The sequence below is a fragment of the Mycena indigotica genome (assembly GCF_014461135.1).
Source record: "Mycena indigotica strain 171206Taipei chromosome Unknown Mind.scaff0012, whole genome shotgun sequence".
In the NCBI taxonomy this organism is placed as follows: Eukaryota; Fungi; Basidiomycota; class Agaricomycetes; order Agaricales; family Mycenaceae; genus Mycena; species Mycena indigotica.
The window spans coordinates 1065016-1195965 of record NW_023503011.1 but is presented as its reverse complement, the minus strand read 5'-3'; the positions used below and the strand labels follow the sequence as shown (position 1 = coordinate 1195965).

Here is a 130950-nt window from a genome sequence, read left to right as displayed (position 1 = left end):
TAATGTGCGTGTTGTTAGCGCGCCCCAATGAGTGTCAACCTAACGTTAGACAGAACCTTACCCATTGCCCTGCTCGGATTTTACCTATTGCCCAATCTGCCGTGGTCGCCAAACCCCTCACCACTACTTAGCTCTCAGGTGCGTATTACTCTGCCAGTTCTGATAGCCAGAGCTCATTCGTGGGATTCTCTAAAGGAAGTGGAGATGGCCTGTTTACGTATGAAGGCTGTCGGTCGTAAGGAACGAGAATCGTGGTCCTCTGCCAAGGTGCGTTGGCCCCGGTGTAGGTCTGACTTCTTATGCTCAACGCGACCTCCGCACAGTTTGGCCGCATCTTCAAGAATTGGAAAATTTATGTGCTCCCCTTCTTGTTTACACTGGCTTTCAACGCTCCCGTGCAAAACCCCGTGCAATACTGGATGAAGAGCTTCAATGCAAAACCCCATCCGGTACCCGGGAGGACCTGGACTGTTTCGCAGATCCAACTGTGTCCGTGATAGTCTTGCCATCGTCGTCTCTTTTGCTCATCGCCTCTAGATCCACTGCCCGGCACCGCCATCTTCGTCACTTCAGCCATCGTTTTTGCTTGTGTCAGCGACGGTCCCTTCAAAGGTAAGGCCTCATTTTGTCCCCAAGGTCGATAAGATGAACATTTTTTCCCTAGGTCTTCGGTGGCCATTCCTTGCATTTACTGCGCTATATGGCATCATGATGGATACAGTGTGGCTCACAATGCCGCTCTACGAGAACATCCGCGGACATTTCTTGTATTTCTGGTTCGCCGGCGTTCCAGTGCGTCGGATTCTCCATTCAGTACCTGTTCTGTTGTTAACTCTCCTCCTACAGTCCGCTACAGGGGCCCTCAACCATGCATGGACCAGCGAGATATGCGGGGACGACGTGAGTATTACGATGCCTAGTGGCTTTAAAGCTGACTTTGGTTCCAGAACGAGTTGCGCGCGATTGTGGTCGCGCTCGGAAACGACCTGGCCTATGTTATCACCGCTATCGCGCCAAACTTTGTTTGGAAAACACTTGATTTTCCCCGGGCGACACGCGGGTATCACTACTCCATCATCCTCCACTGCCTTTCGCGTGAGCCGTTTCAGAATCCGGGCTACGCTTTCGCGCTAACCTTTGCTAGTGGCTTGTATATCACTCGTGCTCTGCTTGCTCTGGCGAGACCGACAAAGGAAGGCTGGGGAAATTTATGGAGATACTGACTCGAGCGTGGCTGACATTCCAGAGAAGAAGGTTCAAGTCGTCGAGAACGTCGATGAATCGACAGTCACCGCCTGAGATGGATGCTGTATTGTTGTAACAAACTCGTGTCTATATTCTTATGTGTACTCGTACTTAATGAGACCTGTCTAATTCTCCTTCCATCCGCTCTGGTATTGCGTCAAAGTTGAACGAGATGACACCATCGTCCACCACCTGACATTCATTACTAGGTATCACGCTGCTATCGGGATGCTTACCGCTGAACATTGGGCCGCTGTGATGTGCCGAGACCATCGTAGCCGGCTGCGAGCAGGTGGGCGCCAAATGCGACATGGAAAAGATCGACCAAGGTTATTTCCTAGTACCAAAGCTCAATAAACGTGAAACTAAGTATGGGATGGAGCGCACATTTCCGCAGAGGTATGCCTGTTTTCCAAGTGTCGCCTCGTAAACATCCAGCGTCACATCGAGCGCGGTCTTTGCGGTGTTCAGCTCCAGTAGATCGTATGGTAAGTTTATCTTCCTAAGTGAGCCGCTTCAGTGCTTGACTGAGCGGGACAGCGGGGGACGCCTACGGAAAGAGATAGCCGTGGAGGTATATCTTGAGGGCGTGCGGCTGAAAATGCGAGTACTCCACGGAGGCGGCCTGCTCGAAGAGCGCCGCAGCCCTAATGTCATCGGCCGACGGCACAAGCGGCGGCTCCGGCCCGCCATACTTCGCGACAAGGTACCGACAGATCGCGCGCGATTCGTAGAGGACGAAGCCGTCGTCGTCCCGCGCGAATGGTTAGTGAACGGGATAGTTTCGAGTGGGGCGGACACACGATGGCGGGGACCTGCCCGAATGGCTGCAATGCCATATATGAGGCGGTCTTGTGTTCTCGGGCGGGCACACTAAGGTCGAGCTGGGCAAGCTCAAACGGCACGCGGAGCTCGCTGAGAACAACCCCAACGAGCAGGGAGCCGCCGATAGGGTGGTTTGCGCTGTAGAGCTTGAGGACCATGGACGTCGAAGGGAAAAAGACAGCAGACATGACGGATGTTACGACAGTTCGGGAGACCGCGCGGGAACTCGAAGAATCAGAATCCCCGTGAGCGCGCCCGGATCGTATACCAAGTTCGCAAGCGGGCAAGTGGAGCCATAATTCGAGTGCTCCACCTCGGAGTCTGGTTAAAGGGCCCCGCGCGCCTGAGCAGAAACTCTAGATGTGCTATGCCTTGTGAGAGTGGATGACGGAAGAAGGTCCGGTAATTCCCGACATGACACATCCTTACATATGATTGGGACGAATGGCATCTTGGTACTTATTTAGGCCTCATTTGGCAAGGTTTTGGCCGAATATGTTAGTTAAGTTCAAATTAAGACTGACAAGCTTTCTCAATGACCTTGAGCTTTGTCCTGGAGTCTATAAGTACTTGAGGGTATTCCGAGCGGCAACAACAATGGAGGGGGTTGGACAGGATGTAGGACCTAGGCTGAGAGCAAGCAGTGTTTTGAGTAGAAATGAAAAACCTATGAGTATATTGAGCCATATGTGTTTAAAAAGCTATTAATATGCGTATAATACCGTGACTATTGTGTAACGTTAACTTGAAGCTGATATAGACTCCCCAGCTGGTTTCCATATAATCTGACATCTGGGTCCAGCTGGATTCCAGCTGATATCCAGCAGATATGCTCAGAGCATATCTGCTGGAATCCAGATGACATCTTTGTCTGTATACCAGTACAATTATTATGTAGATCAAATTAATTAATTTTTGCTTTACAATAATAGAAAGATGAATCGAATTTAACTTCTCTGGGTTTATTTATTAAATTTGTCAATACAATAGTCAATACATACGACCAACAGTATCCAAATGGCAACCTGCTAACTTGGAATCAGACAATGTAAGTAGGTAAGATGCAGCGTTAGGGCCGGTAGCACTGGACTGGACTTGGCTGACCACTGACTTGGGCAACTTGACAGTTTTGATCTGTAATTGGGTGCCCAATGTCACCCATGCTGAAGATATGAAAATTTTTGTTACTGTCACACTACTGTACTATTTCGATTAATTGTCGGCGGCATGTAATGCGTAACGCGAACTGTCAGCTGGACAAGGTGTCCGGATTACCATAAAAGGCAAGTCCGCATCAGCTGGAACAAAAAAAATTACCTTTTTAGGCCTGGATTTGATGGCAAATCGGATTTGAATGTGTAACGGCGGCCACAGGTGTCCGCGCTGGGACTGCATGTAACGCGTAACGTGGACAATTAATCGAAATAGTACAGTGCAATCCTTCTCTTTCTCTTCTCCGAAGTCTTCCCCCCTTTAAGCACTCCTTCAGCCATGACTACGGTGCCAGGCCACTGGCATTCCCACTATACTACCAGCTACAGGAGCGGTATTGCTAGGGTATTGCCACCAAACAACGGTGACATGCAAGCGTGGGTGCTCCCTCAGTGCCGCATTACTGACACTCTTGCAGATTTCGTGTTTGCCACAGAGCCCCAAGATCAGGCCTAGGGTACCACTGGTACAGCCTTGTTGTATGCAGCGCCGCTAGCGAAGTACTTCTGCCTCACAGTGGCGGACCAGCCGGGCTTCCCAGACCTGAGGTGTGTGATGCTCATGGCATGTCACGGATAAGACCCGGCCCGTCCGCTCCGGGCGCTGGTGTCGGGCCATCGCGGGCCCGTAGCACACAGCACGTGACAACGGGGAACATGCGCCCCAGTAGGAGGAACGCACACGTGGGAAGCACGTGACCGAGAACGATGCGTCGAGCTGTCGCCGAGCCCAACTCGACACAAGGGGACTGGGGAGGAGTGCTAGGAGGTTAGGAGTAGCGCCTGGCCCGCAAGGGACGTACGATCGTCCCCCCTGCGGCCAGGAACGGGAGCAAGGAGGAGGAGGAGAGGCCAGGGTGTCCGATCACCCCCTTTGCAGGCCCGCGTATATAAGGCGCGATAGTGTACCCTGTACCCTATCGCTTAGATCGTCTGAAGAACTACCTTACTCCATGCAAGGAGGCGTTCTCTACTCATCGGGCCCGACACGACCCGATTCGAACCTTCGACCACCGACAGTGACCAGGGACCGAGTTCACGGGCCCTTACGGTTTCGATCTACCCCGCTCGCCGTCCTTGCGGGCCCGACTATCCGTCTGTTCTGTTCCGGGCGCGTGTTCTTAGAAAATGTCCTTGCACGGCCCGACCCGAAGTCTGACAGGGCATTCATCTCTGCAGTCTGAAGTGCTGATGGTTCAATAGGGTCTGGGGATATGCTGCTGCCTGCACGCATTTTATGCTCAACAATGCCATGTTCTTGTCTTACACTGTACAGTCCTGGGAGTGGGCAAATCTACTGATGATATCAGCCAACACAACAAAGGTAGATAGCAAGGCACTAGTTCATGTGGTAGCTGCATGCTCCAATAGTGTGTTGTTGTGTTGTCAAGTATGGTCTTTTTCTCACTACATCTGTTCAATAGTGTTCAATGGGGGGTGGAACGTTCACTAGCTCCACTGCCTTGTCTGTCACTGGTGGCATACCAGCTTATATGGTAGCACTGGTGGTGGGGTTTGAGTAGTACTTGTGTATTTCTGTCTACTACTATGTCTATTATAGCAAGTAGACTACTGGGTCTCTGGCTGGTTTCCAGGCACTCTGGATCCAGTTAGGGTGATGCGAGTAATCTTTTCAAAACCGGTTCAAAACACCTATGAGTTTTGAATTCCACAGCCAGCAGACCCGGTTTCGAAACCGACACATGATGTCCTGGGAAGCCTGGGCCTGTCCATCAAGGGCTTGGCCCATAGCCAACTCCTTGGGATTGTGATACCCAGGGCTGTCCTGAGCTGCCAACTGTCAGCGGACCCCCCCTGGCCAGCCAGTTTGAAACTGGTGTGGGTAATGTTTTTTGCATTGCTCACAGCACCCGGGCCCTATCATGTGGCCGGATGAATGTTATGTCCATTTCAGCATGTATAGACACTATTTGGGTTACATTGTCACAAACAGAGCTTGATCAAATGATGGGTCAACTGAATGAGTGATCAAGTGATGGCTCCGTAGAACAAAGTAAAGGGAAGATTCGTAAGATGGTAGGAGTTTGTTACTAGTGACAGACTTTCAAACAGGTAGGTGTGTTTGGTGTAATCAATGAGAATTGTTACATGCATGCAAAATGTGTGTACCAGCTATATATAGTGGAAGCGCATATGACCAGCATCTGGTCATAGTGGTCTTTTGGCCTAGTTGGATTCTGTGTTAGCGCTTCTGCACAGATTTCACAAGAATAAAAGGACTAGGGTACAGGAGATCTAGCGGGCTACTTATATACTGTCTGCACCTGTGACATCACATACTAGTGCAACAAGTGTCAGACTAAACTAGACTGTAAGTAGCTGTTTGACCATAGCACTTGTCACACTAGTGTCAGAGTAAGGCTATGTAACAAGACATAGACATTTGACAGGAACAGTGACAAGCAGGGATGTCATCAGGGTGATGATCAGATCAAAAAGGATAGGTGTGTGGTAGGAATCAACAGGGTGTGATATACATGACTGCCTGGAGAGGAGCTGGAGGATGAGTGGTGTTTGATCTAGAAGTACTTGACCTGTACTCTTGTTATTGATTTGATTCTGTTTGACGTGAAAACCATTTGAACAACTTATTTGTATTTAATTTATGTTCATAAATAAACTCATGATTTAAATGTGTATGACCACTTGTAATTACTGCTAACCACAATTATATTATGCCAGAATATATTTTGAATGTATTTGAATAAATGTTATGATAATATGCTTCCTGTATATTCAGTAGAAAAATTATCAACATGAACAAATATGATACAATTATATTATAACAAGGGCATATTCATTATATATTTGTTGATGGCATCACCTATTCAAAACCATGCTAAGTCAGTTTATTTTACAAGCAACTTACTCCAAAGGCTTTCTTTAGAGACTAGTTGTGTGACTTTGCCCCTGCAAACCAATAGCCCTCCATTTCACATAGTTCACCAACTAATATTTCCATTTCAAGTCACATTATGATACAAGGCCTTGACTTGAAACCAAACCGGTGTTCTGGCTTGTACAGGGAGCTCATACCTCAACTGATCTGATATATTGCCGCAGGATGCCAACAAGCATAATAAAATGAACCAGCCAATGGCAGTCAGTTGTCAGTGGTGTCATGCATGTCAGCAGTGTCATATGGCCAACCCCTGACAAACTGATCACAATAAGTACCATCATATATTCAAAATTCTGAATATAATTCACGCAAGGGTTTCTGCCCAAAAATGAGCCCTGAAGTTGGATTTATTTATGATAAATACATGGTGGACAAAAAAAATGTATATGTTAACAACTTGAAAAGATGACAAATAAAACTTGAGGAAAGTTGACTTGATTTTCCAGAAATTGGGCATATATTAACTTATTAGATTGGACTTCACTCAAAGCCAATATCAGCTGAGTATTGTTGGTTATGATTTGTAGCAAATAAATGCACTAAATAGGCCATATGATATAAAACTATACATATCAAAATTTGGGGACAGCACCAAAGCCTTTTTCAACTCTTTTTTCCAATCAATAAGGATGGCCTTTTTTGGTCCATTATTACCTTACACAGTTTCCTTTGAAATCTGCAGGGGTGCAGGCAAAGGTTAGCTCAAAGTTTGACAAATTAACATTCCTTACAGGCATAGCTTGCTGCCAACGATGTGGTCAGAAGCCGAGAGTTTAGAGGAGCAATGCTACTATGTCATGTAGTAAGCCGAGCATAAGCAGACCTAACTCCAACTCAACAACACACTATCCCATAGCTGAACACCAGACTTTCACAGATTCACCATTCAACTCAGGCGCCAGAGGTGTTGTAATCATGCTTACCATAGTGAACTCTGGGCGGATCATTTAGCCCGGCACTGTCTGAGCTAGTCAGAATATAGTGGAACATTGTAGAAACTACTGGAATCTTGAGTATTAGTATATATACACTCTGTATTCGGTGCCAATGAACTCTTGGATTCTCCACTTCTATCTTTTCTGCAAGAGGTTATGAGGGAGGGTCAGAGAATGGAAAATACATCAAAACCATCAACTAGCACTTGATAAACAACCCTGTACTATGAGAAAGATCTGCCAATGTGATCCAAAATCTGATATTGACTTGCAGATGATTTAGATAGGAACTTTTACATAACTCAGGCCTGTCATTCACCCCAAGGATTTAGAAGAAAACTGGAGGATTTTTTTAAAAAAATCTGAGAGTAATAATTGGCCAAAAAAGGGACACCTTCATTTTTTGGGGAAAAACTTGAAAAAGACCCAATTAATAAAACAGCAATCTTATCAGAAAAAAAAACAATCAATATTATTAGAATACAAAAAGGCTTCTAGTGACCAAAAAAGTTCCATTTTTCACCCTGCAGGCAAGCTTTTTTGTCAAAAGCTAGGAAGCTGTATTCCCCCATAGATTTATGCTCTATCCTCTTGACCTTTTTCCAATCAATAAAGATGGCCTTTTTTGGCCTATTATTACCTTCATTAAATTTTTTTAAAATGCTCCAGTTTTCTTTGGAATCCTCAGGAGTCAGGGTAATTACCGGAAATCCGTGAAAACTACACATTGTCGTCCGTTTGCTAGTCAATGTAGTCATAGTGCATTACAGTAAGTACTATATAGATAGCAAGACAGCAGCAAATGCTGACTGTAGTAAGTACTCACTGTATAGGATTCAGACTGTTCCCAGTCGGCGGTGTTGTGAACAGCGTCCGAAACTTTTGGGTAAAGTCAATGTGGGAGGTTTTTCCTGATGTCGTTCACCAAGTAGTCAAGTTGTCAGGGATGACGCATAACGTAACGATCACGTCTGATACCCCGTTTGACCGGCGCGCCAAGCCTGGCCCTCCCTTCTTGCTCTTCGACCACCATGCCCCCACCCAGAGCAACCCCAGCAAGCACAGTCTTCGCCGTACCGGAGCTCTGTGACCTGGTTGTTCCTTTTCTCTCTGCCTCCATCTGGGACCTTCGCTCCTCCTCACTCATTTCCCGCCCCTTCACGCAGGCGGCCCAGCGACTGCTCTTCCGAGACGTCATCCTCAACCGCGGGACTTTCGATGTAGACCACGTTTCGTCCATGGCCAACGACGACGAAGCTTCCAAAAGCGCGCGGCTGGCAGAAGTCTTGAAAAACAACACCGCCATTGCTGGCTACATGCGGAGGATCAGGCTCGCGTTTGCACCTATCCTGCCCACTTATCCCCTCTAGTTAGAGCCTCAGGGGGGGGGTGAAGCTCTAACTAGAGGGGATAATTCAAATCCGCTGTGTTTCCTTAAACTTGCTTCTGGATGTTAGTGGACAGGATGTTAGTAGACGGGAGGTCTTTGGGGGGGAAGGGGGGAGGCCGGCTGGGGGGAGCGGGCTGGGGAGCGGGCTGGCCGGAGCATCAATGGATGATCACCGGATGACACGATGACAGCGAAGGTCATCATCGCTGTCTGCTGTCAAGTCCCGCCCTCTGCCCGCCTCCCCCGCCCTCATCCCATCACTGCCATCAAAGTTGCTGATGGCTGTTGATCTTGGGGTCGCCCATGGTCCCGCCCACCGTCCCGATCTGATGGCGCATCAAAAACGAAAGTTGTGCAGAATGCTTTGCTGATACCAAATGTACAAACCGTTTATCAATAGCTTGAGTAGTTAAGGAGATATAAGCCTTTTGATCTAGTGATGGATGAGTCTGAAGTTAGTAGACATCTTTTATAAGGGATATTTGGAGGATTTTAGTATGGTATGAGTATGTAAAGCAATTTGGGTGTCAATACCAGTGTCAGGGGAGGTCATAGGTAGGTAATAATGATCCCAGCTGTAAGGATTCTCTCTAATAACTTATCCTGTCCACTAACTTCAAGTTATGTTAGTAAGGCTAACTATGTACAGTATGCACATGTAGGTCCTTGAACATATATGTAAGTCTCTATAGAAGGTGTTGGGACTGTCAGTAGAGGATATGAGATATAGTTGGCAAGAGGGGGGGGGCTTACAATCTATATTGAATATGCACTGACCTCCTTGGTATGGAAGTCAGTAGATATCTTCCACCACTTTGGTTGAGGAAATCACTGGTAGAGCCACTATAGGCTATAGAAGGTCTACTGGTATATTCTTTATGGCACTAAAGTCCTGGATTAATGATAGTTTAGTTGACTATGTCCACTAACTTCTGTGCACAGAAGTTAGTAGACATATTTTATAACTTTGGTTGAGGAAGCAGCTGAAAAGGCACAGGTGTGAGATATGTGGCCATAGAGGGTCTACTTGGAACACTTTTATCCTGAAGACATCTTAAATTCATTATAATATAGTTGAGCATGTCTACTAACTTCTGTGCCTGTGAAGTTAGTAGACATCTTCAGCCACTTTGGTTGAGAACACAGCTAGTGGAGGGATATATGACATGACAGGCTATAGAAGGTCCATTGGCATTTTGTTTATGCTACTGAAGTCCCAAATTGATGATAGTTTAGTTGACCATGTCCACTAACTTCCCTGTACAGAAGTTAGTAGACATCTTCCACCACTTTGGTTGAGAAAGCAGCAGGTGGAGAGGCATGTGACATGATAACTTATGGAAGGTCTACTGGCAGCATATCCCTTATACCACTGAAGTCCACATAATAATATAGCTAAGCATGTCTACTAACTTCTGTGTCAGGGAAGTTAGTAGACATCTTTCACCACTTTAGTTGAAAAAGCAGGCAGGGGGGAGACATGTGTCATGCAAGGCCATAGGAGGTCTACTAGAATGCCTTTTATCCCGCTGAAGTCCTGTATTTGTGATAGTGTAGTTGACCATGTCCACTAACTTCTCTGGCACAGAAGTTAGTGGACAGGGAGTTGGTGGATATCTTCCACCCCTTTAGTTGATAAAGCAGCTGGGCTGAGGGGAGAACATGTGTCATGTCATGTCTGGCAATGGAAAGCTCACTAGGATCTCTTCCATGCTATAAAGTTATAATAGTTACATTGTTGGAAGTTAGTGGACACCTTCAGTTTGTAAGGCCCCCCCCCTTGCGATCCAGGATGTCTACTAACTCCCCTAGAGAGGAGATTCGTAGATATCTTCCCTGTGTTGGTTGAGAAGGTAGCTAGGAGGATATACAGGCCATGGGAAGTCTACTGGTAGGTCTTTTATGCAGCTAAAGCCCTACATGCCATATCTACTAATGCATAGAAGTTAGTGGTCCTAATCCACTACTCTAGTCAAGGGGCATCTGGGGCAAAAATATGTGACATGTTAGGCTATGGAATATCTACTAGCATGTTTTGCATGCATCCTATAGCTGGCAGTAAACTAGGCCAGTAAACTTACTCCAGGGCCTTGCAGAATGCATGGTTACTACTGCTATAGGTTCATTACCAATTACCTGACCAAGTTGAATGACTTGGGAGGCCATTTTATTAGCTACTCAATAGTCTAAATGCATGTCACAGGTCTTTAATCTAACATAACAATCATGTATACCTAATGCTCTGAAGTTAGTAGACAAGAATTGAACACACTATAACTCAGAAACCGCTGCATCAATTCAAATGAATGAAGTATGTGATGAAATATCTCATCTAGTAATGTATTTATAGATGTTCCCCTGAGACCTCTTAGGGATATATGTAGCCAAATACTTAGAGATCATATATAACTATGCTATAACTTTAGGAGTATTCAATTAATTATGATGAATGACTCATAAGAGGACCCTACTGTTCAGTACTGTGGTTTGATATATATCTCCTTGACTTATCAGCTTGCATAAGTGGTTAAATATTAGGAGACTATCAATCAATATGTTATAAGGGAAGAAGGATTGGGTTTGCAAGCATAAATGAAGTCTTGGCAGAACTACTCTGTCAATTGCTTCAATTGTACCTGTTGTCTTCGACATCTCTCTTGTTCTAAAGCATTGAAATATAGAAAATATTGCTGCTCTACCATCAAAGAGCCATCTCTAAGCTTGCCTATAGTCCAAATGAACAGACCATATGCTGTAGGACTTCATTCTATATATTCCTATAAGTTTACACCAAGTTTCCATGGATGGGATGTGAGTAAACAGTCCATCAGTAGTTTGTGGGTCCCATCACAGGTAAATGATACTAATGGATCTCAGTGTAAAGTACATGGATGTGCCTCCTGAAGCAATCATCCTGAAGATATGACCCTGTATATGATACTAGACCATCAATACCCTTCACCTCTTTAACCTTCCCTATGATATTTTCATCTTTCCTGGTGCTGACAGACAGATTCTGATGGCAAATTTATTTTGAGCTCAGTTCTTGGCAGATCCTGATGGGTGCGGGGTCTATGGACTCAGGGCAGCTCCCTTAATGATTCCAATCTATGTCTGATATCTCAATTATATAGAGTGCAAGGCAAATACCTGTGCAACAGGGGCTACCATATCTGCTGTTCCTGATATGCTGGGACAGAAATCTCTAAAGTTTCTGGAAGCTACATACTCCCTGACACCGAATCTATAGGTATTTCCATACAATATAAAGTGTTGATAGCTTGGTGCATCCATCATATTTGGGTTAGATAACATAGATTATGATATTGTGAAAGATCCATGACAGTTGGGAGGCTGACCTGAGCGCCGAATATGTTCATTTCCAGTATATCTAACAGTCTGCAATAAAGTTTTGGTCAATATCTCAAATTTTTGACATGTCATTTTTGCAATTGAGACCAGGCTCAATTGCACTTAAGGACGAACCTGCCTTCGACCTGATATTCAGACACATTTCAGGACAACAACTATTTATTGTTTGGGATCCTAGTAGGTGCTCAGAAACACTTCTCTCATCTAATTTACTTCAGATACATTGCCTTGAAACCCAATTTTATGCTACATGTCTACTAACTTCTGCCTGACACGGTCAGAAATTGACATATACATCTATTATGGCATGCATATCTGGATCTACTGGAAGCTGTACACTCCCTGACACCAGATCTATAAGTATCTTTATCCAATATGAAGTGTTGATAGCTTGGTGCATTCATCATATTTGGGATAGATAACATAGATTATGATATTGTGAAAGATCCATGATAGTTGAGAGGCTGACCTGAGCGCCGAATATGTTCATTTCCAGTATACCTAACAGTCTGTAATCAAATTTTGGTCCATATCTTAAATTTTTGACATGTCATTTTTGCAATTGAGACCAGGCTCAATTGCACTTAAGGATGAACCTGCCTTCGACCTGATATTCAGACACATTTCAGGACAACAACTATTCATTGTTTGGGATCCTAGTAGGTGCTCAGAAACACTTCTCTCATCTAATTTACTTCAGATACATTGCCTTGAAACCCAATTTTATGCTATATGTCTATTAACTTCTGCCAGAAATTAGCATGTATATCTATCATCCCTCTCAATTTGGGCCTATAAATCACAGGAAATGTCTTTCATATGTTACTACATGCATATACAGTACTTATATGCTCAGTCTATATAGTAGAATGGGTCTAATAAATTAGAGTCTACTAACTTTTAGGTAAGAAGTTAATAGACATATTTGCTATTTGTGTATATGATGGACCCTATCTTATATGTATAACATGCTCTCTTAAGACATTTATGCATATAGATATAGCCTGAATGGCAACTGAGGGCTGAATTTCTACTGTCTCAGTCATTATCTTCTCTAACTCATGCTCTCTACTAACTGCCATTCTGGCACAATATTGAGTCCTTTCAGTTAAGTAGTGCTCTAAATAGTACAAAAATATGCTCCCTCATAATACTCACCTAAATCTTATATGTAGCTAGCCTCTGGGAGCCCAGTCTGACCTACACTAACAGAGTAGATAGTACAAGTGTTGAGTGCCAAATGATCAATTATAGCCAACATGAGTGTCTAATTTGAGCTCATCATAGCCAGTACTGCAATAGGTCATAAGGAAGGAGGGGAGGAGAGGGGTGAGAGCGCAGGGGAGAGAACAGGAGGGGGGAGGGGGAGGGGGAGTAGATCATCAGATATCTGTTACTGAGCATTGATAGCCTATATGCCATTGAGGACACATACTATTTACCACCCTCAAGCTACTGATGTGCTTTGAGATACTCGCTATCACAGAAGATCATAGAGAGATATTATAGTTTGAAGATGTCTACTAACTTTCCTGACATGGGCTATATATGTCTTTGATTGACCTCTTGAAGAATGTGCAAGGTGCCTGGTAGACTTTGTATGATATGAGTTGATACATATATTGTGTCAAAGTCAGCCAGACTGCTGTTCTAATTAGAGTAGTGAAAGATGTCTACTAACTTCTGTGCAGGGAAGTTAGTAGACATGGTTATCTAAATTACATTAATCTAGGACGTTAGTAATATGGAAAACGTGTCAGTTGACATTCTAGAGCCCATTACACCATATGACTCTTCACCTACCACTTTTTTAACCAGTGTGAAAAATGTCTACTAACTTCTTTGCAGGGAAGTTAGTAGACATGTTAACTAAATTACATTAATCTAGGACTTTGGTAATATAAAAAAACATGGCAGTAGACCTTCCATAGCCTGTTATGCCATATGACTCTCTACCTACTACTTTTTTAACCAGTGTGAAATATGTCTACTAACTTCTGTGCTGGGAAGTTAGTAGACATGGTTAACTAAACTATCATCAATTCAGGACTTCAATGGTAGAAAAAACATGTCAGTAGACCTTCTATAGCCTATCATGCCACATGTCTTTCAACCTGTTGCTTTCTCAACCAACAGTGAAAGATGTCTACTAACTTCTGGTCAGGGAAGTTAGTAGATATGGTTAAATATACTATCATGAACTCTTGACTTGAAAGTATAAGAGACATCCCAGTAGACCCTCCCTGGCCTCACATACTACTAGTAGATTTGTGCCCTTTAGATGCTTTCTCAACCAAAGTGATCAAAGATGTCTACTAACTTCGCAGGCATAGAAGTTAGTAGACATGCTTAACAATACTATTATGAATCTAGGACTTCTCCAGGATACAAATCGTCCAAGGAAACCTTCCATAGCCTCACATGTCACACTTGGACCCTTTGGCTGGTTCCTGAACCAAAGTGATGACAGATGTCTATTAACTTCTGTGCTAGGGAAGTTAGTAGGCATGATCAACTATATTGTTATAAGTGCAGAACTTCAGCAGGACAAAAGGCATCCCAGTATACCTCCCATGGCCTCAAAAGCCATCCTTGTTCCCCCTATCTGTTTTCTTATCCCAAGTGATCAAAGATGTCTACTAACTTCACAGGCAAGGAAGTTAGTAGACATAGTGAACTATAATAAATCCAGGACTTCAGCAGGACAAGAGACATTCTAGTAGATATTTCATGGCCTGTATGTCCCCCCCCAGTAACCTTCCCAACCAAACTGGTGGAAGATATCTACTGACTTCCATACTAAGGAGGTTAGTGCACATGATGGATTGTAAGCCCCCCCTCTTGCCAACTATGTCTCATATCCTCTACTGACAGTCCCAACACCTTCTACAGAGACTTACTTATATGTTCAAGGACCTACATGTGCATACTGTACCTAGTTAGCCCTTACTAACATAACTTGAAGTTAGTGGACAGGATAAGTTATTAGAGAGGACCCTTACAGCTAGGATCATCATTACCTACCTATAACCTCCCCTGACACTGGTATTGACACCCAAATTGCCCTACATACTCATACCATACTAAAATCCTCCAAATATCCCTTATAAAAGCTGTCTACTAACTTCAGACTCATCCATCACTAGATCAAAAGGCTTATATCTCCTTAACTACTCAAGCTATTGATAAACGGTTTGTACATTTGGTATCAGCAAAGCATTCTGCACAACTTTCGTTTTTTGATGCGCCATCAGATCGGGACGGTGGGCGGGACCATGGGCGACCCCAAGATCAACAGCCATCAGCAACTTTGATGGCAGTGATGGGATGAGGGCGGGGGAGGCGGGCAGAGGGCGGGACTTGACAGCAGACAGCGATGATGACCTTCGCTGTCATCGTGTCATCCGGTGATCATCCATTGATGCTCCGGCCAGCCCGCTCCCCAGCCCGCTCCCCCAGCCGGCCTCCCCCTTCCCCCCAAAGACCTCCCGTCTACTAACATCCTGTCCACTAACATCCAGAAGCAAGTTTAAGGAAACACAGCGGATTTGAATTATCCCCTCTAGTTAGAGCTTCACCCCCCCCCTGAGGCTCTAACTAGAGGGGATAAGTGGGCAGGATAGGTGCGCGTTTGAGGAGGCTGTTTTGCGACCGCTGGAGACGGTTGACCTTCCGAACCTTCGCGCGGTCGTGTTCCACCGGCGCAAAGGCGGTGCCATCACGCAACAATCTATCGCGCTAGGTGCCGCGCTCCTCGCCCTCCCCAACGTCCAGCATGTCGGCCTCTTCTATCCCATCTTCAACTCCGCAGCTGACGCTACCAGTCTGCTCGCGCAACATACCCCAAAACTCAGCAGCATTTCTGTCGTATTCGGGAATGTTGTCGACAAGGAAACGCCACCGCCCCCGGCAGCGCGTCGGGTCACCGTGCGTAAACTTCACTTGGAGGACAACCCCCACCATAACGACGTGAATTGGATGTTCCATGCGCAATTCCCTCTCGACTTGGCCTCCGTCGAAGACCTCTCCTTTGGGAAAACAATAAACGTGACGACCAGGCGATGCTTACAAATGACGCGGGGGAAGTTGACGAATTTGGCGCTGGATGCGCGTACGTTCTTATTTGTGGGGCTTGGATACTTGACTGACTTTTCATAGAACACGCAGTCAATCCCGCATTCCTTTATGATGATGTCGCTATCCCTGACGTCCTCTCCCACTATCCACGGCTTAAGCACCTCGTCATCACAAGCACTGGATCAGCACTACAAGATGCGGCGATGCTGCTTAAGGAACTGCCTACAGCCATGAAGCTCGAAAGCCTGACGATCGTATTTGATCCTGGGTTGACGCCGAAACATTCGGACCAGGGCTTGACGGCGCTGGGTTTGGTGCTTTCCCAGTGGGCTGACCCGAAACATTGTGTCCTGAAGATCGTCGTACCGACATTGCGGAGGGAAAAAATCAGGGCGAAGGTGTTGGAGGTGTTTGGCGGCTACGATGCTGTGGGGCGTTTGTCTTTCGAATAGACGCTCAAATAAGTCCAGCACAGAATTACGACGTTGTCGAAACACGCTCTTGGCTCTGAACTCCTCTCGATTTCTTGAGAAATTTTGTCAGCCTCATTCGTGGTCGACGGGTAATATCTGCTACATCACTACTGCCATGTCTCGGGCCAGAACCCTCGGAAATCCCAAGCGTTCTCCGGCTCTCCATGCGAAACCCAGCCCAGCGCGTCGGTCATGACGCTTGCTAAGCGGATGAAGAGTGTGCCGTCAACGGCCTTTAGGCCGGGATGGGTTTCCTTGCCGTTGGCATCGACTGCCCCAGGCACGCCTTCCTTCGTCTGCCCAAACCGCTGTGCGCCGTACACGAGCGCGCGAATAGCCTTCACGACGTGCACTTCCGTGTGGAGGTTGGCATTGCTGATGATGGGGAACCACGCGCTTGCACCAGGGGTGGTATGTTTCGGCACCGGGGAGGCAGCCATAGCGACAGTGCAGTCAATTCTCGGTGTTCCACGCAGGATGAGAATCAACGCGGCGGAGCGAGCGTATGTCACCAGAAGTTGGGCTTTGTGCACAGGGTTATCGAGGGCGTCGACGATGGGTCGGAGCGCCAGGGCCGACGTGAGTAAATGCATGAGGAAGAAGTCCATCCGGGCCGGTTTACCCGCGGGTGTGGCACCGCCAGTCAACAGCGTCGCCTGCCACAGCGTCTCGTCGATCTTAGCATACACGTCGGAAGCCGACGCGAGGTCGAACGACCATTTTGCATAAATGTCGCGGATGATGTCCCCGTTGGTGGGATTGTCGTTGACCCATTGCACGAGCGACGCCATGGAGACGTTTCCGCCTGGCCCAAGCTTACCGGGATAGGGCATCGGCGAAAGGCCCGGGTGGGCATAGAACTCGGCGAGCAGTGCAAGGAGCGAGGATGACGGCTTGGCGGATGCGCCGGTCTGGACCGTTATTTCGGGCAAGCCAGAGGCCTCCATGACAACTGCGCCTTCGGGAGATGTGAGCGCCGTCAGAGCGAGTGCCTGTGCAACCATATGGGGTTGGCCGAACTCGACCCCAAACTGTGCAGCAGTTAGCTCAAACCACTTCCGAGAGCAATATACGCACTCCCGCTTGGATGATCGGGTGAACGATGCCGCCAAAGAACCGTGCGAGCATGAGGACACCGTTGCCGTTTGCCTCAGGCGAGAATAAGTACTTCTCCAACGTTCTGCCGACGCCATGAGCGGCAATACGCTGGGAAAAGAACTCGAGATAGTCAGCGTATAGCACTGCACTGTGCACGGTTTAGTGTTTGCATTGATTTGGGAGCGCAGTAACGCACTGTCTCTCGCCCAAAGTATCCCGCCAGTTTTCCTCCGAGATTGCGCCGACCTTGCGCCCGCTGCCTGGCTTGCCATGGAAGAGCTCGCGTTGCATCTTCGCGTCGATGTCATTAATGTGCTCGATGGTCTCTTCGCTTGCGCCAAGGTCATACATTGCCAACAAGCTCCAAACGCCTGAGCTAAGTGGATAACAACGAGAGCAAACTTACTGGTGCGCAAGGTGGTCATGGAAGAAGCTATCGTTGAAGAAACAGTGGTGCTCGTGGAAGTCCTTGTGTAGCAGCTTGGCGGTGAGCGCAGCAGCCTGTGGGGTCGACCCAGGGAGGTTGACCAGGCCTTGAGTGAGGGGGGACGGTTGTGCGAAAGACTCCATGGGTGGGTGTGATCTCATTTCCCTGCGAAGCCACGCTTATATCGGCGAACAAGAAGACGAAGAAGCGCCCGTGCGCATAAACGGCCTGCGGTCTGAGTAAGCCGCATTGAGTGGCGACGCGCGTTCCCCTCGTAATGATGGCCTTTGCGCTGCTCCAAGCAGTCTCCCGCACAGTCGTCTTCGCGGGCTAAAGGGAAGATGGTGTCGTGACGTGGCGCCCCTGGGTCATGTGCCCGCCGATCGTCTCGGTGCTGAGGTAATTGGGCTGACGCGGCCGGAGAGATCAGCGCCGGCACGTGGCGTGACGGATGGCGCTTTTATTCACTCCGGGGTTTACTGTGAATTCAACTCCCAAAAGTTAAAAAGTACTAGTTTTTGTATAAAAAAAAATTTACTGAAAACAAATGGTTTCAGCAAAGGGAAAGTTACTTACAAAACAACAGGTTTCCACATGAACCTTCCGAAAGAGGAAATTACTACTGTCTGGAAACCTGTTGTTTTGTAAGTAACTTTCCCTGTGTGGAAACCATTTGTTTTCAGCAAAAAATATTTATACAAAAACTGTCAGGGGAACCCTGCTTCAGCCTCCCTCGGACTGTCCGAGTGCATGCAAGGTGTATCTGTGTACTCAACCTGTCATTTTAGTCTTCAAATTGTGTGTTCATGCTCCGAATTGGGTTGTGTGTGTCGTCAACGCAGAGTCATGGTCCGTCGTTTATAAGCCCGGCACTCATCTCACTGGATTCATTCCCACTCCTTCTCCTCCATGGCGTGTTTCACAACTGGCTCTTGGCCACCTTTGCTGCCATTGCCGCAGCCATCATCAGACTCTGATTGCAAGTATCAAAGAGGTACAAGCCCGCGATTGCCCTCACCAATGCCACCACCAATGGTCCAGTTGACGCCACACGGCTCCTCAGAAACATCGGCCAATGGTGATGATACTCAATTATCATCCACCGGTGCTGCCGAGCTGACACCTGGAGTCGAATGTGCAGATGGTGTACTGCCCTTTTCCCTCGTGATCAGGCCATCTCCCAGTGATCAGGAATTAGTAGCCAAGCATGGCACTATTGCCACGAGTGCCCTTTCAACTCTTCAGAAATCGGGTACCCTTGACCATAGATCACCTGACTTTGATACCGGATTTGACAGTGTGCGGCGTGACATCATAGAAGTCTTAAGTGCACTTAATGTACATATTGATCCAGCCTTAACTCAAACAATTTCCCATGACATGCTATTGGAGATTGTACTTCAGGAAGTTGAGTAGCTCAAAATGTGGTTGTCTTTATCTGATATTCCAAAGTTGAAACAGGTTCAAACAATGGAACAACCTGTGGAAGCTCAGCAATATTGGCCGCCATCCAAGGCTTCAGCGATTAAATCTCTTGTGCTTTTTGCCAGTCATTTCATTAGAGATAGAGAGCAGCTGCCTGATATGTTCTATTATTCATGAACAGCCTGATATATTGTCCTGACATTGGCCTTCTAGATTTGTCAAACTCTGGTATTACAACCCCGTTGGGGCTTATAAATAATGCTCATGATTCCATGGTCGATTTTGACAAATGTCCATAGAAGCCACCCAATTGCATGGTAGCTGTCGGTTTATATAGGGATGTGTCAAACCCTGGATTCAAAAACCCTTTTTCTTCACCCTTTAAACCTTTTATTTTGGCCCTGGTTGATAAGATAAGACAAGGAGGAGATAAGATGGACGATAAAATGGTGATTGGATCATCAGATGTTGATGCTAATGTTGATTGACAGCGTGGAGTTGGACATGAGGTAAACAGTACAAAGTATGATGTCATTGCCTCTCATATTAGGCATGGTAAATACATGGTAGTAGTATATATAAGTAGAGTAGATTTTATCTTGTACCCCAGTCTTCAAATTGCATCATCTTTACGATATCTTTTTATGGTGCTTCTTGCTTGCCTTTACTGGCCAACTGGCATCCTCTGAATTGGTGTTGTTTGGGACAGCATAGTAAGTAAGGAGAACGAGAAGACATACACGAGGCAAAGGAAACGAAGTAAATGCCTAAAGGATATAAGTAAACAAGCAAAAGGCCAAATGGGAAAAGATCCATGTTGATGGTTAACGAGTTGGAACTTGTCTAAGGGAGTCCACAGACAGATTAACTGTTTGAAGGGAAACACTCAGATACCTTTGTCACATAAAAACCCTGTTGCACTCCAAGGATGACCTCGGAGCATCCAAAGATGCACAGGATATAACATAAATAATAACAATAAATTAATATGTGTAGATTGATCTTCTACCCTTGGGTCCTTAGTGTCAGGGGAACCTCCCTTTCGGCCCGGAGACGCGCCCGATTCCGGTCCGATTCCGGTCCGATTCCGGTTCCAACTCCGGTCCGGCCCTCCATCTCGCCCGCACAATCACCGATCCGTCAACGCCCTCCCGACAGTCGCCCTGGGACCTCGCCTGTGAAGTCCGTTCCGCCCTCGTCACCGCCCCTGCCACTTGTCCCCTCCTCCTCTACTCCTGTGGTCCCCGCACCCGTCATGCCGTCTGGAGTCACTCCTACCGCAGACGCCCGGCTGGACTCCCTCGAGGCGAAAAATCGATGGCCTAACCGAGGCCCTTGCTTTACTCACCAACCAGGCTTCCGCTGCCGCTGCCGCCGCTAATAATGCTGGCGGACCCCAAATACTATCGCCGGAGACGTCGATTCCGACTCCGACTCCGGTCCAGGGCGACTCCGAAGCCCTTTTTGGCGACATCAACCTCGCCTCAAAATTGGTCTTGCGACCAAACCCTCCGTTCACCTTCAACGGCGACCGGAAACGCGGGCCGCGTTCCTCTCACGCGGTCCGCACCTATGCCCGCCTTGCCCCCGAGGCCTTCGTGGTCAACGGAGAGGCGAGCGAGGAAAAGGCCGTCCGCTATGCCATGTCGTTTATGGCGGAAGGACCCGCTCAGCAATGGGCGGAGCGCCACGGAAGCAAAGCCCCGTTTCCGTTTCCGTCTTGGGGCTCGTTCGTTTCCGAGTTTTGACTCCGGTTTGTCGAGGAGAATGAGCAAGATCATGCTCTCTCCAAACTGGAGACTTCCGCCTATCACATGGGCACAAAGGATGTCTACCAGTACACCGACGACTTCGAGGACCTGATGGACCTCGCCGGATTCGAAGACGTGTTGGTCAAGGTGACCAAGTTCCGCCACGGACTTGACCCCCTGATCAACAACGGAATCACGTCCTCGAACGACCCCCGGACCTCCGGGACTACCTTAGCTGGCGCACCCGGGCCTTCCGTCAATACGAGGCCCTGGTCCGGGCCAAGCTGATCAAGTCAGCCGCCCCCAAGACGCCTGGCGGTTTGATTCGGACTCCGTTTCCGGTCAACCGCATCCCGGCTCCGGCCCCTTTCCGCCCGGTGGCTCCGGTCGTGCCACCCGTGGCCCGCGCCCCCCTCCGGCGCCTCCAGCTCCCGTCCCCATGGAGTTGGATCGCACTAGGGCTCGGGGTGCCCCTCGTCGCGCCTGCTTCAGGTGCGGCGACCCAAACCATCTCGCCCGGGATTGCCCCCCCCCCAGGGACGTTCGCTCAATGGACATCCTCGACGAGGTGATCCAACAACTCGGTGACGAGATGTTAGCGGAGTTGATCGCCCGCTACTCGGACACAGCTGCGCTGCCGGAAACAGTCGCGAGTCGATGGCCGGAGAGGATTTTGTCCCCCGCGACGAGTGACTGGTGTGCCCTCGTTCGCGTCCGTAAATCGTTTCGCTTGTTTGTATGACGAATCAATTCCTTTGCCCTACAACGAGCCTGAAACGAAAGACATACCTCCCCCCCCCCCCCCGTTTCGACTCCGTCTCCGACTTCGCCCCGACTCCGGTCATCGTCCTTCGCCGCCTCACTGCCTGGGAAAAGAAACTGCCCAAGCAGTACACTGTCGCTGCTTCCCCCGGAGTGAACTCCCTCCACCTCCCGTTGGAGCTAGAGTCCACTACCAGCGCTTAAGCTCTCGCTCTCTGGCCTGGTTGACTGTGGTGCCACCTCCGACTTTATTGACACGAACTATGTCGCTCGGAATGGCATTCCGGTCCGCACCCTGGCGCAACCGATTCCGGTCTTTAACGTTGATGGCACTCCGAACGACGCCGGCTCCATCAACCAGATCGCGGACTTGGTCTTACGCTACAAAGGCCATTCCGAGCGTGTTCAACTCGCCGTCACTCATCTTGGTATAAACAAGACCTTATTCTGGGGTACTCCTGGCTGCGGAAGCATAACCCGGAAATCAATTGGGAAACCAAGGAGGTCAAGATGACACGGTGCCCCCTGGTTGCTCCACTTGCCGCGAGGAAGAACGCGTTGAACGGACTGAGCTACGGCGACTCCGGCTGCTCCAGAAGCGACTCCGCTCCGGCCCGTTCCCCTCGGTCTGCACCATGGACCTCTCTGGGCCTGACGACGGAGACGATTCCGTCTCCGGTGACGACTCCGCCCTGCCTGATCTGGTGCCGGACTCCGACGATGATGAAGACGATGGTCAGCTTGAGGATGGTGACCGCATCTTCTACACCTCGTTCCGCCCCTCGGAGGAGATACGCGCTGGCAGTACTGTCTCACAGCGCCTGGCCGAAGCCTTCGCCAGGAACTCCGCCCCTGCGCCCTCCGAGATCCCGGACTGGGCTAAGGAGTTTCAGGACGTCTTCAACAAGGAGTCCTTCGACACGCTACCGGAGCGGAGAGCCTGGGACCACGCCATTGAACTCGTCCACCGACGCTAAGCCCACCAACTGCAAGGTGTACCCCATCTCGCCCCTCGAGCAACGCGAGCTCGACGCGTTCATCAAGGAAGGGCTTTCAACGGGCCGGATTCGCCCCTCCAAGTCTCCGATGGCGTCTCCGGTCTTCTTCGTCAAGAAGAAGGACGGCGGACTCCGCTTCGTCCAGGACTACCGTGCTCTCAATGCGATGACTGTCAAAAACCGGTACCCCCTTCCGCTGATCAACGACCTCATCAACCGGCTCAAAGGCGCTCGTTACTTCACCAAACTCGACGTCCGTTGGGGCTTCAACAACGTCCGGATCAAGGAAGGTGACGAGTGGAAAGCGGCTTTCCGGACTAACCGAGGCCTGTTTGAGCCCTTGGTGATGTATTTCGGCCTGACAAACTCTCCCGCGACGTTCCAAACGATGATGAATGACATTTTCCAGGACCTCATCCTCTCCGGAGACGTCATGATCTACCTTGACGACATCCTGATCGCCCATTCCGACCTCCGGAAACACCGGCAGATTGTTCAGGAGGTCTTGCGGCGACTCCGAGAGCACAAGTTGTACCTCCGAGCGGAGAAGTGCGACTTTGAAAAATCATCATCAATCAAATACCTCGGAGTCATTATTTCCCACGACCACGTCGAAATGGACCCTGTCAAAGTCGCAGGCATCTCCGCTTGGCCGACTCCGGAAAACAAGAAGGACATTCAGCAGTTCCTTGGGTTCGCTAATTTCTACCGCAGGTTCATTCGGGACTTCTCGACCCTCGCGCGCCCTCTCTTCGTGCTCACCAAGAAGGACCAGCAGTGGACTTGGGGCGACGCGGAGGCCTCCGCGTTCCAAGCGATCAAGGACGCAGTCACCTCGGAACCGGTCCTGGCGATTCCGGACGACGCACGGCCTTTCCGACTTGAGGCGGACAGCTCTGATTATGCGACGGGGGCGGTTCTTTCACAATCCGCCCCGGACGGGAAGTGGCACCCTGTAGCATTCTATTCCAAAAGCTTAAATGATGTCCAGCTCGCGATCATCCGCGCACTCGAGGAGTATAGACACTTCCTCGAGGGCGCCGCACATCCCGTCGAGATCTGGACTGACCATAAGAATCTGGAGTACTTCAGGAAGACGCAGCACCTCAACCGGAGACAGGCCCGCTGGTCCCTCTACCTCTCCCGGTTCGACTTCACGCTGCACCACAAGCCCGGCCGCGACATGGGCCGACCTGACGCCCTCTCTCGGAGACCAGACCACGGAATCGATTCCGACAACTCCGACGTCGTCCTTCTGCGGCCCGAACTCTTCCATGTCCGCGCTCTCGAAGGCGTTTCCGTTTCCGGCCCTGGTTCTGAACTCCTTCGCGACATCCGCGATGCCCTCTCCGGTGAGCCTGACCTGGAGGAGCCCGTCGCACTAGCGGCCCGGCAACTCCTAAAGGTCCAAGGTCAAGCTCGAGGCCCCCGCTCCTCACGTTCCGACGAGTGGGCCGTCTCCGGCGGCCTTCTCCACTTTCGTGGGAAGATTGTCGTACCAAAGGACAAAGACCTGCGGAGACGCATCATCGAGCTCTGCCACGACACCCGAGTCGCTAGACACGCTGGTCGCTTCAAGACCTTGGAGTTGGTCTCTCGGAACTACTGGTGGCCTCAGATGTCTCGCCATATTGGCCGGTACGTCGCGACCTGTGACTTGTGCTGTCGCACCAAAGCACTCCGGAGACTGCCCCACGGAGAGCTGCACCCGACGGAAACGCCCCCAGAGCGTTGGCATACCGTCTCCGTCGACTTCATCGTCGAGCTTCCGGAGGCCCATGGGTACGACGCGATCATGGTCGTCGTCGACACCCTTGGGAAGCGTGCCCACTTCTCGGAGTGTCACACCACGGTCGACGCAGTAGGGGCGGCTCGCCTCTACTACCGGAATGTCTGGCGCCATCACGGGACTCCAGAGAAGTACGTCTCCGACCGCGGCTCGCAGTTCATCGCGGACTTCACCCGAGAACTCTGGCGTCTAATCGGCATCAAGCCTGCCACGTCCACCGCGTACCACCCGCAGACAGACGGTCAAACAGAGCGCGTCAACCAGGAGCTGGAGCAGTACCTGCGGATCTTTACCAACTATCAGCAGGACGACTGGGATGAGCTGATTCCGGCCGCGGAGTTCGCCTACAACAACCACGTTCACTCCTCCACGCAACAAGTCCCCTTCATGACGGACACGGGACGACTCCCGCGCATGGGCTTCGAACCCGGAGTCCGTTCCGCTATGGAGTCCGTGAACGAGTTCTGCGACCGGATTGCCACTGGTGTTGCCGAAGCCAAGGCCGCTCACTAAGGCCAAAGAGGAGTACAAGCGCTACTACGACCGGAGACGCACTCCGTCTCCGGAGTTTAAGGTTGGCGACCGTGTTTGGCTGGATGCCTCTGACATCAGGACGACTCGCCCCTCGGAGAAGTTCTCCCACCGCCGCCTCGGACCATTCAAGATAGTCGCGGAGATCAGCAAAGGTGCCTACAAGCTCGACCTCCCTCCGCGCTACTCGACGCTCCACCCGGTCTTCCCCGTCGTCAAGCTCGAGCTCGCCCAAGACGACTCCTTCGACGGACGCCCCGGCTACGACCAGCCCCCTCCGGACCTCGAGGACGGAGTCCCGGAGTGGGAAGTAGAGGAAATCCTGGACGCAAGGGTGAGGTATAAACGGCTGAATTACCGTCAGATGGAAAGGCTACGACGCGTCGCATGACCAGTGGGTCCGCTTCGACCGCGTCCTTCGCCCGGAGAAAATCGCGGAGTTCTATCGTAAGTACCCTGGCAAACCACGGCACATCGCCTCTGCAACCTTCGACTCGATTCCATTCCGGTCTATGCGTCGGGACGCCGCATTCAAAGGGGGGGGTGATATCAGGGGAACCTCCCTTTCGGCCCCTCGGAGACGATTCGATGTCAGGGGAACCTCCCTTTCGGCCCCTCGGAGACGATTCCGATTCCGGTCCAACTCCGGCTCCGACTCCGGTGATCGCATCACCGCCTCCGTCAGGCGCATCGCCGCCCCCGCCTGGCGATCCCCCTGGGACCTGGCCTGCGACATGGCGCAGGCATAGGCTACAAGCTCGACCTCCCTCCGCGCTACTCGAAGCTCCACCCGGTCTTCCCCGTCGTCAAGCTCGAGCTCGCCCAAGACGACTCCTTCGACGGACGCCCCGGCTACGACCAGCCCCCTCCGGACCTCGAGGACGGAGTCCCGGAGTGGGAAGTAGAGGAAATCCTGGACGCAAGGGTGAGGTATAAACGGCTGAATTACCGTCAGATGGAAAGGCTACGACGCGTCGCATGACCAGTGGGTCCGCTTCGACCGCCTCTTCGCCCCGGAGAAAATCGCGGAGTTCTATCGTAAGTACCCTGGCAAACCACGGCACATCGCCTCTGCAACCTTCGACTCGATTCCATTCCGGTCTATGCGTCGGGACGCCGCATTCAAAGGGGGGGGTGATATCAGGGGAACCTCCCTTTCGGCCCCTCGGAGACGATTCGATGTCAGGGGAACCTCCCTTTCGGCCCCTCGGAGACGATTCCGATTCCGGTCCGACTCCGGCTCCGACTCCGGTGATCGCATCACCGCCTCCGTCAGGCGCATCGCCGCCCCCCGCCTGGCGATCCCCCTGGGACCTGGCCTGCGACATGGCGCAGGCATACTGCATGGAGCAACGATCAACCTTGGCGCGTCAAGAGCGCAGTATATAGTTCCGCTACCTAGCAGGCGGACCCTTAGAGTTTCTTCTCTTTGGATCCTCCCCTGCTAGGTCAGCCTCACTTGTATTTGCTTACTTCTATTCACTCTTTGGATCCTCCCCTGCTAGGACCTTGATCTCAGGCCTCCGGGGTTGCCCTTACAGACATTGCCTCTCGTATTAGGCATGGTAAACACATGGTAGTAGTGTATATAAGTAGAGCAGATTTCGTCTTGTACCCCAGTCTTCGAATTCTTTATGATATCTTTTCACGGTGCTGCTTGCTTGCCTTCACTGGCCAACTGGCATCCTCTGAATTGGTGTTGTTTGTGACACTAACTCCCTTAATAAGGGTCACTCCCACCGGCTAAGGGTTAGTGGAAATTGAGTTAAACCTAAAGCCCTTATCAAGCCCCTGCCCTTAACATCCTTAAACCCTTAAACCTGGCACCATAACCTATTTTATTTAATTTGATAGTCACATGTCACACCCCTCCAATCTGATGAATTTTTTTTTATCAGTCACACCAAGATGCAAAAATTTGGCCCAGAATCCGTCCAAATAGGGTAATTTCTTCCATTTTCCGTTGCCTTTGGCCCCAAATTTCCTAATGGGGACAGTTTGACAAATTGCCGAGTTCGACACCAATGTCACGTGTTGGACTAGTTGTCGAATTGAATAGGTCAGTACATTCTTGTGGCCACTGTTGGATATCGTCTCCTCGCCTTGGCTGGGGCTGCTGGAGCCTGGGCAGCTTGTGGAAGTGTTTGCTCTCAGGTGCCGGAGAGTACTGTAGTAATTTATTCAATTTGGCGCCCCAAAATGGTGTGACATCGGCGCCGAAATTAAATTTTCGGCGCTGCCTGAGGCTGTCGATGGGTGTGACAGCCGAAATTTTTTGGCCCAGAGGGCCGCCGAAATTTTTTTTGATGCTTTGATGGGCATTTGACATTCGGCATCTGGCTGTGGGCCCGTGACACGCTGAAATATTTCGGCGCCGGAGGGCCGGTGTGACGCGTGACCGCCGAATTGAATAAAATGCGACAGTAGTCAGTGGGGAAATGAAAGACAACCAAAATTATGTGGGATTTGGCACAGTTGGAAGGCCGGGGTGGCCGGATATGTCACATGACTGCTAAGGCCCTTGATAACCCCAACCCACCTACGTACAAAGTATGGCTCTCAGATTTAAGTATTATATCCATATTTTCAATAATATATTCAAAAATATATCAGGTCGTATTGCCTCATGATCATTGAAGCAGCATGTCAACAGGTGCCTTAGCTAAAAATAATAGTTGTCTTCTCTGAGTTCTTTCACTCGACGTTGCCCGAAATTATGACTGTCGATAACGACCAGTCTAAGGCGCTTAATAGCCCGTCAAAAATGAGATCCGAACAGCGGGCACTGCGAATTGAGATGAGGTGGGCTGACGCGCACAACTCCGCGCGACACCCTCGGCACCTCGCACGCCCTGCCCTATGAGCGACCGCCGGCTCCGTGCTGTGCAATGTGGGAAACAGGTGGAGAGCGCGAGAGCGCGTCGATTGACAGCACGGCTCCCACCAGCTGCCCGCGGGAGATCCACGTTGTTGCCGTCAAAATAGCTAGTGCTTAAGAGGGACAGTGGGTCTTGGCCCGTTGGCTTTATTCTGTATCTTGCCGACAATGGACAGTCCGTTCTCGATCCCCAAGCGCGTAGTAGTCGCGTGTCTGCAGTGTCGTACGAAGAAAGTGAAGGTGCGCAGACGCCGGGGGGCATTCTTACTCTCATCTTCCTCCTCCCCAAATGTAGTCGCTGACGAGCGAATAGTGCCTCTCGCGCTCGGAGGAGCAGCCGTGCATGCGCTGCCAGCTACACGGATTGGATTGCGAATACCGTCGGATACCAAGAACGAAACGGCCGCGGAAGGCCACGGCGCATGCGAGTCGCCATTACCAAAGCAAGAGGCCCCGCCACAGGGAGCGGAGTCCATACGAGCGCTGGGCGGAAGCCGTTCCGATTACGCAACCGCTGGCTGGCCCTCAGTTCACTGGGACGGCGGTATCGAAGCTGTCGCAAAAATCCAGCCATGCATATGCCAGTTCATCACAGTCCTCGCACAACCTTGATTTCCCGGTGAATGCCTCCTGGAAACGACGATGGGGAGGCGAGGACATACACCGCCAAGGGCCACATGGCCACATGAGCGTAGCAGCGCTGCCGATCGACTGGGAAAAGTATTCGCCGGGGTATTTGCCAGCGGACGGACTGCTAGTGGATGGAGGAGAGGAGATCCATTGGCCCGGGGGCGACTGGCGCGGTACGTCAGGCCTAGCGGCTGGTCCTACTTGGAATGAAGCGGCAGACACCGACAGCGTGATCGGGAGTGGCAGCGAGTATGGCCTGTCAGAGCCACAGCGACTCGGAGATGGTGGGTGCACTGGGAGTTAACGTTGCACCACAGGGTATGGACGACGCGTGGCGGGGTCGAACCATGCATGAGCAGATTATGATATTATATGGCCATCTGGAGAGTTTGATGTTAGAACAGGCAGATTATGCTGCTGCGACGGCTGCGCGACCCCATGACGCCGTGCACTGGGCAGGAACTCGGACGTGTGGACACGCCAGCAGAGATAGCGTGTGCAAACAGTGTGCCAGACGAGGGATCGGCGAGCATCTCACCGTGTACTGGTAGCCAGCGGGTCCATGACCGGGGGAAGAAGTTCCGGAATGCTTGTGAGCGTTGCGTGGCAACGGCTAGTCACGCCGTGACTTATAGGGTCACAGCGTGACACCTCCTGTTTCTTGACAATCATGACGGACACCTCAAGCTCGAGTATTTTTACCCTGGGCATCACAAGCGCTTTTCTGACGACAAGATACTGCTGGCTGGCGTTCACAGTCCGCTGCTCTCGCTCAGTTTAGCCTCGTGAGCCCCAAGGTCGGCACTCAGCGCTTCGATTTTCCCGACATTGATTCTTTCTGGAGCATTTCAATGACCAGCGGAGCACTGTACTCGATGTCATGCCTTCCCTCCGATGCATCGCTGTCACAAGAACAAGAGGACTTCTTCCGGGCTCGGGTGCTTTTTCCGAGGTTACCACTGCCATAAAGGCTTCATCTGTCGATCACCTCCTTTCCGCGTCATCGAACTCCAGCGATGCTCTCTGTCCTCCTCGCTCTGCTCCACGCCGGCCTCGCTTTCGCGCTTACCTCGAGCTTGCAACAGGTGACCAACTTCGGCTCAAACCCCACCAATGTCGGGATGTACGTCTACAAGCCGACGACGGTCGCCAGCAAGCCGGCTGTGATTGTGGCAATACACTACTGCACGGGTACCGCCCAAGCGTACTTCTCTGGCACACAATACGCACAGTATGCCGACACGTACGGGTTCATCGTGATTTACCCGAGCTCTCCGTGGTCTGGCACGTGCTGGGACGTTAGCTCGAAGGCTACGCTCACCCACAATGGCGGTGGCGACAGCAACGCTATCGCAAACATGGTCGCCTACGCTATCAACACCTACGGCGCGGATTCCAGCCGCATATTCGTCACCGGGTCTTCTTCGGGCGGTGCGTTTATCCGTCCATTGCTGTCAGCTGTTCCTCACTTGCCCTGTTTTTTTTTAGCGATGATGACAAATGTCATGGCCGCAACGTACCCCAACCTGTTCAAGGCCGCCACCGTGTACTCCGGCGTTGCTGCTGGCTGCTTCGTGTCTAGCTCTGGAGGCGTCGACGCATGGAACTCTACCTGCGCACAAGGTCAGAGCACCGCCACGTCCGCCCAGTGGGCCAGCGTCGTTCGCAACATGTACCCCGGCTACACCGGGTCATACCCGGCCATCCAGGAGTACCACGGCACCGCAGACACGACCCTACTCCCACCAAATCTCGCTGAAGAGGTCAAAGAATGGGCTGGCATCTTCGGCTACAACGCTGCCGCACCCACCCAGGTCCTCCAGAACAACCCCGCAAACAGCTACACCAAGTCCATCTACGGCCCCAACCTGCAGGGCATCAGCGGCGCGGGCGTCGGCCACACTGTGCCCGTGATGGTCCCCGAAGATCTCAAGTGGTTCGGCATCACCCCCGGCGGCGCGGGTGGCTCCAGTTCCAGCGCTTCCGGCGGTGGCGGCACGACAACCGTCAAAAGCACTACCGCAGCCTCCAGTACCACGCCCGCGCCCCCGACCGGCTCACAGGCGGCGCATTGGGACCAATGTGGCGGCCAAGGATGGACAGGCGCGACGTCTTGGTGAGTACTAGTATCTTCTGCTCAATTGATTAGTACATTGACTGTTTCTCCAGCGTGGCGCCGTATACCTGCACGTCGCTCAACCGTGAGTCCCCTCCCTGCCTCTGCCTCGCTTTGCTGATCGCACTTGTTTCTCGTAGCATATTACTCGCAATGTTTGTAAAAAAACCCATGTAATTAATCGAAAATATGAAAAGAGGATTTGGTGTTCCAACTCATACTTAGCTATTATTGCAATACTACTAAGCTACCAACCTTCATACGATGTCGTAGTTCGGGCGGAGATGATAGGCCCGGAATTCCGTCAGGGTCTTGAAGCCCTGAGAGCTCAGTCACTGTAAGGTCCAGTCGACGTAGGCGAGGAAATGAGTCAAGCGGGATGCCTGCCAGTGTGAACAGAGCGTTTTGTGGTCCAATAAACGTCAGAGATGCAATTCGTGAGCTGCACGACCACAAAGGCGCCAGCAGGACATATGTGTAGCGGTAGTTCCTCACGGCAAGCGTTAAATCCAGGGCGTGAGGGGCGCATAGTTCGAGGAAATGGAACAAAATGGCGACAGCCTTTCTAGGAGAGATATCTCGATTGCGCTCGTGGCCCAGGGCGATGCGCAGGACATTCCACAGCTGCGAAGTTCCGCGGGCGACAGCGCGCCACTGTGATGAAACGCTGCAAATGGTAAAGCGGAGGCGAGGATAGGAGAGGTCTGGTCGTGTGGCAATAGCGAGAAGGAAGATATGGGAGAGCGGTTCGGTTGGCAGCCGCCGGACGTGGAAGACGATGGCGCGCAACACCTTGATTTTGTCGCCAAGCTGCACCGATTGTTGGGCAAGCTTCTGCTCGAGTGTTCTGATCTCTTCCAGGCGCGTTTGAAGCGCTTGCTGCTCGTCTTTGGCGGCCTGAGCCAAGGTGCGCAGCTCAAGCAGTTCGTTGTCTGAGGGTGAAGCGTTGGTTGACGCTAGCTGCGCATGCGCTGGGTCCATCGTTGGTGTCAGAATGAAAAGAAGATTGATGACGTGTCAGCGGCTCACAAGCTGATGGCGATCATAACATACTAAGTAATGATTGCACTGGTGGTCAAATATACTTTTCTCAGTGGAGGCAAGGGGGACTCGAACACCGGCTTTCAGCCAAAAAAAAAGTGGTCCTCTAAGCAGAATTTATATATAAGAAATCATGGTCCAAAACAATAGTCCTTTGATTGACATACAGTATAAGTTGCAAAAATTGTATCTGATCCACAAGAAATCAGGTTCTACTGTAAGATTTTATTCAATTCAAATGGCCCGGGGGGCTGTGACACATTGATGTCCGAAAACATTCGTATGATGTTCCCCATTTGGCAATTTGGCGCGCCGAAGGCGCCGGAATTGTAAAAAATTACCATTTTGGGAAGCCAAAATCCACTTTTTGCTGTGACATACAAAAAAATTTCGTATAAAATCGGTCGTGTGACATGTGACATACGAATTGAATAAAATCTTACAGTATATCCTGATTTCTGATAAAAATGGAGATCGATTTGGTTGCCACAGCTCATTTGCTTGGCCTGTAAGCACCCCTCCCTGTAATGCGTTTGAAAAGTACCTGGCTCCGGTCCCTTAGGACCGCGCTCGAGCCGGCCTCAGTGAAGAAACTACAAGACAAGAAAAGAAAAGAGGAATCACTACAGGGAAGCTGCAAGTGAAGAAGAATGTCTAACAAGCTATGTGAGTAGGTAGAGGAGGAGGGCAATATGAAAGCAAAGGTGTCTATGTGTATATATAGAAAAACAGACAAAGAGAAAGATGAAAGGGATGTAACATGTGTCAAACATGTCTTTTATGCTGGGCTTGTCACAAACAACACCAATTCAGAGGATGCCAGTTGGCCAGCGAAGGCAAGCAAGAAGCACCGTAAAAGGATATTATAAAGAATCTTAGGCAACTGCATGGGTAAACCCATGGGTATCCGGGGCATTACTCATACCCTTACCCAATTCAAAGACTGGGGTACAAGACGAAATCTACTCTACTTATATACACTACTACCATGTGTTTACCATGCCAAGATGATGCAATTCAAAGACTGGGGTACAAGACAAAATCTACTCTACTTATATACACTACTACCATGTGTTTACCATGCCTAATACCGTAGTAATACGAGAGGCAATGACATTAAGCCATGCCTTTACGTGCTGTTTGCCTCATGCCAACTCCATGCTGTCAATCAACATCAGCATCGACATCTGATGATCCAATCACCATCTTATCGTCCATCTTATCTCCTCCTTGTCTTATCTTATCAACCAGGGCCAAAATAAAAGGTTTAAATGGTGAAGAAAAAGGTTTCTTGAACCCAGGGTTTGACTAGATTTTTACAATCAAATTGTCATTACATCAAACATCGCTTCTCTATTCAGCTATTCGACTTCTGCTTCCCTACTTATTTCTGCAACACCCAACACAAACACCTATATGAATGCTTCCAAAACACAAAGAGTGTTGCAGCACACATTGCTTTGGAGATCTCTAATACCATTCCTCTGAAGTGATGGTGAGTGATGGCCAAGTCCACTTCGGCCCAGTTTTTGGCCCATTTCGGCTGAACCTGGACCACCGGTTCAGTTCAAAACCCGGATTCAGTAAACTTGAATGCCAAACCCCGGTTCGAACCAGCCCTGAACCTGCCTTTTTAGGCCAAAAAAGCCCGAACCAAAAACCAAACCAAACCTGGCTATCACTATCCTGTCACCTTGGTTTGAAGCAGGTAAGTGGGATAAACAGGTGGTTCCATTCTGGATATATAATATGAGGAGCCTTCCATGGCCTGACCTAAAGCCTGACAATAGGTAATCCACATGAACAGGAATAATCCAGTCTCCCCTATTCTGCCTCTGGAGCTTTCTCTTATGAAATCTTTTCTTAAGGTAACCTGACCCATTTTATTCAATTCTGCTGGTCATGGTCATATCAGATTTTTTGGCCAAAATATTTTGACGGGTCACAGGTCACAGCACATTCTTTTTGATCTCGACGTGTCCAAATTAGGCAGATTTTCAAAATTAATAGATCACATAAAGTTCAGCCTGTGGCCAAATTGAACATTCTAGGGGGCTGAAGGGGAGGTTTTTGTCAGGCTTTGGGTCCAGCCATACAAGGCTCCTCCTGAGAAACACATGCCTGGAACAGAACAGATGAGTTGTCAGGCCCACAAGCAAAGCAAGTGGGGTCGAATCAAACTGAAGGGCCTATTAAAGCAGTCCCTTGTGTACAAATTGGGTTGTTTAAGTCAGTGATGCCTCCTTGCACAGAGATAAGTGGTACAATAGATGTAAGTAATAGAGTACAGTGTACTCTATTGGGCCTGATGATAATAGTGATGGCCAGGTCCGGTTCGGAATTTCGGTTCGAACCTGAACCGGACCGGACTGAACGTGCGTTCGGTGTTCAGGTTCGGCCAAGGCCATTTCCGAACCGAACCTGGCCCTCGGTTCGGCCAGGTTCGGCCGTTTTCGCCCCAAAAACGCCGGTTCGGGACCGGTTCGAACCGGTGTTCGGCGTTCGTGTTCGGCAAAATCCCATTTTGAACCGAACCGGCGGTTTGGCGTTCGGCCAAAAAGGGCCAAGAACTGGACCGAACCGGACTTGGCCATCACTAGATGATAAGCCGCATTTTGGAAAACACACAGAAAACCACTGTTTTTGTTCATTTTATGGGTACAGTGCACGTCTAAGAACTGGCATGAGTCCCGAATGGCTGGTTAGGGAGATTCCTGCAAGGAGACGTTTCGACTCAACCATTGTTGATAGCAACTGGCCGTTTAGAATGATTCTTAGAACAACCAAAACAACATCAGAGCCCAAGCAAACATAGAGGATCTATCCAATCCTTTATATATACCAAAAGGGAGTGTAAACCAAAAAGGCATATTCGGTTTGGTGCGCGTTAGGACTCAAACTCAGAACGCTCCAATGAAGGTTCAACCAGGCTTCGAACGGATCAATCCCTGACAGTTGTCAGGGAGGGAGTTCGCCCCAGGGGCAGCGGCAACAGTGTACTGCTTGGGCAGCTTCTTTTCTCAGGCAGTAAGGCGGCGGAGGACGATGACCGGAGTCGCGGGTGGAGTCGGAGACGGAGTCGAGGTGGGGGCAGGAGAGGGTGTGTCTTTTGTTTCGAGCTCATTGTAGGGCAAGGAACTGCATTCATCATACAAAGAGGCAAAACGATTTATAGACGCGGAACGAGGGCACACCAGTCACTCGTCGCGGGGGATAAAATCCTCTCCGGCCATCGACTCCGCTGTCGTCTCCGGCAGGGCAGCTGTGTCCGTGGAGCGGGCGATCAACTCCGCTAACATCTCGTCACCGAGTTGTTGGATCACCTCGTCGAGGATGTCCATCGAGCGGACATCGGCGGGGAGGGGGCAATCCTGGGCGAGATGGTTTGGGTCGCCGCACCTGAAGCAGGCGCGGCGAGGGGCACCCCGAGCCCTGGTGCGATCCAACTCCATAGGGACGGGAGCTGGAGGCGCCGGAGCGGGGGCGCGGGCCGCGGGTGGCATGACCGGAGCCACCGGGCGTACGATGCGATCATGGTCGTCGTCGACACCCTTGGGAAGCGTGCCCACTTCTCGGAGTGTCACACCACGGTCGACGCAGTAGGGGCGGCTCGCCTCTACTACCGGAATGTCTGGCGCCATCACGGGACTCCGGAGAAGTACGTCTCCGACCGCGGCTCGCAGTTCATCGCGGACTTCACCCGAGAACTCTGGCGTCTAATCGGCATCAAGCCTGCCACGTCCACCGCGTACCACCCGCAGACAAACGGTCAGACAGAGCGCGTCAACCAGGAGTTGGAGCAGTACTTGCGGATCTTTACCAACTATCAGCAGGACGACTGGGATGAGCTGATTCCGGCCGCGGAGTTCGCCTACAACAACCACGTTCACTCCTCCACGCAACAAGTCCCCTTCATGACGGACACGGGACGGCTACCGCGCATGGGCTTCGAACCCGGAGTCCGTTCCGCCATGGAGTCGGTGAACGAGTTCCGCGACCGGATTGCCACTGGTGTCGCCGAAGCCAAGGCCGCGCTCACTAAAGCCAAAGAGGAGTACAAGCGCTACTACGACCGGAGACGCACCCCGTCTCCGGAGTTTAATGTTGGCGACTGTGTTTGGCTGGATGCCTCTGACATCAGGACGACTCGCCCCTCGGAAAAGTTCTCCCATCGCCGCCTCGGACCGTTCAAGATAGTCGCGGAGATCAGCAAAGGTGCCTACAAGCTCGACCTCCCTCCGCGCTACTCGAAGCTCCACCCGGTCTTCCCCGTCGTCAAGCTCGAGCTCGCACAGGACGACCCCTTCGACGGACGCCCCGGCTACGACCAGCCCCCTCCGGACCTCGAGGACGGAGTCCCGGAGTGGGAAGTAGAGGAAATCTTGGACGCAAGGGTGAGGTATAAACGGCTGAACTACTTCGTCAGATGGAAAGGCTACGACGCATCGCACGACCAGTGGGTCCGCTTCGACCGCGTCTTCGCCCCGGAGAAAATTGCGCAGGATGTGCACTCAGTTTTACTAATAAAACTGTGGCTACTGGTGAAGGGCTGTACTCATAAAACCTGGGGGAGCTCATGCCAGCCATGGCCGGAGTACTGTGACAAAAAATGTGACATTCAATCAATTGTGAATATCTCAATGAGTTTGACAGCTATGACTAAGCTATTACCAGATATGGAAAGGCAAATCACTATTCTTTCAGGCCGAAGACCCGGATAAACATCTGGGTAGGCCTGTGATCTAGGGCAAAGGTATACATCCTAATGAGGCGAAAATTGATGTATCCTGACATAGCCATCAATGGTACTGATGTCCATCAAAAATCGTTCCACATTGATCACTTTATCTTGATGCCATCAATTCCATCATTAATACCATGATCTAACACCCAAAAATGAATAAAATGGTTTTTTTAAAAGTGTGACATTTGTGACCCTTAAGGTTTTATGAGTACAGCCCTTCACCAGTAGCCATGTTTTTATTAGTATTCCTGAGTGAATGAGCTGAATTGCGGAGTTCTATCGTAAGTACCCTGGCAAGCCACGACACATCACATCCGCGACCTTCGACTCGATTCTGTTCCGGTCTACGTGTCGAGACGCTGCATTCAAAGGGGGGGGGGTGATGTCAGGGGAACCTCCCTTTCGGCCCGGAGACGCGCCCGATTCCGGTCCGATTCCGGTTCCGACTCCGGTCCGGCCCTCCATCTCGCCCGCACAATCACCAATCCGTCAACGCCCTCCCGACGGTCGCCCTGGGACCTCGCCTGCGACGCCGCCCAAGCCTTCTGTGCCCGACAGCGGCAGCTACGGACAAGCAGTATATAGTCAGCTACCTAGCAGGCGGACCCTCAGAGTTTCTTCTCTTTGGATCCTCCCCTGCTAGGTCAGCTTCATTTGTATTCGCTTACTAATGTTCACCCTTTGGATCCTCCCCTGCTAGGACCTTGATCTCAGGCCTCCGGGGTTGCCCTTACAACAGTATTGGAATGCGGTTTCGGAGCTTATGCAAGGACAAGGACATGTGGAGGTGCGGTTAAACAGGAAACATGACTCAGTGAAAACGAGGGCTTGGCTGCAGATTGCGGCGACCGTAAACCGTAACCGTCCAACCAAACAACTCGACAATAGATTGCGATTATCTTGTTAGAGGAGTTGCCTAACGGTGTCTGGCGGTTAGCCTCAAGTTATGAGTATCGATGGAAAGCTAGGAGGTGGAGCAACATGATGATAACAACAACAGTTAGTGGACCGTTCATAAAAACACATAGACAGTCGCAAGAAAAGAGGATTTACAAAGGTCATTGACATCAAACACACATTACTGGTCATCTAGACCTGGATTTTCAACTCTGGGCCTCATGGCAAAATGATACCTTACAAATTATGCACATGGACCATCATTCTGTTGTGGCGATTTACCTGATCTTATCATTTTCTGTTTAGTATTTATATCTCTGTCCTGTATTTGAGCGATTCATGGATTGCCCCGCATTACTAGGTGCATCTGGGGATCTAGCTCGTCAATATCATCTTGCTAGCTCTTTCATTTAGTAAAAAGGTGTTGTGATTGAAGAGTTGAGGGTTCCGGTTACCGTATAAAAGAGTTTCGGTTGGTGTACACTTGGTTTTGGTTGGCGGTCGAGAGTTTAAGGCAGTTAGTCCTGACTTGAGATGACTCCTTGGGTTTAAGGCAGTTAGTTCCTGATCCAAACGAGTATAAACGGTTCTGGGCATCATATTGGCGCTTTCCTATAGTACACTTAAGAACAACCACAAAACGAATCTTTAGTATGACAATGGGCAGAATGTTAACAGCTTTGGCACACCCCCAGACAGGACAGACCAACACACTATTTTGCTCGGAACATGTCTTGAATGGCGGTTCAGTGTAGAGGAGTCACAGTGGATTCATCTGTGACTCCTCGTTTTAGTAATACAATGATAATAATTGAATGAATTTTCTTGTTATAAGGCTGTAGGTTAAAAAGTTCTCCCCATGGACTCACAGGGCTGTTTTGAATTTTTTCTGGGTCAAAATATGAACTTTTTTTTTGAGAAACTTGCGTGCAAAATGTTGGAGAAAAAACTTGGAGTTTTACTTGTAAAAATTCCGGAAAAACTGACCATTTGTGCAAGAATTCTTCCGGATCAAAAAATTTCACCAGCAAAAATATTGAAATACACCTTGATTTTTTTCCTTCGGTTTTTTTTCTTGGCAAAAACTTTGCAAAAACTTGAAATTATTGTCCTAGTTTTTTCACTATATATAGTCTGGCTTTTTTTCACAGTAATCATTGGGTAACAAACTTCAAGTTATTTTTCTGAGATTTTTGAAGCAAAAGTTGGCGAAAAAGTTCAAATTTTGACCCAGAACAAATTCATTAAAATTTTTCAAAATTTTTAGCAAACTTTTCAAAAAAAAAAAATTGTGGAAACAGCCTAGTGACTGACTAGCTAAGGCCCACACAGTTACAATGACTTTTTCACACTACAGCAATGCAACCACCAAGTGAAAAAATTTTCTATTGCATTGCATATTCTGCACAGCTTGACACGTGCCTTTGTTGATGGTCCGTGCACTGCTTGATGACGACGTTACCTAGATCTTCTCTCTGACGCTGCACAGACAAATGCCTGGAGTGATATGTGAATACTCCTGGCTAGCTGTGAATGCCAATATGAAAGTAATACTTACTGCGCACAGTGGACAATTCTACGATCTGTGAATTGCATGACATGGAAGCCATGACGTGATGGAATTTGTCATTCACCTTTTCTCCTCACGACCACCACATCTCGGCCAATTTTTCACCTGGGATCTGCCCTAACCGGCAGATGTTGTTCACGGGAAGTGAAGAAGTGCACCTGCTACTGTCACCGAGCATTTCGCCGGCGGCAGCGCTGTCTCCAGGTGCGAATCGGCGTTATGCATCCCACCGCGTGTATGGCTATACTCATAGACCTTCGCAGCTCCCGTCTCGGGTACTCTTGGCTCGCGCTCCAAGAATGTCTCTATTCGGGATACGTTTCAAGCTCGCGGGCTTCTGCTGTGATTGCATGTGCCAATCCATCCTAGACGAGTTTTTCGTTAGGTTCGCACTCCGACAGCGTGTGCCCATATCAGGGCAGCTGTAAAGGGTACCTTCATCAACTGGGTGAGGGAAGAGCGATGCGGGGCGGAGAAAGTCTATTACCCCGCAACTTCCCGGGTTTTAAGCGTTTAAGAAGGGGTCGCTTCCGCGCGTGTGCACCCCTTCTCGGCCGCCATGAATGTCGACCCGCTCCTGGCAGAAGTGTGCGTGCTCTGTCCCTCCTGTCTCGCAGCTCTCAGTGAGGTCATGACCGCAGGCTCCAGCTGGCGGCTTCGTGGGTCAACGTCGGCCTCTATACCCTCGAGGTCGTCCTCGTCGTCGGGTATTTCCGGAAGCGGCCGACCCGCCCGTTCTACCGCGCGGCGGTGAGTGCGATGCTGCTCTTTGACACTGTGTGCACACTGGACGTTTGTGTACACGTGTGCTTCCGCATAATGGGGCTCTCGGAGGACGCTCAGCTCGTGCCGAATGCCATCTCGGTGTTCATGACGTATGCGACGGCAACGGCGGAGGAAATCGTGATGTGCTATGTATTCTATACCCTGTGCGTTTTTTCACCGCTTGTGCTGTTCGTAGATGATCTGGCGCCAGGACACACAATCTGTTTTTACTTCTTGTCCTTGGGACATTAATAGTCGGACATGTATGTGGCCTATCTCGGTCGGGCTCTCCGTTGATTCCCCTCACACAGCTTTCACTTGCACTGGTATCCGGCAGTCTGATGCTAGTCCGCTCATCCATGGCTTTGCGAGTTGCAAGGTGACTTGTGTCTATACCATTTTCCGCCCATTCACGTTGTTTTAGTGCATCCTCCGTCACTTGTGCCTCCACGGACCTTGCCATCGCCGGGTGTCTCGCATTCAAAGTCTGGAAGCTCATGGGCTCCGCACATCTACTAGATTCTCGGTTCAGGTGGGCACTGTTATTTGTTGCTGTTCCTCGGGATTAGTGACCCCGTACCCACAGCCTAGCCCGTAGATTCTTCCTGCTTGTGATCAGCTCCGGTCTGCTCGTCGCGACAAACACGCTTCTGATGACGGGCTTGCTGCTCACACGGAACCCCGGTTGGTTCTCCCATGGTACATGCTCAACAATCGCTATGGCTGATGTATGACAGCGTTCAGCTTCTTCTACTCGTGCCAGGGACGCGTGTACGCGCTGACGTTGCTGGGGAACTTTCTCGTGGGAATACCGTTCCGAGCATCCTCCCCGGGTTCCGCCGCACAGGAACTTGACCTCAGTCGGAGCATGGGTCTGCGCATCGCGTCGGGGATACTTGGCACGCATGACCGGCGGCATACCACGGGCGGGAATCACACGAGCGGGGCCACGGGAATGGGGGAGGTAAACTCGGGTAGTCTGGTGAGTCTTCAATCGGAAAATCAGTATGCCTGGACTAATGTATCGATTCCGATAGTATTATTCGCGGTGGGTGAAGGAGCAGTGCAAGGAGGCGGATATGCCCAGCCGTCCGCGTGTTATGTCGGTGCCGTAAGGGGGTGGTCGACGAACGAGATTCAATTTTGCTTGTGGCCATGCACTGTCATATGCGCGGCGTGATGTCAAGAATATTCTCTTTCAAGTTGTATTCTTTAGTATAAAGTCTGTCAACATTATCATTGGCCAAACCTTAAAGATATGATATGCCAGGCATTATTGTTGAGGATAATATGGCACCTTTTAATCTCAGCTTATAATATAGTATCTAATGATTCTAGTCTTCCAGTTTTTACACTGACTAAAGCAGTATAAAGTCAAGTTCTCTTTCAAGTTTCAAATGACCATAATTTTTGTTAAGTATATCTAACTTGACTATCTATAAGTATGGGGGACATACTGTAAAAAAAGTATTTGATACATGTTTTAAACTGGATACTATGGCGGTCAAAGTGGGGAAGTATTAAATTTCCATACACTTTGTGAAAATTTTACTTTTCCGCAACTTTTTGGGCAAAAAACCATTTTCTGCAACTTTATTCTCTAAACTTGACAAATAGTTGCGGATCCCAGCCATTTCTAAAATCTGCAAAACATTTTCAAAGAACATTTTTTCCCGCAACATTTTTCTATCTTGAATACCAGTCATTCCGACCAAGTATCTGCTTCAAGTTCCCGCCACCATGCCCAGCGTCGTCAATGTCCCCCCCAATTTGGCACCGGTCCGGGGTCCGGACATACACGAAGTGCCTCCGCCGCTGCAGGGTTCACCGTCAAGTCGTTGTCCTTTCAAGGGCCACTACATACCAGGCCCATTCACAGCCTGCCCCACGGACCCCGCACATCAGAGGGGCGCCACCAAATACGATGTTCACAATGGAGCCCGAACGGCCAGCAAGTCGGCAGAGCCATGGTCATGGACATGGTACCAGTGGGATAGAGGCGGTGAGTATACAGTTGCGGACAATCAAACTCAACAACTTTTATAGCTCCAATACTACTCGTAAAATTATTTATATTACTGCATAAAAGGACAATAAGAATATATTCTTGATTTTAGACACTGTCAAAAGTTCAAAAAGTTCAAGTTTTAGGTAAGGTAATGTAAATTGCTTCGCCGTACCGCGTTTCTCACGCTACGGGCACGTGACCGGTACCGTTTGAAAGGGAATTTTCCGCTCTTTCCAACGGCACCATTCGTAAAAGATTCCATTGAGCCAGAAATCAGCCAAGTGATGTAGCCAAGATCTTGTGACCTAGCTTCTATCTCATACCCGGGTTCTTTCCCAGATTAGCTAGATAAGCCCAGCCAACTATTTCAGTTGTCTTGGGGGTCTCTCAGGCTTTCTCCTTGCCCTTCCCCACCATGCCTCCTCATAAAAAAGGTCCAGGTAAAGGCAGAAATATTTCAGGACTCAGAAACCAGAGCTCTAGAACGCAATCTGAAGCAATACCTACAGAAATACAGCCTATAGATCCAATACCCCCAAATGCTGCTCCAGTTCAAGTATATTGGCTGAGATAGACAAGGCAGGAGTCAATAAGTAATAGTTTCTTTCATGTATGTAATTAATATAGTGGCCCAGAAGCTCACTGAGGTACACAATATTGTTGTTGAAATGGTCCAACATATTCGCCGTACATGATTTCTCGTGGGAAAATTCTGAAAATTTGTCAGTAGGGGTTTTTTTAGGTGCTGAATCTGATCTAATTTGTACGCTACCTCTCATCGCCAGCGGGTCAGAGCTGACAGCACCACCCGAGTTGTCGGGGGAGTTCCGGAGGAAAATGTGGTACTGAGGTAAAGTTGCGAAAAGTGTTGTAAGAAATAAATATTGCAGAAAATATGTACTTTGGAAAAATATTTTGCGGATTTGGGGAATGGGTGTGATCTGCAACTTTCTGACAATTTTGGGAAATAAAGCTGTGGAAAACAGTGTTTTGTTCAAAATGTTGTGGAAAACTGAAATTCTCACAAAGTGTGTGTAAAATTAATACTTCCCCACTTTAACCGTATGGGAGACATACTGTAAAAAAAGATTAGAGACAACTTAGGTAAAATACAGCTAAAAATATGATACAACTCTATATCAACTACAACTACATGTTTGTCAGATACAACTTCACCAATAACATGTACAACTTGTCTGAGTACAACTTTCCAACATGAGACAACTTTTTTGAGAGCATGTACAACTTTGGGGGATACAACTTTTTTGGAAGCATGTACAACTGCCAGAATCACAACTTGTCCAGAAACAACTTTACATTTGGCCAAAGACAACTACAACTTTTAATAAGACATCTTTGGCCCTAATTCAGGTACAACTTTTTCCTGGGTGGGGCAACTTGAGTCTGGCTGTGACAAGTCCAACTTGGGCAAAGACAACCTGTCATTATCTACAACTTTCCAAAATGCAACTTTTCCTGAGTACAACTTTTTGGGCATACAACTAGCCAGTTGGACAACTTTTCCTAGGACAACTTTATTTCTGTATGCAGTTTATTTGAATGCAATCTGAACTTTTTTGGCCAGCCATCACTGATATCATCAGCGGATCAGATAAACACATTAAACATGCTTTGCTCTACCACTGCCTTTATGATCACCTTTGATGGCCGCTGATGGCAAGTGATGCAGTAACTGAAGTTGTACCTTGTCTGAAAAAGTTGTATGTAGGCCCAGAAAAGTTGTACCAGAGGCTTTGGCAACATGTATCTTGCGAAGTTGTGATTTACAAAGTTGTTGTCAGGGGAACCCCCGCTTCGGCCTCCTTCGGACCCTCCGAACGCATCCGAGGCGCATCCGACCGGCGCCCCCCTCGGACGCTCCGACCCACCCCGACCATCGTCCCACGGCCTCCTTCGCCCGCACAATCACCGATCCGTCAAGACCCTCCCAACGATCACCTTGGGACAGAGCCTGCGACGCCGCTCAGGCCTTCTGCGCTCTACGTCGGCAGTTACGGACGACCAGTATATAGTTGGCGCCCTAGCAGACGGACCCTTAGAGTTTCTTCTCTTTGGATCCTCCCCTGCTAGGTCGGTCCCTCCGTGTATTTCCCGTAGCTTTTATTCACGCTTTGGATCCTCCCCTGCTAGGCTTTCGTCGGAGTCTCCAGGGTTGCCCTTACAGCAGAAGAAACTCTCTACGGGATTAACCGGTCAAGATTGCCAGGTTTGGCGCTGATTCAGGCTCGGAGTACGAGTCCGTACCCCCCTCGTCACCGCCCCTGCCACTTGACCCCTCCTCCTCTGCTCTTGTCGTCTTTACGCCCGCTATGTCCACCGGAGCTGCTCCGGACGCTGACGCGCATGGACGCACTTGAGGCGAAACTAGACAACCTCACCAATATCCTCACCCACCTTGCTTCCCAGGCTTCCGCTGCCGCACCACCTTCGGCAGCTCCCGAACCGCCCCTGGCATCTCCGAATGCCCCCGACGGGATGCGTTATTTGGTGATATTACTGTCGCCTCAAAACTGGTCTTACGACCAAACCCTCCGTTTGCGTTTAACGGGGATCGCAAACGCGGCCGCGCCTTCCTATACGCGGTCAAGACTTACGCCGGCTTGCCCCGGAGGCCTTCGTGGTCAACGGAGAGCCGAGCGAAGGAAAAGGCCCGTCCGCTACGCCATGTCCTATATGGCGGAGGGACCTGCTCAGCAGTGGGCAGAGCGTCATGGGAGCAAAACCCCCTTCCCCTTCCCTCGGTGGAACCTATTCCTCTCCGAGTTTCGCCTTCGGTTCGTTGAGGAGAACGAGCAGGACCTTGCGCTTGCCAAGTTGGAGAGCGCGGGTTATCACATGGGAACGCGGGATGTCTACAGATACACCGACGACTTCGAGGACCTAATGGACCTCGCCGGATTCGAAGACGCGTTGGTTAAGGTGACCAAGTACCGCCACGGACTTGATCCCCTGATCAACAACGGCATCACGTCTTCGAACGACCCCCCAGACCTCCGTGACTATCTGGGCTGGCGCACTCCGGGCTTTCCGACAATATGAAGCCCTGGTGCGAGCGAAGCTCATTAAGGGAACGGCTACCCCGCGGACCGCCGGGAGCTCCGCGGCGCCTTCCCCATCACTCGTTCGGCAACTCCGTTCCCCATCCGCCCGGTGGCCGCACCTGCGCCACCCGCGGCCCGCGCCCCGTCCCGGTACCTCCGGCTCCCGTCCCTATGGAGTTGGATCGTACTAGGGCTCGGGCGCCCCTCGTCGAGCCTGCTTCAGATGCGGCGACCCCAATCACTTGGCTCGGGACTGTCCGCTCCCCGCCGATGTTCGCCATATGGACATCCTCGACGAGGTGATCCAGCAACTTGGCGATGAGATGCTGGGAGAGCTACTTGCGCGGTTGTCCGACACCGCGGCCTTAGCAGAAGCGCATTCGGAGGCTCCGGCAGAGGATTTTGTCCCCTGACGAGTGACTGGTGTGCCCTCGTTCGCGTCCATAAATCGTTTCACTTGTTTGTATGATGAATCAACTCCCTTGCCTTACAACGAGCCTGAAACGAAAGACGCACCCCCTGCCCCCTCCGAAGCCCCCCGTTGGATTCGCCGACTTGCCTGGGAGAAAAAGCTACCTGGCAGTTATACCATCTCTGCCGCTCCTGGCGTTAACTCGCTGCACCTCCCCCTTGAACTTGAGTCCACTGCGAACGCGCTCAAGCTCTCCCTCTCGGGTCTGGTCGACTGCGGAGCCACTTCGGACTTTATCGACACAGAATACGTCAACCGAAACAACGTGCCAGTCCGAAATCTCTCAGTACCCATACCGGTCTACAATGTCGATGGCACCCCCAATGATGCTGGGTCTATTCGCCAAATCGCGGACCTGGTCCTACGATACAACGGACACTCCGAACGCGTTCAGCTGGCTGTAACCCACCTTGGGAAACAGGACTTGATACTCGGGTACTCCTGGCTCAAAAAGCATAACCCCGAGATCAACTGGGAAACAAAGGAGGTGAAAATGAGCCGCTGCCCCCGAAGCTGCTCCACCTGCCGCAACGAGGAACGGACCGAGCGCTGAGGTTCGCCGCCTCCGACTCCTTAAATCGCGCTTACTTGCGGGCGCCTTCCCCACCGTTTGCGCTATCGATATCGCTGGCCCAGACGATGCCGACGACGAACTCGGAGCTCCTTCGGACCCTCCGGAGCGCTCACCAGACCTTGACGACGACGAGCATCTTGAAGACGGCGACCGCATCTTCTACACCTCCTTTCGCCCAATCGAGGAGATTCGCGCTGGGAGCACCGTGTCCCAACGCCTTGCAGAGGCCTTCGCCCGTAACTCGGCCCCCCCGCCTTCGGAGATTCCGGACTGGGCCAAGGAGTTCCAAGACGTCTTTGACAAGGAGTCCTTCGACACGTTACCAGAGCGGAGGGCTTGGGACCACGCTATCGAACTCGTTCCCGACGCGAAGCCCGCTAATTGCAAGGTGTATCCGATCTCCCCCTTGAACAGCGCAACTTGACGAGTTCATCGAGGAGGGACTTGCCACAGGCCGTATCCGCCCTTCGAAATCTCCGATGGCTTCCCCCGTCTTCTTCGTTAAGAAAAAGGACGGAGGACTTCGGTTTGTCCAGGACTACCGCGCCCTCAACGCAATGACGATTAAGAACCGGTACCCCCTCCCGTTGATTAATGACCTTATCAACAGGCTTAAGGGCGCCCGTTACTTCACCAAACTCGACGTTCGCTGGGGCTTTAATAACGTCCGGATTAAAGAAGGAGACGAGTGGAAGGCGGCCTTTCGGACCAACCGAGGGTTGTTCGAACCTTTGGTGATGTATTTTGGCCTGACGAACTCCCCGCGACTTTCCAAACGATGATGAATGACATTTTCCAGGATCTCATTCTCTCAGGAGACGTCATGATCTACCTCGACGATATCCTTATCACGCATTCGGACCTCCGTAAGCACCGCGAGATCGTCCTGAAGTCCTTCGGCGACTCCGAATGCACAAGCTGTACCTTCGCAAGGAGAAGTGCGACTTGAGAAATCGTCAATCGAGTACCTGGGGGTTATCATCTCTCACAACCACGTCGAAATGGATCCCGTTAAGGTTGCCGGAGTCTCCGCATGGCCTCCGCCCGAGAACAAGAAGGACGTCCAGCAGTTCCTGGGGTTTGCTAATTTCTACCGCAGGTTCATTCGGGATTTCTCGGCCCTAGCGCAACCCCTCTTCGCGCTCACCAAGAAAGACCAGAAATGGGCCTGGGGAGACGCCGAAGCCGCCGCCTTTCAAGCTATCAAAGACGCGGTCGTCTCAGAGCCCGTCTTAGCGATCCCGGACGACTCCCGGCCTTTCCGACTTGAAGCAGACAGCTCAGATTATGCGACGGGGGCGGTTCTTTCACAACAATCCGCCCCGGACGGGAAGTGGCACCCTGTAGCGTTCTATTCCAAAAGCTTAAATGATGTCCAGCGCAACTACGAGATTCACGACAAGGAGATGCTCGCGATCATCCGCGCACTCGAGGAGTATCGGCATTTCCTCGAGGGCGCCGCGCATCCGGTCGAGATCTGGACTGACCATAAGAATTTGGAGTATTTCCGAAAGGCACAGCACCTTAACCGTCGGCAAGCCCGATGGTCGTTGTACCTTTCCAGGTTTGACTTTACGCTGCACCACGTCCCCAGGTCGCCAGATGGGCCGTCCCGATGCTCTCTCTCGCCGGCCCGACCACGGTATCTCCGGCGACAACTCGGATGTCACCCTCTTACGCCCCGAACTGTTCCACGTTCGCTTGAGGAGGCCGTCACCGTCTCTGGGCCTGGCTCTGAACTTGTCCGCGACATCAAGGAAGCGCTATCCGGTGAGCCTGACCTAGAGGAGCCCGTCGCGCTTGCGGCCCGGCAACTCTTGAAGGTCCGAGGTCAAGTTCGGGGCCCCCGCTCATCACGTTCGGACGAGTGGGCCGTCTCCGGCGACCTCCTGTACTTCCGCGGCAAGGTTGTAGTCCCTAAAGACAAGGACCTAAGGAGGCGCATCATCGAGCTCTGCCACGATACGCGAGTCGCCGGACACGCCGGGCGGTTCAAGACCTTAGAGTTGGTTTCGGCGCAACTACTGGTGGCCGCAGATGTCTCGCCATATCGGACGCTACGTCGCGACCTGCGACTTATGCTGCCGCACGAAGGCCCTCCGAAGGCTTCCGCATGGAGAGCTCCATCCGACCGAAGTCCCGCCCGAACGTTGGCACACTGTCACTGTAGACTTCATTGTCGAGCTGCCCGAGGCCCATGGGTATGACGCGGTTATGGTAGTGGTCGACGCCCTCGGAAAGCGCGCCCACTTCACTGAGTGCCATACGACAATAGACGCGGTCGGAGCTGCCCGCTTGTACTATCGGAACGTCTGGAGGCACCACGGAACCCCGAGAAGTACATTTCGGACCGTGGCTCGCAGTTCATCGCTGACTTCACGCGAACTCTGGCGCTTAATTGGCGTCAAACCGGCTACCTCCACGGCTTACCACCCGCAAACCGACGGACAAACCGAGCGCGTTAACCAAGAGCTCGAGCAGTACATCCGGATCTTCACCAACTACCAACAAGACGACTGGGACGAGCTTATCCCTGCCGCTGAGTTCGCCTATAACAACCACGTTCACTCCTCCACTCAACAGGTACCCTTTATGACGGACACTGGCCGGCTCCCCGAATGGGTTTCGAGCCAGGCGCCCGCTCAGAGTTGGAGTCGGTAAACGAGTTTCGCGATCGGATAGCTAACGGCGTCTCCGAGGCAAAGGCCGCACTCGTTAAAGCCAAAGACGAGTATAAACGGTACTACGATCGGAAACGTTCGGACGCTCCGAAGATTCAAGTTGGTGATAAGGTTTGGTTGGACGCCTCTGACATTAGAACGACTCGGCCCTCCGAGAAGTTCTCCCACAAGCGCCTTGGACCGTTCAAGGTGCTCGCAGAGGTTAGCAAAGGTGCCTACAAGCTAGACCTCCCCCCCGTTACTCCAAGCTCCACCCCGTCTTCCCCGTTGTTAAGCTCGAACCCGCTCAGGACGACCCCTTCGACGGACGACCCGGCTACGACGAACCGCCCCCGAACTAGAGGACGGAGTTCCCGAATGGGAAGTCGAGGAAATCTTGGATGCCAGGATAAGGTATAAGCGTCTTAACTATTTCGTCAGGTGGAAAGGCTACGATGCTTCACACGACTCGTGGGTTCGGTTCGACCGTGTCTTTGCGCCAGACAAGATTGCGGACTTCTATCGGAGATACCCGGGTAAACCACGGCACATCGCCTCAGCAACCTTCGACTCGCTGCCCTTCCGTATTATGCGTCGGGACGCCGCATTCAAAGGGGGGTGATGTCAGGGGAACCCCCGCTTCGGCCTCCTTCGGACCCTCCGAACGCATCCGAGGCGCATCCGACCGGCGCCCCCTCGGACGCTCCGACCCACCCCGACCATCATCCACGGCCTCCTTCGCCCGCACAATCACCGATCCGTCAAGACCCTCCCAACGATCACCTTGGGACAGAGCCTGCGACGCCGCTCAGGCCTTCTGCGCTCTACGTCGGCAGTTACGGACGACCAGTATATAGTTGGCGCCCTAGCAGGCGGACCCTTAGAGTTTCTTCTCTTTGGATCCTCCCCTGCTAGGTCGGTCCCTCCGTGTATTTCCCGTAGCTTTTATTCACGCTTTGGATCCTCCCCTGCTAGGCTTTCGTCGGAGTCTCCAGGGTTGCCCTTACAGTTGTTCCAGTCTAGGTTGAAGTAGCACTTGAAAAAGTTGTACTCAAAATGAAAAACCAAGTTGTATTCAAGAAAGTTGAAGATGTTGCTGGAAAGGTTGTCTGCTTATTATGAGTTATCAGCAGTCAGAAAAGTTGCACTTGCAGAAGTTGAACATGTCTCCAGAAAAGTTGTCATCAAGTATAAACTTGTCACCAGTCAAAGTAAAACATGTCACCAGAAAAGCTGTCTTTGAGGTTGACTTGTACATGTACACAGGGTGAAAAGTTGTATCCAATTTGCAAAGTTGTATCTAAAAACTCTAAAAAAGGTGAGTTGTACCTTCAAAAAGTTGTATCCAGTTTAAAACATGTATCAAATACTTTTTTTACAGTATGTCCCCCATATAACCGCCATAGGATACAACTTTTTGAAGGTACAACTCACCTTTTTTAGAGTTTTTAGATACAACTTTGCAAATTAGATATAACTTTTCACCCTGTGTGCATGTACAAGTCAACCTCAAAGACAGCTTTTCTGGCGATATGTTTTACTTTGGCTAGTGACAAGTTTATACTTGATGACAACTTTTCTGGAGACATGTTCAACTTCTGCAAATGCAACTTTTCTGACTGCTGATCACTCATAATAAGCAGACAACTTTTCCAGCAACATCTCCAACTTTCTTGAATACAACTAACTTTTTTCAAGTGCAACTTTCTTTCTGAGGTACAACTTTTTCAAGTGCAACTTCAACCTAGACTAGAACAACTTTGTAAATCACAACTTTGCACGATACATATTGCCAAAGCCTCTGGTACAACTTTTCTGGGCCTATATACAACTTTTTCAGACAAGGTACAACTTGAGTTACTCCATCACTTGCTATCAGCGGCCATCAACGGTGATCATAAAGGCAGTGGTAGAGCAAAGCATATTTAATGTGTTTATCTGATCTGCTGATGATATCAGTGATGGCTGGCCAAAAAAGTCCAGGTTGCATTCAAATAAACTGCATACAGAAATAAAGTTGTCTTAGGAAAAGTTGTCCAACTGGCTAGTTGTACTTGTCACAGCCAGACTCAAGTTGCCTTACCCATGAAAAAGTTACACCTGAATTAGAGCCAAAGATGTCTTATTAGAATTTGTAGTTGTCTTTGGCCAAATGAAAAGTTGAAAGTTGTCATTCTGGCAGTTGTACATGGTTCTAAGGAAGTTGTATCCCCCTAAAGTTGTATATGCTTTCAAACAACTTGAAACAAGTTGTCTCCCTATTGGAAAGTTGTATTTAGACAAGTTGTACATGTGATTGGTAAAGTTGTATTTGACAAACATGTAGTTGTAGTCAATATGAAGTTGTACCATATTTTTGTTGTATTTTGCCCAAGTTGTCTCTAATCTTTTTTACAGTATGTCTCCCATATGGCTCCCATATATAAGTTCAGATTCTGCTTTAACCACACTATGCAAAAACACCTGAACTATTAAGTCAAGTGCCTATGTCTGTACATGTATGACAATGAAAAAAAAGTGCAAACGATAAAATTTCAGATCCGGGGGTCGAACGTGAGGCCATCCGAGTCACAGAAACGACTCCAGAATCGGATCCAGATCAAGAGTCGAGATCACGTCTTGCCCTTTGCCTTCTACTCCAGACCGTGCCCGCCGACTGCACTGGCAATGTTACGTGCGGACGGGCCACGCCGCCCAGCCATGCCCAGACCATTCCACCCTGATCGACCCGAGGGCTCGCAAAGCCTCCCACGCGTCTTCTGACGATACTCCCATCTTCCTCCAACGACGCTACCTCACGCATTGACGGCGCTTGCGCTAATGGCGACAGCAGGGGCACGGACGATTGTCGTGGGCGGTGGCCTGGCGGGCCTGAGCGCAGCCCATACGCTAGTAGAGCGTGGGCGGCGAGTGGTGTTGCTCGACAAGTGGCCGAGGTGTGTTGTGTTATCCTTCCCTTTTCATCAACGCTGACGAGTCCCAGCCTTGGAGGCAACTCCCTCAAGGCCAGCTCCGGCATCAATGGCGCTGAAACGGCGGCGCAAAAGGCACTCGGCATTGACGACAGCGTCGAGGCCTTGTGTGTCTCCATTCTATTTGTCTGACTCGATACCAACCTTTTGCAGTGCTGCTGACACGCTATCCTCTGCCATCCCGCACCAGCATCCCGACCTCATCACCGCCCTCACCGCCAACTCCCCCGCTGCCATTTCATGGCTCACGGACACATTTGGCATCGACCTCTCAGTTGTCGCGCGGCTCGGGGGACATTCCATTGCGCGCACCCATCGGGGAGAAGGCGGAGCGCCGGGCTACGCAATTACGGACGCGCTTATGAAGCGGCTAGGCGAGGAGAAAAAGGTCGAGATCGTGACGCATGCACGGGTGACGAGACTACTTGAAGAAGAGGGGCATATTGTGGGGGTGGAGTACCGGAATATGGCGGGTGAGACAGTCGTGGTGAGGGGCGAGGGCGTGATACTAGCCACTGGGTGCGTGTGTTTTCGTTTTTGTCTGTTTCCAAATCTTGACCTTGGTTAGTGGTTATGCGGCAGACCTGTCCCCGGACTCGCTCATCGCCAAACACCGACCCGACTTGCTTTCTCTTTCAACCACCAACGGCCCACATGCCACGGGCGACGGCATCACCCTCGCCACTTCCGATTCCCTCCCCGCCAGCCTCCGAGCGGGCACCACCGACCTATCGCTCGTTCAAGTACACCCCACGGGCTTTGTCGACCCCGCGAAACCAGATTCGACAACCCGCTTTCTGGCTGCGGAAGGGCTGCGCGGGGGCGGGAGGAATGCTTGTGGACAAGAACGGGAAACGGTTTATCAAGGAGGTCGAGCGACGCGATGTCGTCACTGCTGCGATGCAGACCGTCGAAAAGGAGGAGCGTGGGCCGGTGAGGCTGGTCATGGGGGAGAAGGCGGTCGCGGGCATGGCCAAGGCTTGTAAGTTGCTGTCTCTCTGCTGGCGTCTGTTGTGCTGAGCCGGTTAGGCGCGTTCTATGTCTTCAAGGGCCTGATGAAGCGCTACGACAACGCAAAGGCATTCGCCGACGACACTGGTGTCCCGCTGGATAACGTGCTCGACACGTTTGCGCAGTTTGGGACAGAGACGGATCCGTTGGGCAGTGGCGTGGACGCCGGTATGTCCTCGATATCGTCCTATCTTTCTCCACTCAACTCTCCAGCCTTTACTCCCGACGAACCGTTGCATGTAGCGATCACCACGCCTGTCGTGCACTACGTGAGTTCTCCCTCTGCTCTCTTTTGTCCCCACTTACCCACACAAAGACTATGGGTGGGTTGTCTGTCGATGCCTCCGCGCGTGTCCTTGCCGCAGAGAGTGGAGAGCCGATTCCCGGATTGTGGGCCGCGGGCGAGGTTATTGGCGGGGTCCATGGCCAGAACCGGCTCGCAGGGAGTTCCTTGCTGGAGGCGGTCGTATTTGGCCGGATCGCGGGCTCTGGGCCCGGGGCGTGATTTCTGTGGACTAAGAATGCGCATTCCCAAGTATTTAGCTGTTATTCTCTGCTCTCTGTACTGATAGTTAGTTCTGTTTCATTCTCGGATGGTTTAGATCCGACCGAAGCTGCTTGTCGTTTCTGTGCTCTGCATACATGCTATGTTTCTGCTTTTCGTCATCTCTTTCTGAGGGTGAAAGTCAAAGAGAGTTCTTCCTTCGTTGGCTATCGGCCGAAGACTCCGCCGTCCCCGATCAAGGGCCGCGCGCTTTTAGCTTTTCGAAGCGGCCGACACTGCAAACCTTGTCAGCATTCGAAAATAAATTTGAAATGGATACGAACCAAGATGTCGCGCCAGTCCAACCTATCCCACCACATTGGGCCCAATGAGCTGCCTGCGAGCCGGTTGGAGGTGAAGGGGTTGTCGTCGTGCTCGAAATAGTTGTTGTACTCTTAACCGTCGTAGAGCCTCCCGTCGGGCTTGTTGCCGAGCTCGATCCTCCAGAGCCTCCTGCGCCGCCGGGGATGATGCCGAACCATTTCAAGTCTTCATTGCCTTGAATGGGGACGGTATGCCCCACACCCTGCCCGGAAATGCCCTGAAGGTTGGGTCCGTAGATTGATTTTGTGTATCCTGAGAGTGGGGTGTTTTGCAGGACTTGCACTGGCGCGTTTGCGTTGTAGCCGAACACACCCGTCCACTGCTTGACTTCCTCGGCGAGATTGGGATAGAAGAGAACATTGTCGGCGGTGCCGTGGTACTCCTGGATCGGCGGGTAGGAGCCTGTGTAGCCTGGGTACATGTTGTGAACGACGTTAGCCCATTGGGTTGCTGTGTCGACGACTTGGCCGTTGGCGCAAGAAGAGTTCCAAGCATCGACTCCTCCCGAGCTCGAAACGAAACAGCCCGCGGGGACACCGGAGTAGACGGTTGCAGCCGCGAATAGGTTGGGATAGGCTGCACACAGGACGTTCGTCATCATCGCTGGAGACAATTCAATTAAGCTCCAACGACTCAGAGGCATATAACACACCTCCAGAGGAAGAACCCGTCACGAAAATGCGGCTTGCGTCGGCGCCATAGGTGTTGATAGCGTAGGTGACCATGTTTGCAATCGCGTTGCTGTCCCCTCCTCCGTTGTGCGTCAGACTCGCCTTCGACGACACGTCCCAGCAAGAGCCGGAGTTAGGAGAGTTGGGGAAGATGACGATGAAACCGTATTGATCTGCCAGCTGGGCATAGGGCGAGAACCCGTTGAAGTATGCCTGCGCACTTCCGCCGCAATAATGGATCGCAACGATGACGGCGGGTTTGGAGGCTACTGTCGTGGGCTTGTACACAAACATGCCGACATTGGTCGGGTTTGAGCCAAAGTTCGTGACCTGCTGGAGGGTAGAGGTCAGGCCATGGACGAGCCCGAAGAAGAGCAGGGTGGCGAGGAGTGGAAGCATTGTGGGGCTTAGCAGAACAATCAGTCTTGCGAGATGAGGCTTTGTACCCTCATAAACGCACCGGAATATTGCCTTGACCCAGCGCCAACTGAATGAAGAGCCATGAATGCTCCCGAGAAATCGTAATTGCTCCCGCTACCACAAGACCTCCCATCCGTCGAGTGCTCTTCGAGAGCTCCGAGGTACGAATGCATCGGGCGGGCCTCGTGTAATTGTGCAACAGACTGAGGCGGTATTCATACTGGGCAATCGGGCAACGGCGGGCCCATGAGGGCAAGAGGCAACTGCAGACACTGTGACATCAGCGCGTGATTGCCGGATTGCCAAGGCTACTTGCTCGTTCTATCCTTTCCGTGGTGACTCTGGACCAAGATTTAAACTAAAGTTCTGCAGATCCGGGACGAAGCGCACTACGTAGTTTGCGGTTCCACTTGTCGGAGGCAATGTACGAAAACCCGGAGAATCAGCCTAGTTTATTCCGTTCACTGTTCCGCTGCCAAGATGGAAATCGAAGCCACGGCTAAACGGCTTCGCCATCTCATTCCAAGACTCGTTCTTCCACCGTGCCCTTCTCCGCCTCCCGTATGCGTCGCTCCTTCTGTAGCCGTTCTCGCCGCACGAGGAATATGATCAGGCATACCCAGCACACTGATAATAAGAATGAGAGCAATTACACCCACAAGCGAACCTGAGAAAATGCACTGACATGAAAGAGAGTGCATGCCAATCGCCCAATGATATCCCCGCAGCGCTCTCGGAAAGTCCACCGTCTTCCAGATGAAGTTCGGTGCGATGGCAGCCACGACATACGCGAGGTCGTTTCCCAGCGCAACCGCAATCGCGCGCAATTCGTTCTACAAGTCCGTCACTGGCAGATCTGCGGAATGCAGAGACACCAGCAGCTTACGTCTTCTCCGCAGATTTCACTGACCCAGTTCAGGCTGAGGGCCCCCGCGCCACTCTATACTGTGTTACTATGGAACAACTGTGTAGAAGGAACACACACCCCCAACATGATAAGCCAGAAATAGGCAAAATGACCGTTGATATTTGTGTAGAGCGGCATTTTGAGCCAGACGATGTCCATGATGAGGCCGTAGACGCCTCCGAATAGGACAAACGGCCACCGCGCACCTGTGCCATTAGTTTTGGCTCGACCACCGTGAACAGATCGACTAAGCACCTTTGAGAGGCCCATCACTCAGCCATGCAAAGACGAGCGCCGTCACGACGAAGACCGCTGTCGTCGGTAGGGGGTCTAGTAAATGCCAATAAAACGGCGGGAAGACGGCATAGAGAAGCTTTTACACAGCTGAATCTGCTCCACCGTCCAATGCCGCCCCGGAACTGGATATGGCTTGATGTTGAAGCTCTTCATCCAATACTGCAGCGGCGACTGTGCGCCGGCGTTATACCCAATCGTAAACAGCATGGGGAGGATGTAAATCTTCCATCCCGTAAAGATGCGGCGAAACTGCATGCGTGAATATGGAGGGTAATTCGAAAAGTGTGACACACCTTTGCCCGGGTCCAGGGCGCGCGTTCCGTACGGCCGATTGCTCGCATGCGGGCTCGCGCAAGCTCCACCTCCTGGAAGATGAATAAGATATGATGAGAGAACAACCAAGTACATAGTTTGACGCACCCGGTCGTCCAATAGTAACGATGGCTTCGAAGACCAAGGCAAATTGGGCAGGAATACATATCCAAACAACGCGATCGGCAGCGTTCTGTCACCTTTGAGCGGAACACGAAAGGCAAGGCGACCAGGGAGTGGACACACACGATCGCGTCAATTATCATCAGCCATCTACGCCGCTTCTAGTCAATTTCATGCATGTCAAGATATAAATTGAAAGCGCACCTCCAACCAGCCAATCCATGCACCCCATTCAAGTTCTTATACGCCGCTGTCTGCAAAAACCCAGAAAACATCCCGCCCAAAGAGCCCGACGCCCAGAAAAGTGTTGTCCGCTTCCCGAGCTCGCGCGGAGTGTACCATGAGGCGAGGATGTAGTGCATTCCAGGGTAGAAGCCTGACTCAAAGAGGCCCACCAGGAAACGCAATGCATACAAAGACTTCACGGACTTGACCGAGTAAGTCGCGAGCGTCATCACTCCCCAAAGTAGCTCCAGCTGGTATTAGTGAGGATGGACCGAAGGAAGAGGGTGAATAAAACGACAACGCACGGTGGGAATGACGTATTGTGGCGGGACACGAGTGAGGAGGATGTTGGTCGGGACTTGCCCGATGACATATCTGCATATAGAGTGAGTCTATGGATAAAATCACATATAGAATATGGACCCCGCTGTCCAGAACGAGGTTGCGTGGACCAGTTCATTCCCGTACATGTTTCTGAAGATACCTCAGAGAAGCACAGGATACGTCTAACAACTCACAGGTCTTCCTTCATTCCGGCAAAGAACTGGGACGGATCATAATGAAGTGTGGCGCGGAAGTAAACAGGACACTCACAGCGCTCTGGATGTTGGTCTGCATTGAAGTTTAAGCGGGACGACCCTGACACCCGAAAGCTTACCTGGTCGAGATTCTTAACGGAAGTAACCCAGCTACACAGGTCAGTTGTCTTGCACAAGAGGATAACGTAACACACACCGAGGCAAATATCAGCAAGGACGTGTCGACCTTGAACAGCAGGCGCCGCTCCTGCGGACCCAGGTCCGCCGTGTCCCACAGGTACCCCAGCCATGACTGCTTCTGCGTCCCTTGGTCCTGAATCGCCCGCAATGGTTCTGACGCTAGTGAGAGGTCGCTATCCTCCTTGAACGTCGACGAGGTCTCCGGATCCTGGTGCGGCGGAGGCATTGCGGAGTGAAAGGAAGGCTGGAGAGGCATCAAGCTTCAAGAGGCTTAAGTACTGAGGGGAAATGATACGGCCGTCTTGGAAGCACTCGGGAATGCCGTACCTCTAAAACATCTTCTTCAAGTTAATTTCGCCACCCTGGCCCGGAGGACCCTTCTGCTAGTCCAAAGGTGGCGCGAGCACTGGCAGATAAGGTGTTACGCAATCCGCGCCATTCTGTGCGGATAAGACAATGAATGAGTGGGCATGGTCAGACGAGACGATGACTTACCGCGGGAGACATTCCAGGGAAGACAGAGATAGAGGATGGTGCGAGGCTGTCTGAGGATGACGACGGATGGCGGGAGGTTGAATTCAATGAGAGTTGATTCCCGTCGGCGTGTCACAACATGACATGAGTTAACTAAGAAGCATAAGCCGTGCGCGCAAGTGAATTCCTGGGGAAGCAATGCAAAAGCAATGTGGAAGAGAAAATTTGGCCACGTCAGCATCATCACATCAAATGGTCACAACCGGCGATCGACCGGAAATTTTCCTGATTGCCGAACCATGCTTACTCCCGATTCTCATGTAGGCGCAGGCCCGGGGCAAGCACAGCGAAACTCCGGCCTGGCGTTCTTCACGCAGAGGTGTAGGCAAAAGGTCCTCTGACATCCGAAAAGCCACGGACGTCGGCCGATCTGTTCCCACGTCGAACCCACAGCGCGCCGCACGTGCCTAGAATTCCTTTTGCTTCTAACCACCATGTTAGGCACAGAGGACGACTCCGTCGATGGCCCTACCGCATACGAGATGCTCTTCGCAAAACCAACGCGCAACCGAAAAATCCGATGTTCCGCGCAAGGCAGTCCAACAGCGATACGAGCTTGACGTGCTCTCTTCCACACACTACCACGAGTTTGTCGCCACACACCCACCAGGAACTCCCCCACCGATGATGCTCGGTACCCCGCTGCGCAGTCTGCACCCCGAGGACTGGAACACCTACTTCGAGTGGGTTTACGAGGAAAAGTACGGGCCCACTGGCGACTCCGCAGCTTATCGTGCTAAAGCATTGCGTATGCTCGAGCTGGGGTACCAGGGAAACAAGCCATTGTGCGACCGCGACTGGCACGCGTCCTGCACGAAGCTGTCGCTCTTCCAGCTGGGGATGGCTGAGCGTGTGCGGGAAATGCTCAACGCCGGCGCATTTGTGCGTCATTGGGAGGCATTGGGCCGAGAGGAAAAGAGGAAACTGGCTCTGGCCGGTCTTTTGCGGGGCGCGGATGTGGCAACGGAGCAAGGCCGGTTTGATTGTCCCGAGATGTCGCTACTGGGGCTCATCGGCGAGCGGGCTGGGGAAAAGGACTTGATTGCTCTGGTGAGTAGAAGCTTGCACGCGGCGGTGATAAAATCTCACTGGCTCGCAGTATAAGGACATAGCGACGCATGACGAAGATACAGCAGGCGGGCCAGTTCATTTCTTCCGCGACGCAAAATTCGAGGCAGAGATGACCGCATCTATGGGGCCGGAAGGGTACTGGCAATATGCATACGGCCAGGTCCGCATTATGAACCGTCTTCTGTTCATCTCCGCCACCCTGAACGCCATACTCGACATTTATGTGAGTATATCGTTCTTCTCCCAATGCCTATTTCGGTCTTACAATCAAATAGGAGGGGATACCCCCAGATCCGCGCTGGACGAAGGACATCCCCCGCGTGTGGCAAGGCTGCTTCTCCTGCGGGCTCAAAACCGACAGCATGATGCGCTGTACCGGATGCATTTACGCTCTCTACTGCTCGCCGTGCGTTCCTATCTTGCTCAAGGCCCTCCTGATCTTCCTCAGTCGTTGCCAAAAGCAACACTGGAAAGAACACAAGCCGTACTGCAACCTCCTCAAAGGCAAATTCGTCCGTCCGATTGAAGGTCGCGATTTTGCCTTGGCAGGCGGTCCGCTTCCCATGGAAGACACGCCGTCTGAAACCAGTGTGCCGTTCGCGGAGGCGCTCAAGGTTGAGCGTGAGATGCTCCAGTGGCACTGAGGCGTCATGGTTCCCTTTTGAATTCCTGTTTTTGCCGTTGTTGTTGTTGACTGAGCTCCAGAAGTTGTATCAAGCATGTAAACTGTACATGAATCCAAGTATCTTGACAATTCCGTGTTGTCGCAGGGGATGGTAACGGCAAGTCGACATCAGAAGGGGATGACTGATTGTCTTGATTGTCTACGATTGATCCCACTCCGTTACCGTCACATCATCTCCTTCTTTTTCTCAAACAGCCATGCCGCTGCTCGACCTCCCTCCAGAGCTCCAGACGGCGATCGTGCGCTCTGTAGGCGATGATTCCGCGCTGGCGACCCTCTCACTCACGTGCTCCGTGCTCCGCTTCGAGTGCCAGCAAGTCCTTTTCCATGCCGTTCGGCTCTACAGCGGCGCGGCGCCTGTGACTGATTATGACGATGGCCTGAAGCAGTCACCCTTCGACCGCTTCCCGGTGTCCCCACATATCGCCCAGCATGTGCGACATCTCACCATCCGCCTCCCCGCTTGGCACACCGACGAAAGTGCAATCACGGCCGTCCTCCTCGCCGTTACGCCATACGTTCTCAGGCTGCGAATCTTCGCATCGTCCCGTCGGTGGTCGGGCTACTCGGAGCCACTCAAGACAGCGATTTTGGTGGCGATGGGAGCCAAACATCTGCAAACCTTGAGCATCGTTGATCTACGCGGTTTGCCCCTCGCTGGCGTTGGGGCGGCGATGGCTCGGGTGCATCGACTGACTCTGTGGAATTGCCGAATAAGCTCTGGCAGCCATAACCTCGAAAACCTCCCGGCATCTCCGATTCGCCAGATGCTCCTTCACGATGCGTTCTCGCCGAGTGCCGACTTGCTCGTTAGCCGTGGCATGCCGTCCCTGCGTCGTCTGACGGAACTGCATTATAATGCTTGGGCTAATCAACACCCGCTCGACCTACGGACAAACATCTTCTTCACTTCTATAGCTGCAGTGCTGGAAGACCTTAGGTTTGACGCTCATGGTATGTCATGAGCTTGCTTAAATTGTTCTCACTGGGCTGATCCCCACCAGAGCTTTTGACGCCTCTCCTCCTCCCGCCGCTCCCGCGCCTGCGTACCTTCCGGCTGAGCATTCGCATGCACTGGCCACCCGCGCTCCCTGTCACCTTCCCGCGCACCCTCCGCGCCTTGCCGCCTGTACCCACGACAATTGTGTGCCAAGCCGGCTCAGAACCCCGCACCCCGCGCTCAACGCTCCCTATCCCCCATTCGGCGCCGGGCGGGCCGCTGCACTTTGTGTTCGAGTCTTACCGCGCTCAGGCTGATACTGACGCAGCTCGCCTCAGTATTTTCTCGGACGCCCTGCGTAAGATGCTGCCGTTTTGCGAGCTGACGTTCGGCCAGGTCCCTTACGAGTATTCCCGCGACCTTCCCAGATAATATATGACTGCAATTCACACTTCTGATCTTCGGGACCATACATCATTCAGGTCCGCACTTGTGTCCACGCGTCAGTCAATTGTCATACCATCAATTTATTTCGAAGTCTGTGTCCAGGTGTCCAGGGGTAATTCATGTCTACCAGATCAATCCTTGCGACAGAGTGCATGGGCTGGCGGTATAACAGTAACGGCGCTGCCATGTCCCATTTCTCATGATCATGCATCTCCCATCTTGGCTGCTTCTATTCGCATTTCTGCCAGTCCTTTTCACTGGTATTCTTGCTCGGCCCTCAGGCAAAAAATACCAGTCATTCAAGCATCATGACCTTGGCCAAACAAAAAAGGGACACTCCTCACTTGCTGTGTCACATCTGGGATCCAACAGAACACACATAAACCTCCAAGCCCTTGATTCATTCCATCTTTATACATCCGATCAACTCCCCACCTCTCCAGCACCTTCTGCTGCCTGTGCTGCTGCGCTGACTGCATCGATTGCTTGTGACCCCTCTGTCCAATATATAGTCTATCAGGACATGGTCTCTCTCAGCACAGTTTGTACAACTGAATGCCAAATGGCACTGCAGTCCTATCATGACTCTGTTGCAAGTGCTTGTACAGGATTTGTATTTCCTGGCCCTAATGGATCCACACATATTGGTGAGTACATTATCGGTGTCTATATACATGTGATTACTTATCATTTTTAGCAACATTGGCTATTGATCTTATCTTAGGGCCTTATAAGACCCAATGTCTTGTTGATGAGTAATTATATTCCAGGCACCACAGTTATTTATAGTGCTCATTGTATAATCAGCACAATTTCAACTGCATGCCCAGATTTCCTGCCTAATGTTCAACTCCCACTATTTCCAGGGGATGAATGCAACTACTGCATTCTTCAAACATTGCATACAACACTGTCTGATCCTCTCACATATTCAGCTGATCTTTATGATTTGCTCCAAAGTTATCTCAGTGACTGCAGCTCGTATGTCCTGTTCATTTATTTGGGTCCTTATTTGAACTAAATCTTGTTTAGTGACTACTCCCAATACAATGTTGCTCAAAGCACAAATCTTCCTACTTATATTCAGGGCAGCTCCTCTTTTCCTGGACCAGTAGAATCTGACCCACCCTGCCTCCCACCCAATATTAACATTCCTATCACTGAACGAGTATCTTGTCTGCAGATCTCGTTTGACTATTCTCTCAGCACCCTTGAGGTCTATGCCTTGAACCACTGCTTTGAGGCTGAAGGCTGGCCTCCAAGGGTCCCAGTAACCATTTGTGCTCCTCCACCATGTGCAACATATTTTATGTTGGGTGATCAGAGCTGTGCAGATGTTGTCCAGGATATCAACGACAATGTGCTTGGCCCTGGGGAGCTTCCAATCACCATTGCCCACCTTGTCAGATGGAATCCCACTCTAGAACCAATATGTAACCTTGGGGCCAGTCGGGGTAGTGCATCAGAGGCATATATGCAAATTTGTCGAGGGTATGAGGGTTTTTATTCTTGGTCTTGTTTTACTGAATTATAAATATAGCCCACCAGGAGGGTTTCCTAGCCTCAGCAATGATGGTGGTCAAGCTGTGCCAACCCAATCAATACCAACAGCCACAGTGTTTGTCTTTACAATTTGGCAAGCCTTTTGATTAAGAGCTCTTCTTTTTAGTGCACCACCTGCTCCTACTTCTGATGGTGCTTCAGCTGCTTGTAGTATGTGGCACATATTCCAAACTGGGGATATTTGTCCCAGAATGCTCATGAGCAGTACTTTATTTTACTATTCTTTATCTCCACTAACAAGATTGAAGATGGCATTACATTGTCTGATTTCCAAACAATTAATCCACAAGTGAATGAAGATTGTAGTAATCTGGTGCCAGGGTAGGTTACCATTGATCCCCTGTCTTAAAACGATCTTACTGACCCTAACTAGACATGCATATTGTGGTATATGTCTATGCTAGAGGTCAAACTAGTCTGATCAAACTTTAGTACTGCCACTTATAGCTCCAGACAAAATCCCAATTCCCCTCTTCACTAGCCCAAATGGTATTGTCACTGGGGGCACAATAAGAATGACACCAATCTCCACACTTGCTATTCCTACAACAACAGCTGTTGGGAGTCGTTAGGGAGAAAGTGAGAAGATTGGAATTTATAACATGATGGCTATGTAGATATAAGTCACTAGACAGGGCTGGGGCTACGCCCCAGCTTTGAATGTTAGTTGAATAAAGTGAATTTTTGAATTAAAGAAATAATCTCAAATCAGTAAATTTTATATACTTATTTGTTGATTTGTGGGCAAATTGAGGGTAATTAGTACATATCAGGTGTTATCATGTCAAATAACCCTAGATATAATGTTTTTAGGTACTGGGTGCAACATATCATGTACAGCTTTGTATCCCAATTAGGATTGGTCACATTTTACAGCTTTTGTTACCAATTTGGGACCTTAACAGCAGTGGTCCCAAAAATGGAAATGTGGAGCAAATGAATTGCTAATGCCAGTGCCAAACATGTGCATACATTCACACGACATCTGCTTAATATAAGAGTAATATTAGGCATAGTTACCTGCTGACATATATATATATATATATATTGGTATCAATGTCACACACACTTTAGGTATGCCAAATTTGATCAAAAGCCTGCAGTATGTTTCTATAATCTATAACAAAACCAGATAACAAAACCAGATAATGCAACAACCAAACACTTGTTAGGAGAACCTCCCTTTTGGCCCCTCAGAGACAACTCTGATTCTGGTCTGATATGGCAGACTCTGCTTCGTCCAGGACTACCGGCCCTCAATGCAATGACTGTCAAAAACTGGTATCCCCTTCACTGATCAATGACCTCATCAACTGGCTCAAAGGCGCTCGTTACTTCACCAAACTCAACATTTGTTGGGGCTTCAAGTTTCAACACCGTCCAGATTAAAGAAGGTGATGAGTGGAAAGCGGCTTTCTGGACTAACCGAGACCTGTTCGAGCCCTTGGTGAGGTATTTCGGCCTGACAAACTCCTGTACGATGTTCCAAACAATGATGAAAGATATTTTCGAGGACCACATCATTTCCGGAGATGTCATGATCTACCTCGATGACATCTTGATCACTCATTCCGACCTTCAGAAACACCAGCAGATGATTCAGGAGGTCTTAGACCGACTCCGAGAGCACAAGTCGTACCTTCAAGCGGAGAAGTGCGACTTTGAAAAATCGTCAATCGAGTACCTTGGAGTCATCATCTGCCACGTCCACGTCAAAATGGACCCTGTCAAGGTTACAGGCGTTTCGGCTTAGCCAACTCCGGAAAACAAGAAGGATGTTCAGCAGTTCCTTCACTAGCGCCAGAGCGGACGGGCCGGGTCTTATCCGTGACAGTGGCGACACCACGGGATTCCAGAGAAGTACATCTCCGACCATGGCTCACATTCCATAGCAGACTTCACCCAAGAACTCTGGCGTCTGATTGGCATCAAGCCTGCCACGTCCACTACGTATCACCCACAGACAGATGGCGAGACAACCATGTTCACTCCTCCATGCAACAAGTCCTGTTCATGACAGACTTAAGCCGACTCGCCTCAAACCCAGAGTCTGCTCCGCTATGGAGTCAGTGAACAAGTTCTGCGACCGTATTACCACTGGTGTCGCCGAAGCAAAGGCCACACTCAATAAGGCCAAGGAGGAGTAAAACTGCTACTCTATGACCAGAGACGCACTCTGTCTCTGGAGTTTAAGGATGGCAACCGTGTTTGGCTGGATGGCTCTGATATCAGGACAACTTGCCCCTCCGAAAAGTTCTCCCCCCACTGTCTGGAACCGTTCAAGGTACTCATGGAGATCAGCAAGGGTGCCTACAAGCTGGACCTCCCCCCCCACTACTCAAAGCTCCACCTGGTCTTCCTGTTGTCAAGCTTGAGCTTGCCCAAGACAACCCCTTCGACAGACACCCCGGCTACGACCAGCTGGATGCAAGGGTGAGATATAAATGACCGAATTACTTTGTCAAATAGAAAGGCTACAATACATTGCATGACCAGTGGCTCCGCTTCAACCTCATCTTGGCTCCAGAGAAAATTGCGGAGTTCTATTGTAAGTACCCTGGCAAACCACGGCATATCGCCTCCCCGACCTTTGACACAATACCTTTCCGATCTACAATACTATACCAATTTATTCAATTTGGCGACCCCAAATCAGTGTGACATCAGTGCCCAAATTGATTTTTTTTGGTGCTGCCAGGTGATTTGTACTGCTGAAAAAGTTTTGTATATTTAGTAGCTGGGCCACCAGAAGAAAATTTGATGGTTTGATGGCTCTTTGACATTCAGCATTTAGGCTGTGAGCCTGTAATACACCAAGATTTTTTTTAGTATCAGACGGTTAGTGTGACATATGACTGCCCAGTTGAATGAATTACTATAGTAGCCTGTATTTTATCTGCCTAACATGTGTCAGGGGAACCTTACTTTTGGTCCCTCAGAGACGATTGCGATTCCGGTCTGAACCCCCACTCAAGCCTGCGCCATCACAGATCCATCAATGCCCTGCCAACAGTCGCCCTGGGACCTGGCTTGCGATACGGCCCAAGCCTTCTGTGCCCGACAGCAGCAGCTACGGACAAGCAATCTCTTTGGATCCTTTCCTGCTAGGACCTTGATCTCAGGCCTCCCAGATTGCCCTTACAACATGGAAGTAGAAGATGTGGCACAATAATTTAGACATAAGATCTGTTTTGCTATATGATTTTAGGTCAGGTATAGTATATGCAACCTATTTATTTCGAGCCTCTGGATTACGGTCTGCTGATATGTCCCATGTTACATAAGTGACTTGACCTTTTTTATATCTTAAAAACTCACAAAACTCACATTCAGATTGTGAACTGTGCACTCATAACTGCTGATGGGTCCCTCTAGGTTGATCTTGAACAGGTCCATGTTTGGAAGTTGGTGTACCCTGACCCTGACCTGTGCTCTGCCCCGGTATATCTGCTTGTGCTACAAGATTCTTGTAACAATAAATAATCCATAGATAAAGGAATATGCAAGTGTTTGAAGTTATTACATAAGGTAATTTCGACCAAGTTTAATACATTTGAGCACTTACCTGCTTGTCCCACAAATGGCTGTCACTCACAGTGTTGACAAGGTAATACTGTGTAGCAAAAGAAAAAGATTTTCATAGAAAATGAATAATCCATAGATAAAGGAATGAATGATTGCAAGTGTTTGAACATTTTAGCACTGGTAGCCATTATTGACAGCAGCATATGTTTGTGATTTACTCATACTGGATAGTAATGGAAAAATTGAGTTTGGCTTAGTTCTTGGCCTCAGTCTTACTAGTAATGGTAAGGTTGATCATTCAGTTTGACCTTTCTGGACATGGTTTTACATGCCTATTTCTTTGGACACACACCTCAATGGTGTATCGGTAATTGATGATAAGAAACGGATTCCCCAAACTAAGTTGATAACTGATAAATGGATTCCTGGTTTTCTCCCTACATTGAGCACTCAGCCCTTTCTACAACCCTCAAAGGTGTACCTGTAATTTATTAGATTCCTCAATTTTTCGACTTTTGTTCCTGTTCCTGTTCCTCGGACACCTACTAGCATGACCAACCCTTTCCGGCCTGGTTTTGTTATGTCTCTGCAGGATCCCAATCCAAGTTCTGTTCTTTTGCCAACGACTCCGCATTCAAACACGGGTCGTTTCTCTAGCGTCAGTTCCCCTCCCGTCTCTCCTTCTTTTCGTTACTGACCCCTCACACCCACACACCTTCACGACATCTAAGAAGAAAGCGAACCCGTTCCTATGTATTGGCACGCTGTCAGCAGGCCTATGAGCCCTGTTCAAGGTCGCTCCGGAAATGGAAACAATTCCGGTCAAGGTCAACAAAACCGCAACCCCACTCCGACTCTTAGTATGTGATCACCAGCCTGATTCTGCCCACTTGTTTACAACTGACTTGCCTAGGTTGAGAGTAGCTTAGAGAACAAATGAAGGTTGGATAGAGTATAGTATATTGATCTACATAGCTTAGAGACAAGGCTACAGATACAATATACTTAAAATATTAGAAAATCCTCCAGAACACCCAAGACATCCCATGTCACCGGGTCTCCCCCAGAGCTCCCTGGCTCACCCAGCAAATATTTGCTTGTGCCACAAGATTCTTATAAAACAATAAATACTCCATAAATAAAGGAATATGCAAGTGTTTAAAGTTATTACATAAAGCAATTTCGACCCAGTTCAATATATTCTAGCACTGGTAGCCATGATTGACAGCATCATATGTTTGTGATTTACCTATAGTCATGGCAAAATTGAGTTTGGCTTAGTTCTTGGCCTCAGTCTCGTTTGAACTTTCTAGACTTGGTGTTTGTTTTTTTACATTCGAACGCACACCTGAATGGTGTATCCGTAATTTATGATAAAGACAGATTCCTTAATTTGTCGACGTTTTTCGGACTTAGTTTTTTTTCGGGAGTTGATCTAGGTGCTACTATTGGGCCTTCTCTCACTCCTCGATGGTGTATCGGTAACATATGAGCTTCTCATGAAAACTAAAAAAAAAAACGCTCGAGCGCGGGGTTCGATTCCCCGTCGGGGAAATCCTTTTTGCGAACCTTCCGGACGTTATCAACCGTGCAATCCTGTTTAATTGAATTTTTCTCTAAATAATCCTTCTACAAACCCCCTTTTTGCACTGCCTTTTCCCTGCTCGCAATCAGGCAACTATTGCCTTCTTATGCGTTGTAGTTTTGCGACAGTCTGTGCAGTTTTCAATCATCAAAAGTGATAATTGGTGTCACATCTTGTCACGCTCGTATCGCTTGCACGACCGCTTCTTACGTCGCACCTCCTCCCGGCGCTCCTTTGACAATGCCTTCCGCAACAACAGTAAGTGTGCGGCGACAAGAAAGAAAGTCACTGGCAGCATACCCGCTGGCCCGGAGCCATCCGTCGATCGTGCCTAATAGCGCCGTGCCTGGTCGTGGATCGGAAAAGGAAACCGGAGGCGTGTGGTCGGGAGTCCCATCACATTTGCCTGACATGCGGCGCATCAAACAAATCGACAGCAAGAACAATAAATTGAAACCAAAACTTGCATGGACTCTGGACAGAAGTCTACTAGTCGGAGCACATCATGATAAACGCGACGAATACCTGAATATCGAAGGAGCACATTCACCAAAATTCTGCCCACATTGCCTTGCCCGTCCGCTTCAAATCGACAAACCCATCACGCACACGCACATCCATCTCATCGCTGCTAATGCCCCGCCTTTGGCGCTCAAGACGGAGCGACGCAAACGCACGGAGCAAGCGACCGCGACGGACCGTCATGACGCCCTCGACGATCCATGCCGCTGTAGTTCTTGATGCTGCAAGAGGCAGCGCAGGCAGGTGCGCGTTAACAATAATCTCGCATGGTTGGTTCCCAAGTTTCGTGGTCCACTGTCGTCGGGCGATGACCAGCTCGCACATCGCTGCGGGATCAAAGCCAAGGGCTGTCTCGAGCGTCAAGCGGCGGAGTCGCGGGAGCAGGGTGTTCGACGGCGAGGCGGAGACAATGTGTATGTGGGGAATGAGGCGCTTGAGGACGACAGTGGTGATGACCGGGCAGTCAGGCACGTCGCTCAGCGTCAGCTCTTCCAGCCCTGACATGACAGCCAAGCAAGCCGGCAAGGCCCGTGGGTCGATAGCGACGTTGAGGAGGGACAGATTCCTGAGGGAGTCGCTGAGACCAGATCGCGTGATAAATTCGCGGAACGTCATCGGTGCAAGTAGTACGGCGGGCGTTTCGGGGGTCGAGTCACGCGCCAGAGTCGGCACGGCGATGGAGAGCGCCTCAAGCTCTGGGAGGTGCATCTGGGCGATCAGCCGGTCGAGCACATCCTTCGTGTGGCCGTCCTCACGGGTGTTCCAGTCCCAAAGCGTCAGATGGAGTTCTTTGAGCGGCGCATGGATGGCCGAGATGCGGTGGGTTTCGTTGTGGTGCAGTTCGAGTGCGAGGTGAAGGCTGCCTTCGTAGGTGCAAAGCGGGCGGACAGAGCGCAGGAGTGAGTGGAGGCGGCCAGATAGGCGTAGATAGGCCGTGTCAAGCTGCGACCACGGGAGCTCGGCGAGTGGCAAGCCAGCCATAACTCTGGTCAGCCGCGGTGCGTTGCGGAGTGGCACGAGCTGGTATGGCGCCAGTGAAAGAGTTTCGAGAAGCGGAACTTTTCCGTCAATTGAGGACAGCCATTGGACATTCGGCTTGAGGCCGCTCATGACGATGTTCGCGACGCGCCAGCGGGCCGAGGCCGCCGTTAGCAGTCCCAGTGCGCTTGCGTACGGCACCGGGTCGCCCACATTAAGGTGGAGTTCCAGCGGCTCGTCAGCACTGCGCAACAGGCACAGCTCGACGAGCTTAGTCAGCGTCCGGCGGCGCGGAAGACTGAACGGTGAGGCCAAGTCGACCTCGATGACACGCCAGAGGGCAGGGGTGTCGAGTGCCACGACACGCCAGGCACGGCAGACTGCGGCCAGTTGCAGCAAATGACCCTGCGACAGCATCTCTGCCGGCCCGGTCCGGCTTTCCCACCGGTTCCCGACGGTCTGCGGCGCCGGGGCCGAGAAGGCAAAAATTTTGGCCAGGACTTGGCAGGGAAGGTTAGCGGCCTTTGGTTCGGTGGAATCGTAGGCCTCCACATCAAGCTCCGGCGCTTGCCACCGGGTTGGGAGGACGGTCTGCGCGGAGGAGGGGCGCGGTGGCAATTTCAGGGACTCGCAGTCCTCAGAGTCGGAGTCGTCAAAAACGGGAAGGGTAGAGGTAGGAAGACTGCGGCGGGGAGCAACAACCATGATGAGCGGGAAAGAGAATGGTGCGACGAGCACGCACCGTCGCTTTATACTTATACAGCACACCCAGGTCCCACAGGCGACAAAGAGCCAGGCGACCGAGCAAAGCGCACCAGTGACCACGTGGGGCGTGCCTGGCTATGGGCCCGAGCGGAGATGCCGCATTATTTGTTGTGTGCGCAGGCCTAGGAGTGCCGTTAGAGCTGTTGCAAGGGCACGAATAGCGTTGGGCGAAAGAGATCGCAGTCGCGTGACGTCACAGGCACGTGGCGAAATTGATCCCGAGTGGTCTTAACAAAATGGATCCAGCCTGCCAGGGACTTTGGGCTAGTGGCAGCAACAAATAATAGGATTACCATTCACTGAGACCTGCCAGTGAACAGTAGAGGATTTGTATTGAAGTATAGGGTAGCGAACCCCAGTCTCGCCGGCCGGATGATGTCATCGCCGGACCGCCATCACCGACGCGGAGCGTCGGGATTGTTCTACAACGTTCCATTGACTCAGTATTGTAGAACCCACTAGAATATCTCCAGTAGTATAAATATTTCTGTTCTCCACTGCAATAACTATTGGTCTTCCTCTTTTTTCTTAACAATTTGAACCCTTTCGGAGTCAACTAGTAGAGGATCTACAATTACTGTAACACCGGAGGCATGCCCCGAGGCATCAGGCTGCCTGATGCTTTACGGGCATCAGGCAAGCCTCAGGCAAATTGGCCTCATGGCAACCCCATGAGGTGGCCTGATTAGATTTCAGCAAGATAACATGCATATATATACAGTGTGTTGCCCCGGAATTTTGACCGGCCGACTACAGAACTGCGGCGCCGCCCGCCGAGCAATTTGTCCATTACTTACTGTATCGGCAGTGTTCGGTGTGAGTTCTGCCATGCAATTTATGCCTCCGTATGCCTCCGTCCTCGCGTGGCTTACGCAATCTGTTACAAAAAAAACACATATATATTCAATCCCTAGTGTCAGTGCTACGCAAACTCTGTGCGGCTGCCCGGCCTTTGTCTCCACCTGGCACCAGCACTTAACACTGCGTGTTGCCCAGATTTTGACCAGCCGACATGCCGCCAAACTGAGCAAAATCGGCGGCGGACGGCGACAGGTCATCCACAGAAGCGCAGGAGGTAGTCGTACAAGGTTAAGAGATGATTAGAGTAGTCACTGGAGGGCGTGGTTAGTGAAAGAATTGAGTGTCAAACGAGTATGCATGCACGACCCCCCAGTAATCGACTTTATGCCCTCCCGCATCCCCCAACAAGCTCACGCGACCCTCGGACTCCTCCGCATGGTTAGGTGGGGATTTTCGCGTGTGGGAGGAGGGGGTAGGGCGGTTTTCGGGACTGGGGACGAAACACGAAATGGAGGAGCTAGTCCAGGCGTCAGCCGAGAGCGAATACAGGCCAAAATCACTCACCAAACATTGCCCGAGCCTCAGTGCACTAAGCGGAGCCAAGTGTCATCACCTGTGGACACACATCCCTCTCGGAAAACCAGTGCGAGCCCCACGCAAACTGCCACATTGCTTGCCATTGACCCTGGCAATGGCGAAGGATCAGCGGCGGAGACATGGTGTGGTGAGTGAAGAATCAGCCTTGAATTGACAGCGTCGTGGCTGTGGCTGCCTCTCAGCGCAACATTCGCTGATTTGAGCTTGTTTGGCAAGGTCGTGCAGCTGTAGTAGATCAGATATTGTGGCGGTTAGGGAAGAGAAATGACAGCACCCCAGGTAGGCAGATTGGCGGCCTCATGGTAACCATGAGGCCAATCTGCCTAAGGCTCGCCTGATGCCCGTTAAGCATCAGGCAGCCTGATGCCCTGGGACATGCCTCCGGTGTAAAGCCCACCCTGTTATAGGCCCATCATCAGGTAATTTAGGGTGCTGTGAGTTGAACCTGTTTCGAAACCCATTTCAAAACAGTGTTGCCTCTAATGATAAGGGTTAGCTTGAAATTCATGGTTATTTTCATTCTAACTTAAGGCCTTAGATTGGGCTGAGAACTTTTCTAAGGCCTTATCTACCCTTAGCTGCTTATGTGACCTGGTGTGACCAGTGTGATGCAGGTAGTCATTAACTGTTGTTAGGCTTTACTGACAGAGGGTGGGTATGTAATGGAGCTTCTGTAGGCCAAGCATAGCTATAAGGAGCCAGATGCTGGTGCTCTTGCTGGCTCTGGCACCAATCTTGATAGATAAATAGTTGAACATTTTTCTTTTTGGGGAAATAATCGTTTGAATCCGGTCCTGGTGGCTGGCCAGCCCCTTCCTTGTCGGCCTCAATGAATCAACACATTCAGAGAGGCTCTTGCTGTCGAGCGTTGACAGTTGCATATCCGCAACCACAACAACATGATATCAAAACAACGATATCAAGGCCGACGATCATTGTCTTCACCTTTTTCCACTGATAATATTTGTTCTTACCACTCTCGGCCCTTCATGATGCAAACAAGGACGTCCCCAATGTTCTCCAATACTCAGTTATTGCTCGCTGTTGTCTGACAATCGTTTGAAGGTGCTGTTGTGGAGCTCGTTGTTGCCCTCATCATATCATCGATACAAACACCATCCACCTTTATTATAGGATACCAGGTGATACCACCCTCATATTCAAGGCCAATGAACGCATAGTCAGCTTGCGATATATGACTGGCACTGTCGCTCTCATTGCATCTGTCGTCTCAATGGATATGCCGCTGACACCTGCTGTCAAGTGGAAAAATTGTTTTCCTACGTAGATATCCGGAAGCGACTTTGTTCGGGAAAATCCACATATGTTCGTGGGATCCTGGTGACAAGGTTTCTCCTGAAAAGGAAGTAGGAAGGGGGTGTGGGGAAGGGGGTTGAGCAACCTCACGCGCGCGGTGGCGGAGCGTAACTCGGGAACATGTCATGTGTCAACGTCGGGCTCGGGCCGTATCGGGGCGTCGGGGGGTCCGACCTCGAGAGGGTCTGAGGAGCACGAAAGATGGGTGTTCGCCCGGAGAATAGACGATATTAGCCTAGCGACTACATCTTGTAAGTACGGTTTTTATACGCTACGATATTAGGGATGGATCGGATGGGCGCCAGGTCCCAGGGCGGATCGGATGGGCGCTGCGTAGGGCCGCAGGGGTGAAGGGAAGGGGTTGAAAGAATGGGGGACGTCGAGGAGGACGGCGGTATACGGGCCCGTGCGGCCTTATGGCCCGGGACGGCCCGACCCGAACTGTGACATCACCCCCTCCGTTGTGGGCGGCGCCTCGACGCCCTATGGGTCCGTGTTCCCTGGTCTTGTTTTCGGATCTTCCATCGGCCGTTTACGAGTTCTTTGCGGGGCGCGAACGGGTTGAGAATATAGAAATCCTCGAGTGCCTCTTCGGCGCCTTCCAGTTTGTCCCGCAGTTCCCACGTCCACTCTTCTCGAGGGTAACCTTTCCATTGAATTAAGTACCTCAGGCGATGTCGACCTTGCTTGCGTACGAGGGAAATGGCCTCGACTTCGTAGTGAGGCTCGCCGTCCCGCATCTCTGCCGGAGGTGGCGGGGCGGCCCGTTGATGATCCGCTACCGGGGCGTTCCAGGGTCGCAATAGCGCCGTGTGGAACACGGGGCTCACGCGCCACGTTGGGGGTAGCACCAGCTCGTAGGATGTTTTACCAACTTTGCGCTTGACTTCGAACGGCCCGAATCTTTTGTCGTCCAGTTTTTTTGAGGGCCAGTCGCTGGTCAAATTCGTCCCCTGGAGGTAAACTTTATCCCCTTCGGCGTAATTCGGGTCAGGAGAGCGCTTCCGGTCATAGTACTTCTTCATGGTTTCCTGGGCTTCTTTCATGGCCTCGGCCGCGTCGGCCCGAGCTTCCTTCATCCGGTCGGCAAAAACTGTAGCGGCTTCGGTCGGGACCTCTTGCGGGGCTTCAGACCCCTTCCTCGGGTGAAATCCCAAAGTGAGGAAGAAGGGCGAGAACCCCGTTGAGGAGTTAACTTTATCGTTGAACGCGAATTCCGCTAGGGAAAGCCAGTCAGACCAGTCGCTCTGCTGGAAGTTGCAGAATGTTCGGAGGTATTGCTCGACCTCCATATTCGCACGCTCCGTTTGCCCGTCCGTCTGCGGGTGGTACGCCGATGAGGATCGAACCTTGATTCCCAGCAGTTTGCTCAGGTCACTCATGAAATGCCCGATGAATTGCTGGCCCCGGTCGCTAGTTACTTCCTCGGGAAATCCGTAATCCTTCCAGACGTGATCCCGATATAGCCGAGCGACTCCTTCCCCGGAGATGTTTCCCGTGCACGGGAGGACGCATATCCCTTTACCTAGTTGGTCGACGATCACGAGGATTGCGTTGTATCCAGAAGACTCGGGTAGTTGCACGATCAGATCGATTGATATGCGCTGCCATACCCGAGTCGGCACGCTATTGGGGACCAAGGTCCCTACGGGGCGTCTCGGGAATATCTTCGTTCGTTGGCACAACGGGCAGGCCCGTACGTACGCCTGGCAATCGGCCTGAATAGACGGCCACCAGTAGTTGCGGGTCGTCAGTTCGAGGGTTCGATGCCACCCTGGGTGTCCCACGATAGGGATGTCATGGTGTTGGCGTAGCACCCGATGCCTCAGTCCCATAGCTGGGGGTACGTATATGAGTCCGTTCCGGGTCTTGAAGCCGTCATGCTGTTCCCAGCCTTCCGGTTCCCCTTCTTCCCAGAGTTTGAGGACCTTCTCTTCTGTGGCCGATTCGGCCCGTCGGATCGAGTCCATCAGCCCGTCGCCCTCCGTGTGCTCCAGTGTGAGCATAGCGCGGATCACGTGTTCCTTGAATAGCCCCGCCGGTAGTAGGACGATATCCTGGTTGTCCTCTTTCCCGTTGTCGTACCTTTCCGTTCGTTTTCCCCGGCTTGTGTAGCAAGGAGAAGTGATACTCGCTCAGTTCGAGTGACCATCGTGCCTGCCGCCGGTTCAGTTTTTTTGCAGTCATGAAGTACTCCAGGTTCTTGTGGTCGGTCCAGATTTCGAACGGCTTCTCTCCCCCGTTCTGGAGATAATGTCGCCACTCGGTAAGGGCCCGCATGATAGCGAGCATTTCTTTGTCGTGAATGTCGTAGTTGCGATCGGTACCCACTTCCCCTCTTGCTCTTGCGAGAGAACGGCCCCGGTGGCGAAGTCGGAAGAGTCCGCTTCGACCCGCCATGCCCCGTGATCCGTAGGGAAGTGTAGAACGGGTTCGTCAGTGACCCGGTCTATCAAAGTCTGAAAGGCCTCCTCCTCTTCCGGTCCCCATTTCCATGGGCTGTCCTTTCGGGTTAGCCGAGTCAGTGGCTTGGCGTATGCGCCGAAGTCCTTGATGAATTGTCGGTAGAAGTTGAGGAAACCCAGGAAGCTTTGAACCTCTCGTAAATTACGAGGTCGGGGCCATTCACGCACGCCAGCGACCTTGATCGGGTCCATGCGGAGTTGCCCGTTCCCGACGATCACACCGAGGTATTCGACCTCGTTCCGCTCGAAGTCACACTTGTCCGGTTTCAGGTACAGTTGGTTGTCCTTCAGGACCCGTAGGACCTCTTTCACCGTTGCGCGATGTTCGGAGAGGTCACTAGAGTATATGAGGATGTCGTCCAGGTACACGATCACGCGACCCTGGGAAATCAGGTTGGAAAACAAATCCGTTCATCATGGATTGGAACGTGGCCGGGGAATTGGTGAGGCCGAAAAACATCACGAGTGGCTCGAATAGGCCCCGATTGGTAACGAACGCGGCCTTCTCTTCGTCGCCTTCCTTTTATGCGGATGTTGTTGTACCCCCCAACGTATGTCGAGCTTGGTGAACCACCGGGCGTTACGTAACTTATGCATGATGTCCGATATGAGGGGTATCGGGTATCGGTTTTTGATGGTGATCTCGTTCAGCTTCCGGTAGTCCTGTACGGGCCGTAATTTCCCGTCCTTCTTCTTGACGAAGAAGAACGGGGATGCGTATGGGGATTTCGAGGGCCGAATCCGCCCGGTCGCCAAGTGTTCCTTGATGAATGTGTCAAGCTCTTTCTGTTCTTCTCCTGATAGGGGAATGCAGCGTCCTTTGACGGGTTCGGTGTCTGGATGTAGTTCAATGGCATGGTCCCATTTCCTCCGTTCCGGGAGTTTGTCGAAGTCCTGTTTTTCGAAGACCTCCCTGAATTCCTCGAGATAGTGCGCGGGTACGCTCTCCTCGGTAGTTCGGGGCTTCTCGGCAGCGGCCAGTTTGGTGGACACGCTCTGCATGGCCCGGATGTGGGCGGGCGCGTTTGATCCTTCGTCGTATATCCGCGTGACGAAGAGGCGATCCCCTTTGCCCAGGGGTTCGTTGTCCTCTTCGTCCCATTGGTCCAACAATTGGGCCCGCTTGCACTCGGGCGGGCATCGGGTGAAGGCGATCGCCCCTTCACGCCAGTCGATCACGGGATTGTGCTTCTTGAGCCAGTGATGCCCGATGATCACGTCACTGTTCCCGGTGTCCGTGATGGCGAACGTCAGAAGTTCGGAGTGATCCTGAATGGTGACCCGTAAGCGGGTAACGTGGGTGATTGCCCCGTCGGCGTTAATCGTCCCGTCGGCGTTGTACACTGGGACTGGGTGCGGTAGGGCTTCGAGTTCCAGTTGCGAGTCCTCCGCGAACCGTTTGTGCATGAACTCGGAGGTGGCTCTGCTATCGAGCAGGGCGTCAACCGAGTACCCGCGGAGGTCGTTGACCCCTTGGAGGGTGACGGCTACCCGTGTGGCGGTGGTGCCTTCACTTTTCCGAAAGGGGGGAGCATCTTGTAGTTGTCGTAACGCTTCGGCTACATCGAGGGCGTACCCCGTTCATATGAACTCTTCCAGTTCGGGCCCGTTCTCGGCTCGTCGGGCCGGGTGTATCCACTGTCGAACGAGCCTTCTCGGGCTGATCTCGAATTTGCGCGACCAGCCTTTCGGTGCTGGCCGCGGGCCAACTCTTCCAAGCGGGCCTCGGGGTGTCTCGTATGGTTTTATGCGGGTTTTTCCTGCAGGTGGAAACGGTGAATTGCGGGGTTTGTTGTTCGGGTTCTACGTCTGGTCCCACGTATCTCTGGATTGGCAACACAGAATATCGATTATGCGGGTTGTAACTAGAGACACTTGTGGTATACGTCTGCGAGGGCGTAGACTTCACTCGCGACGATCGCCAAAATCCGCTTTATCCGCGTTATCTTTGATAAACTCCGAGAAGATAGCGCGGATCTGGTTGGCCGATGCAGCCCGGTTCGGGCACATCCGGCTGATGTGTCCTTCTTGGCCGCAGTTGTAGCAGCGAGTGCTGCGGGCCGTAGCGGGGGCTTGGGTCCGGTCGATCTCCATAGGTGCGGGCCCCGTCGAAGGCCCGGCGACCGTGTTTGTACCGTTTCCTCGGGGTGCGGCCACGGTCGGTCCAGTCGCGCTGATCGCTGCGTTTCGGGCCGAGCCGTTGAACGGGTTGCGGTTGCTGAACCCGCTCTTGGCGGGGGCAGGCGCCGCCGGGGGCGTTTTGGCTCGAGGGTGGTTAACCTTGTGACTTTCGTCGAAAATGCGGTAGCGGCGGAGGGCGCCGTCTTGTTTGATGGCCTCTGCCTTCCAGGCTTCGTAGGTATCGGGGAGCGTGTCCTTTCGGTAGACCGCGTTCGTAACGCCCTGTAGCATACAGTTCTTGGCGACGCGAATAAGATTAACGTCGTCGTAGTGCGCGACTTTGTTGAGAGAGTCGAGGACCGTGAAATAGCTAGTCGCGTCCATGTCTTTGGTCTGGACGAAGGTTTCCATCTTCTGCTGCGCGATTTCGGCGTGAGCTTCTCCGCGGAAGGCCGCGATGAAGGCCTTCTCGAAGCCTTCGTACGTAGTATAGGCTGCGGCGGTACGGAGCTTCATGGCTTGGGAGACGTTTTCTTTCCACGTGACCGCGTTCCCGCCTTTGATATAGGAGAGTGCGTACGAAATCTTTCGCACCTCGTCGTTGTACACATTCGGGTTGGCTTCGAAGGCCAACCAACAATCGGCCAGGAATGCGTCTACTTCGCTGGCGTCGCCTGTGAACTCCTTAGGGGGAGAGACGGTTACTCGTGTATTCCCCCCGTGGGGCCGATGAGCCAAGTCCTCTCTGGCTTGGCGGAGCAGATCGTAGCTCTGCATGACTCCCTGCTGTACAGCTGCATATTCCCCGTTTACTCGGGACAGCTCGGCCTCGAGGACCACTTGTCGATTCGTCAGGGCGGTGTTTTCCGCCTTGAGTTGCTCCATCTCCTGATTCGTTCGGAACAGATGGGCGAATAGGAACTCCTGTTGTTTGTTATGGCCCAGGGCCATGAATCGGGCACGTTCGTCCCCCTGGTTTGCGGGGGTGCCCATCGTACTGTCATGCTCGGTAGACATTTTGTCGTGGCTTCTTGCGTTCGTAGGGGAGGCTAATATTCTGTCAACGTCGGGCTCGGGCCGTATCGGGGCGTCGGGGGGTCCGACCTCGAGAGGGTCTGAGGAGCACGAAAGATGGGTGTTCGCCCGGAGAATAGACGATATTAGCCTAGCGACTACATCTTGTAAGTACGGTTTTTATACGCTACGATATTAGGGATGGATCGGATGGGCGCCAGGTCCCAGGGCGGATCAGATGGGCGCTGCGTAGGGCCGCAGGGGTGAAGGGAAGGGGTTGAAAGAATGGGGGACGTCGAGGAGGACGGCGGTATACGGGCCCGTGCGGGCCCGTTCAGGCCCGGACGGCCCGACCCGAACCGTGACATCATGGAGGAGAGAAAGTGCTCAGGGTCTACTGTCGTTACAGTAGACAACAAACACTTCAGTCGTAAAGGGGTGTCTAAACAAGGAACGTTTTCCAAGCGTAGACTGTAAACGCAACAGTATTAGGTTCAAGCCAATTGAACCTAGAGAGTGCAACTAAGTGAGGACACTCAATTACACCAGGGGGGGTTTGGGGGTAAAGTCAGATAGCAAGTTTGTAGATACAGAATGGGAGTGCTACTGGCTACTTTATATACACATTCAAATGTGGCTGTGCAATCCTGTGTATGTACATAGCACAGATTAGAATGCTTCTTGGGTCTAAAATAGTAAGGGGTGAGTAGTGTTTCAGGCTATTATAGCTAAAAGCTGTAGCCTAGTGTCAATCATGTCAAAATTGCAGTGCAGAGACAGCACATGGTTTCAAACTAATTTTTAGTTTGGACTTGTGAGGCAGTGCATAATGAGAAGATGCAAGTCAGGAGAGCTGTGCATGTTTCATATGTCAGGTCATATGTCAGAGTTGGCAGACAGCTGACAGAGTGTCATATCGCTGTATTCCAAGTGTGATGACTAAGCTCTGCAGCTGAAATCAGGCACATCTTCATGTCCATGGTGCATATTCTCAGCTGGTGTGAATTTTCCCTGGAAAGTGAATCTCATGTGTGTTTCTGTATTCTTGCCTAACAATTTTCAGGCATGACACTGCAAGATGACTTCTTCTCTGATGAAATGTTTCATTCTCCTTCCTGTTGCTGCAAGTCCTTGATATACCACTCGTACAAGTGTGGCGCGATTCTACAACCATGTTGAGGAGATTGATCTTCCCTTTCCCGACCCTTTCCGCTTCTCAGCACGATATCATTGTGTTCAGCGTTTAGATGGCTGCAGTCTTCCTGTCATGACATGCTAGTCGTATCTGACCTCACAGTCGACTCCCCCGACCGCACATCGATTGCGTTTATCTTCTGTTTCACTTTCAAGGGCCACAGTCCAAAAATTTAAAACCAACGATGAAAATCCGAGAGGTCACTTTCGGGCGTGCCCAATGGACGTGGGATTTGGCTGACAATCAAAGCCCAACGCCTGCCCATCAGGCGTGCCACGCCTATCAGTCGGCTTGGCACGCCCGTTTGTCCTGCTTGGCACGCCAGACAAACGGGCATGGGCTCTATATACCGCAAGTCCTGTGACTTCTTTCAGCGCTCTGATGGAGCGGGAAGGCTTAGTACTGTGCCATCCTCAGCTGGCGGCGAGATCCGCCAAGTCCAACCATGCGGGCTGGCGGCCACCGACATAGGCCGGCCGGGCCATGCCAGACCCTGCCCGCGAACCCTCTCAGCCGACAATAGCACCAGCCCCGGCGACAGTGATGATGACGAGCACCAGCGCACATGTGTTGCCGGTGCCGGGAAACAGAACACAGGGCAGGAGAGCAAGCTGTGGTGGACACTCGCCGCCAGCCACAGTGGCCGGCCTGCCGCCGAGACGCCAAGGGTTCAAGATCCTTATCAGGCACATGGGGTAGGGGGGGGGGGGTCCCCGGGGGGGTAAAAAAAACTTTTTGTATATAAAAGATTTGGGCCTTATATGGGTATAAAGACACTGAAAATATAGTGTCTACCTTCTAATTTCTATAGTTCAGCACTCTCATTACTTATATCTATATACTTTCAGGCCCATGCGCTTGGATAGCCCACTCTGTCAGAGGCCCATCATCAGGTAATTGATGAGAGGTGAACATGTTGGAGTGTTGCTTTGATCTGCCATGTGTGTGTTTGAAGGCTCTAGGTACATACATACCTACACATATACACATACACATGTACAAAGTTTTTGCAAAAAAAGTTTCACAAAGATATCCTACTTTTTGATCACATCAGTGGTCACATGACGCTGATCATGAGAATATATTACTATACATGGCAGGAGGGGGGGGGGGGTTGGAAAAAAACTTTCCGACCCTATATCTGTGATTTGAACTTTGAACCCCCTTGCGAGACGCAGGCGGGAGAGGGTTCGGCCGGACTGCTCTCCCCACAACACCCTAACCAGTGGGCGCCCGTGCTGTGGACATTCTGCGGACGGCCCTGATACCGGAAGGTGCTTCGCCAAGATATCTTGGCACCACTGTTGAGGATGATCAGCACATTTGGATGTGTGCTAATTAGAACCGACGTGGTGTCGCGGGAGAAGTGAGCGCCACATATTGGTCGTAGAGATGTCGCCGACAGCGCTCTAGGGCAGGGGAGAGCCTCCGTGGAGGGTCCCACGCCCGCCCACGCCATGCCCATGCCATCACGGGCGTGCACGCCCGTTGGCGCAGGCCCACGCCCGTTTGGCCACGCCCATAGCCGAGGTCTCTGAAATGAAAATCCGAGTTGCATAGTGCTGGCCAGAATTATATTATGGTTGATTAAATATTGAATATATTCAGAATATTATGAATATATTATGCCCTTGGTGGATCACTTGAATATGATTATATTTGAATATATTATGTTATATTATGATTATACTATAATTATAGTCACAGAATATTCAACTATAGTCAGGTGGATGATCACAGCTATTTGGTCAGTCCATCTGCTGAGTCATAGTACTAATCTTAGTCTGAGTTAGCCCTACTTTTGAGAAATGTCACATATTATCTATTATATATGGTGATTCATGCATTGCTCCTAGTAGGAACAAGTGTCAGAAGTGATCACTTTGGGTTGACCCTATTAAACATAGTAGGGAACCCCTGATCAAGTGTCTACTGGCCAACCTAATACTAGTGGTAATGCCCCTGATTGTATTTTAAGGGTCCTATGGATGCAAAGCTGATATTATAGAGGCCCAAAAGGAAGTTTCCCTGACAATCCAGCATCTATCTTATGTTTTTAATTTTTTTTTACCAGCAAATATGTCAAATGTATCAAGGAATATGCATACTAGATTATAGTTGAATATATTTATAACATATTCATATTTTGCAACTGAATATGATTATATTATACTACAAATATATTATCGTGTTGGAGCTCTGAATATAATATATTATGCCAATAAAATAATATAATCATATTTGGCCAGCACTAGAGTTGCATATTATTAAATCCCTTCCGCGCCTTTATACAAACTGGATGTACTATAGGAGCACCGTCAAAAAGCTTACAGCTGTGGCAGAGCGGTGGGTTGAACGGCCGCCAGAGTGACGATCAGTGATCACATCAAATGACGGCCAGTAGTCACGCAGATAACGCGTCACCGTTTCTCTGAAGATGACTCCATGGCCCACGGCGCCTAATCCTCTCGACATACCCGAGCTCATCGACCGATGTCTCTCCAATGTGCATAATCACACCGATCCATCAGTAAAAGGTGCATAAAGTCTTTTGAATCTTTAGTCTTTTTGGAGGATCTTTGGTCTTGGGGACCAAGTCTTTTGAGTCTTTAGTCTTTGAGGTGTGATCTTTGGTCTTGGAAAGCTGTCTTAGGTCTTATTCTAATATGATCTTTGGACTAGCAAAATAAAATCCCTTCAGATGTAAGAAAATGATATTGAATACCATCCAGTGAACCAACATTCATATCCGACAATTCATAGTAAAAGGTTTATTTCATTGTTTCTGAGTTCTGAGTTCACAAATATCATGATATGTCAGTGATCAAATACGGCCCTAAAGTTCTCTGATGTGTGTCACATCGATGACACGTCAATGACAGATGGCTGATGAGCGACGGCGATCGGTCGCCGCTTTTCTTTCTTCCTTTCCCCCATCTCCCGCCACCTCCAAAGTCCATTCCCGCCCATTATCGACTCAATTCCGACAGCAAGCGTCCCAAAGTGCAAGTTCTTCAACTCTCAATGCCTTTTGGCTTCAAAATGAAAGCTTTTTCTCAAATGCGCGTCAAAGACCCTCAAGCCGTCAAGCCTCAAGCTGCACTGCAAGCCTAGCCGAAGTCCCTCCGCTCGGCGTCTCGCACCCCTTCTCTGCCCCTGCCATTAACCCCAACACCGCGTAGGGAAGCAGGATGCTGACTCAGTGCCGGCGCTTGGTGAGTGTCGTGTTTGCGTTTGATTTTTTCACTGAACCCACCCTTTGCCGATGTCCGCGTGCTCGGCGGGCTCCCGGTGCTGCCAAATGCGGTCTTCGCGGAACCAATGGTGGCCGCCACAATGCCTCCTGCCTCCCGCCGCCACCGTCCCTTCCCAATTCAACCCGCAGCATCGAAAGCATCTCCACTCCCGCGCCGCTCACGTTCACTACATTCTGCACCCAAGCGGCCAAGCCAACGTCCTCGCGCTCGGTGGGATCCAGACGGCGCCGAGTCGTCAGAGGAGATTCCGGCCAGGCTGGCCAGAGGGCTCGTGTTAGGCGGTCAAAACCTCCTGCCGGCCCGCAGCTGTCTGCTATGGAATGTAGGATAAGCATAGTTGAATAACCAAATTGTATTAGCTATATTGAATTTACTGCTGCTATTTACTCTTTACATTGCATCTTTAGGAGTCTTTGGAGGTCTTAAAGCAGGTCTTTATTGTGGTCTTTCATAATCTTTGAGAAAGACCTTAGGTCTTTTCCAAGACTGGGACGCTGCTGGAATAAGACCCAGTGTCTTTTGGGTCTTTCAGGTCTTTCAGATCTTTTTGGTCTTGCCCAAAGACCAGAAAGACCTGAAAGACTTTTGTGCACTTTTACTGATGAGTCTCCGCTCATGCACACTCGTCGCCCGGTCCTGGGTCCACCCAGCCCAAACCCGCCTTTTCTCTACCCTTCGCTTCCATGCGGACGAAAAAGACTGGTTTCCGCGTATCGCGAGGCTGGTATCTCCCCAAAGCACACGGCTCCTGCCCCACATCCGTCACCTGATCGTCGACGGGCCACACAACGCCGCGGGAAGTGCCGAGTTGCAGGGTATGCTGCCCCTCCTGGGCTGGACGCTGCGGGGCCGCGTATCATGTGCCAACCTCACGCGCCTGACTTTCCTCTACGCGGGCGGCCCGTTCTCCCGAATGGCCATTGTTGGCCTGCGCGACCTGCTCTCCCTCCCGACGCTGCACACGGTGACCATCAAGTGCAGCGGCGCCTTTGCGAGTGAACGCGACTTCTTCCGCGCCTGGTCGATATGCTCCCCTAATATCAGGCATCTGGCCTGGATGTGCAACTGGCCGGAGGAATCACCTACCGCGCAACCGCAGACCACCGCCAAGACTAGCATCCACCTGCTGTCCCTTTCTCTTCCACACATGATGCATCCCATGTTCCCGCGCAAGATGCTTGAATTGCTCCCCTTCACGCTGGAAAATCTCACGACGCTCTCGGTCTCGAGCATCAACTACTCCGCTGTCCTCTGGAATGTCTTGCAGAACCGGAACGTTAACAATAATATTCGTGAATTTCATTTCCGTGTCGAGGTACGATATATTCGCTCCGCAACCCCTTCCCGGCTGATGTCTCTGCAGATATTTGACCCGGAAGGCGATCTCATCGCCGGCGGCCTCGACCTCGCAAAGTTTCCGCATCTGACCTTCCTCGACCTCGCCTTTCCGAAGTTTCCGTTCCGGCAGCACCGCCTTGATCTGCTAGCGACCCTCGTCCGCACGATCCCGCCCACAAATCGGCTTCACGCGATCCAGCTCGAGCTGTATACCACGCCGCGCGATGCTTTCTACGTGTCCTTTGAGCCGCAGCCCCTCTGCACGGCCGTCGCCGCGGTCGCGGGTGCCTTCGAGCTCTGGCTGAAGATGGCTCCGGGCAAGGAAACTATGTGGCGGGAGGCATTGGCGCAAGTGGGCTTCTCAAAGACGGTGAGTACGATGCAGCATCAGCGCGACATCGAGACGAGAAACTCACGTCCGACAGATTCGGACTGTGGCGAGTGAATGCGAATGCGGCGATTGTCAGGTCTGTCTTCGTGCCAACTTGATTTACAACTCATGCCGTGAAATAGCCCTTAACTTCCCTGGTGTACAACTGATCATTCTCCAATATCACAAAAGAAGAAGCAGACAGTAAAGGATGAGACTGAAATTTCAATGAATTGATGTTGGCCCACGGTCCATAGCGGAGCGATATGTAGAGTAAAAACTTGGGAAGAAAGGACATGACTGTATTTGGAACCGATCTCGCGGCCACAGTCGGTGAATTGTTGACGAAGGGTGAGTTGGCTCGGGATGTGGGGAAGTAGGAAGGTGGAGTGGGAAGCTGGCGGCGGAGATGAAGCAGGATAATGGGGAGGGGGCTATGACGGTACTGGAAGTCTTGAGATAGCATTAAGAGAAAAGAACACAACGACATACGAGTGGCAAAGAGGACTCGGACCAGCAACACATTCACCTACAGCCCGCAACAGTATCCACCGGGCGAGCGTTTCAGAGAACGATTCCGCCGCATCTGGGCAGTGGGCAGCCGTGCAAACGTCCACATGAGCAATAGCCGCCAGCGTCGCTATACGGCCGCGACGAGCAAAGACAAATCTGCTAACAAAAGTCTCAGGTGGAAGGACGGCGAAGAATTCAGTCGACGCACGCAATCAGGTCTCCGCGATGCTATAGACCCCTCCACTCTCGATAGATGGGTTGGCGGAGGGCCTAACCAGGAAGGTCCGTCAAAACGACGAGGAAGAGAGGGAGGGTTGACGCACCCGGGCACCATGAGACGGCACATTCTCTCTCTCTCTCTCTCTATGGGCGCCATGCCGTTCTGTCTAGTATTCAGGCGTACTGCCTGACGCAAAGCCGCCTCGCTTGCAGGATAGCACTGCCAATGGCCATGTCAGCAACAAGCGTGCTCAGATAGCGCGGGCAGACGCACCTCGGGCGTATCCTGACCTTCGTTGGCGCGTGTGGGACCATCAAGGAGCGCGGAATCAGAGCGGCAGCGGGAGGGAGGGAGGGGGTGGATGGCGGAGGAAGCAAAGGCGTGGCGCTTACGTCACACAAAATTTCTTGCCTTCGGACTTCAATCAGCTTGCTTGCCGCGGGGAGCGTCTTTCCTCGCTGTTTGCTCGACCACATACGCGCGTCTGGCGCCGTCAGCTAGCAGCTGGCACTGGACACACCTGCTCAACCGCGCTAAATTTAATGCGATTCGGGGATCATAGCGAGCTACGCATATGCTTCCGGGAACGACTCACGAGCCGAGAAAAGCCCTCCTCCCTGACCGGTCCCGCACACTGGACTATTCGGCCTTGACACTTGGGGCTGGCCGTCTGGCCTTGCTTGTGGATGTCCTTACCCCGCATGTCACTACCACTATCGCCCGGCATCGTTTTTCGACGAAGACGCGCACTCGCGCAGGAAGGGCGGGGGTAGTAACCGAGTTGGGTGGACGCATGGTCACTTGGTCAAGCGTGCGTCAAAGCGATACATCCTTCCTTTCGTTTGTACTCACTGCCTTGCAGCTATATGCTCGCTCTCCTGCCGGGAAGGGGAGGCATGGGGTGGGCGCCGCTCCAGCTACCTGGCTTTTACCGTCAGCGCAGAGCCCGTTTGTTTTGTCTGTGGTAAACGGCGTTCCGACATATCGCCTTTGGCTTCCTGCAGTGGGCGCTGTGCCTCAATAACACCTCCAAGAACGTACCCGGGCCCCCCTGCGTCTATCGAATCACCGCCCGCCTTTACCGACTTGCGCTTTGTTGACCGAGACATACATTACCGCTCTTCGAGAACCGGTCTCCGATACTGAAGAATAGGGAGGCATCCGAGGCGCGTCTTATGGCTTCTGCCTTCTCGTTTTATTGACGCGCAGAAGATAGTCGTCGGCATGTTTGCCCATGGTGAATCCCTGACAAGGACGTAGGACGACTTTCGAGTATGTTGCTTCAACCGTCCTCCACGAGTAGTTCAACGCTTGGATAGCAGCTGCTCTTCCTCCTCACCGACTCCTTCCACGTTCTCCACCATTTTCTCCTTCTCATCCTTCCGAATGTTATCTATCGCTTCCGCCCGCGTTATTTCGTAGGCTATCCCGCTTCGAAGACGGCACTCCTTCCAATGGCAACCCTTACGCTTGCCTTCGTCGTCCTTCCCAGATCTCATCGCATTCATGCATATTACGCATCCCACTTGCCGATTCTTCGCTGCAGGAACGCGCCCTGATCCCCAGCCCATATACTTTCCCATACTACATATATTCCTTTGCGGACTTTGCATGCATTCCTACATCCACTCTTCCATCGGACTATCTTCTCTTGTTACCCGTCTGCGTTTTCTCCTATATCTTTCGGCGCACACGTATACCCCGAATGCTACCTCCCCCTCCCTGCTCCGCTCCGTACTCGCGCTCTTCGCCGTTGACTAGGTAGTCTTCAAGAGCGCGAGGCGCGACCCGACAGGAGTGGACCTGCCCGTCAATTGCAATCACGAGTCGTTGGGAATGGTGCGCGACCAGCCTGAGGACTGCGGGTGCGTGGCGCGCTGAATTATGACGAGGACTGTGCTCATGATCATGCACTCTTACTCAGGCTGCTGTATCCTGAGCAAAACTTGAGATCATGCAAGTCAAGTTGTCACTGACAACTGCCTTCTTTGTCTCGACCTCCGTCAAGGGTTCTTTCGCCTGTGACGGGCCACGGCCCGTACGGCGTACTGTACTCTTATCCGTTAACCGTCGACTGACTCCGACGACTGGGAAACCTCGCCAAGTGTACGCCGCCGCTTGAGCGGTGCTGGTGGATCCACTTCAGGGGGCGCTGCAGGTGGGAGAGGAGCAAAAACGAGAATGGCGCTCGCGTGTCTCACTGTTGGAAAATTTTTAATTGGAGGAGGGACAATTCGCGATGTCGATAGATTCCAGCGGCCGGCCGGACTCGGACTGGCAACTACTTCGAAGCGTTGGCCGCTCGTCGTGCGTACTTATGGCAGCCTCAGCGATCTCGATAGCAAGGATTCCGCGCTGTGGTCCCCGAATCCATGTCATGCCGCCATTACCCTTCCCCTCTTCCCTCGGCCTCGCACACCCGACTCAGGCAACGGTGGCGGCGCCGCTCCACCACGCGACCATTCAATAGGATAAAGCAAAATAGGTCCGACAGGCACGCCCCTGACCACCGTAATTTTCGTCCTCCTCGATCGGCGTCCAGCAAACCCACCGTTAAAAGCCGGGCTCGGTGATGATGACTTCATCCACCCAGCCGCCTCATCCATGCGCTCCTCCATCCTCATCCCGCTTCTCTTCGCGGCAAGCGTCAGCGCGGGCTTCCTCGTCGCCGACCCCGCTCCGCCGGCGCCGCCGGCCCCCTCGCCGGCGTTCGTGACGTACTACCGCCCGCGCTTCCACTGTCCCGCGGGGCTCGCCGTCGCCGCGGACGACGTGCAGGCCATCGACATCGCGGACCGCACCGTCGGCCGCCTCGTGTGCGCCGGCCGAAGGCGCACCGACATCGACGCGGAGCAGATCAGCTGCGCGTTCCGCAATGTGTGTCTTTGCGCTGTCCTTAGGCTTTTACAGTGTGCTAATCAGTGTGTCTCAGTCCGACGGCGCGCTGCTCCCGGGAATCTCGCACAGCAAGTGTGCGGGGCTCGTCGCCGCGGAGGGCCCCAGGAGTCCATCGACTTGTGTCTTCCTCTGTGCGACGAAGAACAAAGACGGGGTGCCGCTTGCAAGGATGGCGCTCACGCGCGGTGGGGACACGGCGTGCTACTATTATAACGAGTGGTGCACCTATTCTGTGCGTCCTTTCCTCTCCTCGTTTCCTGGCCCTAATCTTGAATCAGGGCGTCAACGGGAACCCCGGGCCTGACGGCGGGAGCCGGTGTCCGGCCCGCGCGGGGACGTCGTGCATCCTCGGCCGGCGGCGGTTCCGCGGGGAGGACAACTTCACGGCGATGCTCCGCAAGAAGGCGGAGGAGGAGGCGCTGGCGGAGCTCCGGCGCCGTGGCCGGGTCGCGCCCGCGGCGCTGCGTCGCCGATTTGCTGAGCCCGAGGAGGATGCTTAGTATAGCTGAGGTGTATGTCAAGGTGTATGTCTAGATTCTCCTTTCTTGTTGTATTGGTGGTTATTGACAGCATAGTCATTAAGCAGGCATTGCCATCCCTCTCGGTTTGTCCCTGTCCAGGTATATTGGTTGATAGTTCGTAGCAGGGAGCGTGTGGCGGAAGCCGGGGCCCGGGCGTGTCCCTCAGCAACGCTAGGTTCATCCGCAGTGTGCGCAGTGCGCACTGGAAACACTAGCATCGAGATATTACTTTTCAAGGCTCACACTGAATCTGGACAGCTCCTGCCGCAGTTTGCAGCGCCGATCCTGATTCCTAACACCTCTTGCTCCTGGCATGCACGCATGGCTGGTGCCGTCTCTGCCGCCCTGCGCTGATGACGATTCATGATGCCTGGCATGCTTCCGTCGCGAGAGCTCCTCGCGGCCTGTTTCGACTCGAATTCGACTACACCACCATCCTGCGTCGTGACTGCCATGCGATGAAGGTCAGCGCTTCAGCTCTCATGGCGCCGAGTTTGGAGGGGGAACGCACCGTAAGCCGTGCCTATGCCATGTCTCGAACTCCTCCGCACTCCTTTCGGACTCCTCTATCCTACCCCCGTAGTGCCGCGGCGTGCTACTGCGTGAAGGCCACTGGGTCGCCAAGCCCGCGAAAGTCTCGGTGGCGGCAGCGGAGAGAAGGGTCGCAGCGGCCACGCAGCCTGCAGACTCACCCAACCTCCTCTGCAAGAAAGCTGCACTTGGTCCGACATCGTCGTGGTCGTCAAGAGGGGAAAAAAAGATGACGTAAGGCGGCGGTAACGCGGTCACGACCACCGCGGTCTTTGCTCTTGCCGCCCATGACCACTTACGCCGCCCACCCTTTCGCCCCCGCTCCGCCGAACGAAACCGCACCTAGGCCCGACGTCGTCCTCCGCAGCAGCGACGCCCCGGCGCCGACCGACTTTTACGTACACAAGGCGGTGCTGGCGCTCGCTTCTCCCGTCTTCGCGGACATGTTCTCGCTGGCGCAGCCTGGGCCCGCTGTGGCGACTGACGGAAACGAGACATTGCCTGTTGTCTATATGTCCGAGCGGGCGGCCATTCTTGACAAGGCGCTGCGCTTTATCTACCCGCACGCGTCGTTGTTTCCGGAGGGAGAAGACCGCTCGTTGTATCCCCTGGACGACCTCCGTCTCGTTCCGGAAGCCCTGGTCTCGAAGTACCAAGTGGACTCCGCTACACCGCTGTGCAAACGTCTGCTCCGCGAACATTTGTCCTCAACAACCAATGCTGACGTTGTCGGTGTTTTTGTTGTCGCATGTGGACTGCGTTGGCATGACATCGCTCGAGAAGCGGCCTGGGCGTCCCTTCGACTCCCGCTCCGCGAGTTCGTCACTCTGCCCCCAGAAAGCAGTCGCAATCAGCCTCTTTCCAGCTCCAATCCACCAACCGCTCTCACAAGCTCGCCTCTACTCGCCCACCTCCCTTCCTCGACCTATCATTCGCTCCTTACGTACCACGCAACCTGCGCTTCCCTCGCTGCCAACGCAACAACCTCCCTCCTCTGGCTTCCCTCAGAATCTGTCCCCGGCGCCGACTGCACCAACTGGAACCACCCCGCGCTCTGTCCGCGCATGGGGCACTGGACATTTGCCGGCAAAACGCTCGCCCCGGCGACGCGCTGGTTCGCCGTGACGCTCGACTGGCTGGGCGAGCGGCTGCTGAAGGCGCCGTTACTGCCGTTCGACACACAACTCGCTGACGCGGGAGAGCTGCTCGTCGTCGCAGTCCGCGAGATCGGCGACTGCGAGTCGTGTCGGCGGGACGGGTTTCCTGTGTTGTTGGAGTTTCTCCGCTTGTTGCGGAAACATGTGGAGGGAGAGCTGAGGAAAGTGAGTGTCGCCTGTTGTGCCCTCGCGTGTGCACTCTCGCTGATGCGTAGCAGGTCGATATCGTTCTAGATCTCTGAATTACCGTACAAAGCCAGCGTATGGAAGCCTGAGGTAAGCTCGACATGAATTTTCTCGTAATCTCAATCTTTTCAGGTAGATATCGTGCTTGATCTTGAAAGAGAGCTCGAGTACTATTTGGAACTATGTCGTCGTGTGCCACCGCTTCCGGTCCGATATCGATAAGTCCCATCCGACATTCTTCGACAAATACTTTGTTTTAGACAGCCTTCCAGCCAGCAAGCTTCCGATTGGCTGGCTAACACAGCAATGTCGCAAGGGCAGCTTCTGTGGACGCGCCTCGTTGACCGTGCGATGATACTGTAGGACGTATCAGACACTTTGCGGAGTCTTTTGTACATCGATGCTGATCATCCTCCATGAGTGACGAGTCCTTATCGTGCCCTGATCGCGCTGAATCTGTGCGTTGTCCTGTTTCCCAATTCCTCGCACGGTGATGATTTCCTTGTAAACATTGTGCCTGAGCCAGCGACCAGCGATTGCAATCTGAGGGCTTAGTGATATGGCTGCGGTCGAATTCAAAGAAGCTCTTGCGTCAAAGCAATCTTTCCGATTTCGATCTGGCTGCCAGCCGGTCAATATGAATTGACCGCGGATAGGTAGGTTAGGAAAGCTTCCGGGGCTTCTTCCACGCGGCCTCATCTCCCTTGACCTCTCCTTCCATGCCCTTGCCCGTGTCCTTCCAACAACACTTTGACCCCGACCGCTATAAAACCTATCTGTTCATACCACCGCTGAAGTTCAAATCACGGGAGGATGCAAAGCGTTGGACGATTCCTCGCTCACTCCTGTATGTAGATGACCTCGATGGATGTCTCCTGTGTCCTGCCTGTTAACCAGCACTCAGTAGCGGAGGAACTAAGCAATCTTTCTTTTCACACAGCAAAAATATCACGGTTACTGGTGGGACATTTATCATCGACAATCGACGCTTTTTTGGGACTCGGCCACATGAGCCCAAGATTGGTTTGAATTTTTTTTTCTCATCCTATGCCAGATGTTGTCTGATATATTTACAGATAAGAAAACACAAATTGAGGTATGTTTCACTATTCCACAATAAGCTTAATATCATATGTGGAGCAAGGAGGTGGACACAGCAAGGGTCGAACTGCTCAAGGAGATTGTTATTCGCAAACACACACGTCTTCATTGGGCAAATTTTGATGGGCGAACCGCGGTTGTCAGGGTTTATGATGGCCCTCATGCTGTCAAGGTACTGAGCCTCCAGATATATGTAAAGTAATGAGAACTGATATTTTGTCAGCGTCGCAAACATGATATACAGTTTAATGCAGGAGTGTTGTGAGTTGTTGGATCTTGTCAATAGGGTTCCTTACTAAAAGCACACTCAAAGCCATGCTAACCATCTCAAAATCATTGCAGCATCTTCAAAGAAGTCCCCAGATACCTTTATTATATACCAAGGAGGTATGTGTTGTGTGGATTATCTGCCTTGGCATGACTAAGAAGTCTCAAGATATAAGAATGAATGCAGCTCACAAGATTGCCTCATTTCTTCGACTTGGCCTAGAGGAAACCTTGATCCTATCATGCAGTCTGGTGGGTTCCAGTTAGAACTTAGCTGATGTGCCTCTCACTAGTTTATCACTTGCAGGCACATGATATTGCAGTATTTGGTTATGCCATTGTTGTGATTAATCTGATATATTCATAGTCTGCTATTGGTTATTTTAGCACAAAAGATTATGTTTTTGCTAACCTTTGTCCTGCAGTAAGCTGATTACATTAATCTTTCCATGCATAGAGCTCATAGTCTATAATTAGAATATTGATGTTCTTATCAATTCTCATGGCAAAGTGCAACTTGCTCTAACAACAGGAGCAAATGATCTCCATAAGCTTTGGCACTATCGCCGACGGGCCATTACCAGTCGCCGTCCTGAGGTTCTAATGTATGATGATATTCTTCAGAGAGTGTGTCATGCATTTTTTCCTTGAGTAATTTTAGTCTTACATTCTGTACAATAGGTCTTTCGACAGGGACACCTAGCTACATATGGTAAGCTGCATAATTTATCCTCCTGAGTATTGCACTGAGGAACAATGTCTTGGTTATGCAGGAGATCAAGTAACAATACATGGAAAAGAATTTGACTCCTTTGTTGTGTCATTTCACCGAGAGGAGCCTGGGCCACTATTATCTTTCCCTCCTAGTCACTCCCATCCACGCTCAGCACTGCGGCGTACAATTGAATGGGCTATCAGCTCTAATAACTATACAATCAACTTGATCCAGCAGTATCTTCTCCATCAAATCTCTGTTTTGCAATATCTGGTGCATTCTGGCCAAGAATATAAAACATATCCATATGTACTCCAATTCAAGCATCATGAGCGACCTGACAGAGGAGAAAAGCTTCATTGTTGTCCTGGATATCACCGGGAAGAGATTCTACTGTCTGCAGATTTCAATAGCCTCCGACTTCTGTCAGAAGCTCGCCCAGCAACCAATGAGCGCTGTGTTGTTTGTCAACAGAAAGTAACTTTACCACAGAATGCTCGCTGTATGTATTCTTTAATAGAACAGATTGAAGTGCTTACGCTTCCTTAGTTGTTGGAGATTGGAAAAATGAATGGTACTCTCGTATCCTTGAGAACAAGGATAATTATTACAACTTCCCGGCTTATGAAGAAGGGTGGACAGATGATCTGGCACATCAGTATCCTTTTGGAAGAGTTAGTATTGAGGAAGAAGAAAGAGCATGGAAGATCTATAGCTTTCGTGCAAGAGTTTCTCGTGGCTTGATCACCCAGGAAGACTGGGAGATGTGGCAAAGTCTAAGAGCTTGTGATGTACCTCTACCAGCTCGTTGGCACTTGTGATTATGATCAAATGGGAAAATGAGACTATTTGCTTGTATTCTAAATGGTACTGGCACATGTTACAGAAGGTAGCTGAAGAGGGGGTAGGTACCCAGAGTGCAAAAGAGAATGTCTTGGCTTTTACAACTAGTATAGGGAAATAACACCATAGGGTACAAAACTGATGGATTCAGGCAACTGCACCGGTAGGCTCAACCCGTGTAGGTATGGGTATGGGTCAGTACAGATTACAGCTGTATTGCACGGTATCATTCATTATTATGATGAGAAATGACAAGATCTTCCATGTATATAATGTGGTGTGACAAATATAATCTCATAGGGTGACGAGCCTCCAGCCTCATCAGCATCATTGTCAGCATCACTTAGTCATCATTGATCCGTCAGATGTGCTGTCCTTCCAGGACCACTCCGGCACATATGTTCCTTTTAGTCCCTAGTTCCTGTTCCTTATATTCATTAGCTCCTATAGCTTTTAGTATAAAAAGCCTGTAGTAGTCTAGTTTTCTCCAGAAATTCAGAATAGTCATTCTCCCACTTTTGTCCACTTCTGTCCTCTGTCCATCCCTCTGCCTCTCTGGATTTATTGAGCTGTTTCCTTTGGAGCAGTGAAGCAGTTGGGAAGCACTTGCCATTTTAGTCTCTTGCTTGTTTGGTAAGCAAGCACGTCAAGGGGGACCTCTCCTCATAGTTCCCACCCTTATCCCATTGTCTATATGAGTTATTAGGATATTGTTGTGATATCAGACATGTCATATATAGAGGTAGATATAATTGTAAGGGCAACCCTGGAGACTCCGACGAAAGCCTAGCAGGGGAGGATCCAAAGCATGAATAAAAGCTACGGGAAATACACGGAGGGACCGACCTAGCAGGGGAGGATCCAAAGAGAAGAAACTCTAAGGGTCCGCCTGCTAGGGCGCCAACTATATACTGGTCGTCCGTAACTGCCGACGTAGAGCGCAGAAGGCCTGAGCGGCGTCGCAGGCTCTGTCCCAAGGTGATCGTTGGGAGGGTCTTGACGGATCGGTGATTGTGCGGGCGAAGGAGGCCGTGGACGATGGTCAGGGTGGGTCGGAGCGTCCGAGGGGGCGCCGGCCGGATGCGCCTCGGATGCGTTCGGAGGGTCCGAAGGAGGCCGAAGCGGGGGTTCCCCTGACATCACCCCCCCCCTTTGAATGCGGCGTCCCGACGCATAGTTCGAAAGGGCAAGGAGTTGAAGGTCGCTGAGGCAATGTGCCGTTGTTTACCCGGGTATCTCCGATAGAAGTCCGCAATCTTGTCTGGCGCAAAGACACGGTCGAACCGAACCCACGAGTCATGTGAAGCATCGTAGCCTTTCCACCTGACGAAATAGTTAAGTCGCTTATACCTTATCCTGGCATCCAAGATTTCCTCGACTTCCCATTCGGGGACTCCGTCCTCTAGTTCGGGGGGCGGTTCGTCATAGCCAGGTCGTCCATCGAAGGGGTCGTCCTGAGCAGGCTCAAGCTTAACAACGGGGAAGACGGGGTGGAGCTTGGAGTAACGCGGGGGGAGGTCGAGCTTGTAGGCACCTTTGCTAACCTCTGCGAGCACCTTGAACGGTCCGAGGCGCTTGTGGGAGAACTTCTCGGAGGGCCGAGTCGTTCTGATGTCAGAAGCGTCCAGCCAAACCTTATCACCAACTTGAATATTCGGAGCGTCCGAACGTTTCCGATCGTAGTACCGTTTATACTCGTTTTTGGCTTTAACGAGTGCGGCCTTTGCCTCGGAGACGCCGTTAGCTATCCGATCGCGAAACTCATTTACTGACTCCAACTCTGAGCGGGCGCCTGGCTCGAAACCCATTCGGGGGAGCCGGCCAGTGTCCGTCATAAAGGGTACCTGTTGAGTGGAGGAGTGAACGTGGTTGTTATAGGCGAACTCAGCAGCAGGGATAAGCTCGTCCCAGTCGTCTTGTTGGTAGTTGGTCAAGATCCGGATGTACTGCTCGAGCTCTTGGTTAACGCGTTCGGTTTGTCCGTCGGTTTGCGGGTGGTAAGCCGTAGAGGTAGCCGGCTTGACGCCAATTAAGCGCCAGAGTTCGCGCGTGAAGTCAGCGATGAACTGCGAGTCACGGTCCGAAATGTACTTCTCGGGGGTTCCGTGATGCCTCCAGACATTCCGATAGTACAACCGGGCGGCTCCGACCGCGTCTATGGTCGTATGGCACTCAGTGAAGTGAGCGCGTTTGCCAAGAGCGTCGACGACTACCATGACCGCGTCGTACCCATGGGCCTCGGGGAGCTCGACAATGAAGTCCACCGTGACGGTGTGCCAGCGTTCGGGGGGGACTTCGGTCGGGTGTAGCTCTCCGTGCGGGAGCGTTCGGAGGGCCTTCGTGCGGCAGCACAAGTCGCAGGTCGCGACGTAGCGTCCGATATGGCGGGACATCTGTGGCCACCAGTAGTTGCGCGAAACCAGCTCTAGGGTTTTGAACCGACTGGCGTGTCCGGCGACTCGCGTGTCGTGGCAGAGCTCGATGATGCGCCTCCTTAGGTCCTTGTCTTTGGGGACTACGACCTTGCCGCGGAAGTACAAGAGATCGCCCGAGACGGCCCACTCGTCCGAACGTGATGAGCGGGGGCCCCGAACTTGACCTCGGACCTTCAAGAGTTGCCGGGCCGCAAGTGCGACGGGCTCCTCCAGGTCAGGCTCACCGGATAGCGCTTCCTTGATGTCGCGGACAAGCTCGGACCCAGGCCCAGAGACAGTGACGGCCTCAAGCGCGCGAACGTGGAAAAGCTCAGGGCGCAAGAGGGTGACGTCCGAGTTGTCTTCGGAGATGCCGTGGTCAGGCCGACGGGAGAGGGCGTCGGGGCGGCCCATCTGGCGACCTGGGACGTGGTGCAGCGTGAAGTCAAACCTAGAAAGGTACAACGACCATCGGGCTTGCCGACGGTTAAGGTGCTGTGCCTTTCGGAAATACTCCAAATTCTTATGGTCAGTCCAGATCTCGACCGGATGCGCGGCGCCCTCGAGGAAATGCCGATACTCCTCGAGTGTGCGGATGATCACGAGCATCTCCTTGTTGTGAATCTCGTAGTTGCGCTGGACATCATTTAAGCTTTTGGAATAGAACGCTACAGGGTGCCACTTCCCGTCCGGGGCGGATTGTTGTGAAAGAACCGCCCCCGTCGCATAATCTGAGCTGTCTGCTTCAAGTCGGAAAGGCCGAGAGTCGTCCGGGATCGCTAAGACGGGCTCTGAGACGACCGCGTCTTTGATAGCTTGAAAGGCGGCAGCTTCGGCGTCTCCCCAGGTCCATTTCTGCACTACCTATTGCTGTTTCTATGCAAAAGATGCTGGCAATTGCTTACCAGGCTAATGCAAAAGATGTCAGGCCCCTTGTATTTGCTGATTTTCTCAATGGAACTGATGCATATGACGAATCTTTTGATATATTATGTCAGATAAATCACCTTTTCTTCAGGCCGATGACTCGATATGTAATATTGGAGACTTGATAGGACAGAAACAAGGAAATAAATAATGGCTGAAGTAAGATTGATCTAACAGAATTCAGCTATCAAAAGCAGTGATGGCAATCAAAAATCGTTCCACATTAGTCAAAATACCTTATTGCCATCAATCCCATCAATGATATCACCCCCCAGGTGCTAAAAACACAGTAATACTTCTTTGAATAATATATCCTAGGCCCTTGCCATCATCTTTTGCATTAGCCTGGTAGGCAGTGGCCATCATCTTTCGCATAGATGGAGCTATATGAGCTGATTTCTGGTCTTTCTTGGTGAGCGCAAAGAGAGGCTGCGCGAGGGCCGAGAAATCCCGGAATGAACCTGCGGTAGAAATTAGCAAACCCCAGAAACTGCTGGACGTCCTTCTTGTTTTCGGGCGGAGGCCATGCGGAGACTCCGGCGACCTTAACGGGATCCATTTCGACGTGGTTGTGAGAGATGATAACCCCCAGGTACTCGATCGACGATTTCTCGAAGTCGCACTTCTCCTTGCGAAGGTACAGCTTGTGCATTCGGAGTCTCCGAAGGACTTCGCGGACGATCTCGCAGTGCTTACGGAGGTCCGAATGTGCGATAAGGATATCGTCAAGGTAGATCATAACGTCTCCTGAGAGAATGAGATCCTGGAAAATGTCATTCATCATCGTTTGGAAAGTCGCGGGGGAGTTCGTCAGGCCAAAATACATCACCAAAGGTTCGAACAACCCTCGGTTAGTCCGAAAGGCCGCCTTCCACTCGTCTCCTTCTTTAATCCGGACGTTATTGAAGCCCCAACGAACATCGAGTTTGGTGAAATAACGGGCACCCTTGAGCCTGTTGATAAGGTCATTAATCAACGGGAGGGGGTACCGGTTCTTAATCGTCATTGCGTTGAGGGCGCGGTAGTCCTGGACAAACCGAAGTCATCCGTCCTTTTTCTTAACGAAGAAGACGGGGGAAGCCATCGGAGATTTCGAAGGGCGGATACGACCGGTGGCAAGTCCCTCCTCGATGAACTCGTCAAGTTCGCGCTGTTCAAGGGGGGAGATCGGATACACCTTGCAATTAGCGGGCTTCGCGTCGGGAACGAGTTCGATAGCGTGGTCCCAAGCCCTCCGCTCTGGTAACGTGTCGAAGGACTCCTTGTCAAAGACGTCTTGGAACTCCTTGGCCCAGTCCGGAATTTCTGAAGGCGGGGGGGCCGAGTTACGGGCGAAGGCCTCTGCAAGGCATTGGGACACGGTGCTCCCGGCGCGAATCTCCTCGATTGGGCGAAAGGAGGTGTAGAAGATGCGGTCGCCGTCTTCAAGATGCTCGTCATCGTCGAGGTCTGGCGAGGGACTCGGAGGGTCCGAAGTAGCTCCGGGTTCGTCGTCAGCATCGTCTGGGCCGGTAATATCGATAGCGCAAACGGTGGGGAAGGCGCCCGAGAGCAAACGCGATTTGAGGAGCCAGAGGCGCCGAACCTCAGCGCGCTCGGTTCGTTCCTCGTCGCGGCAAGTGGAGCAGCTTCGGGGGCAGCGACTCATTTTCACCTCTTTCGTTTCCCAGTTGATCTCGGGGTTGTGTTTCTTGAGCCAGGAGTATCCGAGTATCAAATCCTGTTTCCCAAGGTGGGTTACAGCTAGCTGAACACGTTCGGAGTGTCCGTTGTACCGTAGAACGAGGTCCGCGATTTGGCGAATAGACCCAGCATCATTGGGGGTGCCGTCGACATTATAGACCGGTATGGGTACTGAGAGAGTGGCTCCGCAGTCGACCAGACCTGAGAGGGAGAGCTTGAGCGCGTTCGCAGTGGACTCAAGCTCAAGAGGAAGGTGGAGCGAGTTAACCCCAGGAGCGGCAGAGATGGTATAGCTGCCAGGTAGCTTTTTCTCCCAGGCAAGTCGGCGAATCCGAACGGGGGCTTCGGAGGGGGCAGGGGGTGCGTCTTTCGTTTCAGGCTCGTTGTAGGGCAAGGGAGTTGATTCATCATACAAACAAGTGAAACGATTTATGGACGCGAACGAGGGCACACCAGTCACTTGTCGCGGGGGACAAAATCCTCTGCCGGAGCCTCCGAATGCGCCTCCGCTAAGGCCGCGGTGTCGGACAACCGCGCAAGCAGCTCTCCCAGCATCTCGTCGCCAAGTTGCTGGATTACCTCGTCAAGGATGTCCACATGGCGAACATCGGCGGGGAGCGGACAATCCCGAGCCAAGTGATTGGGGTCGCCACATCTGAAGCAGGCTCGACGAGGGGCGCCCCGAGCCCTAGTACGATCCAACTCCATAGGGACGGGAGCCGGAGGTACCGGGACGGGGGCGCGGGCCGCGGGTGGCGCAGGTGCGGCCACCGGGCGGATGGGGAACGGAGTTGCCGAACGGGCGATAGGGAATGCACCACGTGGAGCCCCCGAAGGTGTCCGCGGGGTGGTTCCTTTGATGAGCTTCGCCCGCACCAAGGCTTCGTATTGGCGGAAGGCCCGAGTGCGCCAGCCCAGATAGTCACGGAGGTCTGGGGGGTCGTTCGAGGACGTGATGCCATTGTTGATCAGGGGGTCAAGTCCATGGCGGTACTTGGTCACCTTAACCAACGCGTCTTCGAATCCGGCGAGGTCCACTAGGTCCTCGAAGTCGTCGGTGTATCCGTAGACATCCCGCGTTCCCATGTGATAACCCGCGCTCTCCAATTTGGCAAGCGCAAGGTCCTGCTCGTTCTCCTCAACGAACCGAAGGCGAAACTCGGAGAGGAATAGGTTCCACCGAGGGAAGGGGAAGGGGGTTTTGCTCCCATGACGCTCTGCCCACTGCTGAGCAGGTCCCTCCGCCATATAGGACATGGCGTAGCGGACGGCCTTTTCTTCGCTCGGCTCTCCGTTGACCACGAAGGCCTCCGGGGCAAGCCGAGCGTAAGTCTTGACCGCGTATAGGAAGGCGCGGCCGCGCTTGCGATCTCCGTTAAACGCAAACGGGGGGTTTGATCGTAAGTGTAAGGGCAACCCCGGAGGCCTGAGATCAAGGTCCTAGCAGGGGAGGATCCAAAGAGTGAATAGAAGTAAGCAAATACAAATGAGGCTGACCTAGCAGGGGAGGATCCAAAGAGAAGAAACTCTAAGGGTCCGCCTGCTAGGTAGCGGAACTATATACTGCGCTCTTGACGCGCCAAGGTTGATCGTTGCTCCGTGCAGTATGCCTGCGCCATGTCGCAGGCCAGGTCCCAGGGGGATCGCCAGGCGGGGGCGGCGATGCGCCTGACGGAGGCGGTGATGCGATCACCGGAGTCGGAACCGGAGTCGGACCGGAATCGGAATCGTCTCCGAGGGGCCGAAAGGGGGGTTCCCCTGACATCACCCCCCCCTTTGAATGCGGCGTCCCGACGCATAGACCGGAATGGAATCGAGTCGAAGGTTGCAGAGGCGATGTGCCGTGGTTTGCCAGGGTACTTACGATAGAACTCCGCGATTTTCTCCGGGGCGAAGACGCGGTCGAAGCGGACCCACTGGTCGTGCGACGCGTCGTAGCCTTTCCATCTGACGAAGTAATTCAGCTGTTTATACCTCACCCTTGCGTCCAGGATTTCCTCTACTTCCCACTCCGGGACTCCGTCCTCGAGGTCCGGAGGGGGCTGGTCGTAGCCGGGGCGTCCGTCGAAGGGGGTCGTCTTGGGCGAGCTCGAGCTTGACGACGGGGAAGACCGGGTGGAGCTTCGAGTAGCGCGGAGGGAGGTCGAGCTTGTAGGCACCTTTGCTGATCTCCGCGACTATCTTGAACGGTCCGAGGCGACGGTGGGAGAACTTCTCCGAGGGGCGAGTCGTCCTGATGTCAGAAGCATCCAGCCAAACACGGTCGCCAACCTTAAACTCCGGAGACGGAGTGCGTCTCCGGTCGTAGTAGCGCTTGTACTCCTCTTTGGCGTTAGTGAGCGCGGCCTTGGCTTCGGCAACACCAGTGGCAATCCGGTCGCGGAACTCGTTCACGGACTCCATAGCGGAACGGACTCCGGGTTCGAAGCCCATGCGCGGGAGTCGTCCCGTGTCCGTCATGAAGGGGACTTGTTGCGTGGAGGAGTGAACGTGGTTGTTGTAGGCGAACTCCGCGGCCGGAATCAGCTCATCCCAGTCGTCCTGCTGATAGTTGGTAAAGATCCGCAGGTACTGCTCCAGCTCCTGGTTGACGCGCTCTGTTTGACCGTCTGTCTGCGGGTGGTACGCGGTGGACGTGGCAGGCTTGATGCCGATTAGACGCCAGAGTTCTCGGGTGAAGTCCGCGATGAACTGCGAGCCGCGGTCGGAGACGTACTTCTCCGGAGTCCCGTGATGGCGCCAGACATTCCGGTAGTAGAGGCGAGCCGCCCCTACTGCGTCGACCGTGGTGTGACACTCCGAGAAGTGGGCACGCTTCCCAAGGGTGTCGACGACGACCATGATCGCGTCGTACCCATGGGCCTCCGGAAGCTCGACGATGAAGTCGACGGAGACGGTATGCCAACGCTCTGGGGGCGTTTCCGTCGGGTGCAGCTCTCCGTGGGGCAGTCTCCGGAGTGCTTTGGTGCGACAGCACAAGTCACAGGTCGCGACGTACCGGCCAATATGGCGAGACATCTGAGGCCACCAGTAGTTCCGGGAGACCAACTCCAAGGTCTTGAAGCGACCAGCGTGTCCGGCAACTCGAGTGTCGTGGCAGAGCTCGATGATGCGTCTCCGGAGGTCCTTATCCTTAGGTACGACAATCTTCCCACGAAAGTGAAGAAGACCACCGGAGACAGCCCACTCGTCGGAGCGCGAGGAGCGGGGGCCTCGAGCTTGACCTTGGACCTTTAGGAGTTGCCGGGCCGCTAGTGCGACGGGCTCCTCTCGGATGTCGCGAAGGAGTTCAGAACCAGGGCCGGAAACGGAAACACCTTCGAGAGCGCGGACATGGAAGAGTTCGGGCCGCAGAAGGACGACGTCGGAGTTGTCGGAATCGATTCCGTGGTCGGGTCTCCGAGAGAGGGCGTCAGGTCGGCCCATGTCGCGGCCGGGCTTGTGGTGCAGCGTGAAGTCGAACCGGGAGAGGTAGAGGGACCAGCGGGCCTGTCTCCGGTTGAGGTGCTGCGTCTTCCTGAAGTACTCCAGATTCTTATGGTCGGTCCAAATCTCGACGGGATGCGCGGCGCCCTCGAGGAAGTGTCTATACTCCTCGAGTGCGCGGATGATCGCCAGCATCTCCTTGTCGTGGATTTCGTAGTTGCGCTGGACATCATTTAAGCTTTTGGAATAGAATGCTACAGGGTGCCACTTCCCGTCCGGGGCGGATTGTGAAAGAACCGCCCCCGTCGCATAATCAGAGCTGTCCGCCTCAAGTCGGAAAGGCCGTGCGTCGTCCGGAATCGCCAGGACCGGTTCCAAGGTGACTGCGTCCTTGATCGCTTGGAACGCGGAGGCCTCCGCGTCGCCCCAAGTCCATTGCTGGTCCTTCTTGGTGAGCACGAAAAGAGGGCGCGCAAGGGTCGAGAAGTCCCGAATGAACCTGTGGTAGAAATTAGCGAACCCAAGGAACTGCTGAATGTCCTTCTTGTTTTCCGGAGTCGGCCAAGCGGAGACGCCTGCGACCTTGACGGGGTCCATTTCGACGTGGTTGTGGGAGATGATGACTCCGAGGTACTCGATTGACGATTTTTCAAAGTCGCACTTCTCCGCTCGAAGGTACAACTTGTGCTCTCGGAGTCGCCGTAAGACCTCCTGAACGATCTGCCGGTGTTTCCGGAGGTCGGAATGGGCGATTAAGATGTCGTCAAGGTAGATCATGACGTCTCCGGAGAGGATGAGGTCCTGAAAAATGTCATTCATCATCGTTTGGAACGTCGCGGGAGAGTTTGTCAGGCCGAAATACATCACCAAGGGCTCGAACAGGCCTCGGTTAGTCCGGAAAGCCGCTTTCCACTCGTCGCCTTCCTTGATCCGGACGTTGTTGAAGCCCCAACGGACGTCGAGTTTGGTGAAGTAACGAGCGCCTTTGAGCCGGTTGATGAGGTCGTTGATCAGCGGAAGGGGGTACCGGTTTTTGACAGTCATTGCGTTGAGAGCACGGTAGTCCTGGACGAAGCGGAGTCCGCCGTCCTTCTTCTTGATGAAGAAGACCGGAGACGCCATCGGAGACTTGGAAGGGCGAATCCGGCCCGTCGAAAGCCCTTCCTCGATGAACGCGTCGAGCTCGCGTTGCTCGAGGGGCGAGATGGGGTACACCTTGCAGTTGGTGGGCTTAGCGTCGGGGACGAGTTCAATGGCGTGGTCCCAGGCTCTCCGCTCCGGTAGCGTGTCGAAGGACTCCTTGTTGAAGACGTCCTGAAACTCCTTAGCCCAGTCCGGGATCTCGGAGGGCGGAGGGGCGGAGTTCCTGGCGAAGGCTTCGGCCAGGCGCTGTGAGACAGTACTGCCAGCGCGTATCTCCTCCGAGGGGCGGAACGAGGTGTAGAAGATGCGGTCACCATCTTCAAGCTGACCATCGTCTTCATCGTCGTCGGAGTCCGGCATCAGATCAGGCAGGGCGGAGTCGTCACCGGAGACGGAATCGTCTCCGTCGTCAGGCCCAGAGAGGTCCATGGCGCAGACCGAGGGGAACGGGCCGGAGCGGAGTCGCTTCTGGAGCAGCCGGAGTCGCCGTAGCTCAGTCCGTTCAACACTACCTATTGCTGATTCTATGCAAAAGATGCTGGCAATTGCTTACCAGGCTAATGCAAAAGATGTCAGGCCCCTTGTATTTGCTGATTTTCTCAATGGTACTGATGTATATGACTAATGTTTTGACATATTATGTCAGATAAATCACCTTTTCTTCAGGCCGATGACTCGATATGTAATATTGGAGACTTGATAGGACAGAAACAAGGAAATAAATAATGGCTGAAGTAAGATTGATCTAACAGAATTCAGCTATCAAAAGCAGTGATGGCAATCAAAAATCGTTCCACATTAGTCAAAATACCTTATTGCCATCAATCCCATCAATGATATCACCCCCCAGGTGCTAAAAACACAGTAATACTTCTTTGAATAATATATCATAGGCCCTTGCCCTCATCTTTTGCATTAGCCTGGTAGGCAGTGGCCATCATCTTTCGCATAGATGGAGCTATATGAGCTGCGTTCAACGCGTTCTTCCTCGCGGCAAGTGGAGCAACCGCGGGGGCACCGTGTCATCTTGACCTCCTTGGTTTCCCAATTGATTTCCGGGTTATGCTTCCGCAGCCAGGAGTACCCCAGAATAAGGTCTTGTTTACCAAGATGAGTGACGGCGAGTTGAACACGCTCGGAATGGCCTTTGTAGCGTAAGACCAAGTCCGCGATCTGGTTGATGGAGCCGGCGTCGTTCGGAGTGCCATCAACGTTAAAGACCGGAATCGGTTGCGCCAGGGTGCGGACCGGAGTGCGGACCGGAATGCCATTCCGAGCGACATAGTTCGTGTCGATAAAGTCGGAGGTGGCACCACAGTCAACCAGGCCGGAGAGCGAGAGCTTAAGCGCGCTGGTAGTGGACTCTAGCTCCAACGGGAGGTGGAGGGAGTTCACTCCAGGGGAAGCAGCGACAGTGTACTGCTTGGGCAATTTCTTTTCCCAGGCAGTAAGGCGGCGAAGGACGATGACCGGACTCGCGGGCGGAGTCGGAGACGGAGTCGAAACGGGGGCGGGGGAGGGTATGTCTTTCGTTTCAGGCTCATTGTAGGGCAAAGGAATTGATTCGTCATACAAACAAGCGAAACGATTTACGGACGCGAACGAGGGCACACCAGTCACTCGTCGCGGGGGACAAAATCCTCTCCGGCCATCGACTCCGCGGCTGTTTCCGGCAGCGCAGCTGTGTCCGAGTAGCGGGCGATCAACTCCGCTAACATCTCGTCACCGAGTTGTTGGATCACCTCGTCGAGGATGTCCATTGAGCGGACATCCGCGGGGAGGGGGCAATCTCGGGCGAGATGGTTTGGGTCGCTGCACCTGAAGCAGGCGCGACGAGGGGCACCCCGAGCCCTAGTGCGATCCAACTCCATGGGGACGGGAGCTGGAGGCGCCGGAGCGGGGCGCGGTCCCGGGGTGGCACGACCGGAGCCACCGGGCGGAAGGGGGCCGGAGCCGGGACGCGGTTGACCGGAAACGGAGTCCGAATCAAACCGCCAGGCGTCTTGGGGGCGGCCGACTTGATCAGCTTGGCCCGGACCAGGGCCTCGTATTGACGGAAGGCCCGGGTGCGCCAGCTAAGATAGTCCCGGAGGTCCGGGGGTCATTCGAGGACGTGATTCCGTTATTGATCAGGGGATCAAGTCCGTGGCGGAACTTGGTCACCTTGACCAACGTGTCTTCGAATCCGGCGAGGTCCATCAGGTCCTCGAAGTCGTCGGTGTACTGGTAGACATCCTTGGTGCCCATATGATAGGCGGAAGTCTCCAGTTTGGAGAGAGCATGATCTTGCTCATTCTCCTCGACGAACCGGAGTCGAAACTCGGAAACGAACGAGCCCCAGGATGGAAACGGAAACGGGGCTTTGCTTCCGTGGCGCTCCGCCCATTGCTGAGCGGGTCCTTCTGCCATAAACGACATGGCATAGCGGACGGCCTTCTCCTCGCTCGCCTCTCCATTGACCACGAAGGCCTCAGGGGCAAGGCGGGCGTAGGTGCGGACCGCGTAGAGGAATGCGCGGCCGCGTTTCCGATCGCCGTTAAAGGTGAACGGGGGGTTTGGTCGTAAAACCAATTTTGAGGCGAGGTTGATGTCGCCAAAGAGGGCCTCGGAATCGCCCTGAACCGGAGTCGGAGTCGGAATCGACGTCTCCGGTGGTGGTGTTTGGGGTCCGCCAGCAGTATTAGCGGCGGCAGCGGCAGCGGAAGCCTGGGTGGTGAGGAGAGTAAGGGCCTCAGTTAGGCGGTCGATTTTCGCCTCGAGTGCATCCAGCCGAGTGTCAGCGTCAGGAGTAGCTCCGGAAGGCATGACAGGTGCGGGGGACGACAGGAGTGGCAGAGGAGGAGGGGACAAGTGGCAGGGGCGGTGGCGAGGGCGGAGTGGACTCGGACTCCGAGCCTGAGTCAGCGCCCGAACCTGGCAATCTTGTCCGGTTGATCCCGTAGAGAGTTTCTTCTGCTGTAAGGGCAACCCCGGAGGCCTGAGATCAAGGTCCTAGCAGGGGAGGATCCAAAGAGTGAATAGAAGTAAGCAAATACAAATGAGGCTGACCTAGCAGGGGAGGATCCAAAGAGAAGAAACTCTAAGGGTCCGCCTGCTAGGGCGCCAACTATATACTGGTCGTCCGTAACTGCCGACGTAGAGCGCAGAAGGCCTGAGCGGCGTCGCAGGCTCTGTCCCAAGGTGATCGTTGGGAGGGTCTTGACGGATCGGTGATTGTGCGGGCGAAGGAGGCCGTGGACGATGGTCAGGGTGGGTCGGAGCGTCCGAGGGGGCGCCGGCCGGATGCGCCTCGGATGCGTTCGGAGGGTCCGAAGGAGGCCGAAGCGGGGGTTCCCCTGACAATAATACCTAAAATTGTAGGGGCCTGTCATATCTATGATGGCCTCTTATAACAGAAACTTGGATTCCGCTTATCCACAGATTTCTCAGTAAGACAGCTTCTTCATGACTTCATATACCAGTGTCACATCTTATTGTCCGAGTCTTACCATCTCAAAATTATTCATAATTGTCCATACCCAGATAGACTTAGGGAAACAGCTTCAGAACTTGAAATGATTCATTATTGTCAGGGGAACCGAGCAGTACATCCGGATCTCCACCAACTACAAACAGGACAACTGGGACGAGCTTATCCCTGCCGCTGAGTTCACCTATAACAACCATGTTCACTCCTCCACTCAACAGGTACCCTTTATGATGGACACTGCCATCTGCTCAGAGCTGGAGTCAGTAAACGAGTTCCGCGACTGGATTGCTAACAGTGTCTCCCAAGCAAAGGCCGTGCTTGTTAAAGCCAAGGACGAGTATAAGCGATACTATGATCGGAAATGCTCGGACGCTCCGAAGATCCAAGTTGGTGACAAGGTTAACGTTTGGCTAGACGCCTCTGATATTAGAATGACTCGGCCCACTGAGAAGTTCTCCCACAAGCGCCTCGGACCATTCAAGGTGCTTGCAGAGGTTAGCAAAGGTGCCTACAAACTCGACCTCCCCCCGCATTACTCCAACCTCCACCCCGTCTTCCCCGTTGTTAAGCTTGAGCCCGCCACCACCCCTTCAATGGACGACCCAGCTATGATGAACGGCCCCCCGAACTAGAGGATAGTTGGCGCCCTAGCAGGCGGACCCTTAGAGTTTCTTCTCTTTGGATCCTCCCCCGCTAGGTTGGTCCCTCTGTGTATTTCCTGTAGCTTTATTCATGCTTTGGATCCTCCCCTGTTAGGCTTTCATTGGCACCTGTGTGTCCCAGTCCCCACCGTGAGTTATCAGGTCCATTGTGCCCTGATAAGTTCACGGTGTTTTTATCATTTCCCATAATAATGAATAATTTCTAGATATAAGGATGAATAATGTTGAGTTCTAACACTTGTTTTTTGTCTAAGTCCATTCTGGTATGAATAAGGGGGTCATCATGTCATCAGAGGACCCCTATGTATACTTTCTACTTTTAATCCATAAGGGGTCCCTCATCTTTGAGTGAGTTATTGGGAGATTGGCATAATAGGATACATGGCATTTAAACAAACATATATAGGATGTCTACAAATAGATAGGTTTCTCAGAGCTATGATAGACATTTATTAGTCTATAACATGACTCAATTTAAAATTATCCATACATTCCTCACCCAGATATCAAGTCATTATTGTGCTTTATCAAATCTGAAGCAGAATAGCTACGGGAACGTGGTATAACAGTATAGTCAAAAGATATGAGATCATATTCACATCAGATCATTTCAAGACAGTATGACTACCTGCCTACTAGTAAAACAATCATCTGAATTCATGAAGAACTGGTGGAGATATGGCTAGATCAAAATATCTGATGGATAATCATTTAATAGTGTGGATACACACATAAGATTAAATTGATGAGAATATAGACCCTACCATCCAGGTATTCTCAGTAGTACTTTAATCAGCTGTGTAGCCTGTCTAGTTATTAAGATATCATCTCATCAGTGATACATCAGCTAGTGATGGGCTTATGCTGGCATTACCATTCAGCTGTGACTATAGCTTACTTAATGAAAGTTGTTTGTATAGATAAACATACCACTTTGGTTTTGTGACGATCTGTGACATTCCCTGATGATTGTACTGTCAAAGGGCGAAAATTTCCTTTTTTGGAAATTTGTCACACTATGTGACCTGTGTAACTGCGTGACTCAGGCACTGAAGTCCCCAGAGTGTTCAATTATTTATCATTATTCATAGCATGATATATCTCCATTACAATTTCTAAGAAAACCCTTTGTGAAGTCACATACCAGTGTTAGTTGTCAAGTCCGAGTCTTATACCCTCAAATTCTTCATTATTATTCATACTAGAATGGACTTGGACGAAAAACAAGTGTTAGAACTCAACATTATTCATCCTTGTATCCAGAAATTATTCATTATTATAGCAAACAATAAAAACACCGTGAACTTATTGGGTCCCATGTGGCGCAATGGACCTGATAACTCACGGTGGGGACTGGGACACACAGGTGTTCATTGGAGTCTCCAGGGTTGCCCTTACACTTACAAGTCTCTAATATATCACTCTCAAACAGCAATTTGGCTGAATACATATTGCTGACTGTCATTTGACTCCCGGCAATTCCTTACCCGTACCCGTACCCACATGGGTAAAACCTGCGTACCTGCACGGGTATGGCCTACCCATGCATATTGAGTATGTGCACAGCTTCGGTTCCAACACATGGGGACTCCTATATGTACTTACTAGATCTTGTAAGTATACCCTATGCATCCATCTCCCTAGTCATAGTAGCCTTCCAATCATCTATAAGCCTTAGCAAGGTACCAACCCAAGATTTTGATAACTCCGGAAAAATATTGGGCTCTTGATAAGCATGGGGCACACCAGACACCTGCTCTCTACATTCCATAAAATCCCTGGCAAAAATTACCAGAGATTGAAGTGCCAATATCTTGGATAGAGGCCAATGTTGCACAACTTCCACAGGCATTGCTTGAACCCAGTTCAACTTTAGAATACTATGAATGAATGAATGCAAACATATTTAAAGTAACCCAACTTTCTGAAGCACAGCTTGCAATAGTGAACCATTGGCAATTGTTTCTGATATACCTGGGGCACTACAAGTGGGTGACTCAGAATTCAGTGTACTCAAAGCCTTTATGACATCAGGCTGCATGGCGTCGAAGTTTTCGCCGCAAGGCAATGACACCCACCCGTAGCTGTAAGATTTAGCCTTCAGGTCTAGGTACAGGTAGGAAAATAGTTGCCGGGGGAGGGTAGCTGTACCTAGGGCTATCTGCACCTAGCTCTCCAGGCTCTTTTCTATCTAATAGGCAGATAACTCAATAGCATCAATGATGTGATAAATGGGTATAGGATACATATAATTTGATAATAATATATATATAATACTTTTAACTCCTTTTCTTCAGGCCGATGACCCGGATTATAGTTAGGATGGCCTGAATCAATAATAATCCTAATTAGGACAAAATTGATGTACTATGATATAGCCATCAAAAGTACTGATGGCCATCAAAAATGGTTCCACATTAAAAACATTACTCAGATAGGGGCATTGTCACAACTCATAGGATACTAGATAAAGAATAATAATATTTTTTTTAAACAAGAATGTCACATATGTTACATATGTCACATGTTACAAATCGTCACATTTGGCTCTAATAAAGACATGTAAAAGGCTACCTAGGTACAGCTACCCTCCTAGGCAAGTGTTTTCCTAGCTACACCTACTGGTTTTAGGCTATATATTACCACTACGGCTCTGACACCATTGTTAGATATTGAATCCTCCCTCTGGTTCCTGGCACTGCCATCCAGACAGGGGATGACAGGGAACTCAGATGAAACTACCAGGGGAGGGGGATAAGGGCGAGGACTCATGGAAAACTTTGAGCTTTCATGACGTATGCCAGTGGACATCAGTACTGCATGCAGACCACTGGAAGACAGCATCAGAATAACGATAGCAGGGGGTGCACCATGTACCTACTCAATAGCAAGTGGGCCCGCACCAGTGGATGATAAGGGTGGTTGCAGCAGTTCAGTGTCATCACTGCTGGCCGATGTGGAAGAGCATGCATCGTAGAGGTGTGGCGTCAATCGGGCCGCCAACGGTGGCGGTGTTGGCGGTGGCGTTGGTGGCGACTGCGACGGTAGAGGACCACTATGGCACAGAAAGCCAGAATCCAACAGGGGCTGCGGAAAGGATCGATACGAGTCGCTTGTCGAATGCACCATAGCGGAGGAGTGGGAATGCGGACAGAAAGCCTACCAGCGACGCGCTTATAAAGGGCTGACTATGACTCTTCATTGGCCACACCCACAACCCGATTCGGAGCACGAATCCACAAATTGGACGCTAAATTGGCAGGTTGAGTACACACAGAGAGTCAGAGATCATTACGACGCACCACAAGTAGCTCGTCTCATTCTCATCCCGTGTGGCCAGCTTGTCCGCGGACGACATCCAGCTGAACAAGGTTGTGCTTGTCACCAACCATCCGAGTCGCGCTTCCGACCGTGACCGCTGTGGCCATTCCGACTGTGGCCACAGTGGCCACAGCGGTCACAGTCCGTGTCCAGAAATGATGGTGGCAAAGGAACACACACCAGGCACGAGGCTGGACGCTGAAATGGATTGGGACAAGATGTCGTTAGCCTTATGACAGAGAAACCGGTCGAGAGTGAGTCAAAGAGGCCACACAACCGCTCAGAGGGGCTTGCTGTCACACGGTCCGACGGTCATTGCAACGTTGAATCGTGCGCGTGACAGCGAGCGACGCAAAGCAGGCGGACGCCGTGAGGTACAGCGTCCCGACGTTCGCAGGCGAAGGGGAGGGGCAGCACGGAGATGGGCAAGGATAAGACAAGAAAGAAGTGATTGTGCTGCGCGCAGCACTAAACGACTAAAAGGGATCGTCAACAATTCATGACGTGAGAAATATGACTCACAATAGCATACCCACAGTGTAGTCCCACACGAGTTGAAGTGATCGTGTCGCTGTCGATGTCAGGGGAACCTCCCTTTCGGCCCCTCGGAGACGCCTCCGATTCCGGTCCGACTCCGGTTCCGTCTCCGGTCCGGCCCTCCATCTCGCCCGCACAATCACCGATCCGTCAACGCCCTCCCGACGGTCGCCCTGGGACCTCGCCTGCGACGCCGCCCAAGCCTTCTGTGCCCGACAGCGGCAGCTACGGACAAGCAGTATATAGTCAGCTACCTAGCAGGCGGACCCTTAGAGTTTCTTCTCTTTGGATCCTCCCCTGCTAGGTCAGCTTCATTTGTATTCGCTTACCAATGTTCACGCTTTGGATCCTCCCCTGCTAGGACCTTGATCTCAGGCCTCCGGGGTTGCCCTTACAGCAGAAGAAACTCTCTCACGGGATCAACCGGACAAGATTGCCAGGTTCGGCGCTGACTCAGGCTCGAGTACGAGTCCGTTCCGCCCTCGTCACCGCCCCTGCCACTTGTCCCCTCCTCCTCTACTCCTGTGGTCCCCGCACCCGTCATGCCGTCCGGAGTCACTCCTACCGCAGACGCCCGGCTGGACTCACTCGAGGCGAAAATCGATAGCCTAACTGAGGCCCTTGCTTTACTCACCAACCAGGCTTCCGCTGCCGCTGCCGCCGCTAATAATGCTGGCGGACCCCAAACACCATCGCCGGAGACGTCGATTCCGACTCTGACTCCGGTCCAGGGCGACTCCGAAGCCCTTTTTGGCGACATCAACCTCACCTCAAAATTGGTCTTGCGACCAAACCCCCCGTTCACCTTCAACGGCGACCGGAAACGCGGGCCGCGTTCCTCTACGCGGTCCGCACCTCGCCCGCCTTGCCCCTGAGGCCTTCGTGGTCAACGGAGAGGCGAGCGAGGAAAAGGCTGTCCGCTATGCCATGTCGTTTATGGCAGAAGGACCCGCTCAGCAATGGGCGGAGCGCCACGGAAGCAAAGCCCCGTTTCCGTTTCCGTCCTGGGGCTCGTTCGTTTCCGAGTTTCGACTCCGGTTCGTCGAGGAGAATGAGCAAGATCACGCTCTCTCCAAGCTGGAGACTTCCGCCTATCACATGGGTACAAAGGATGTCTACCAGTACACCAACGACTTCGAGGACCTGATGGACCTCGCCGGATTCGAAGACGCGCTGGTCAAGGTGACCAAGTTCCGCCACGGACTTGACCCCCTGATCAATAACGGAATCACGTCCTCGAATGACCCCCCGGACCTCCGGGACTATCTTAGCTGGCGCACCCGGGCCTTCCGTCAATACGAGGCCCTGGTCCGGGCCAAGCTGATCAAGTCAGCCGCCCCCAAGACGCCTGGCGGTTTGATTCGGACTCCGTTTCCGGTCAACCACATCCCGGCTCCGGCCCCTTTCCGCCCGGTGGCTCCGGTCGTGCCACCCGCGGCCCCGCCCCCCGCTCCGGCGCCTCCAGCTCCCGTCCCTATGGAGTTGGATCGCACCAGGGCTCGGGGTGCCCCTCGTCGCGCCTGCTTCAGGTGCGGCGACCCAAACCATCTCGCCCGGGATTGCCCCCTCCCCGCCGATGTCCGCTCAATGGACATCCTCGACGAGGTGATCCAACAACTCGGTGACGAGATGTTAGCGGAGTTGATCGCCCGCTACACGGACACAGCTGCCCTGCCGGAGACGGCAGCGGAGTCGATGGCCGGAGAGGATTTTGCCCCCCGCGACGAGTGACTGGTGTGCCCTCGTTCGCGTCTATAAATCGTTTTGCCTCTTTGTATGATGAATGCAGTTCCTTGCCCTACAATGAGCCCGAAACGAAAGACACACCCTCTCCTGCCCCCGCCTCGACTCCGTCTCCGACTCCGCCCGCGACTCCGGTCATCGTCCTCCGCCGCCTCACTGCCTGGGAAAAGAAACTGCCCAAGCAGTACACCGTTGCCGCTGCCCCTGGGGCGAACTCCCTCCACCTCCCGTTAGAGCTCGAGTCCACCACCAGCGCCTGAAGCTCTCACTCTCTGGGCTTGTCGACTGTGGTGCCACCTCCGACTTCATTGACACGAACTATGTTGCTCGGAATGGCATTCCGGTCCGCACCCTTGATCAGCCGATTCCGGTCTTCAATGTCGATGGCACCCCCAATGACGCTGGCTCCATCAAACAGATCGCGGACTTGGTCCTGCGCTACAAGGGCCATGCCGAACGAGTTCAGCTGGCCGTCACCCATCTTGGCAAGCAAGACCTCATCCTGGGGTATTCCTGGTTGCGGAAACATAACCCAGAGATCAATTGGGAAACCAAGGAGGTCAAGATGACACGGTGCCCCCGCAATTGCTCGACCTGCCGTGAGGAAGAACGGGTCGAACGGACCGAGTTGCGGCGACTCCGGTCGCTTCAGAAGCGTCTCCGCTCCGGCCCGTTCCCCTCGGTCTGTGCCATGGACCTTTCTGGGTCTGATGACGGAGACGATTCCGTCCCCGGTGACGACTCCGGCCTGCCTGATCTGACGCCGGACTCCGACGACGACGATGACGATGGTCAGCTTGAAGATGGTGACCGCATCTTCTACACCTCGTTCCGCCCCTCGGAAGAGATACGCGGCTGGCAGTACTGTCTCCAACGCCCTGGCCGAAGCCTTCGCCAGGAACTCCGCCCCTCCGCCCTCCGAGATCCCGGACTGGGCTAAGGAGTTCCAGGACGTCTTCAACAAGGAGTCCTTTGACACGCTACCGGGCGGAGAGCCTGGGACCACGCCATTGAACTCATCCCCGACGCTAAGCCCACCAACTGCAAGGTGTACCCCATCTCGCCCCTCGAGCAACGCGAGCTCGACGTTCATCGAGGAAGGGCTTTCGACCGGCCGGATTCGCCCCTCCAAGTCTCCGATGGCGTCTCCGGTCTTCTTCGTCAAGAAGAAGGACGGCGGACTCCGCTTTGTCCAAGACTACCGTGCTCTCAACGCGATGACTGTCAAAAACCGGTACCCCCTTCCGCTGATCAACGACCTCATCAACCGGCTCAAAGGCGCTCGTTACTTCACCAAACTCGATGTTCGTTGGGGCTTCAACAACGTCCGGATCAAGGAAGGTGACGAGTGGAAGGCAGCTTTCCGGACTAACCGAGGCCTGTTCGAGCCCTTGGTGATGTATTTCGGCCTGACAAACTCTCCCTGACGTTCCAAACGATGATGAATGACATTTTCCAGGACCTCATCCTTTCCGGAGACGTCATGATCTACCTGGACGACATCCTGATCGCCCATTCCGACCTCCGGAAACACCGACAGATCGTCCAGGAGGTCTTACGCCGACTCCGGGAGCATAAGTTGTACCTCCGAGCGGAGAAGTGCGACTTTGAAAAATCGTCAATCGAGTACCTCGGAGTCATCATCTCCCACAACCACGTCGAAATGGACCCCGTCAAGGTCGCAGGCGTCTCCGCTTGGCCGACTCCGGAAAACAAGAAGGACATTCAGCAGTTCCTTGGGTTCGCTAACTTCTACCGCAGGTTCATTCGGGACTTCTCGACCCTTGCGCGCCCTCTTTTCGTGCTCACCAAGAAGGACCAGCAATGGACTTGGGGCGACGGGAGGCCTCCGCGTTCCAAGCGATCAAGGACGCGGTCACCTCGGAACCGGTCCTGGCGATTCCGGACGACACACGGCCTTTCCGACTCGAGGCGGACAGCTCTGATTATGCGACGGGGCGGTTCTTTCCACAATCCGCCCCGGACGGGAAGTGGCACCCTGTAGCATTCTATTCCAAAAGCTTAAATGATGTCCAGTGCAACTACGAAATCCACGACAAGGAGATGCTCGCGATCATCCGCGCACTCGAGGAGTATAGACACTTCCTCGAGGGCGCCGCGCACCCTGTCGAGATTTGGACTGACCATAAGAATTTGGAGTACTTCAGGAAGACGCAACACCTCAACCGGAGACAGGCCCGGTGGTCTCTGTACCTCTCCCGGTTCGACTTCACGCTGCACCACAAGCCTGGCCGCGATATGGGTCGGCCCGACGCCCTCTCCCGGAGACCCGACCACGGAGTCGATTCCGACAACTCCGATGTCGTCCTTCTGCGGCCTGAACTCTTCCACGTCCGCGCACTCGAGGGCGTTTCCGTTTCCGGTCCCGGCTCTGAACTCCTCCGTGACATCCGTGATGCCCTCTCCGGTGAGCCTGACCTGGAGGAGCCCGTCGCACTAGCGGCCCGGCAACTTCTTAAGGTTCAAGGTCAAGCTCGAGGCCCCCGCTCCTCACGTTCTGACGAATGGGCCATCTCCGGCGGTCTTCTCCATTTCCGAGGAAAGATCGTCGTACCAAAAGACAAGGACCTCCGGAGACGCATCATCGAGCTCTGCCATGACACCCGAGTCGCCGGACACGCAGGTCGTTTCAAGACCCTGGAGTTGGTCTCCCGGAACTACTGGTGGCCTCAGATGTCTCGCCATATCGGCCGGTATGTTGCGACCTGTGACTTGTGCTGTCGCACCAAGGCACTCCGGAGACTGCCCCACGGAGAACTGCACCCCACGGAAACGCCCCGGACGCTGGCATACCGTCTCCGTCGACTTCATCGTAGAGCTTCCCGAAGCCCATGGGTACGACGATCATGGTCGTCGTCGACACCCTTGGGAAGCGTGCCCACTTCTCGGAGTGTCACACCACGGTCGACGCAGTAGGGGCGGCTCGCCTCTACTACCGGAATGTCTGGCGCCATCACGGGACTCCGGAGAAGTACGTCTCCGACCGCGGCTCGCAGTTCATCGCGGACTTCACCCGAGAACTCTGGCGTCTAATCGGCATCAAGCCTGCCACGTCCACCGCGTACCACCCGCAGACAGACGGTCAAACAGAGCGCGTCAACCAGGAGCTGGAGCAGTACCTGCGGATCTTTACCAACTATCAGCAGGACGACTGGGATGAGCTGATTCCGGCCGCGGAGTTCGCCTACAACAACCACGTTCACTCCTCCACGCAACAAGTCCCCTTCATGACGGACACGGGACGACTCCCGCGCATGGGCTTCGAACCCGGAGTCCGTTCCGCTATGGAGTCCGTGAACGAGTTCCGCGACCGGATTGCCACTGGTGTTGCCGAAGCCAAGGCCACGCTCACTAAGGCCAAAGAGGAGTACAAGCGCTACTACGACCGGAGACGCACTCCGTCTCCGGAGTTTAAGGTTGGCGACCGTGTTTGGCTGGATGCCTCTGACATCAGGACGACTCGCCCCTCGGAGAAGTTCTCCCACCGTCGCCTCGGACCGTTCAAGATAGTCACGGAGATCAGCAAAGGTGCCTACAAGCTCGACCTCCCTCCGCGCTACTCAAAGCTCCACCCGGTCTTCCCCGTCGTCAAGCTCGAGCTCGCTCAGGACGACCCCTTCGACGGACGCCCCGGCTCACGATCAGCCCCCTCCGGACCTCGAGGACGGAGTCCCGGAGTGGGAAGTAGAGGAAATCCTGGACGCAAGGGTGAGGTATAAACGGCTGAACTACTTCGTCAGATGGAAAGGCTACGACGCATCGCACGACCAATGGGTCCGCTTCGACCGCGTCTTCGCCCGGAGAAAATTGCGGAGTTCTATCGTAAGTACCCTGGCAAGCCATGACACATCGCCTCCGCGACCTTCGACTCGATTCCGTTCCGGTCTATGCGTCGGGACGCCGCATTCAAAGGGGGGTGATGTCAGGGGAACCTCCCTTTCGGCCCCTCGGAGACGCCTCCGATTCCGGTCCGACTCCGGTTCCGTCTCCGGTCCGGCCCTCCATCTCGCCCGCACAATCACCGATCCGTCAACGCCCTCCCGACGGTCGCCCTGGGACCTCGCCTGCGACGCCGCCCAAGCCTTCTGTGCCCGACAGCGGCAGCTACGGACAAGCAGTATATAGTCAGCTACCTAGCAGGCGGACCCTTAGAGTTTCTTCTCTTTGGATCCTCCCCTGCTAGGTCAGCTTCATTTGTATTCGCTTACCAATGTTCACGCTTTGGATCCTCCCCTGCTAGGACCTTGATCTCAGGCCTCCGGGGTTGCCCTTACAATAGTCAAATATACTGCAGGATGGTTTCAAACTGACAGTGCAATTTGAGTTTGATGCTTATAAAGCAACACAGCAATTGACATTGCTATGTAGTCATTTGTCTATGTTGGGTGAAGGGTCCCTGGAAAAACCTTTCCAGGCTATTCATCTTGTGCCAAAAATCTTGGAACTTGGTCCAGACTCAGAAACCTGGGTTGCACTGATTGACTGGATGGGTAGTGCGGGCTATATCAAGTGGTCAGCAACACCTCATCCCACTAGTAAAGCTTTCAGCCAAGTAGTCTCCTCGTTTGAGGTCACTGGAACATAGCGGTGGAGTCAGTTGTGATTCTGGACCCACACGGGAATTAGAGAATTGAAGGATTCCTCGTGTCCGTCAACTCTGAAAAAGCGGTGTTAGCAAAGCAATTTACAAGGGACACCACATACCGGAAATGGAAGGGAGATGAACGCCGTCGTGTATCGCCTCTTTCGATATGGGAAACCAATTCTCACCGGAGCACCCACACTCGATAGAGTGTACGTGTAATCGCCTGGTTGACGCCCATGGGCCATGACTTGGAGAGGCAGTGCTTCTGAAAATAGTATATAAGGAAGGGTGAAGCCACGGCAAATACTCAGCTGCGTGTTGGCCCCCTACTCGCAGCTCAGCGGCAGCGGTCAACGCTCATGGGCGTCGAGAGCAAGATGACATCGGCCGAAGGTGCCGAAATCATTTGTTACCGTGACGACGCGGGTGCTCTTCGGACCTGAATCGGCCGAAGGTGACGAAATCATCTGTTACGGCTGCCGCCAGTTCATCTTGGCCCTGCCCAAGCTCTGACCGCACACACTGCAACACCCTTCGACACCAACGATTGTTGGTGGGCCAGGTTTCATCAACCACCACAGCGTCCTGTCCCCTCCCTCCGCGGATTCGCAGCAACATCCTAGTAACACAGCTCCCCCCGCGTTGACACGTGTATCGTATCGTCCCTGGGCGTTTCCTCTTCCTGCTCCGCTGGTCCTTCACGGCTACCAAGACAGCGTCATATGCACAACACGACCATCTGACGGTGCGAGCATGCGTCTTCGCAATCACCCGTGTGCTGATGTTTCTTCCGCCAGTTTTTTCTTATTCGACGCATGTGGGCGGGCGCACGCTGCCTGCCGGTTGCTCTGACCCCACACACGCCCGGGGCCCACTATGCTCTCCATCCTCCTCCTCCTCCTCCTGTGTCGGCGCTGGCTGCGCACGTGCGGCGTGCTGCGGCCCCATTCGCGGCGCTCGCGTCCAGTTCCACGCATGCGCACGTTGCGCTCTGCCGCGCCCCTGTATCGCGGGGACAAACGCGGCCCCTCTTCCAGTTCACGCTCCTGAGGCAAGACTGTCAAAAGGCTGATATTTCTCAGCTTGCATCTATTTCGGACAATAGCGACGCACCGTTTCGACCCACACCAGTCGCTAACTCATCCATACACGCGCGCTCGGGTGGACAGCCCGAGTGTCCCCGGCTACCGACAGCACATGAGCCGCGCGAACGTCATTCGAAAGGTGAGCGGCGGCGGCGAGGCGGAGGCCGTCTTGGACCTTGGACCTCAACGGCGTCAAGCAGAAAAGATGACATAAGGCGCTGAGTAATCGTGTCACGACCTCCTCTGGCCAAAAACGCCGCCCGCCTCTTCGTCCCGCTCCTCCCAGCGACGCTGCACCGACTCCGCAGCAGCGACGTGCCCAAGGCAGTGCTCCTCGCTTCGCCCGTTTCTGCGGGACGAGGCCCAGGATGCATTATCTGTCGTTTCCGCTCCGCTCGCGCAGCCATGCTCGACAAAGCCATGTGCTTCTTGCGCTTGAGCTCTTCGGCTCGTTGTACCTGCTGCCAGTGGGTCTGGTTCGGGAAGCTCTGCTCCACCGCGAAACAGCGCCGTCAAGTGTGAAGTGGTTCTCCGAGCGGTACCATCTCGGGGCTGGACGGCGACCAGGCAAGTATCGGCGGAGGCAACGGCCCAGCTGCAGCCGCCACCTCACGAACGTCTTGCTGCATCGTGGTGGTCGTCAAGGACGTAAGGCGGCGGGAACGCGGGCGATCTTTGCTCTTGCAAGTTGCCGCCCATGGCCACAAACGCCGCCCACCGTTTCGCCCCTGCTTCGCCTCAGGACGCTCCCCAAGCCCGTCGTCGTCTTCCGCAGCAGCGTTAGCGACGCCCCGCCGACCGACTTTTACGTGTACAAGGCGGTGCTGGCGCACGCTTCTCCTCTCTTTGCCCACATGTTTTCGCTGGCGCCAGGCTGCGCCTGGGCCCGCTGTGGCGACTGACGGAGACGAGGCACTGCCTATGGTATATGTTTCTGGTTGAGCGGTCGGCGGAGGGAGAAGACCTCTCGTTATACTTACCCGCTGGACGACCGGAAGCGCTGGTCTCGAAATACCAAGCAGATGCCGTGGCGCCCCAAGGAACACGTTGCACGTCTGCTCCGCGAGCTTCTTTCCTCGACGGCCAGTGCCGACGCTGTCGGAACTGCTTCTCCAAACTCCCCTCTCCTCGTCCACCTCCCGTCGTCAACAGACCACACTCTCCTCACGTACCACGCCACCTGCGGGCGTCCCTCAGAATCTGTCCCCGGCGCCAACTGCACTAACTGGAACCACCCCGCGCTCTGTCCGCGCATGGCCACTGGACCTCTGGGCTGTCACTCTTGCTCGACACGCCTCGTCGTCGCTCTCCGCGAGGGAGTCGTGTCGGCGGGACGGGTTCCAACTTCCCAGTGTTGTCGGAGCTTCTTCTGGGTTCGCATTGAAAGAGAGGTCAGGGAAGTGGCTGACGTCTGCTCAGTCAGCTGTCGTTAGTGTGGCTAAGCAGCTCAACATGTCGATGACGTGTTTCGACCGTGAACTACTGCGATATCGCGGCTATATGCAACTACTGACAAAACGTCGTCCCTCCGTCTTCTGACAGCCTGCAAACCTTCTCTCCGCCGATTGGCCGACTCCACAGCAGGTTTGACGAGATCGGCTGACGGCAGTGCTTGTGGACGCGCCTCGTTGTCCGTGCGATGATGCAGGAGACTTCTCATAGCGGTATCACCTGGTCTCCGTGCCGGCACCGCCTCGCATTCTTTGCCCTCTCCCCCATCGACCCGTCTGCGCGATGCCCTCTCCCTCCAGCGATCCCGCCGATACGTCTTCGGAGCCAAAGGGTCCAACTCAAACCGCCGTTCGGCGGTCCTTCCTGTACGTCGATTGTGCGGATGCCGCCGGATTGCGCTAACTAGCGTTGAGCGGCCGTTGGGGCCTGAAGGGCTCGTTCTTCTCCAAGAGTTCTAATGTCACGGTAGCCAGCAGCACGCTGATCGTCGACAATCGCCGTTTCTTCTCAGTCCGGGCACGGGAGCCGAAAATTGGTACGTATTCTCGTTTCCGTGCCCGGCACAATAGCTGACCTGTTGTAGACAAGAAGTCCCACCTCGAGGTACTTCCTTCTGGAACTTCACGTGGCTGTATTGTTAACACTTGCCCATCAGGAAGTGGACGCGTCAAGAGTCGAGCTATTAAAGGAAATCACTGTTCGCAAGCGCACCCGGCTGCATTGGGCGAAGGTCGATGGACGAGCTGGTGTGGTGAGAGTTTATGACGGCCCGGATGCGGTCAAGGTATGGGCAAGGCACAGCAGAACCTCGTGGCTTAACAATTTGACAGCGACTGAACCGCGATGTACAATTCAACTTGGGAGTGTTGTGCGTTGCATTTTTATATTGAGATATTCTCCTAATGTCTGCACAGACATTCCAACCATCTAAAAATTATTGGCACCTCTCCGAAACGATCTCCGGACACATTTGCTGTCTACCAAGGTGGTAGGTCCATCAATTCTTATATTTATACCTGATCATTTGCACTACTAGATATTAGAATGAATGCAGCTCACAAGGTTGCTTCATTCCTCCGCGGTGACCTGATGGAGGTTTTGATATTATCCTGTCGTATGGTAGGGCTTTAGTATCTACACACAGATCCTTGTTTGACTGCCACAGGCTCATGATATTGCAGTAGTTATAACCTCATACACAGTTTCATCATGATATATCTAACACAGTGGTAGTCTGCAGTTGCCTACTTCAGCACAAGGCCTTATATCTCAAATGATTTGTGTCCTGCAGTAAGTTCATTTAGGGTAGGATGACATAAAACTTATCACACCATCAGAACATAGATATCCTGATTGATAGTCATGGCACAATTCGATTAGCACTCACGACAGGAGCCACTGATCTCCATAAGCTCTGGCACAGGCGAAGACTTTATATTACTAGCCGTAAGCTCGATGTCTTTCTGTATGATGATATTCTCCAAAGAGTGTGTCCTCTTCTAGTTATTTTGAACAATTTCAATTAACATAACAGGTGTTTCGTGAAGCAAACAGGGCCCTGTATCGTGAGTTTGGTAATGAAAAATTTTCAACATGTGATTCTGATGTAACCACAGATGATCAAGTGGCAAAACATCCCTGGAAGTTTGCATCCTTTGTTACATATTTCCGTCATGAGCAACCTAGTTATCATCTTTCCAAGCCTCTCAGCTATATCCTACCACGATCAGGACTGCGACGTACAATTGATTGGCAGCCAACTGCTGCAAATCACACAATGGACTCAATTAGGCAATATCTAATTTACCAGATCTCAGTTCTGGAAGAGTTAACCAGGTCAGGCCAAGAGTATAGAACATATCCATATATGTTTCAATTCTGGTACCATGAGCGTATCTTGACTGGATCTGAACTTCATCATTGTCCTGGATATCACCGAGAAGAAATATCACTCTCATCAGACATTCGCCGTCTCAGTGTGATTGCAGAAGCCCGACCTGCAACTCATGAGCGCTGTGTGATCTGTCAACAGAAGGTATATAGTGCACAAAATGCTCGAAGTATGTACTCCCACTTGTGAGGCTTCCTTAAAAATTCATCTTTCCCTAGTTAAAGAACGGCCAAAGGACTGGCCAAAGAACTGGAGCTCATGTCTTGTTTGCAATCTGGATGATTATTATATTCGGCCTCCTGCAGAAGAAGGTTGGACTGACAATATGGCCCACCAGTATCCATTTGGCAAGATTTCAGCTGAAGCAGAGGAAAGGGCATGGAGCCTTGATAGTTATGAGGCAAGATCATCCCGTGGGTTGGTCGTCACTGAAGAGGAGAAAAAAAGATGGAAAGCTTTAGCATTATGGTCTTTACCAGTGAGAGCACGATGGCATGCTTAGTATAACTAGTCTGTTGAAATAGGGGATTCCTTATAACTTCTTTTGCAGTGAGGACTTGAGGCATGATAATTTGAAATGATTAGTAAGCACTCAGTTGAGGAAGAGAGAGAGAGAGAAAGATGTGAAACTTTGGCATTATGGTCCCTGCCTGTAAGAGCAGGATGGCATTCTTAATATAATAATAATCATACATCAGGAAAAACGGGAAGTAATTACCACTGCATATAAACTGTAACATGTGAATACAACTGCCCATAATGCAGGTAAACTGGCAACTGGATTATAGATAATAAAATGTGCTTGTAACCCACCTCAAGGTCTATAAGTGTACTGCAATGCTTATGAGATCTACAATACTTGTGTAAACTAACATCTATATTCGGGTTTATAACTATTCAAAAGCACATATAATATACCTCCACTCTTACACTACTTGTAGACAGGACAAGCAATATTGTAGTTTGTATATGGAGCTGGGACAGATAATATCAGTCATTGCTTTGCTTGCTTTCACTAGTAGCTTGGGGTTTGTACATAGAAAATTGATTGTAGTAACACACACATGCATACACTCGAACACGATCCCGCAGGTTATTTTACGCTGTCGCCCCTGCTCCTGCACTTGCCCCCCACCCCTGCTCCTTCTGCTCCCGGCCCCGGCCCCGGCCCCGGCCCTGCGGCACCCCCACCCGTCGATTCGGCTGCCAACCGGGCACGTTTGGCCGCACGCTGCTGCTGCAGCAGCTCGTAGTCGCTGGGTCCAATGTTCTCGTCCACGGCGGCGCACTCGGGCTGACGTGCCGTTCGCCAAACAGGGCACTACACAAGAGAAATTAGAGACTAATAGATAGATACTGTTGTATTTTATTCAATTCGAATGCCAAAAGTGGTGTGACATTCAATACGAAAATATCAATTCGAATTATTTCCTAATTAGGAAACTCTTGGCGCCGGAGGCGCCCGGAAATGTCATAAATTGCCTTTTTGGGAGAGGATTTTGAGCAAAATGGTGTGACATACGAAAAATTTCGAATTTTATAGCTACTGTGACACGTGACATACGAACTGAATAAAATGCTACAGTAGACAATAAACACACCTATTAAACTTGTCGGTGATATCTTGGCTGGCAGGATCGTCGAGGATGTTGCAGAGGTTTGTGTAAAACACTCTGTAGTCGAAGAGACCATCCATGGCACTCCATTTCTCCGCAGAAGACAGGGCAAAGCGAACCTAAAAAACTGAGCAACTGCGACATGAATGACTAGAATGAGTCTTACCTGCAGAGCAACATAAGCTATCTCGCGGCCGTTGAGCGCGGTGATTCCGTTGAGCGCAGCGTTCCCAGCCCCTGCGGGATTCTTGTCGCTCGCCTGTGGCAGCTTGTAATCCTAGGTAGATGACGCGCGCAGCCTTTGAAGTTGTCGGTGTTGGAAATATGAGAAGAGAATTATACCATATAGAGCAAAGGATTCTCCATGAATCCGGCCTCGATGTCACCCGCATCGTAAACGTGCTCGAATGGGTAAACGAGCCATGGGAAGTCTGTGGCTTCAACGTCTGTGTTGCCTTCGCGGATGTTGTTGAGGGTGCTGATGACAAGAGTGTATACGAAATCAGTGGGACTGGGACTGGGCCAATCCCACTGATCCTGCCCAGTCCCACTGATTCATGTCCCATCAGTGGGATTCGTGCAGTCAAATGTGACACATGCACGAGTCCCACTGATCAACGGGATTGTCGCGGGTCTACCAGTTGCGGCGGCGGCGGCCGGGGTTTTCCACCCCGGACCCCGACCAGGGCCTTGCCCTGGACCCACCCTGCCGGGGGCTTCGCTCGCCGCGGGGCCCGCTGCGCGGAGCATTGTCCCCCCCTTCTTCCCCTTTTCCGCCGTTCCCGGGTTCAACCATCTGGTTCCACACTGGGTTGGGGTTTTCCACCCCGGTCCCCGACCAAGGGCTTCGCCCCGGACCCCACGCTGCCGCGGGCTGCCGCTCGCCGCGGAGGCCTGCTGCGCAGCGCTTTGCTTGATCTCCGGCGTCACGCGGTGTCAAGGCCAAAGGCATCAATCCCACTGATCAGATGGTAAGCGAGCCTGATCAGTGGGACTGGGCCTGATCAGTGGGAGTGATGCGGACTTGACCAGTCCCACTCCCACTGATTTCGTTATCCCTCTGATGACAATATTAGCTCAACCAGGATGTTAGCCGGGGCATACTGAGAGTCTGGGCTGAGTTTAGCGGGACACAACAGACGTCCTGTTACATCGTTGACAAAGCCGCGGCACCTGTGGATTCCGCATATCCTCTCTAATTAGAATGACCATTACCCCCCACTGGTCATTCTAATTAGAGAGGATGGCTCTGAAACCCTACGCTGTGATAAATACTCCAATAAAGCTGCTATAAAGTGCATAAATCCCAAGCTCTAAGGTAACTTAGGCTTATTAGTTAGCATAAGACTCGGACTTGAACTGGTATGTGACGTCACAAAGTGGTTTGTTAGTCGTTATACTACAAGTATATCATGCTATGAATGATGTTGAATAATTGAACCCCTAGTGACTTGTGTTCATTTCAGCGCCTGAGTCACGCTGTTATACAAGGTCACATAGTGTGACAAATTTCCAAAAAAGGAAATTTTCACCATTTGACAGTACAGTCATCAGAGAATGTCACAGATCGTCACAAAACCAAAGTTGTATATTTTGTCTACACAAACAACTTTCATTAAGTAAGCTATAGTCACAGCTGAATGGTTATACCAGCATAAGCCAATCACTAGCTGATATATAACTGATGAGATGATATCTTAATAACTAGACAGGTTACACAGCTGATTGAAGGACTTCTAAGGATACCTGAATGGTAAGGTCTATATTCTTATCAATTCAATCTTATTTGTGTATTAACACTACCTAACAGTGATTATCCATCACACATTTTGATCTAGCCATATCTCCACCAGTTCTTCAGAGATTCAGATGATTGTTTTACTAATAGGCAGTTAGTCATATTGTCTTGATATGATCTGATGTGAATATGGTCTCATACCTTTAGAATATACTTTTATACCCCTTTTCTATAGCTTTTCTGCTTCAAATTTGATCAAGCACACTGATGACTTGATATCTGGGTGAGGAATGCATGGATAATCATGATGTAAATTGTGTTATAGACTAATAAATATCTATCATAACTCTGAGAAACCCATCTATTTTTAGACATCCTGTATGTTTGTATATATGGCATGTATCCTATTGTGTGAATCTCCCAATAACTCACTCAGAGACAAAGGACCCCTCATGGATTAAAGGTAGGAAGTATACAGAGGGGTCCTCTGATGACATGACATCTCTCACACCATCTTATATACATGTAATATGCTGTTATTCTCCAATATTGCCCTCAACCATATTCCACATCATATTGGCTATACAGCTATGATCTGGTAGTTGATTATAGATCAAATATATAAAACTTGGCAAATGAGGTGTATACACCTACCAGCATACTTGGATTAATCTCTGCATATTCTTGGAGGATAAATTGGGGTGAACATTCTAAGATATGCACATGCAGTACTGGTTTACATGAATAGTGAGGTCTATAAACTGAGTGTTGGACCTTAAGGTGGGTGTATGAGGATATTTGGATGTCTACTAGGACCCTGAACCATAATCAGTTGTGGTTCTGCCATGTGTCACTAAAGGTAGCTGAATAGAGGGTAGGTACACATAGAGCAAAAGAGAGTGTCTTCGCTATTACAACTGGTCAGAAAATAATTTCAAGTATGATCCAAGACTTGAATGTAGAATGGTATAGACCTTCAAATGAGCCCGTCTAGCATTTAAATCGACCCCATAGCTAATCTGGATCTCTTACAGTACTATTATCAGTGTTATCTATCCCCAAAATGATGAGCTCACCATGGCATGACCCTTGTAAGTCTGAGAAATCTAAGTATATCTACTAGTAGGGGTATGGTCTACCTCCCAGAAAGTGGTGCCCCTACCCCTCTAGCATATCTCCATCCTGGGTTATATAGTACCTGATGTCTCCATGAATTAACTGACCCTAGCATTGGCTTTCTAGTCACAAAGAAGTGAGACTATAGTAGACTGTTGTACGTCACTATATTAACTTGGATCATGAAATTCCATGTATGTAATCCTAAGATATCAGCAAGATGCTCCTCAACTCAGTATTCAGTCATACTTGGCAGTCAATAGATTGATGTGGTGGGACCAGATGAGGGGGTAGATGAGGGAAGATAATAGCAGAAAGGTATACCTTTCAAATGAGCTCCCTCCCAGCTTTATCCACCCAGGCTAGCTAGAGATCCATGGTTATCTTTCAGGGTTGATGGAGATCAAATACCGCTGATAAGTGGATACATTGCATTCTTAGTATCTCATTCACTTAGGATTTGAAACTGAAATACTAGAGGTCTAGTTCGAAGTATCTGAATATATATATTACCTACTGCATTGGTTGGAGTATCAGATATTCCCTTTGTTATGAGTGAAGAGTGAATCCAGTGATGATATAGTATGATAGTGATCACATATTCTGGTCAATGTATGGTACTGCTGAAATCCTTCCTAGTAGTATTTGAATCATGCATTTACCCCAAGTAGTTATAGAGATAGAGGCTCATCAGTTGTAGATCAGTAAGTGATTGGCTTATTCTGGCATAACCATTCACCTGTGACTATAGGTTACTTAATGAAAGTTGTTCGTATAAACAAAACATACAACTTTGGTTTTGTGACGATCTGTGACATTCTCGGATGATTGTACTGTCAAATGGTGAAAATTTCCTTTTTTGGAAATTTGTCACACTATGTGACCTTGTATAACAGCGTGACTCAGGCGCTGAAATGAACACAAGTCACCAGGGGTTCAATTATTCAACCTCATTCATAGCATGATATACTTGTAGTATAACGACTAACAAACCACTTTGTGACGTCACATACCAGTTCAAGTCCGAGTCTTATGCTAACTAATAAGCCTAAGTTACCTTAGAGCTTGGGATTTATGCACTTTATAGCAGCTTTATTGGAGTATTTATCACAGCGTAGGGTTTCAGAGCCATCCTCTCTAATTAGAATGACCAGTGGGGGGTAATGGTCATTCTAATTAGAGAGGATATGCGGAATCCACAGGTGAGCCGCGGTCGACTTTGATGCTGGGAGTTAGCGTAGCCAGAGACTCGCGGTCGGCCTCGTCTTTGTACAAAATCTTGAGTAGCTCGATGATATTGACACGGAGGACACGAGCATCGTCCGCTCGTGAACCCCGCATGCCCGCATGCAACTGGAGAGTTGTCAGCTGTGAACTACACTGAGATGACCACGCACCTCGGCGCAATATGCCTTGCGGAGGTTGCCGTCACCGCCGATGGCGATTTGGTCGTCCTCAAAGTGAGCAATACGTGCTTTGAAGTAATCCCACACCCGCTTGTCGAGCGCGACACTGTACAGAGTCAGCTTGATCACAAAAGCTAGCCACTCACATCTTGGGGTCTTCAACTGGCGCGGGGTCGTCTTCGTCGCGTGCAAGGCGAACCAGCTGGCGGCTGAAGCAGGGAAGAAGTTTGAGAGTGGGCCCAAAGTTGCGGCCGGCGTTGCACCCAAACCACTTCAGGCTGCCATGGCCGTCGGAAGCAGGGTCCGTGGAAGCTGTGCCGGCACTGGGTGCCGGATCATCTGGGTCATCTGAATCTGGCACGCTGCCAACTTTCAGTCAGTAACAACGACGATGCGAAATACCACCCACCTGCGACGCGTCCTGACACCGACTTTGGAGCCTGTCAGCTGCTCCAATACATGCCGGATGGCGCCCTGGGAGGATATGGTGTTAGTTTGGTCACTCAGTGGGGGCATGGGCGAAGGAGCAAAAGGAACGATGGCCATTCTACCGGTGCGTCCCACCGTCTTATACAATTTTCCCTGCTGAAACATTTGCTCTAGTCACCTGCGCGCGCCTTATCGATAACGCGCCATCGATAAGGCGCGCGCTCTTCCGCCGCTCCTCCTCCCTCTGCCACAAGTCCCAGTCCTCAACTCCACAACAAACAAGACAACCCCTCGACTTCATCTCTCGCACGATGGGCGACACAACTCTACGGCCAACGGTACTCAGCGATCCACTCTGGGCTGGGCATTGTGCACCACCCATGTGGTGCTGATGCAAAATTTGCCTCCGTCGGGCTTGGCCGAGGTTTTGCCAGCTATGGCCTCGCCAGAGCTCTCGCCAGAGTTCGAGGCAAGAATCCTACGAGCGCTCGCAAGAAGTCCCGTCCCTGAAGCAGATGTCCCCGACCTTCGTCGGCAACTCGCGACCCATTTTGGCGGCTACGATGGGCCATGGAAGTATACGAGTCGGATACTGAGTCCCCTACTCAATCTAGATCTTTTGCTACCGATGTCGGGGCCGGCCACACGGTGGTACAACCCTCAACGGTCAGTTTTGTCTCGTCTGCTGATTTTCTTCGTCTACTAATACGACAACACAGCCAAACCATCATGATATCCAACCCCGCCTCTCTACTGTCTATTCAGGCAGAACTCTGCTGGGTAGCGGCAGCTCACCGCTGTCAACAGCAGGCGAAGAACTGCGCTACAACCCCGGGCCAGCCCACAAGTATCTACCTCCCGAGCCAACAAATACGCTGGTCAAACTCTACGACTTTTCGCGCGAACTTTCTACCACACAAGCGCTACAGGAAATATCCTGGGGGTACAATCCAGTGAGTAGTACTGCTGCCGTCTTGTTGTTTGCTATAACTTCTGGTAGAGCATGGATGTCTACTTCCAAATGATTCAATTCTCTCTGGGAGGCATTCAAGCGCCCGTTATTTCGGGCTCGGTCAGTCCGCGCGCCATATTTCGACGATGGGACCCACGAGAGAACTCTCCGAAGCCTTGGTGGTGTTCGAAGTCATTGGTGACGCATATCCGGGTTGTCTCAAGGAACTTCGCCATTGGTCGCTGTTGGCTGCTATCGACGTGTTTACCCAATGCTGCGATTGTGCGTCATTGTGTTTTCCTTTCGTCTTCGATGAGCTGATGTGAATTAGGCTCGTAATCTTGTCATTTGGGCGCAAAGGGTAAGTGTTTTGTTCTCCACTCATCGATATTAACTCCGCATAGTTTCACCTTTCTCCGTCGGAGCTCCCGTCTGCCGATTCTACATATCTGACGGATGAGACATCTGAAGACAATGAAGACTTCGATGGACCAATGTTAGAATATGCCTTGGTGTAGATTTGACGACAAATTCATTCACTGCCCCTTTCCCCCTGTTTCGATCTATCTCAGACCCGACCACCATCGACAAGCCTGCACCTGCGGGCATGCATATCGCGAGCTGCTTTTTCGTTGTCGCCCTTCTCATGTTGTCAAAGCTTCAGTGTCAACCCGATGGTCCATGTTTTTGGTGGGTGGATGCGAAGGATGCGCAAGCCGAGAAGAAGCTAGCAAATCACCAGAGCCGGATGGGTCATTCGAGCTCGCTCGCTTTTGACAGCTCCCTCGATGCTGCACTCAGAGCTCATCAAGAGAAGAAACGTCGAAAACGGGAACTTGGGCTAGCGACCACTGTCGCGATAGGAGATGCGGAGATTCTTGTTGCTCAGGTTGGTCTGTCTTGTTGTACATGACCGCAGGAGCTTATAATCAATTTATAGTCTTCAACTGCTAGTGGCCCCTACGCTGCTACCTCTGACTCTCTTGCAACCTTCGACGACAACACTGCTGTGATGTCGGAACCTGATGACACCGATATGGCCCACCCACAAACACATCTTGAGCCAGAGTCAGATCCTCCACTCCCTCCACCATCTCCTTTGCGACCCGTACGAAATCGACGCCCAACATGGAAAATTCTTGCGCAGTTGCCCGAACCTCCGCCACCTCCGCCCGATCGAGATGACGAGCTCGAGGAGCCTGATCAGTTGGTGCCATTTCAGTGGGAGGCTAGAAACACATCGCGAAATGGCTTTGGTCTTTTCCGCGAGTACCCATGCACTCCCTCTCATAACCCTGACGGCAATACCTCACTCGCTGATCAATCTGATGTCCCGACCGCCTCCGTGGAGTCCTTTCCAGCCACAGGAGACTCTCGACTGTCACCGCTGGCCGCGCCTGCAGATGCTTTAGCGGCTGTGGGCCAATCAGCATCGTATGGGCCTTTTGGCAACTTCACAGTCTGGGGTCTCATGAACTGGATGTGGACAGGCTCAGCGATGAAGAGCATTGGAGAATGTGCGCGTTTGCTGGACTATCTCAAGTCCCCGCTCTTCAATGTTGCTGATCTTATGTCATTCGACATTAAAGCTCAAACCAAACGATTCGACAACTATCTCCGGGGGGAAGGGATAGATTCGGGGGGAACTGAAAGCGAGGTCAAGGATGGATGGCAATCTGCAAGTGTCGAAATAGACGTTCCCGACCCACGAAAAGGGATGAAGGGTCCGCTCAAGTACACGATCGAAGGGCTCCGCTTGCGCAGCCTGACCGAGACGGTGAAGACTGTTCTAAGCGATTTGTCAGCGTCGGGCTCGGGCCGTATCGGGGCGTCGGGGGGTCCGACGTCGAAAGGGTCTGAGGAGCACGAGAGATGGGTATTCGCCCGGAGAATAGACGATATTAGCCTAGCGACTACATCTTGTAAGTACGACTTTTATACGCTACGGTATTAGGGATGGATCGGATGGGTGCCAGGTCCCAGGGCGGATCGGATGGGCGCTGCGTAGGGTCGTAGGGGTGAACGGAAGGGGTTGGGAGAATGAGGGGGCGTCCAGGAGGACGACGGTATACGGGCCCGTGCGGGGCCCGTTCGGGCCCGTGCGGCCTTACGGCCCGG

At 52.0% G+C, this 130950-nt stretch overlaps 11 protein-coding genes across 11 annotated transcripts in view; 8 read left to right on the top strand and 3 right to left on the bottom strand.

Moving 5' to 3' along the window:
* Positions 1-1299, top strand: part of MIND_01234000 (MFS general substrate transporter) — a gene marked incomplete at both ends in the record, with an annotated part of 2301 nt that extends 1002 nt beyond the window's left edge. The window contains 9 exons of the mRNA XM_037368836.1: positions 1-4; positions 54-138; positions 196-267; positions 324-489; positions 538-612; positions 665-792; positions 847-900; positions 948-1095; positions 1145-1299. The exon at positions 1-4 is cut by the window's left edge and continues 23 nt beyond it. Of these exons, the coding sequence (XP_037214804.1) occupies positions 1-4; positions 54-138; positions 196-267; positions 324-489; positions 538-612; positions 665-792; positions 847-900; positions 948-1095; positions 1145-1299 (887 nt within the window). The remainder of the gene's footprint in view (positions 5-53; positions 139-195; positions 268-323; positions 490-537; positions 613-664; positions 793-846; positions 901-947; positions 1096-1144) is intronic.
* Positions 1300-1370: 71 nt separating this feature from the next.
* MIND_01233900 (Glutathione S-transferase) lies at positions 1371-2228 on the bottom strand (the record flags this gene model as incomplete). The annotated part of the gene is made up of 5 exons (XM_037368835.1): positions 1371-1437; positions 1482-1582; positions 1633-1747; positions 1800-1892; positions 1960-2228. 5 exons carry the CDS (start codon positions 2226-2228, stop codon positions 1371-1373), a joined length of 645 nt encoding a protein of 214 aa, XP_037214803.1.
* Positions 2229-16558: 14330 nt separating this feature from the next.
* Positions 16559-18137, bottom strand: MIND_01233700 (uncharacterized protein; the record flags this gene model as incomplete). The annotated part of the gene is made up of 4 exons (XM_037368834.1): positions 16559-17482; positions 17529-17697; positions 17746-17910; positions 17956-18137. The coding sequence occupies 4 exons, from the start codon at positions 18135-18137 to the stop codon at positions 16559-16561; spliced, it is 1440 nt and encodes a 479-aa protein (XP_037214802.1).
* Positions 18138-29756: 11619 nt separating this feature from the next.
* MIND_01233600 (Carbohydrate esterase family 1 and carbohydrate-binding module family 1 protein) lies at positions 29757-31019 on the top strand (the record flags this gene model as incomplete). Its single annotated transcript, XM_037368833.1, has 4 exons — positions 29757-30171; positions 30229-30856; positions 30910-30941; positions 30997-31019. 4 exons carry the CDS (start codon positions 29757-29759, stop codon positions 31017-31019), a joined length of 1098 nt encoding a protein of 365 aa, XP_037214801.1.
* Positions 31020-39667: 8648 nt separating this feature from the next.
* On the top strand, positions 39668-40988 carry MIND_01233500 (uncharacterized protein; the record flags this gene model as incomplete). The annotated part of the gene is made up of 8 exons (XM_037368832.1): positions 39668-39696; positions 39750-40037; positions 40085-40136; positions 40185-40252; positions 40298-40405; positions 40460-40557; positions 40611-40855; positions 40911-40988. The coding sequence occupies 8 exons, from the start codon at positions 39668-39670 to the stop codon at positions 40986-40988; spliced, it is 966 nt and encodes a 321-aa protein (XP_037214800.1).
* A 10481-nt stretch (positions 40989-51469) lies between these two features.
* Positions 51470-53137, top strand: MIND_01233400 (Flavocytochrome C; the record flags this gene model as incomplete). The annotated part of the gene is made up of 7 exons (XM_037368831.1): positions 51470-51585; positions 51633-51728; positions 51775-52140; positions 52190-52364; positions 52402-52603; positions 52651-52901; positions 52949-53137. 7 exons carry the CDS (start codon positions 51470-51472, stop codon positions 53135-53137), a joined length of 1395 nt encoding a protein of 464 aa, XP_037214799.1.
* Positions 53138-55108: 1971 nt separating this feature from the next.
* MIND_01233200 (MFS general substrate transporter) lies at positions 55109-57400 on the bottom strand (the record flags this gene model as incomplete). Its single annotated transcript, XM_037368830.1, has 16 exons — positions 55109-55218; positions 55277-55424; positions 55478-55531; positions 55577-55704; positions 55754-55828; positions 55879-56044; positions 56089-56160; positions 56216-56300; positions 56354-56380; positions 56435-56706; positions 56761-56830; positions 56879-56929; positions 56974-56999; positions 57050-57067; positions 57114-57144; positions 57189-57400. 16 exons carry the CDS (start codon positions 57398-57400, stop codon positions 55109-55111), a joined length of 1545 nt encoding a protein of 514 aa, XP_037214798.1.
* Positions 57401-87601: 30201 nt separating this feature from the next.
* Positions 87602-88395, top strand: MIND_01233100 (uncharacterized protein; the record flags this gene model as incomplete). Its single annotated transcript, XM_037368829.1, has 3 exons — positions 87602-87874; positions 87930-88127; positions 88174-88395. The coding sequence occupies 3 exons, from the start codon at positions 87602-87604 to the stop codon at positions 88393-88395; spliced, it is 693 nt and encodes a 230-aa protein (XP_037214797.1).
* An 839-nt stretch (positions 88396-89234) lies between these two features.
* Positions 89235-90338, top strand: MIND_01233000 (BTB domain-containing protein; the record flags this gene model as incomplete). The annotated part of the gene is made up of 1 exon (XM_037368828.1): positions 89235-90338. One exon carries the CDS (start codon positions 89235-89237, stop codon positions 90336-90338), a length of 1104 nt encoding a protein of 367 aa, XP_037214796.1.
* Positions 90339-119966: 29628 nt separating this feature from the next.
* On the top strand, positions 119967-120897 carry MIND_01232900 (uncharacterized protein; the record flags this gene model as incomplete). The annotated part of the gene is made up of 8 exons (XM_037368827.1): positions 119967-120049; positions 120098-120219; positions 120268-120287; positions 120340-120468; positions 120515-120552; positions 120599-120672; positions 120721-120803; positions 120850-120897. 8 exons carry the CDS (start codon positions 119967-119969, stop codon positions 120895-120897), a joined length of 597 nt encoding a protein of 198 aa, XP_037214795.1.
* An 8581-nt stretch (positions 120898-129478) lies between these two features.
* The window catches only part of MIND_01232800 (uncharacterized protein), a gene marked incomplete at both ends in the record, with an annotated part of 3618 nt that continues 2146 nt past the window's right edge, over positions 129479-130950 (top strand). The window contains 2 exons of the mRNA XM_037368826.1: positions 129479-129721; positions 129773-130632. Of these exons, the coding sequence (XP_037214794.1) occupies positions 129479-129721; positions 129773-130632 (1103 nt within the window). The remainder of the gene's footprint in view (positions 129722-129772; positions 130633-130950) is intronic.